The sequence below is a fragment of the Ranitomeya variabilis genome, chromosome 2 (genome assembly GCF_051348905.1).
Source record: "Ranitomeya variabilis isolate aRanVar5 chromosome 2, aRanVar5.hap1, whole genome shotgun sequence".
NCBI lineage: Eukaryota > Metazoa > Chordata > Amphibia > Anura > Dendrobatidae > Ranitomeya > Ranitomeya variabilis.
In genome coordinates this window covers 986384307-986528485 of record NC_135233.1, presented here as the reverse complement: position 1 = coordinate 986528485, position 144179 = coordinate 986384307, and the positions used below count along the sequence as shown (strand labels likewise).

The following is a 144179-nucleotide window of genomic DNA, read 5'->3' as shown; positions in this document are numbered from 1 at the left end:
TCAGCTGCGATGGCTGTCGGCTGAAGCATTGTTCAGCCATCTAATGTGTATGGCCAGCCTTGGTCTCAGATCACGTTTGTTCGAGGACTAGAAATCAGTATAAAGTCCTGTGATTCTATCTGACAATGGCATGAAGTGACCCTGAAATCCTTGTATCTCAATGAGACTGCTGACCTGTGCACTGTCAGCTTTGCTTTATCAGTAAAATACAAAACCTAAGATAAAAACAAAGTGAGCAAACACTCTGCAGTAAGTAAATAGCAATAGTGCATGAAAATAACAAAGGGTACTTAGTTAACATTATCATTAAAAAGACATCCAAACACGTCATGGTGACCCTATTCGGGACGGTCCCAACCTCTAGTATTAAACCTTACCATACAGTACAGACCAAACGTTTGGACACACCTTCTCATTTAAAGATTTTTCTGTATTTTCATGACTATGAAAATTGTACATTCACACTGAAGGCATCAAAACTATTAATTAACACATGTGGAATTATATACTTAACAAAAAAGTGTGAAACAACTGAAATTATGTCTTATATTCTAGGTTCTTCAAAGTAGCCACCTTTTGCTTTGATGACTGCTTTGCTCACTCTTGGCATTCTCTTGATGAGCTTCAAGAGGTAGTCACCGGGAATGGTCTTCCAACAATCTTGAAGGAGTTCCCAGAGATGCTTAGCACTTGTTGGCCCTTTTACCTTCACTCTGCGGTCCAGCTCACCCCAAACCATCTCGATTGGGTTAAGGTCTGGTGACTGTGGAGGCCAGGTCATCTGGCGTAGCACCCCATCACTCTCCTTCTTGGTCAAATAACCCTTACACAGCCTGGAGGTGTGTTTGGGGTCAACGCAAACTGGATGGAATAGCATGCCGCTGCAAGATGCTGTGGTAGCCATGCTGGTTCAGTATGCCTTCAATTTTGAATAAATCCCCAACAGTGTCACCAGCAAAGCACCCCCACACCATCACACCTCCTCCTCCTCCTCAATGCTTCACGGTGGGAACCAGGCATGTAGAGTCCGTCCGTTCACCTTTTCTGCGTCGCACAAAGACACGGTGGTTGGAACCAAAGATCTCAAATTTGGACACATCAGACCAAAGCACAGATTTCCACTGGTCTAATGTCCATTCCTTGTGTTCTTTAGCCCAAACAAGTCTCTTCTGCTTGTTGCCTGTCCTTAGCAGTGGTTTCCTATCAGCTATTTTACCATGAAGGCCTGCTGCACTAAGTCTCCTCTTAACAGTTGTTGTAGAGATGTGTCTGCTGCTAGAACTCTGTGTGGCATTGACCTGGTCTCTAATTTGAGCTGCTCTTAACCTGCGATTTCTGAGGCCGGTGACTCGGATAAACTTATCCTCAGAAGCAGAGGTGACTCTTGGTGTGAAGAGCAGAACAAAAATGGTTACCTCAATGAACCACAAAAAAGAATTTGTGATAAATATTGACCTGTCCATTCAAGGACATTTTAGCTATAGTATGAAATCCTGTTTTTCTTGTCTGTGGAATTGCCTTTGTACTGTTTGTTGTGAAACTGCCGCCCACGAAACTGTTTTTTCTTTCTTTCCTGTTTTGTCTCTTTGTTTAAACATGCAAAACTTGTATAACCACTGAACCTACCGATACAACTATATAAAGAAGGGATAGCACCTTGAAGGGAGGCGTGCTTCAGAGACTTCCCAGTGATACACTATACAAGACGTGTCTTGTGTATTATTTCTGGTGATTCCCCACTTCTAAAGGCTGCTCCGACTGAGTGAGATCCTGACATTTCCTGGCGCCTGAACGGGGACCCGAGGTCTGTGTATTCCTTCAAGAACACCGGCAGAATACGAACGAAAAGAGAATCTGGGATAATGGACGGCAGATGAACAAAAACCTGGCCAGGTAAGAGACACTGTTAGATCTCTTATATCTGCCCTGCACTATCCGTAAGATTTTCTGTGTCGTGTTCTTTAGCGGGTAGTTCTAGTAGAGGAGGATACCTATAGCTCGGGTTCTTGAACTATTTAGGAATTGATCACCTCACGGAGTACGGCATTGAATGAGAGTGAATGTGAATAAAAGGTGTGTGGAAGTTGGGAATAGCCCTATAAGCCGCCCAGGGTGTTGAAACAGAAGAAGTGACTGTCCCACTGGGCAACGTGGTTGCGTCCTTTCAGGGAGACCTCCGCGCCTATGGTTCAATCTCTGACCCTGTCTTTGACAAAAACCTGGTGACGGATAAGTGTATGATAGTATGAGCCCAGGACAGATAAATTAGCCTGGGACAAGAATACGTTGTGTATGATAGTATGAGCCCAGGACAGATAAATTAGCCTGGGACAAGAATACGTTGTATGTTCTTTTTCTGTCTGGTTGCATTTGTGTTGTTTGCTATAGGTGTAGGAATCAGGATTTTCTTACATCAACACAGTTTAAACATCCCAGCTCCTTAGGAAGAAGGTAACGAGGTATTCTCATACCCAAACGCCACCTAGGGCAAGAAAAGACATCCTAGCTCCTTAGGAAGAAGGTAACGAGGTATTCTCATACCCAAACGCCACCTAGGGCAAGAAAGCTCAGGATAAGAAAATGGGGAATAAGCAAACAAAGTCGGAACCAGAAGAATTAGATATCTATACTATCATAAAGGAGAGAAGTGGTGAAGATGCCACTAAGGGGCTGAGAAAGATTTTTTAGTAAGTTTGGAGTTACTAAGGCAGAAGCCTTTAGTAGGAAAAAAATGGGAAGGAATTCAGGAGAAAAAAAAAAAAGGCATAATCAGAGACAAGAAATGGATAGATCAGATCCAAGCGTTGATTGATGTCTCTAGGGTAGCAGAAATGCTGTGGTCTGCCCTATTGGAACAAGCATGTGGGCATGACAGCATGTGCATACAGAAACGGTCGGTCTTGAATAAATCAAGCAAACGACTACAAATGTTAGCTAAACTGATCTGTGTGTATGAGGAATCCCTGTGTAATGCAGATTCCCCAAATTTCCACTGCCAGTGTTGTGTGACTAATGTGCAGAGAGTGTGTGCCTTACAGACACAACTGGCAGAGAATGAACAGTATAATGTAGACAGAGAAAAGCAGATTGCTAGTCTTGAATCACAACTGCTGAAAATGAAAAATCATTGTGTTGATATGGAAGCCCAGCTGATTCAGTCTGGGGCTGAGGTCAGAGCTGTGAAGGAAATGGCAGCAGCCAGTGATGCCATTGTTAATCAGTGCAGTGTGGAGCTGGATACTAGTTCCCAACTGATTACTAGTCTGAAAAATATCATCAATGATTTTTCAAATGTGGTGCCGGCCTTCTCTTTGTCTCTGAACACAAGGTCAGATCTCCGACCAATTGTGCCCTGTGCAGGGCAAAAAGGGGGGAGTGATGGAAAAGGTGATATATCAAATATTAAATGGCCAATTACAACCAGGGAGGATAGTGAGGTCTTGATGTAAACTCAGATTATAGAGTTTCTATCTGGTCTCTGGTCTTTCATTGTTTCTTTTGTTTTAGCTCCTTTTATTCTTCTTCTATTTGCTAAGTTTGCTCTTTTGTTATTGAAATGAATTGTTAGACCAGTGTGGTTTAAGGCCCCGTCTCACATAGCGATTTACCAACGATCACGACCAGCGATATGACCTGGCCGTGATCGTTGGTAAGTCGCTGTGTGGTCGCTGGGGAGCTGTCACACAGACCGCTCTCTCCAGCGACCAACGATCAGGGGAACGACTTCGGCATCGTTGAAACTGTCTTCAACGATGCCGAAGTCCCCCTGCAGCACCCGGGTAACCAGGGTAAACATCGGGTTACTAAGCGCAGGGCCGCGCTTAGTAACCCGATGTTTACCCTGGTTACCAAAAAAAACAAACAGTACATACTCGCCTTTCGGTGTCCAGGTCCCTTGGCGTCTGCTTCCTGCTCTGACTGAGCCGCCGTACACTGAGAGCAGAGCGCAGCGGTGACGTCACTGCTGTGCTTTCACTTCTCGCTGTACGGCCGGCAGTCAGTGAGAGCAGGAAGCAGACGGCAAGGGACCTGACAGACATCAGAAGGCGAGTATGTACTGTTTGTTTTTTTTTACATTTACGCTGGTAACCAGGGTAAACATCGGGTTACTAAGCGCGGCCCTGCGCTTAGTAACCCGATGTTTACCCTGGTTACCAGTGAAGACATCGCTGGATCGGTGTCACACACACCGATTCAGCGATGTCAGCGGGACCTCAACGACCAAAAAAAGGTCCAGGCCATTCCGACACGACCAGCGATCTCGCAGCAGGGGCCTGATCGCTGGTACGTGTCACACATAGCGAGATCGCTATGGAGGTCGCTGTTGCGTCACAAAACTAGTGACTCAGCAGCGATCTCGCTAGCGATCTCGCTAGCGATCTCGCTATGTGAGACGGGGGGCTTTAGACAGGAGGCAGAAGGGCCTTATCTGAGGTGCAATGTGATTGCAATGATAATAGGATTTGTTAGTTGTTGTTTTTTTTTTTTTGCTGTTTTCTATCAGACCCCCTGTGGTTTTTAACTCCAGGCTCCAGGTTTCTATAGAATTCATAATGATAAGAGTAACACAGATCACAGGATAATAGAGTCACATCCATGGATGCTCTGATTTGTTGCTTGAACTAAGATAGGTAGGGAGGTGTGTGTTCACCTAAGCTTTGAAGTTCAGCTGTAAAACTGACTTTGTTTGTTTGTTTTCTTGTGCATCTTAGATTAGATAAAGGGTGTTGTTACGTGAGCTAAGATAGGCGAGTAAGCATGGACAGATAACGGATGTACACGATGGAGTGTCATGTTATACAGTGTGCTGACCTTGAAGTTTGGACGGACAACATGGTTTCGTTCACCTGATGCAGGATACAACTAGAGTCAGTGTACCTTAGCTAAAAGTTTAGTTTTCCTAGGGTGTTAAGTAGCCGCAATTTCACTGTTATTAGATAAAGCTTCTGAGATTGTTCTTGATCACCCACTTCTAGTTCAGACCACTCATGATGTACATGGCATTCTTAACCAGGTCCAACCTAAACATATTTCAATGGCCAGACACCTCCGTCTCCAATGTTCCCTACTACTGCCACCCAACATTTCCTTTGCCAGGGTTCAGACTCTTAATCTCGCGTCTTTGCTCCCTTTAGAGTCTGAGGGGGGTACCATACCTGAGGAAACTGCACTCTCCAACTCCTTTGACCCATCAAAGTCAATGCATGATTGTGTACAATTAATGGAACAAGAGACTCAGGGCTTATGTAATGTACGTGACAAGCCACTCTGTAATGCTACATTTGAACTTTTCATAGATGGCAGTAGATATGCAGATATGAATGGACAATTTCATACAGGTTATGCGGTAGTAACTCAGCATGAAGTGCTGAAAGCAGAACCTCTCCCTGCTAATCAGTCTGCACAAGAAGCAGAACTTACGGCATTGGTTGAAGCTCTAAAAATAGCCAAAGATCAGACAGCAAACATATACACTGATTCTAGATATGCACATGGCATTATTTTCGATTTTGGCGTAATATGGAGAGCCAGAGGTTATATGACTGCTTCAGGCCAACCTGTTAAACATGCCTCCCTCATTAGACAGATTCTGGAGGCAGCACAAGAAACTAAAGAAATAGCGTTGATAAAGGTAGCTGCACATGTGAGACTCGACACCGAGGAAGCTAGGGGTAACGATAAAGCCGACAAGGCAGCAAAACAGGCAGCACGTAAACCCTTACATCATGCCCACACACTAGATAGCTCTGAAGATGATGAGGAGAGATTGAAGGAAGCTCAGAAACAGGTAGACGACGAAGAACGAGGGCAGTGGCAGAAAAAAGGGGCAGAAGATCAGCAAGGATTATGGAAAAAAGGAACTTTGTTGTGTTTACCCAGAGCCTGGTACCCCGCAGTGGCAAGTGACCTCCACCTACCCACGCATGTGTCGGCAAATGGTATGACGCTCAAGGTAAAAGAAAGGTGGTTGGCTCCAGGCTTTGGTAATTTTGCTTGGAACATGTGTGCTGCATGCGCTATATGCCTGGCACACAATCCAGGTCAGGCCATTAAAACCCCAACCAAGCATCATGTAAGACCACTGTATCCCTTTCAAAGACTCCAGATCGACTACATCCAACTTCCTAGGTACAATGGATACGAATATGTGATTGTGTGTGTGGACATGTTCTCAGGGTGGCCAGAGGCTTATCCATTTCGTAAAGCCTCAGCAAAAACTACTGCCATTAAAATAGCACATGAACTGATACCCCGTTACGGCATGCCTGAGGTGATCGAGTCAGATAGGGGTACCCATTTTACTGGGGAAATATTCCAGAATGTTATGAAAATGTTGGGAGTAGAAAACCAGTTTCACACTCCGTATCACCCACAGAGTTCAGGTAAAGTGGAAAGATTAAATGGAACAATAAAATTAAAAATCCAGAAGGCCATGGCAGAAACAGGAAAGCCCTTGGACCGAGTGTCTACCACTTGCCCTGTATTCCATCCGAAACGCCCCAAGGGGGAAGGCTAAGCTGTCACCACATGAGATTCTTTTTGGTAGAGCAGCAAATTTGGGTTGTTATTTTCCACAACAACTGATGTTGAATACTGAGACTTTAACTGCTTATGTACAAGAATTACAAAAACGTTTAACTAAAGTGCATTCGCAAGTTTTTGCTTCCCTTCCAGATCCAGAAAATCTCGAAGGAGGCCACAAGTTGGAACCTGGTGATCAAGTCTACGTGAAAAGACACACCAGAAAGACTCTGGAACCGAGGTTTGACGGACCTTTCCAAGTCCTGTTAACAACTCCGACAGCAGTCAAGCTTGAAGGAAAGGCATCATGGAGCCATGAAGGCATCAATGCAAGCCATTGCAAAAAAGCAGTATAAGACTCATGATATTGATGTTAATAATGTTAACCTCAACGGAGGCATGGGAAAGACTGAATTCTCTAGCCCCTTTGAACAATAGATTCGTACAACATCATAGAAAATTAGTGCATGACTTGTTAAATAATACGCAACCCCTGGCAGATTGTTGGATCTGTACCCATTCACCAGTATCAGCCACAAGTATACCTTTTCTAGCAGTTCCCGTGTCAGCTGAAGAAATATTCGCTTGGCCTAATTGTTCAGACAACCTGGCCAACAACCAACCTGGCAATACTAGACTATGGAATACTACAATCGCCATACCAGTTGTGGGATGGGTAGAATTTCCTTGGTGGCAGGGCAATCTTACAGGAAAAATAGGCAACTTACAATATTTAGCATTCAAGGGAGGAAAAATGGGTACCTAGGAATAAAACTGGATTAACTGATTTAGGACAGGTCCCCACTGAAAATCTACAGCTCAGTTTCAGTACAACCACCCCTTCCTCTGATGCTTTCCAACCTACAGTATTGGAAAGATACATACATAATGGGAACATTCCGAGTTGTTCCCCCAAGGTTATGCAAACAGTTGTACAAGTAAGCCGGGGAACCTGGTTTGTAATGAATCCAATGAGTATGTCAACGGAATGCATGTATGTGGGAATCCCGCAGCCGGGTACTGTAGCCCCTTGGGACAAAAACCCTCTTGGTGTATGCTTCAGAATGTATCTAGTTTTGTGGATTTGGCTCACAGATTGGTATTGCAGCACTCAGCTTTGTGGGATCTGCCTGAGGGTACATTTTGGATATGCGGAGAAGGAGCATATAAATGGCTTCCCGTAGGTATAAAGGGTACTTGTACTGTTATGACCCCAGTGGACAGGGTCTCAGAGGAACGTGTAAGTCTGCGAGATACAAAAATCCAGCTCATAGGGCTGTGGTAACTGGGTTGACCAAATAGCTACTCCTAACGCCAACACTAGAAGTAGCCGGGGATCATGCCTACGGTGATCGCTAGATGACTCGCGCCAGCCGGAGAATCTAACTACCCCTAGGAGAAGAAAACAAAGACCTCTCTTGCCTCCAGAGAAAGGGACCCCAAAGCAAGATACAAGCCCCCCACAAATAATAACGGTGAGGTAAGAGGAAATGACAAACACAGAAATGAACAAGGTTCAGCAAAGAGAGGCCAGCTTACTAATAGCAGAATGTAGCAAGATAACTTATCTGGTCAACAAAAACCCTATAAAAATCCACGCTGGAGATTCAAGAACCCCCGAACCGTCTAACGGTCCGGGGGGAGAACACCAGCCCCCTAGAGCTTCCAGCAAAGGTCAGGAAACAGATTGGAACAAGCTGGACAAAAATACAAAACAAAACCAAAGCAAAAAGCAAAGAAGCAGACTTAGCTTAAAATACAGGAACCAGGATCAGAGGACAAGAGCACAACAGATTAGCTCTGATTTCAACGATGCCAGGCATTGAACTGAAGGTCCAAGGCGCTTATATAGCAACGCCCCTGAACTAACGGCCCAGGTGAGGATAAAGAAAAAGACAGACGCTCCAGAGTCAATTCACTAATGACCACTAGAGGGAGCAAAAAGCAAAATCACAACAGTACCCCCCCCTTAGTGAGGGGTCACCGAACCCTCACCACGACCACCAGGGCGATCAGGATGAGCGGCGTGAAAGGCACGAACTAAATCGGCCGCATGAACATCAGAGGCGACCACCCAGGAATTATCTTCCTGACCATAGCCTTTCCACTTGACCAGGTACTGAAGCCTCTGCCTGGAGAGACGAGAATCCAAGATTTTCTCCACCACGTACTCCAACTCGCCCTCAACCAACACCGGAGCAGGAGGCTCAGCAGAGGGAACCACAGGCACAACGTACCGCCGCAACAAGGACCTATGAAATACGTTGTGGATAGCAAACGACACAGGAAGATCCAGGCGAAAGGATACAGGATTAAGAATTTCCAATATCTTGTAAGGACCAATAAAACGAGGTTTAAATTTGGGAGAGGAAACCTTCATAGGAACAAAGCGGGAAGAAAGCCACACCAAATCCCCAACACGTAGTCGGGGACCCACACCGCGGCGGCGGTTGGCAAAGCGCTGAGCCCTCTCCTGTGACAACTTCAAGTTTTCCACCACAAGATTCCAGATCCGCTGCAACCTATCCACCACAGAATCCACCCCAGGGCAGTCAGAAGGTTCCACATGACCCGAAGAAAAACGAGGGTGGAAACCAGAGTTGCAGAAAAACGGCGAAAGGAAGGTGGCGGAACTAGCCCGATTATTAAGGGCAAACTCAGCTAATGGCAAGAAGGTCACCCAACCGTCCTGATCAGCAGAGACAAAACACCTCAAATAAGCCTCCAAAGTCTGATTAGTTCGCTCCGTCTGTCCATTAGTCTGAGGATGGAAAGCAGACGAAAACGACAAGTCAATGCCCATCCTACTACAAAAGGATCGCCAGAATCTGGAAACGAACTGGGATCCTCTGTCTGACACAATATTCTCAGGGATGCCGTGCAAACGAACCACGTTCTGGAAAAACACAGGAACCAGATCGGAAGAGGAAGGCAGCTTAGGCAAAGGAACCAAATGGACCATCTTGGAGAAGCGATCACATATAACCCAGATAACAGACATGCCTTGAGACACCGGAAGATCCGAAATGAAATCCATGGAGATATGTGTCCAAGGTCTCTTAGGGACAGGCAAGGGCAAGAGCAACCCGCTGGCACGAGAACAGCAAGGCTTAGCTCGAGCACAAGTCCCACAGGACTGTACAAATGACCGCACATCCCTAGACAAGGAAGGCCACCAAAAGGATCTGGCCACCAGATCTCTGGTGCCAAAAATTCCTGGGTGACCTGCCAACACCGAGGAATGAACCTCGGAAATGACTCTGCTGGTCCACTTATCAGGCACAAACAGTCTGTCAGGAGGACAAGAATCAGGCCTATCAGTCTGAAATCTCTGCAACACACGTCGCAGATCTGGAGAAATAGCTGACAAGATAATACCATCCTTAAGAATACCAACAGGTTCAGCGACTCCAGGAGCATCAGGCACAAAGCTCCTGGAAAGAGCATCGGCCTTCACATTCTTTGACCCTGGTAAATACGAGACAACAAAGTCAAAACGGGAGAAAAACAATGACCAGCGGGCCTGTCTAGGATTCAGGCGTTTAGCAGACTCGAGATACATCAGATTTTTGTGATCAGTTAAGACCACCACACGATGCTTAGCACCCTCGAGCCAATGACGCCACTCCTCAAATGCCCATTTCATGGCCAACAATTCCCGATTGCCCACATCATAATTTCACTCCGCAGGCGAAAACTTCCTAGAGAAATAGGCGCAAGGTCTCATAACAGAGCAACCAGGGCCTCTCTGCGACAAAACGGCCCCTGCTCCAATCTCTGAAGCATCCACTTCGACCTGAAAGGGAAGCGAGACATCAGGCTGGCACAAAACAGGCGCCGAAGTAAACCGGCGTTTCAACTCCTGGAAAGCCTCCACGGCAGCAGGAGCCCAATTAACCACATCGGAGCCCTTCTTGGTCATATCCGTCAAAGGTTTCACAATGCTAGAAAAGTTAGCGATAAAACGACGGTAGGAGTTAGCGAAACCCAAGAACTTCTGAAGACTCTTAACTGACGAGGGCTGAGTCCAATCAAGAATAGCTCGGACCTTGACTGGGTCCATCTCCACAGCAGAAGGGGAAAAAATGAACCCCAAAAAGGGAACCTTCTGTACACCAAAAAGACACTTTGAGCCCTTGACAAACAAAGAATTTTCACGCAAAATTTTAAAGACCATCCTGACCTGCTCCACATGCGAGTCCCAATTATCAGAAAAAAACAGAATATCATCCAGATAAACGATCAAAAATTTATCCAGATAGTTCCGGAAAATGTCATGCATAAAGGACTGAAAAACTGAAGGGGCATTAGAGAGCCCAAAAGGCATCACCAAGTACTCAAAATGACCTTCGGGCGTATTGAATGCGGTTTTCCATTCATCCCCTTGCTTAATGCGCACAAGGTTGTACGCACCACGAAGGTCTATCTTGGTAAACCACTTGGCACCCTTAATCCGGGCAAACAAGTCAGACAACAGCGGCAAAGGATACTGAAATTTGACAGTGATCTTATTTAAAAGCCGATAGTCAATACAAGGCCTCAAAGATCCGTCCTTTTTAGCCACAAAAAAGAATCCCGCACCAAGAGGGGAAGAAGACGGACGGATGTGTCCTTTCTCCAGAGACTCCTTGATATATGAACGCATAGCGGTATGTTCAGGTATCGACAGATTAAACAGTCTTCCCTTAGGAAATTTACTGCCTGGAATCAAATCTATTGCACAGTCACATTCCCTATGAGGAGGCAATGCACTGGACCTGGACTCGCTAAAGACATCCTGATAATCAGACAAATACTCCGGAACTTCCGAAGGCGTAGAAGAAGCAATAGACACAGGCAGGGAATCCTCATGAATACCAAGACAGCCCCATCTAGACACTGACATAGCCTTCCAGTCAAGGACTGGATTATGGGTCTGTAACCATGGCAGCCCCAAAACAACCAAATCATGCATTTTATGTAGAACGAGAAAACGTATCACCTCGCGGTGTTCAGGAGTCATACACATGGTAACCTGTGTCCAATACTGCGGCTTATTTTCTGCCAATGGCGTAGCATCAATACCCCTAAGAGGGATAGGATTTTCTAATGGTTCAAGAATAAAACCACAGCGCTTAGCAAATGAAAGATCCATAAGACTCAGGGCAGCACCTGAATCTACAAACGCCATGACAGGATAAGATGACAATGAGCAAATCAAAGTTACAGACAGAATAAACTTAGGATGCAAATTACCAACGGTGACAGGACTAACAACCTTAGATATACGTTTAGAGCATGCTGAGATAACATGTGTAGAATCACCACAGTAGTAGCACAAGCCATTCCGGCGTCTATGAATTTTCCTCTCATTTCTAGTCAGGATTCTATCACATTGCATCAAATCAGGTGTCCGTTCAGACAACACCATGAGGGAATTTGCGGTTTTTCTATCACATTGCATCACATCAGGTGTCTGTTCAGACAACAACATGAGGGAATTTGCGGTTTTGCGCTCCCGCAACCGCCGGTCAATTTGAATAGCCAGGGACATGGTATCATTCAGACCTGTGGGAATGGGAAAACCCACCATAACATTCTTAATGGCCTCAGAAAGGCCATTTCTAAAATTAGCGGCCAGTGCACACTCGTTCCAATGTGTCAGCACGGACCATTTCCGAAATTTTTGGCAATACACCTCAGCCTCGTCCTGGCCCTGAGACATAGCCAGCAAGGCTTTCTCTGCCTGAATCTCAAGATTGGGTTCCTCATAAAGTAAACCGAGCGCCAGAAAAAACGCATCAATATCAGCCAATGCCGGATCTCCTGGCGCCAGCGAAAAAGCCCAATCTTGAGGGTCACCCTGTAAGAATGAAATAACAATTTTTACTTGTTGAGCAGAGTCTCCAGACGAACAAGGTTTCAGGGACAAAAACAATTTACAATTATTCCTGAAATTCCTAAACTTAAATCGGTCTCCTGAAAACAGTTCAGGAATCGGTATCTTAGGTTCTGACATAGGATTTCTGGTAACATAATCTTGTATACCCTGCACACGAGCGGCAAGCTGGTCCACACTTGTAATCAAGGTCTGGACATTCATGTCTGCAGCAAGCTTAAGCCACTCTGAGGTAAAGGGGAAAAGAAAAAAAAAAAAAAAAAAAATGAGAGAGAAAAAAAAAAACTCAAAATTTTCTTTCTTATAATCCCACTTCTGCAATGCATTAAACATTTAATACTGGCCTGGCATACTGTTATGACCCCAGTGGACAGGGTCTCAGAGGAACGTGTAAGTCTGCGAGATACAAAAATCCAGCTCATAGGGCTGTGGTAACTGGGTTGACCAAATAGCTACTCCTAACGCCAACACTAGAAGTAGCCGGGGATCATGCCTACGGTGATCGCTAGATGACTCGCGCCAGCCGGAGAATCTAACTACCCCTAGGAGAAGAAAACAAAGACCTCTCTTGCCTCCAGAGAAAGGGACCCCAAAGCAAGATACAAGCCCCCCACAAATAATAACGGTGAGGTAAGAGGAAATGACAAACACAGAAATGAACAAGGTTCAGCAAAGAGAGGCCAGCTTACTAATAGCAGAATGTAGCAAGATAACTTATCTGGTCAACAAAAACCCTATAAAAATCCACGCTGGAGATTCAAGAACCCCCGAACCGTCTAACGGTCCGGGGGGAGAACACCAGCCCCCTAGAGCTTCCAGCAAAGGTCAGGAAACAGATTGGAACAAGCTGGACAAAAATACAAAACAAAACCAAAGCAAAAAGCAAAGAAGCAGACTTAGCTTAAAATACAGGAACCAGGATCAGAGGACAAGAGCACAACAGATTAGCTCTGATTTCAACGATGCCAGGCATTGAACTGAAGGTCCAAGGCGCTTATATAGCAACGCCCCTGAACTAACGGCCCAGGTGAGGATAAAGAAAAAGACAGACGCTCCAGAGTCAATTCACTAATGACCACTAGAGGGAGCAAAAAGCAAAATCAAAACATTGTACATTAGGACGCCTAACCCCGGCTACTTTCATAATTTCAAATAAACAAGTGAATATGCAAGCCGTGCCCAAGCACACACTGTATAAAAGAGCTGCAGATAACTCACCACGTCCCTCGGGGAGGCCACATATAGTACAAATGGGAATTCCCAACAAAATTGCTAGTACCATTTTTATTTATCCTATGTTAACACAGATGTGGGATAAATTAGTTAGAGCCACGGATTATCTAGATGATCAGATTTGGGATATATTGGACATATTAAATACTAGTATAGCTGTACAGAATCAGCTTATAATAATCACTAACCAACATACCCTGGTATTGGATTACCTAACTGCCTCACAAGGGGGTATGTGTCAAATCATCGGACCCACCTGCTGTCATTATATAGACCCAAATAGTACTATGAGTATGAGATTTAAATTAGAAGACGTACAACGACTCAGGGATCAGTATGACAAAGACAATGACCAAAATAAGGATAGCTGGTGGTCAGATACCTTTTCTTTTCTTAACCCGGCCAATTGGTTCAGAGGGATCGGTGGGTGGGTTACCGGGATTATGCAAAGCCTAATACATACAGTTATAGTTATTGTAATTATATATGTATTATTCAAGGTTGTACTCAAGGGTATCTTGGTATGCACAAATAAATTTTGTGTAATGGATGCGAGAATATAAAGTTTTTTTTTTTGTTTTTTTTTTGTTGTAATATCACAAAAAGTATGACTAAAATGATCGTCTATATGACAAGGTTTTGAATGGAATATGTCAAAGGGGGGATTGTGAAGAGCAGAACAAAAATGGTTACCTCAATGAACCACAAAAAAGAATTTGTGATAAATATTGACCTGTCCATTCAAGGACATTTTAGCTATAGTATGAAATCCTGTTTTTCTTGTCTGTGGAATTGCCTTTGTACTGTTTGTTGTGAAACTGCCGCCCACGAAACTGTTTTTTCTTTCTTTCCTGTTTTGTCTCTTTGTTTAAACATGCAAAACTTGTATAACCACTGAACCTACCGATACAACTATATAAAGAAGGGATAGCACCTTGAAGGGAGGCGTGCTTCAGAGACTTCCCAGTGATACACTATACAAGACGTGTCTTGTGTATTATTTCTGGTGATTCCCCACTTCTAAAGGCTGCTCCGACTGAGTGAGATCCTGACATTGGTCTTCCATTCCTGGGGCGGTCCTCATGTGAGCCAGTTTCTTTGTAGCGCTTGATGGTTTTTGCCACTGCACTTGGAGACACTTTCAAAGTTTTCCCCATTTTTCGGACTGACTGACCTTCATTTCTTAAAGTAATGGTGGCCACTCGTTTTTCTTTACTTAGCTGCTTTTTGCTTGCCATAATACAAATTCTAACAGTCTATTCAGTAGGACTATCAGCTGTGTATCCACTAGACTTCTGCACAACCCAACTGATGGTCCCAACCCCATTTATAAGGCAAGAAATCCCACTTATACTTATTAAACCTGACAGGGCACACCTGTGAAGTGAAAACCATTTCCAGTGACTACCTCTTGAAGCTCATAAAGAGAATGCCAAGAGCGTGCAAAGCAGTCATCAAAGCAAAAGGTCGCTACTTTGAAGAACCTAGAATATAAGACATAATTTCAGTTGTTTTTTAAGTATATAATTCCATGTGTTAATTCATTAATTCGTGTCTTTGTGTGACGCAGAAAAGGTGAACGGATGAACTCTACATGCCTGGTTCCCACCGTGAAGCATGGAGGAGGAGGTGTGATGGTGCTTTGCTGGTGACACTGTTGGGGATTTATTCAAAATTGAAGGCATACTGAACCAGCATGGCTGCCACAGCATCTTGCAGCGGCATGCTATTCCATCCAGTTTGCGTTGACCCCAAACACACCTCCAGGCTGTGTAAGGTTTATTTGACCAAGAAGGAGAGTGATGGTGTGCTACACCAGATGACCTGGCCTCCACAGTCGCCAGACCTGAACCCAATCAAGATGGTTTGGGGTGAGCTGGACCGCAGAGTGAAGGCAAAAGGGCCAACAAGTGCTGAGCATCTCTGGGAACTCCTTCAAGATTGTTGGAAGACCATTCCCGGTGACTACCTCCTGAAGCTCATCAAGAGAATGCCAAGAGTGTGCAAAGCAGTCATCAAAGCAAAAGGTGGCTACTTTGAAGAACCTAGAATATAAGACATAATTTCAGTTGTTTCACACTTTTTTGTTAAGTATATAATTCCACGTGTTAATTCATAGTTTTGATGCCTTCAGTGTGAATATACAATTTTCATAGTCATGAAAATACAGAAAAATCTTTAAATGAAAAGGTGTGTCCAAACTTTTGGTCTGTACTGTATACATCAGAGGATCTTCCTCAAACATGTCGTAGATTAGGAGATCCTCCAGACGTGTACCTTCAGGAAATCTCAAGATGTGTACCTCAAACTTAGGTTTAGCTCATGTAAACAATGTCCATGTAACAGTCAGCTGAGGACTCATTTGTCTGATAGCTATTCCTCTTGACTCTTCTATACACATGCATACTCAGTTGGATGTGCAGCCAAGATAGTACATTATTTGACAGGAATAATAGGTACATGCAGAGCTCTTTTTTTCTGTCAGAGGACATTTGCGATGAAGGCTCCAAATAAATGTGAAATCGGCCAAATGCGTTTGAGGATTAGTGAGTGCTAAAGGACAAAATGATTGATGAGTAAGAAATACTCATCTTCCAGTATCTTGTTCTGAAAAACACTATGTATTATGTACAAACCCATTCTTTTGAAAAAGCTTCATGTCCTCAAAAGGTCATTAGTGGATCCAGCAAAAACAGGTGATTGTAGCCACCCCCATGACTAACACTTGTTCAGCAGCAAGTCCTCATTTGGGGAAAGTGATTGTTGAAGTGGAACAACCCGCTGGGGACCGATGTTAATAATCTGGGAAGAGGGTGATTATCCCAAAAGGTTCCCAGGTTATTAATAACAGCTCATAGCTGTTTGCTTATCCTTTACTGTTTAGTTTATGGGGAACCCCAGAAGAAGCTGATATAGGGGCCTTCTATAATATCTAGCAAGAAAAGTCTAAACAGACAGCTGTGGGTTGATATAAATAGCCTGGGAAGGGAGCAGTGATATTGGCCCCCCTCCCAGGCTAAGAACAACAGTCCTCTGTTGCCCAAAAATGGCGTATCCATAAGATGCGACAATCAGGCGCTTACCCTGACTCTTCCCACTTTCCCTGGTGCGGTGGCAAGTGGGGTAATAAGTTTGGGGTTGATGTGAGCTTTTTTATGGCTACTGACAGCGTCAATACCCTACTTCATGCATCTTCATCACACCCACGTCCATTAATCAAAGGATTACCTACTGATCAATTTCTGGGAACCAGAAGAATTTGTTGTAACGACCATTCTTTTCATGAACAAGCCAAAGATCTTGCCTCAAGATTTGAAGAAAGAGGTTATTCCGGATGGAGTATCAAGAAGGGTGTATGGAGCGGAGCCGTGTGTGTACGAGGTGTATGGAGCGGAGCCGTGTGTGTGCGAGGTGTATGGAGCGGAGCCGTGTGTGTGCGAGGTGTATGGAGAGGAGCCGTGTGTGTACGAGGTGTACGGAGCGGAGCCGTGTGTGTGCGAGGTGTATGGAGCGGACCCGTGTGTGTGCGAGGTGTATGGAGCGGAGCCGTGTGTGTGCGAGGTGTATGGAGCGGAGCCGTGTGTGTACGAGGTGTATGGAGCGGAGCCATGTGTGTACGAGGTGTACGGAGCGGAGCCGTGTGTGTGCGAGGTGTATGGAGCAGAGCCGTGTGTGCAAAGTGTACGGAGCGCAGCCGCGTGTGTAGGAGTAGCTGTGTGGCCATTATATGGTACGCAGTATCATGTGCGGCCAATATACAGTATGGAGCATCATGTGCGGTCATTATACAGTATGGAGCATCATGTGCGGTCATTATACAGTATGGAGCATCATGTGCGGTCATTATACAGTATGGAGCATCATGTGTGGCCATTATACAGTATGGAGCATCATGTGTGGCCAATATACAGCATGGAGCATCATGTGCGGTCATTATACAGTTTGGAGCATCATGTGTGGCCATTATACAGTATGGAGCATCATGTGTGGTCATTATAAAGTATGGAGCATCATTTGCGGCCAATATACAGCATGGAGCATCATGTGCGGTCATTATACAGTATGGAGCATCATGTGTGGTCATTATACAGTATGGAGCATCATGTGTGGTCATTATACAGTATGGAGCATCATGTGCGGTCATTATACAGTATGGAGCATCATGTGTGGCCATTATACAGTATGGAGCATCATGTGTGGTCATTATAAAGTATGGAGCATCATGTGCGGCCAATATACAGCATGGAGCATCATGTGTGGTCATTATACAGTATGGAGCATCATGTGTGGTCATTATACAGTATGGAGCATCATGTGTGGTCATTATACAGTATGGAGCATCATGTGTGGTCATTATACAGTATGGAGCATCATTTGCGGTCATTATACAGTATGGAGCATCATGTGTGGCCATTATACAGTATGGAGCACTGTGTGGCCATATTTTTTTGTTTATAATTATTGTATATGAAACAGTGTGATCAGCAGTGCTAAATGGGTGTGGTTGGGACGTGGATATGGGTGTGACTAATTATGAATCGGTGTGGTCAGAGGCGTGGCCTAAGATTTGCCGCGGCGCGCATTGCGCACCGCAAACTTTGTCCATCATGTCCAACAGTATGGAGCATCATGGGCAGCCATTATACAGTATGGAGCATCATGTGCGGTCATTATACAGTATGGAGCATCATGGGCAGCCATAATACAGTATGGAGCATCATGTGTGGTCATTATACAGTATTGAGCGTCATGTGTGGCCATTATACAGTATGGAGCATCATGCGCAGCCAATATACAGTATGGAGCATCATGTGCAGTCATTATACAGTATTGAGCATCATGTGGGGTCATTATACAGTATGGAGCATCATGCGCAGCCAATATACAGTATGGAGCATCATGTGCAGTCATTATACAGTATGGAGCATCATGTGCGGTCATACAGTATGGAGCATCATGTGCGGTCATTATACATGGAGCATCATGTGCTGTCATTATACAGTATTGAGCATCATGTGGGGTCATTATACAGTATGGAGCATCATGTGCGGTCATTATACAATATGGAGCATCATGTGCAGTCATTATACAGTATGGAGCATCATGTGCTGTCATTAAACAGTATTGAGCATCATGTGGGGTCATTATACAGTATGGTGCATCATGTGCGGTCACTATACAGTATGGAGCATCATGTGCGGTCATTATACATTATGGAGCATCATGTGTGGCCATTATACAGTATGGAGCATCATGTGTGGTCATTATAAAGTATGGAGCATCATGTGCGGCCAATATACAGCATGGAGCATCATGTGCGGTCATTATACAGTATGGAGCATCATGTGTGGTCATTATACAGTATGGAGCATCATGTGTGGTCATTATACAGTATGGAGCATCATGTGTGGCCATTATACAGTATGGAGCATCATGTGTGGCCATTATACAGTATGGAGCATCATGTGTGGTCATTATACAGTATGGAGCATCATGTGTGGTCATTATACAGTATGGAGCATCATGTGTGGCCATTATACAGTATGGAACATCATGTGTGGCCATTATACAGTATGGAGCATCATGTGTGGCCATTATACAGTATGGAGCATCATGTGTGGCCATTATACAGTATGGAGCATCATGTGCGGTCATTATACAGTATGGAGCATCATGTGTGGCCATTATACAGTATGGAGCATCATGTGTGGCCATTATACAGTATGGAGCATCACATGTGGCCATTATACAGTATGGAGCATCATGTGTGGCCATTATACAGTATGGAGCACTGTGTGGCCATTATACAGTATGGAGCATCACATGTGGCCATTATACAGTATGGAGCATCATGTGTGGCCATTATACAGTATGGAGCATCACATGTGGCCATTATACAGTATGGAGCATCATGTGTGGCCATTATACAGTATGGAGCACTGTATGGTCATTATACAGTATGGAGCATCATGTGTGGTCATTATACAGTATGGAGCATCATGTGTGGTCATTATACAGTATGGAGCATCATGTGTGGCCATTATACAGTATGGAGCATCATGTGTGGCCATTATACAGTATGGAGCATCATGTGTGGCCATTATACAGTATGGAGCATCATGTGCGGTCAATATACAGTATGGAGCATCATGTGTGGCCATTACACAGTATGGAGCACTGTGTGGCCATATTTTTTTGTTTATAATTATTGTATATGAAACAGTGTGATCAGCAGTGCTAAATGGGTGTGGTTGGGACGTGGATATGGGTGTGACTAATTATGAAGCGGTGTGGTCAGAGGCGTGGCCTAAGATTTGCCGCGGCGTGCATTGCGCACCGCAAACTTTGTCCATCATGTCCAACAGTATGGAGCATCATGGGCAGCCATTATACAGTATGGAGCATCATGTGCGGTCATTATACAGTATGGAGCATCATGGGCAGCCATAATACAGTATGGAGCATCATGTGTGGTCATTATAGAGTATGGAGCATCATGTGCGGTCATTCTACAGTATGGAGCATCATGTGTGGCCATTATACAGTATGGAGCATCATGTGTGGTCATTATAAAGTATGGAGCATCATGTGCGGCCAATATACAGCATGGAGCATCATGTGTGGTCATTATACAGTATGGAGCATCATGTGTGGTCATTATACAGTATGGAGCATCATGTGTGGTCATTATACAGTATGGAGCATCATGTGTGGTCATTATACAGTATGGAGCATCATGTGCGGTCATTATACAGTATTGAGCGTCATGTGTGGCCATTATACAGTATGGAGCATCATGCGCAGCCAATATACAGTATGGAGCATCATGTGCAGTCATTATACAGTATTGAGCATCATGTGGGGTCATTATACAGTATGGAGCATCATGCGCAGCCAATATACAGTATGGAGCATCATGTGCAGTCATTATACAGTATGGAGCATCATGTGCGGTCATACAGTATGGAGCATCATGTGCGGTCATTATACATGGAGCATCATGTGCTGTCATTATACAGTATTGAGCATCATGTGGGGTCATTATACAGTATGGAGCATCATGTGCGGTCATTATACAATATGGAGCATCATGTGCAGTCATTATACATTATGGAGCATCATGTGTGGCCATTATACAGTATGGAGCATCATGTGTGGTCATTATAAAGTATGGAGCATCATGTGCGGCCAATATACAGCATGGAGCATCATGTGCGGTCATTATACAGTATGGAGCATCATGTGTGGTCATTATACAGTATGGAGCATCATGTGTGGTGTCATGATCTCAATGGCAAGAGAACATAGCATCAGCATATATAGGAACTAGCTCTTGGAAGATGGGAACTGAGCTGACCATGAACTAAACCTAACACACAACTAGCAGTGGCCGGGTAGCATGCCTACGTTGATTCTAGATGCCCAGCACCAGCCGGAGGACTAAATAATGCTAGCAGAGGAAAATATTAGTCCTAGCTCACCTCTAGAGAAATACCCCGAAAGGAGACAGAGGCCCCCCACATGTATTGGCGGTGAATTAAGATGAAAGAACAAAACGTAGTATGAAAATAGGTTTAGCAAATTTGAGGTCCACTTACTACATAGCAGAAGACAGAAAGAACACTTTCATGGTCAGCTGAAAACCCTATCAAAACACCATCCAGAAATTACTTTAAAACTCTGGCATTAACTCATAACACCAGAGTGGCAATTCCTGTTCACAAGAGCTTTCCAGACACAGTAACGAAACTACAGCTGTGAACTGGAACAAAAATGCAAAAACAAACATGGACAAGAGTCCAACTTATCTAGTAGTTGTCTAGGAGCAGGAACAAGCACAGAGAGGCTTTTGATAACATTGTTGACCGGCAAGCAACTAACAAAGCAGCAAGGTTATATAGCGACTCCCACATCTTGATGGGAACAGGTGAACAGAGAAGATGAAGACACCAGTTCAATTCCACCAGTAGCCACCGGGGGAGCCCAGAATCCAAATTCACAACAGTACCCCCCCCTCAAGGAGGGGGCACCGAACCCTCACCAGAACCACCAGGGCGATCAGGATGGGCCCTATGAAAGGCACGAACCAGATCAGAGGCATGAACATCAGATGCATTCACCCAAGAATTATCCTCCTGGCCGTATCCCTTCCACTTGACCAGATACTGGAGTCTCCGTCTGGAAACACGAGAGTCTAAGATTTTCTCCACAACGTACTCCAACTCACCCTCAACCAACACCGGAGCAGGAGGCTCAAAGGAAGGCACAACCGGTACCTCATACCTGCGCAATAATGACCGATGAAAAACGTTATGAATAGAAAAGGATGCAGGGAGGTCCAAACGGAAGGAAACAGGGTTAAGAATCTCCAATATCTTATACGGGCCGATGAACCGAGGCTTAAACTTAGGAGAAGAGACCCTCATAGGGACAAAACGAGAAGACAACCACACCAAATCCCCAACACAAAGCCGAGGACCAACACGACGGTGGCGGTTGGCAAAAAGCTGAGTCTTCTCCTGGGACAACCTCAAATTGTCCACCACCTGCCCCCAGATCTGATGCAATCTCTCCACCACAGCATCCACTCCAGGACAATCCGAAGATTCCACCTGACCAGAGGAAAATCGAGGATGAAACCCCGAATTACAGAAAAACGGGGACACCAAAGTGGCAGAGCTGGCCCGATTATTGAGAGCGAACTCCGCCAATGGCAAAAAAGCAACCCAATCATCCTGGTCAGCAGACACAAAACACCTCAGATATGTCTCCAGGGTCTGATTAATCCGCTCGGTCTGGCCATTCGTCTGAGGATGGAAAGCGGACGAAAAAGATAAATCTATGCCCATCCTAGCACAGAATGCCCGCCAAAATCTAGACACGAATTGAGTCCCTCTGTCAGAAACGATATTCTCAGGAATACCATGCAAACGAACAACATTTTGAAAAAACAGAGGAACCAACTCGGAAGAAGAAGGCAACTTGGGCAGAGGAACCAAATGGACCATCTTAGAGAAACGGTCACACACCACCCAGATGACAGACATCTTCTGAGAAACAGGCAGATCTGAAATAAAATCCATCGAGATGTGCGTCCAAGGCCTCTTAGGAATAGGCAAGGGCAACAATAATCCACTAGCCCGAGAACAACAGGGCTTGGCCCGAGCACAAACGTCACAAGACTGCACAAAGCCTCGCACATCTCGTGACAGGGAAGGCCACCAGAAGGACCTTGCCACCAAATCCCTGGTACCAAAAATGCCAGGATGACCTGCCAACGCAGAAGAATGAACCTCAGAGATTACTCTACTGGTCCAATCATCAGGAACAAACAGTTTATCAGGTGGGCAACGATCAGGTCTATCCGCCTGAAACTCCTGCAAGGCCCGCCGCAGGTCTGGAGAAACGGCTGACAATACCACTCCATCCTTAAGGATACCTGTGGGCTCAGAGTTACCAGGCGAGTCAGGCTCAAAACTCCTAGAAAGGGCATCCGCCTTAACATTCTTAGAACCCGGTAGGTATGACACCACAAAATTAAACCGAGAGAAAAATAATGACCAGCGCGCCTGTCTAGGATTCAGGCGCCTGGCGGTCTCAAGATAAATCAAATTTTTGTGGTCCGTCAATACCACCACCTGATGTCTGGCCCCCTCAAGCCAATGGCGCCACTCCTCAAAAGCCCACTTCATGGCCAAAAGCTCCCGATTCCCAACATCATAATTCCGCTCAGCGGGCGAAAATTTACGGGAAAAGAAGGCACAAGGCCTCATCACGGAGCAGTCAGAACTTTTCTGCGACAACACTGCCCCAGCTCCGATCTCAGAAGCGTCGACCTCAACCTGAAAAGGTAGAGCAACATCAGGCTGACGCAACACAGGGGCAGAAGAAAAACGGCGCTTAAGCTCCCGAAAGGCCTCCACAGCATCAGGGGACCAATCAGCAACATCAGCACCCTTCTTAGTCAAATCGGTCAATGGCTTAGCAATATCCGAAAAACCAGCAATAAATCGACGATAAAAGTTAGCAAAGCCCAAAAATTTCTGAAGACTCTTAAGAGAAGAGGGCTGCGTCCAATCACAAATAGCTTGAACCTTGACAGGATCCATTTCAATGGAAGAGGGGGAAAAAATATATCCCAAAAAGGAAATCCTCTGTACCCCAAAAACACACTTAGAACCCTTCACACACAAAGAATTAGACCGCAAAACCTGAAAAACCCTCCTGACTTGCTGGACATGAGAGTCCCAGTCATCCGAAAAAATCAGAATATCATCCAGATACACAATCATAAATTTATCCAAATAATCGCGAAAAATATCATGCATAAAGGACTGGAAAACTGACGGAGCATTTGAAAGACCAAAAGGCATCACTAAATACTCAAAGTGGCCCTCGGGCGTATTAAATGCGGTTTTCCACTCATCCCCCTGCCTGATTCGCACCAAATTATACGCCCCACGAAGGTCAATCTTAGAGAACCACTTGGCCCCCTTTATGCGAGCAAACAAATCAGTCAGCAACGGCAATGGGTATTGATATTTAACAGTGATTTTATTCAAAAGCCGATAATCAATACATGGTCTCAAAGAGCCGTCTTTTTTTGACACAAAGAAAAAAACGGCTCCTAAGGGAGATGACGATGGACGAATATGTCCCTTTTCCAAGGACTCCTTTATATATTCTCGCATAGCAGCATGTTCAGGCACAGACAGATTAAATAAACGACCCTTTGGGTATTTACTACCCGGGATTAAATCTATGGCACAATCGCACTCTCGGTGCGGAGGTAACGAACCAAGCTTGGATTCTTCAAAGACGTCACGATAGTCAGACAGGAACTCAGGAATTTCAGAGGGAATAGATGATGAAATGGAAACCACAGGTACATCCCCATGAGCCCCCTTACATCCCCAGCTCAACACAGACATAGCTCTCCAGTCGAGGACTGGGTTGTGAGATTGCAGCCAAGGCAATCCTAGCACCAAATCATCATGTAGATTATACAGCACCAGAAACCGAATAATCTCCTGGTGATCCGGATTAATACGCATAGTTACTTGTGTCCAGTATTGTGGTTTATTATTAGCCAATGGGGTGGAGTCAATCCCCTTCAGAGGAATAGGAGTCTCCAAAGGCTCTAAATCATACCCACAGCGTTTGGCAAAGGACCAATCCATAAGACTCAAAGCGGCGCCAGAGTCGACATAGGCGTCCGTGGTAATAGATGACAAAGAGCAAATCAGGGTCACAGATAGAATAAACTTAGACGGTGAGGTGCAAATGGAAACAGATTTACCAAGCTTTTTAGTGCGTTTAGAGCATGCTGATATAACATGAGTAGAATCACCACAATAGAAACACAACCCATTTTTCCGTCTAAAATTCTGCCGCTCGCTTCGGGACAGAATTCTATCACACTGCATACTCTCTGGCGATTTCTCAGTGGACACCGCCAGATGGTGCACTGGTTTGCGCTCCCGCAAACGCCTATCGATCTGAATAGCCATTGTCATGGACTCATTCAGACCCGCAGGCACAGGGAACCCCACCATAACATCCTTAATGGCATCAGAGAGACCCTCTCTGAAAGTCGCCGCCAGGGCGCACTCATTCCACTGAGTAAGCACAGACCATTTACGGAATCTTTGGCAGTAAATTTCCGCTTCATCTTGCCCCTGAGATAGGGACATCAAAGTTTTTTCTGCCTGAAGCTCCAAATGAGGTTCGTCATAAAGCAACCCCAAGGCCAGAAAAAACGCATCCACATTGAGCAACGCAGGATCCCCTGGTGTCAATGAAAAAGCCCAGTCTTGAGGGTCGCCCCGGAGCAAGGAAATCACAATCCTGACCTGCTGTGCAGGATCTCCGGCAGAGCGAGATTTCAGGGACAAAAATAATTTGCAATTATTTCGAAAATTCTGAAACCCAGATCTATTCCCCGAGAAAAATTCCGGCAAAGGAATTCTCGGCTCAGATACAGGTGCATGACAAACAAAATCTTGCAAATTTTGTACCTTCGTGGCGAGATTATTCAAACCTGCAGTTACACTCTGAAGATCCATTACAAACAGGTGGACACAGAGCCATTCAAGGGTTAAGAGGAGGTAAGAAGCAGCTAGACAGCAATTAAGGGCTAGGCAGCAAAACTCTGAAGGGAAAAAAAAAAAAAAAAAAAAATTTCCCTTAAACACTTCTCTATCTCCTGCTTCAGCCCAAACAATTAACACTTTGCGGGCCGGTCAAACTGTCATGATCTCAATGGCAAGAGAACATAGCATCAGCATATATAGGAACTAGCTCTTGGAAGATGGGAACTGAGCTGACCATGAACTAAACCTAACACACAACTAGCAGTGGCCGGGTAGCATGCCTACGTTGATTCTAGATGCCCAGCACCAGCCGGAGGACTAAATAATGCTAGCAGAGGAAAATATTAGTCCTAGCTCACCTCTAGAGAAATACCCCGAAAGGAGACAGAGGCCCCCCACATGTATTGGCGGTGAATTAAGATGAAAGAACAAAACGTAGTATGAAAATAGGTTTAGCAAATTTGAGGTCCACTTACTACATAGCAGAAGACAGAAAGAACACTTTCATGGTCAGCTGAAAACCCTATCAAAACACCATCCAGAAATTACTTTAAAACTCTGGCATTAACTCATAACACCAGAGTGGCAATTCCTGTTCACAAGAGCTTTCCAGACACAGTAACGAAACTACAGCTGTGAACTGGAACAAAAATGCAAAAACAAACATGGACAAGAGTCCAACTTATCTAGTAGTTGTCTAGGAGCAGGAACAAGCACAGAGAGGCTTCTGATAACATTGTTGACCGGCAAGCAACTAACAAAGCAGCAAGGTTATATAGCGACTCCCACATCTTGATGGGAACAGGTGAACAGAGAAGATGAAGACACCAGTTCAATTCCACCAGTAGCCACCGGGGGAGCCCAGAATCCAAATTCACAACAGTGTGGTCATTATACAGTATGGAACATCATGTGTGGCCATTATACAGTATGGAGCATCATGTGTGGCCATTATACAGTATGGAGCATCATGTGTGGTCATTATACAGTATGGAGCATCATGTGTGGCCATTATACAGTATGGAACATCATGTGTGGCCATTATACAGTATGGAGCATCATGTGTGGCCATTATACAGTATGGAGCATCATGTGCGGTCATTATACAGTATGGAGCATCATGTGTGGCCATTATACAGTATGGAGCATCGTGTGGCCATTATACAGTATGGAGCATCATGTGCGGTCATTATACAGTATGGAGCATCATGTGTGGCCATTATACAGTATGGAGCATCATGTGTGGCCATTATACAGTATGGAGCACTGTGTGGCCATTATACAGTATGGAGCATCACATGTGGCCATTATACAGTATGGAGCATCATGTGTGGCCATTATACAGTATGGAGCATCACATGTGGCCATTATACAGTATGGAGCATCATGTGCGGTCATTATACAGTATGGAGCATCATGTGTGGCCATTATACAGTATGGAGCACTGTGTGGCCATTATACAGTATGGAGCATCACATGTGGCCATTATACAGTATGGAGCATCATGTGTGGCCATTATACAGTATGGAGCACTGTATGGTCATTATACAGTATGGAGCATCATGTGTGGTCATTATACAGTATGGAGCATCATGTGTGGTCATTATACAGTATGGAGCATCATGTGTGGCCATTATACAGTATGGAGCATCATGTGTGGCCATTATACAGTATGGAGCATCATGTGTGGCCATTATACAGTATGGAGCATCATGTGCGGTCATTATACAGTATGGAGCATCATGTGTGGCCATTACACAGTATGGAGCACTGTGTGGCCATATTTTTTTGTTTATAATTATTGTATATGAAACAGTGTGATCAGCAGTGCTAAATGGGTGTGGTTGGGACGTGGATATGGGTGTGACTAATTATGAAGCGGTGTGGTCAGAGGCGTGGCCTAAGATTTGCCGCGGCGTGCATTGCGCACCGCAAACTTTGTCCATCATGTCCAACAGTATGGAGCATCATGGGCAGCCATTATACAGTATGGAGCATCATGTGCGGTCATTATACAGTATGGAGCATCATGGGCAGCCATAATACAGTATGGATCATCATGTGTGGTCATTATAGAGTATGGAGCATCATTTGCGGTCATTATACAGTATGGAGCATCATGTGTGGCCATTATACAGTATGGAGCATCATGTGTGGTCATTATAAAGTATGGAGCATCATGTGTGGCCATTATACAGTATGGAGCATCATGTGCGGTCATTATACAGTATGGAGCATCATGTGTGGCCATTACACAGTATGGAGCACTGTGTGGCCATATTTTTTTGTTTATAATTATTGTATATGAAACAGTGTGATCAGCAGTGCTAAATGGGTGTGGTTGGGACGTGGATATGGGTGTGACTAATTATGAATCGGTGTGGTCAGAGGCGTGGCCTAAGATTTGCCGCGGCGTGCATTGCGCACCGCAAACTTTGTCCATCATGTCCAACAGTATGGAGCATCATGGGCAGCCATTATACAGTATGGAGCATCATGTGCGGTCATTATACAGTATGGAGCATCATGGGCAGCCATAATACAGTATGGAGCATCATGTGTGGTCATTATAGAGTATGGAGCATCATGTGCGGTCATTATACAGTATGGAGCATCATGTGTGGCCATTATACAGTATGGAGCATCATGTGTGGTCATTATAAAGTATGGAGCATCATGTGCGGCCAATATACAGCATGGAGCATCATGTGTGGTCATTATACAGTATGAAGCATCATGTGTGGTCATTATACAGTATGGAGCATCATGTGTGGTCATTATACAGTATGGAGCATCATGTGTGGTCATTATACAGTATGGAGCATCATGTGTGGCCATTATACAGTATGGAGCATCATGCGCAGCCAATATACAGTATGGAGCATCATGTGCAGTCATTATACAGTATTGAGCATCATGTGGGGTCATTATACAGTATGGAGCATCATGCGCAGCCAATATACAGTATGGAGCGTCATGTGCAGTCATTATACAGTATGGAGCATCATGTGCGGTCATACAGTATGGAGCATCATGTGTGGTCATTATACATGGAGCATCATGTGCTGTCATTATACAGTATTGAGCATCATGTGGGGTCATTATACAGTATGGAGCATCATGTGCGGTCATTATACAATATGGAGCATCATGTGCAGTCATTATACAGTATGGAGCATCATGTGCTGTCATTAAACAGTATTGAGCATCATGTGGGGTCATTATACAGTATGGTGCATCATGTGCGGTCACTATACAGTATGGAGCATCATGTGCGGTCATTATACATTATGGAGCATCATGTGTGGCCATTATACAGTATGGAGCATCATGTGTGGTCATTATAAAGTATGGAGCATCATGTGCGGCCAATATACAGCATGGAGCATCATGTGCGGTCATTATACAGTATGGAGCATCATGTGTGGTCATTATACAGTATGGAGCATCATGTATGGTCACTATACAGTATGGAGCATCATGTGTGGCCATTATACAGTATGGAGCATCATGTGTGGCCATTATACAGTATGGAGCATCATGTGTGGCCATTATACAGTATGGAGCATCATGTGTGGCCATTATACAGTATGGAGCATCATGTGTGGCCATTATACAGTATGGAGCATCATGTGTGGCCATTATACAGTATGGAGCATCATGTGTGGTCATTATACAGTATGGAGCATCATGTGTGGTCATTATACAGTATGGAGCATCATGTGTGGCCATTATACAGTATGGAGCACTGTATGGTCATTATACAGTATGGAGCATCATGTGTGGTCATTATACAGTATGGAGCATCATGTGTGGTCATTATACAGTATGGAGCATCATGTGTGGCCATTATACAGTATGGAGCATCATGTGTGGCCATTATACAGTATGGAGCATCATGTGTGGCCATTATACAGTATGGAGCATCATGTGTGGCCATTATACAGTATGGAGCATCATGTGCGGTCATTATACAGTATGGAGCATCATGTGTGGCCATTACACAGTATGGAGCACTGTGTGGCCATATTTTTTTGTTTATAATTATTGTATATGAAACAGTGTGATCAGCAGTGCTAAATGGGTGTGGTTGGGACGTGGATATGGGTGTGACTAATTATGAATCGGTGTGGTCAGAGGCGTGGCCTAAGATTTGCCGCGGCGCGCATTGCGCACCGCAAACTTTGTCCATCATGTCCAACAGTATGGAGCATCATGGGCAGCCATTATACAGTATGGAGCATCATGTGCGGTCATTATACAGTATGGAGCATCATGGGCAGCCATAATACAGTATGGAGCATCATGTGTGGTCATTATACAGTATTGAGCGTCATGTGTGGCCATTATACAGTATGGAGCATCATGCGCAGCCAATATACAGTATGGAGCATCATGTGCAGTCATTATACAGTATTGAGCATCATGTGGGGTCATTATACAGTATGGAGCATCATGCGCAGCCAATATACAGTATGGAGCATCATGTGCAGTCATTATACAGTATGGAGCATCATGTGCGGTCATACAGTATGGAGCATCATGTGCGGTCATTATACATGGAGCATCATGTGCTGTCATTATACAGTATTGAGCATCATGTGGGGTCGTTATACAGTATGGAGCATCATGTGCGGTCATTATACAATATGGAGCATCATGTGCAGTCATTATACAGTATGGAGCATCATGTGCTGTCATTAAACAGTATTGAGCATCATGTGGGGTCATTATACAGTATGGTGCATCATGTGCGGTCACTATACAGTATGGAGCATCATGTGCGGTCATTATACATTATGGAGCATCATGTGTGGCCATTATACAGTATGGAGCATCATGTGTGGTCATTATAAAGTATGGAGCATCATGTGCGGCCAATATACAGCATGGAGCATCATGTGCGGTCATTATACAGTATGGAGCATCATGTGTGGTCATTATACAGTATGGAGCATCATGTGCGGTCATTATACAGTATGGAGCATCATGTGTGGCCATTATACAGTATGGAGCATCATGTGTGGCCATTATACAGTATGGAGCATCATGTGTGGTCATTATACAGTATGGAGCATCATTTGTGGTCATTATACAGTATGGAGCATCATGTGTGGCCATTATACAGTATGGAGCATCATGTGTGGCCATTATACAGTATGGAGCATCATGTGTGGCCATTATACAGTATGGAGCATCATGTGTGGCCATTATACAGTATGGAGCATCATGTGCGGTCATTATACAGTATGGAGCATCATGTGTGGCCATTATACAGTATGGAGCATCATGTGTGGCCATTATACAGTATGGAGCATCACGTGTGGCCATTATACAGTATGGAGCATCATGTGTGGCCATTATACAGTATGGAGCACTGTGTGGCCATTATACAGTATGGAGCATCACATGTGGCCATTATACAGTATGGAGCATCATGTGTGGCCATTATACAGTATGGAGCATCACATGTGGCCATTATCCAGTATGGAGCATCATGTGCGGTCATTATACAGTATGGAGCATCATGTGTGGCCATTATACAGTATGGAGCACTGTGTGGCCATTATACAGAATGGAGCATCACATGTGGCCATTATACAGTATGGAGCATCATGTGTGGCCATTATACAGTATGGAGCACTGTATGGTCATTATACAGTATGGAGCATCACATATGGCCATTATACAGTATGGAGCATCATGTGTGGCCATTATACAGTATGGAGCATCATGTGTGGCCATTATACAGTATGGAGCATCATGTGTGGCCATTATACAGTATGGAGCATCATGTGCGGTCATTATACAGTATGGAGCATCATGTGTGGCCATTATACAGTATGGAGCATCATGTGTGGCCATTATACAGTATGGAGCATCATGTGTGGCCATTATACAGTATGGAGCATCATGTGTGGCCATTATACAGTATGGAGCATCATGTGTGGCCATTATACAGTATGGAGCATCATGTGCGGTCATTATACAGTATGGAGCATCATGTGTGGCCATTATACAGTATGGAGCATCATGTGTGGCCATTATACAGTATGGAGCATCATGTGCGGTCATTATACAGTATGGAGCATCATGTGTGGCCATTATACAGTATGGAGCACTGTGTGGCCATTATACAGTATGGAGCATCACATGTGGCCATTATACAGTATGGAGCATCATGTGTGGCCATTATACAGTATGGAGCACTGTATGGTCATTATACAGTATGGAGCATCATGTGCGGTCATTATACAGTATGGAGCATCATGTGTGGTCATTATACAGTATGGAGCATCATGTGTGGCCATTATACAGTATGGAGCATCATGTGTGGCCATTATACAGTATGGAGCATCATGTGTGGCCATTATACAGTATGGAGCATCATGTACGGTCATTATACAGTATGGAGCATCATGTGTGGCCATTATACAGTATGGAGCATCATGTGTGGCCATTATACAGTATGGAGCATCATGTGTGGCCATTATACAGTATGGAGCACTGTATGGTCATTATACAGTATGGAGCATCATGTGCGGTCATTATACAGTATGGAGCATCATGTGTGGTCATTATACAGTATGGAGCATCATGTGTGGCCATTATACAGTATGGAGCATCATGTGTGGCCATTATACAGTATGGAGCATCATGTGTGGCCATTATACAGTATGGAGCATCATGTACGGTCATTATACAGTATGGAGCATCATGTGTGGCCATTATACAGTATGGAGCATCATGTGTGGCCATTATACAGTATGGAGCATCATGTGTGGCCATTATACAGTATGGAGCATCATGTGTGGCCATTATACAGTATGGAGCATCATGTACGGTCATTATACAGTATGGAGCATCATGTGTGGCCATTATACAGTATGGAGCATTATGTGCGGTCATTATACAGTATGGAGCATCATGTGCGGTCATTATACAGTATGGAGCATCATGTGCGGTCATTATACAGTATGGAGCATCATGTGCGGTCATTATACAGTATGGAGCATCATGTGCGGTCATTATACAGTATGGAGCATCATGTGCGGTCATTATACAGTATGGAGCATCATGTGCGGTCATTATACAGTATGGAGCATCATGTGCGGTCATTATACAGTATGGAGCATCATGTGTGGCCATTATACGGTATGGAGCATCATGTGTGGCCAATATACAGTATGGAGCATCACATGTGGCCATTATACAGTATGGAGCATCATGTGTGGCCATTATACAGTATGGAGCACTGTATGGTCATTATACAGTATGGAGCATCATGTGCGGTCATTATACAGTATGGAGCATCATGTGTGGTCATTATACAGTATGGAGCATCATGTGTGGCCATTATACAGTATGGAGCATCATGTGTGGCCATTATACAGTATGGAGCATCATGTGTGGCCATTATACAGTATGGAGCATCATGTACGGTCATTATACAGTATGGAGCATCATGTGTGGCCATTATACAGTATGGAGCATCATGTGTGGCCATTATACAGTATGGAGCATCATGTGTGGCCATTATACAGTATGGAGCACTGTATGGTCATTATACAGTATGGAGCATCATGTGCGGTCATTATACAGTATGGAGCATCATGTGTGGTCATTATACAGTATGGAGCATCATGTGTGGCCATTATACAGTATGGAGCATCATGTGTGGCCATTATACAGTATGGAGCATCATGTGTGGCCATTATACAGTATGGAGCATCATGTACGGTCATTATACAGTATGGAGCATCATGTGTGGCCATTATACAGTATGGAGCATCATGTGTGGCCATTATACAGTATGGAGCATCATGTGTGGCCATTATACAGTATGGAGCATCATGTGTGGCCATTATACAGTATGGAGCATCATGTACGGTCATTATACAGTATGGAGCATCATGTGTGGCCATTATACAGTATGGAGCATTATGTGCGGTCATTATACAGTATGGAGCATCATGTGCGGTCATTATACAGTATGGAGCATCATGTGCGGTCATTATACAGTATGGAGCATCATGTGCGGTCATTATACAGTATGGAGCATCATGTGCGGTCATTATACAGTATGGAGCATCATGTGCGGTCATTATACAGTATGGAGCATCATGTGCGGTCATTATACAGTATGGAGCATCATGTGCGGTCATTATACAGTATGGAGCATCATGTGTGGCCATTATACGGTATGGAGCATCATGTGTGGCCATTATACGGTATGGGGCTGTGTGGCCATATTTTTTTGTTTATAATTATTTTATATGAAACAGTGTGATCAGCAGTGCTAAATGGGTGTGGTTGGGACGTGGATATGGGTGTGCTAATTATGAATGGGTGTGGTCAGAGGCGTGGCCTAAAATTTGCCGCGGCGTGCATTGCGCACCGCAAACTTTGTCCCTCTTTCCCATCTTCAAAAGTTGGGAGGTGTGGTGAAGACCACAGAGTGCAGCTTTGTTGTATATGGAGGTGGCTGCTCCCAGCTCGCCCCTGTACACACCAGGGTCGGATTTTGAAGTGCTGGCCTTTTGTTATTTGCATTTCTGTCAGGAGTCTAATGTTTATGATGAAGTCTGCAGCCGCTCTGTGTGACTGCTGAATGCTCCGAGCTCGCACAATGCGCTGTCAGGATTCTCAGGGGTCGGAGGTCACGTAATGGCAACTATGGGAATCACAATCAAAATGCCAGAATTTCCATTTTTCGATCGGCGCTCCCCCAAAGAAAACCATGGAAGGGTGAGTGGATGTGTAAGTGGTGTACCCCTTTAAATAATATTCTTTCTGACACCACTAGGGGCGTTCACTGACTGTGGAGGTAGGTGCAAATCCCTGTGCTGTGACTCCCCTTAGTGGTGGCTGCAGGTACAGCAGAACTATCTCAGGAGCTTTTCTGCCCTTGGACTCCGCAGTGTGTGACCCCGGTACCGTACTCCCTCTAGCAGGAGTGTAGGGCGCAGACAACTGGAGTCCAGGTCCGGTCATGTGATTCTTTCCACCACATTTCCGGGTCCAGTGTTTTCCCTTCACCATAGAGATGTGACCTCCGGGTAGAGCGCCGACATCCAGCCTCTTATGCTCTGTGGTACTCTCGCTTACGTTATTCCAGACTCCAGTGGGATCCAGGATGGCGGCTGGCGGTGCTGAGGTGCGCACGGGGGACGTGGAGGAGGACGCCTCTCAGCTGCTCTTCCCCAAAGGTGACACTGTGGCCCGGGACTGACACCCGGAGGGGGAGGCGGAATATCGGAGCCCCGGGCCCCGTAATGTCAGTGTAGCAGAGCATGCGTATTATTGGGGGTTCCCTGTCCACAGGAGAGGAGATGGGTGCGCGCACAGTCCGGACCTCCGGGAGGGTGACTGCCCAGCCGCCCAGCGCTCAGTCCCAGCAGTCCGGACCTCCGGGAGGGTGACTGCCCAGCCCCCCAGCGCTCGGTCCCAGCAGTCCGGACCTCCGGGAGGGTGACTGCCCAGCCCCCCAGCGCTCGGTCCCAGCAGTCCGGACCTCCGGGAGGGTGACTGCCCAGCCCCCCAGCGCTCGGTCCCAGCAGTCCGGACCTCCGGGAGGGTGACTGCCCAGCCGCCCAGCGCTCGGTCCCAGCAGTCCGGACCTCCGGGAGGGTGACTGCCCAGCCCCCCAGCGCTCGGTCCCAGCAGTCCGGACCTCCGGGAGGGTGACTGCCCAGCCGCCCAGCGCTCAGTCCCAGCAGTCCGGACCTCCGGGAGGGTGACTGCCCAGCCCCCCAGCGCTCGGTCCCAGCAGTCCGGACCTCCGGGAGGGTGACTGCCCAGCCCCCCAGCGCTCGGTCCCAGCAGTCCGGACCTCCGGGAGGGTGACTGCCCAGCCGCCCAGCGCTCGGTCCCAGCAGTCCGGACCTCCGGGAGGGTGACTGCCCAGCCCCCCAGCGCTCGGTCCCAGCAGTCCGGACCTCCGGGAGGGTGACTGCCCAGCCCCCCAGCGCTCAGTCCCAGCGCTCAGTCCCAGCAGTCCTACTCAGCACCGAGCTCTGGCCCATGTTTGCCCGTATTAGCTTGCAGTGGACAAGGAATAGATGGATTTTAGGGAAAACTTAATTTGACCTATGATTAACTCCTGCACCCCCAGGCTATTTTTCCGCTCCCTCCTTGTCAGAGCCATAACACTTTTATTTTTCCATCAATATGGCGTGTGAGGGCTTGGTTTTTGCGGTACGAGTGGTGTTTTTTTCTCATTGCGCTGTTCACTGATCAGATTATTTTGATTGGGCAAAAGGGGATGATATAAGCTCTTTTTTTAATATTATTATTTTTTTTTTTTTTATTTTTTTTTTACTGGCTCCAATAGTCTCTTTAGGAGATATGGAGCTGCGATCATCTGGTCGCCTGTGCTGCACATATCCAAACCCTGCTAGGTGTTGCAAAAATTCTGATCTCCTGTGAACACTGGCCACATGCCGGTGTTCATAGATTTTCAATGACAGCGGCATAAGTTATTATTTATAAGATAGGTCATCAATAGCAGATCAGTGGGTCCTGCACCTTCACCGATCTCTTATTGGATACGGCATCCAGAGGTAAGAACTGACCCCAGTGGCAGAGGGCAGCACGGTGGCTCAGTGGTTAGCACTGTTGCTTTGCAGTCCTGGGTTTAAGTCCCACCATGGACAATTGTCTGTTCTCCCCGTGTTTGTGTGGGTTTCCTCCGGGTTCTCTGGTTTCCTCCCACACTCAAAAGACATACTGATAGGGAACCTAGACTGTGAGCCCCAATGGGGACAGTGATGATAATGTCTGTAGAGTGCTGCGGAATGATTGCGCTATATAAGCAAAGTATAATAATAATAAGAGCTCGGCTCTTGTCAAAGTGCAGGGGCCACTGCCCGGTACTGCAGCACAGCACCAAATCAGTCTTTCACTCAGAAAACTCAGCCAATTTTTTTTTCTCACTTCTCATCTGAGTTTTTGGTTTATTTTTTACAAGAATATTTCTAATTTCCTACATTAAAGAATTACAATATTTCTGTTAAAATCGGATGCAATACATATGTTACATAGTTATTAAGGTTGAAGGAAGACTTTAAGTCCATCTAGTTCAACCCATAGCCTAACATGCCCTAACATGTTGCTCCAGAGGAAGGCAAAAAAACCCATGTGGCAAAGAGTAAGCTCCACCATGGGGAAAAAAATTCCTTCCCGACCCCACATACGGCAATCAGACTAGTTCCCTGGATCAACGCCTTATCAAGGAATCTAGTGTATATACCCTGTAACATTATACTTTTCCAGAAAGGTATCCAGTCCCCTCTTAAATTGAAGCAATGAGTCACTCATTACAACATCATACGGCAGAGAGTTCCATAGTCAAACTAAATAGCCCCAAGTGTAATAACCTGTCTTGGTATTGCAGACCCCCCAGTCCTCTAATAACCTTGGTCGCTCTTCTCTGCACCCGCTCCAGTTCAGCTATGTCTTTCTTATACACCGGAGACCAGAACTGTGCACAGTATTCTAAGTGTGGTCGAACTAGTGACTTGTATAGAGGTAAAATGATGTTCTCCTCATGAGCATCTATGCCTCTTTTAATACATCCCATTATTTTATTTGCCTTTGTAGCAGCTGCCTGACACTGGCCACTGAATATGAGTTTGTCATCCACCCACACACCCAGGTCTTTTTCATTGACGGTTTTGCCCAGTATGTAATCCTCTATTTTGTGCACCCATTTGCTTGAATGGCCGAGTATTATCCGATTTACGGAATAAACTAGTGCATGCTGCATTTTTTCTGTTTCCACCTGCAGATTTGATCTGTGGAAAAAAAAATGCTCATATGCACCTCCCCACTGAATAACATGGGTCTAAGTGCAGTCTTTTTTTTTTTTTTTTTTTGCGAACAGCACTTGGACCAAACATACGGTCATGTGAACGATACTTCACTGTGGGAACATTTTTAGTTGATGGTTTAGCAGACAATGTAAAAGGTTAATGTTTCCATTCAATAACCACAAGCTCTTATATTAAAAACAATAGAAGCCCAGATATTGGAACATACCTTTTTAAAGGGAATGTCTCAAGTTCTTAAATGGTTGAAATTGTCAAGTGCATATGAAGACCAGCATCTGTTCAATTTACCTCTTGTTACAAATCCTCTCTTCTCAAGAACATGGGTCGTGTTGTCCAGATTGCACCCACCCTCTGTGTTGCTTGCAGCCTGGGGCAGCACTGCCAAGCCACCAGCCCAATCTTCAGGAGGATGTTGCCCCCCGCATGTAGGGAGCCGAGGGCAGAGAGCGTGCGCTCCTGAGCACAGATTCGAACATTCCTGTAACAGTAGAGGAATCATGTGAACATTTTATTTTTGTGCAGAGTTTGAGACTGCGGAGACGCTGCTGAATTCAGAAGTGCACATGTTACTGGAGCACAGAAAGCAGCAGAATGAGAGCGCAGAAGAGGAACAGGAGTTATCCGAAGTCTTTATGAAAACGCTCAACTACACCGCCAGGTTCAGCCGCTTCAAGAACAGAGAGACCATTGCCAGTGTCAGAAGGTATCCCCTATAATGTATAGAATTTTTAACAATTTTATATATACATTTATATTTTAGTTTTGGTGGACCTATATACTCGCATTGCAGAGTTTGTTTGGTGACTTGGATCAAAATTGGACATGTATGCGTCTTTTGGTGCGGACCACACAATCAGCAAAATGAGATGGACATGTAGGCAGCACCATAGACTATAATAAGTGCCAGTTCTGTCTTAAGAAACACTCGTGGCCTTGTTCTGACAACAGGTATTCATTGTGGGGTTTTTTTTTGGTTTTTTTTTTTTACATACAAGGAAAACAGACTGAGATTTGTTGGTGAGTTATGAGTTTCATCAGGTTTTTTTGTTTTTTTTTCTTCATGAAGTTTTTCTCACCTTCTATCTATTGGTCAGTGAATTTCATTTCCGAGTTTTGATCTAACACACAGATCAATATCTGATGTCTCTCAGTGATTTTGCACAGACCATTAGGCCATGTGCACACGTTCAGTATTTTTTGCGTTTTTCGCTATAAAAACGCTAACATATGCCTCCCATTATTTTCAGGGTATTCCGCATTTTTTGTGCAAATGTTGCATTTTTTTCCGCGAAAAAATCGCATCGCGGAAAAAAAGCAACATGTCACTTTTTCTAGTACTAATTCTAGTTCTAGTTAATGAACATCTGAATGTGCTCTATCAAGAAATGATGAACTCTTGGAAGGTGCAGAGGTAATACATCCAAGGAAGGGCAGATTATACACTGTAGCCATGGGGCTGACCACACCAAAACCTCTACAGGGGATCTGTGGCAATTTACATTATCATAATTCATCTCGGCTTTTTCCCACTTAACTCCTTCCCCAAAATGAGCTTAATTGTATGTCTAGATTGTAAGTAGTTTACCTCAATCTGACATGAAGTTTGTCCATATATCTGTCTACATCAGTGTTTCCCAAACTCCAGTCCTCACGGACCCCACGGGTCGTGTTTTCAGGATTTCCTTAGTATTGTGCAAGTAGAGGAAGTATCATCAAGGCATCAGGAATTGTCTTGCCTGTGCAACACTATGGAAATCCTGAAAACATGACCCGTGGGGTCCGTGAGGACTGGAGTTTGGGAAATACTGGTCTACATTCTGCAGGTAAATCCTATATAATCTTACATAGTTTTAGTCAAAGGTATAAGATCTTTAGAGACGATTTTACTTGCGTGTAGAGATAAAAATGTAACAACACTTTATATTTGTCCATAATGTGGCACTGAGCTGGCACCTCTCTTCCCACAGTCTGCTCTTACAGAAGAAGCTGCACAGGTTCGAGTTGGCGTGTTTAGCCAATCTATGTCCGGAAACAGCGGATGAAGCCAAAGCATTAATTCCAAGGTACGTGGCCCGTATGTTGTGTGTTTTTTTTTTTTTTGTTTTGTTTTTAGAATTTTTCCGTGTCCAGACCTTATTATTCTTAAATTAAAAGTGGAAAGTGCCAACTATGACTTTTTTTTTTTTTTTTTAATTCTTTAAAGTCTTCTTCATTCCCAAGAATGGAAAGTCTTTTTTAATTTGGTTTACTGTTTGTTGCCTGTATGAAGTGTGTACAAGGAGTGCAGCACTTACATGCTGTTCCTATCAATGCTTGTTAGCGCTTTAGTGCCCCTGCGTTCCCCTGTTACTGAGGCAAAGCTGCCCGATACAGCAACATCATAGAGCAGGTAATTTGAGCCATCGGCGGAACCATGCCGCTGTGGAGGCAGGTGAGCCGTGCACTTGTTGAGGGGGGGTATCCGCCTTTTGAGGGCAAAATCCTTATTTTTAATCTGTTCTTTACAAAGTTTTGAGTTAAACTAAGCCTCACGGGCATACAAGAGGCTGAATGAGTCAGGAGACTCTCAGCCGGTCTGTGCCTTGTCTTTTGCCCGACATGTGCAGGTCCCCCTTTATCTGACACTTCGTTATAGCAACCAAAATCCCATGTACATACTTTGAGACCAGGGTGGCAGAGAGTATCTCTCTGCAAACCCAAATCAAAAATCAGCTCCAAGCAGTATCAGATAACAGCAGGAGGACAAAAACAGCAAACTGATTATATCTAAAAGATATCATTTTATTATATCATAGAAAAGGTAAAATGTCATAACAATATATAAAACACCAAAAACAATGCAGACTGTTATGAACCCCACCCACACCTATCCCCACCCCACATATACACTTCAGTCCCTGGAAAAATAAATAAAGGTCCAAAGACCGTAACTCAGGGAAAAGAGAGTGCGTCCAAACATGGACATCAGGGAAGCAGCATGCATGAACCAGATGATCAGGAATAAAGTTACACCCGTCTATCTAACATCTAAGGCTACTTTCACACTAGCGTCGCACGACGAATTGCGACGTACCGACGCTAGCAGTGAAAGCGCCGCACAACGGGGGCAGGTGATGCTGTTTTCTCGGTCTCCCATGACAGCACTACGGAGAGAGGGGATCCGCCCTTCAGGGACAGGAAACCTACAGATAAAAGGGCGGTACCTCTCCCTCGCATCAGTTGGTTTCCTGTCCCTGACAGGGAACCTCTCTATCGGACGGTACCTGACATGAAGACCGATGGACCGGGACCGGGCGGTCGAGTTCCGGCAGCGAGGAGGCTCCTGCCGCGGCTTGTCCGGCTCCCGAAGCCGCCACCGCTGGAACCGAGAGGTTCTTCAGGGTGGGCGGGGGAGAGGTCGCCGCCAGACTCCGAGGGAAGAAGGGGCGCTAATCACCCGGAGCTCCTGTGCCGGCCGCTGCACGCTCCGGGTGTACAAAGATGGCCGCCGCTCCGGAAATGCGGCAGGACTTCCGGGTCATCGCGCGCGCATGCGCAGTAACATCTCTCCCTGGGAGCAGGAACCGGAAGTGCGGCAAACGCCGGGGGATTGGCGCCGGTTACAAAAAGGGAGATTGTGCGCACAGGGGTGTCGCACTTTCTCCCTGTAACCATGGAGGACAGCGACACACAGGAGCTGCAGCCTGGACAGCAGCGCCATGCAAAAAGCACCAGGAGTGGATCCAGCAGCCGTTCCACACGGCGCAGCAGATCCGCTGCGAAGACTGACACTCCGTCTCAAGGACCTTCCTTACCAGGCCCGAGTCCCCCTCCAGAACCGGTACCTGTCTCCACATCCAGGTGGTGAGTGATCTTCGTGAATGTGCATATTTATAATGGGGCTCCCTCTTCTCCCTTACTAGGGTAAGAAGAGCACGGAGAAAAGGAAAAATAGGGTCTGCCCCACCTGCAACAAAGCTTTACCAGTAACCTGGGAGAAAAAGCTTTGCAAATCATGCATTCAACGCTTGCTATGTGAGGAGACCCCCGACTTTGCCTCTGAACTTAAAAATGTAATCCGATCTGAGGTTCAGAATGCCCTTCTATCCTCCAAAAAAGAGGTGAAGAAGGTGAAAGAATCAGTACATTCCCACTCGGGCCGATCGTCATCCGAAAATGCGGATTCGGACGATTCAAAATCCCCCCTATCCTCTTCTGAGGAAGAGTCTGGCCGACATTGCTTCCCACTAGAAGAAGTGGATTCCTTAGTGAGAGCAGTTAGGGCTACTATGGGGGTAGAGGAACCCAAACCCGACAAAACGGCCCAAGATGTAATGTTTGGAGGTCTGGGACAAAAAAAGAGGAGAACCTTTCCCCTAAATCCTAATGTCCAGACATTAATTAAAAAAGAGTGGGAGAAACCAGACAGAAGAAATTCCTCGGTACCCTCCCTTAAAAGAAAATATCCCTTCGAGGATGAGGCTTCCTCTTTCTGGGATAAGGCACCAAAACTAGATGTTGCAGTAGCCAAAGCCTCGAAAAAATTCGCGCTGCCATTCGAGGACATGGGTACCCTCAAAGACCCATTAGATAAAAAAGCGGACACTTTCCTCAAGGGAGCATGGGAATCAGCTGGGGGTAGCCTGAGGCCTGCAGTCGCAGCTACTTGCACCTCCAGATCCCTTATGGTTTGGATCGACCAGCTAGAAAGTCAGATCAAAGACGGGTTACCCAGAAAACAATTGCTGGATTCGTTCCCTGCAATGAGAGCAGCAGCAGCGTTCCTGGCAGACTCCTCGGCGGACTCTGTACGCCTAACATCTAAAGCCGCCGCTCTTTCCAACGCTGCCAGAAGAACCTTGTGGCTAAAGAGCTGGCCGGGAGATCTACAGACAAAACTAAAGTTATGTTCTATCCCATGTGAGGGCAATTTTTTATTCGGAGAAACCCTGGATGACATCCTCCAAAAGGCGGGAGATAAGAAAAAGGGGTTTCCAAATCTGGGTCCGACTCCATTTAAACAGTCTTTTCGGAGCCGTAGATTTTTCCGTCGTAGACCCCCCAGAGAGCAGAATAAGTGGGAAGAAGGAGGGAGAAGGGATAGGGGCTACCTCTTTGGCAACACCTCCCGTGACAAAAAATTCTCCAAATGACATTCATCCTCCGGTGGGAGGGAGGCTAACATCATTCCTTCCCGCCTGGGAAAAAATCTCCAACAACATCTGGATCCTGAATATCATACAATATGGCCTAAAAATAGATTTTGTGTCTTTTCCTCCCCGGAATTATGTAATAACAAAAACAAGATCTTCGGCTGCAGAACAGACTGCATTAGAGGAGGAAATTATGACCCTACTACAAAAATCGGTGATTCGGGAAATATCTCCTCAGGAGGTAGGGGAAGGTTTTTTCTCCCCTCTATTTTTAGTACCAAAGCCCGACGGGTCCTTTCGGACAATTATAAATCTAAAAAACCTGAACAGATATGTCGTAAACCACAAATTCAAAATGGAGACGATAAGGTCCACTATAAAGATTCTCTTCCCGAACTGCTACATGGTCGTAATAGACCTAACCGACGCATATTACCATGTGCCCATTCACATCCAATCCCAAAAATTCCTCAGGATGGCAGTCTCCATAAAGGGTCAGATAAGATTGTTTCAATACAAAGCTCTTCCTTTCGGGATTTCAATAGCCCCACGTATATTTACGAAAATAATAGCGGAAATGATGGCCCACGTGAGGGAACAAGATATACTAATAATCCCTTACCTGGACGACTTTCTTATCGCAAGCAACTCAGCACAAAGTTGCAGGGAAAAGAGAGACCAGGTAATGGCCATCCTGACGGACTTGGGATGGCTTATAAATATAAAAAAATCAAAATTGGAACCCTGTCAAGTACAAGAGTTCCTAGGACTGACATTGGACTCTCGGGTCCAAGAATGCCGGCTTCCGGGTCCCAAAAAAGACAACATACTGTCCATGATAGCGCGAACATTACACAATCCCTCAATGACTCTAAGGAGGGCAATGTCGCTGCTGGGCTCTCTGTCCTCATGCCTACCAGCGATACCTTTCGCGCAATTTCATACAAGAGAGCTTCAGTGGCACATCCTGGAATGGCAATTGTTACTAAAAAACAAATTGGAAAGCCGGCTCACCCTAGATTCATCAGTTATTCATTCCCTTCTTTGGTGGGGAAAAGACCAAAACCTGTCAAAGGGAGTCCCTTGGGTACCAAACATCTCTCGGATAATAACTACCGATGCGAGCCCCAAAGGGTGGGGGGCTCACCTGGGGGACAAAATAGCCCAGGGAAACTGGTCAGATCAAAAACTATTAGCATCCTCCAACCAAAAAGAACTTTGGGCGGTATATCATGCTCTTCTTTCTTTCCTAGCCGACATTCAGGGACACCATGTCCGAATTCTTTCGGACAACAAAGTGACTGTGGCCTATATAAACCACCAGGGTGGAACAAGGTCTCATTCACTGATGAGTTGTTCAGCCAAAATTATCAAACTGGCGGAAGAAAACTTACTATCCCTCTCGGCACTACACATCCAGGGTTCAAACAACGAAAGGGCAGATTACCTGAGCCGGACTCAGTTGAAACAAGGCGAGTGGTCCCTAAACCAATCCATCTACAATCAGATCACAAAAATGTGGGGGACACCAACAATAGACCTGTTCGCCAATTGCAAAAACAAAAAAGTAGGCAGATTTTGTTCCCTAAACCCAGAAGGGAATCCCCAGGCTCTGGATGCTTTTCTGATTCCATGGACACACAAACTGACATACGCCTTTCCGCCAACCATTCTGATTCCAGCAGTCATTCGGAAAGTCAGAGAGGACAAAACAAAAATGATCCTGATTGCCCCATTCTGGCCAAAAAGAGCATGGTTTTCCTGGCTAAGGATACTATCGATATCAGACCCGTGGGTTCTACCGGATATGCCAGACCTTCTACATCAAGGTCCAATCTTCCACCCACAGGAGTCGAACCTCCATTTGACAGCCTGGTTTTTGAACGGGGACTATTAAGAGAAAGAGGTTTCTCAGATAACTTAGTGGCTACACTCTTAAAAAGTAGAAAGCCCGTCACCACTAAAATTTATGGGAAGACGTGGAGGAAATTCCTATCTGTCTCCAAGGTAAAGATCCAGGACAGGCCTTCAATTCCTAAAATTCTGGAGTTCCTACAAAAAGGCCTGGAGCAGGGGCTGGCAGTCAGTACCCTTAAGGTACAAATAGCAGCTTTAGGAGCCTTGTATAACCAAAACATTGCTGCTAACCCATGGGTAATAAGATTTATCAAGGCGGTTACAAGATCAAAACCCTTAATTATTCAAAAAACACCCTCATGGGACCTAAATTTAGTCCTTTCAGCATTAACGGGCCCTCCATTCGAACCCATACAAACAATTTCCATAAAAACATTATCACTTAAAACTATTCTCTTAGTAGCCCTAACATCTGCGCGCCGAATAAGTGACATCCAAGCCCTCTCCTCTAATCCACCTTTCACTAAAATCTTGGATGATAGAGTCATTCTTAGACCTGACCCAGCCTATTTGCCAAAAATGGCATCAAAATTTCATAGGTCACAAGAAGTATCCCTACCATCCTTCTGTCCAGACCCGAAAAACGAGAAAGAGCTAAACTTCCATAATCTAGACGTTAGAAGATGCCTAGTCCAATACCTAGATTCCACCAGGGAGTATAGGAAGGAAGGCTCTTTGTTTATCTGTTTTCAGGGTCCCAGAAAAGGATTCCGGGCGTCCAAGGGGACTTTAGCCAGATGGATTAAGGAGGCAATAGCCTTGGCATATTCATCTTCAGGGAACACGATCCCGGATGGTATAAAAGCGCATTCCACAAGAGCAGTAGCTACCTCATGGGCTGAGAGGTCAGAGGTATCAATAGAGCAGATCTGTAAGGCGGCCACCTGGTCATCACCATCAACCTTTTTTAGGCACTATAGATTAAATCTAGCCTCTGTATCTGACTTAACCTTCGGACGAAGGGTCCTTGAGGCGGTGGTCCCTCCCTAAGCTTAATCTCTGCAATTCTCTCCGTAGTGCTGTCATGGGAGACCGAGAAAGTCATAGTTACTCACCGTTAACGGTGTTTCTCGGAGCCCATGACAGCACCTGCTTATTCCCTCCCATCACGAGTGCGGTGAGCACTTTTTCTAATTATAATTTATATAATTTATATGATGTATATACTATATGTTTAGGCACGGGGTTCCTCTTTTAAGAAATGTTATAAAATAATGTTCTCTCTGTTGCAACTAACCTGGAGGTCCTCTGATGCTCTGTAAACCAACTGATGCGAGGGAGAGGTACCGCCCTTTTATCTGTAGGTTTCCTGTCCCTGAAGGGCGGATCCCCTCTCTCCGTAGTGCTGTCATGGGCTCCGAGAAACACCGTTAACGGTGAGTAACTATGACTTTTCAATGCATCCGCTGCCCCATTGTGAGGTGTGGGGGGGGGGCGGAGTTCCGGCCGCGCATGCGCGGTCGGAAATGGCGGACACAACGCACCAAAAAACATTACATGCAACGTTTTTTGGTGGCGACAGTCCGACGCAACCGTCGCACGACAGTTGCGACATGTGACAATGCATCGCTAATGCAAGTCTATGGAGAAACGCATCCTGCAAGCACTTTTGCAGGATGCGTTTTTTCTACAAAACGACGCATAGCGACGTGCAGTGCACGACGCTAGTGTGAAAGTAGCCTAAGGTGCAATAGTGCATGGCAAGAAATGCAGCGCTTACCTACAGATGAGTGGAAACAAGGAGGTGGGGTGGGGATAGGTGTGGGTGGGGTTCATAACAGTTTGCATTATTTTTTGGTGTTCTATATATTGTTGTGACATTTTACCTTTTCTGATATAATAAAATATGATATCTCTTAGATATAATCAGTTTGCTCTTTTTGTCCTCCTGCTGTTATCTTATCACTTCGTTATAGCAAGAAATAGTGTGGATGTTTTTGAAAATATTGCACTCACAATTCTTGTACAACACATGAAATGGGCTTATAAAACTGGGGGAGAAAAGTCTGTGCACAGCTTTTGCCAAGGATGTGTCTGAACGTAGCCGTAGTCCAAATCTTCATGGTGCAGAAGTAGATTGTATCTTGTGATTATTTTTCAAAATAATGCATCTTTTCTTCGTATTTTGCTTCCCATCTTCCTCCAGTCTTGAAGGCCGTTTTGAAGAGGAGGAGCTGCAGCAAATATTAGATGACATTCAGACGAAGAGAAGCTTTCAGTACTGAAGAACGAGTCCTAGTCATCAGCCATGTTCATTCTCCACCAGCAGCAGTCTGCAGTTGTCATCAGTGTTCCCATTTCCAGCAGAGACTCTGTACCTGTTGTGTTCATCCTTTAATAAATATATTTTTTGTAATGCTGAATTATGTAAGAGATCCATCACCTTCTCCTTCTACCACTGTGGTCCTGTTAATGAATGATTACACTTATTGTAAAACCTTTTATTTTATGTAAGAAGGATATCGGGTGGAAATGTTTCTGTACATATGTATTAATGTGGGCTTTTTTTTAATAAGATAAAGAAAAAAAGAAAAAAAAAAGGGTGCATTGTTTCACTTGTTTATTTTTCGTAGGTGGGGACCATGTTTTTAAAGTTACACCATGCTGTCTTGTAGCTTGGCTGGGTTTTTGGTTGGGCACAAATGGTTGATGCCTAAGGGTAAATGGATGGCTACTTTTCCGAGTGGGCTTAGATTGTAAGCCGCTGTGGAAACTGAGCCGACGACTCTGATGCAAAATGTTGTCTAATTGTTATCAACCTCTAGTTTTACCCACACTGATTAGATTACTGACCTTTCAAATATGAAACTTCATCTTCCTGCAAAATACCATTTCTATGTTATGGTGATCAATCAAACTTGAGTAAATAGCAAAGGGAACCTAAAACATAACATTTATTTCATCCATTAAAATGACAAGACACAACACATAAAAACCAAACATGAGCATTAACCAATCGTTAATCAGACAATGGGTTGATTATTAATCAAGAGATCAAACAATAGTGTTTAGGACAGATTGGTTTCTTATACTTCCAAAACAATTATTCAACTAATAAGCCGAAGGCTCAGCAGAGAAACCAAACGCACAAATCTAAACGGATACCAACACTATTGTCCATGCAACCATACTTATACTCCAATACGTGAAGCAAATCAGTACCACTGATGATCACCCATAGTATGCTTGCAAAATTGAATGAGGATGCATAATAAAATGATATGGAACAATCTCACCAAATGATGGAAATACCGCATAAAGGGTGCACCCTCCTGTTCAGTTAGTTAGAAATCCAATGGATCAATACATGACTCCATAGATCGTTCCTGTTCAGGACCACCTCCCTAAGCGTTTCATCCCAATGGGGAATCATCAGGGGACAGGGCAGCCAGATAGTGGCCTTGATGATAGGGTACTTCGCCATCATAAATATTCACATAGAGCCTATCGGCTTTCTGACTAACTGAACAGGAGGGTGCATCCTTTATGCGGTATTTCCATCATTTGGTGACATTGTTCCATATCATTTTATTATGCACCCTCATTCATTTTTGCAAGCATAGTATGGGTGATCATCAGTGGTACTGATTTGCTTCACGTATTTGAGTATAAGTATGCTTGCATGGACAATAGTGTTGGTTTCCGTTTAGATTTGTGCGTTTGGTTTCTCTGCTGAGCCTTCAGCTTCTTAATTGAATAATTGTTTTGGAAGTATAAGAAACCAATCTGTCCTAAACACTATTGTTTGATCTCTTGATTAATAATCAACCCATTGTCTGATTAACGATTGGTTAATGCACATGTTTGCTTTTTATGTGTTGTGTCTTGTCATTTTAATGGATGTAATACATGTTATGTTTTAGGTTCCCTTTTGCTGTTTACTTAAATACTTTGTGGGTAACCCCCCTTTTTCAAAAGCTTGGTTGGCTTTCAACCCTTTGCTATTTTTATATCAATCAAACTTGGATAAACCTCAAAGGGAATTCTTAACCCCTTAGTGATGTCACTTTATATGGCAATAACTCTGGAATGTTTCAACATATCCCATTTGATTTTGAAATTTTTTTTTGTGACCTATTGTACTTTGCTAATAATAAACTTAGGTTAACATGTTTTGCGCTTAAAAAAAAAAAAAAAAAAACTGTCCAACCATTTGCAATTTGAAAACTTTGAATGGATTATCCCTATAATCCAGTATACGGTAGTCATAAGGCTACTTTCAGACATAGCGCATTTTTTGAGCGCTATTTTGCGGGCGCTTTTCAAAAATGCGCAATGTCATTTTCGTCTGCCGGCAAAGTGAATGAGAAATTCACTTTGCCGTTCAGACACACCGCAAAAAAACGCGGCGCTTTTGTCTGCAAACACGCCGGCGTAAAAAGAATTGACATGTCAATTCTTTACGCAGCGGCGTGTCTGCGTATCCCCATAGGGCCCCATATTACCGTCCACACACAGCGCCTTTGTCCTGGGTGTCGGCGTCTTTGTACGGAGGGGTTGACACCCAGGACCGGACGTGACGTCGGACAGGAAGAGGGAAGCCCCCGCCCCCCAGTGAAGCAGCATGGAGTCCTTCAGAATGAGCATAAACGTGGGGCTGCTGATCGATTTGGTGTGTGTGTGTGTGTGTGCGTGTGTGTGTGTCTGTCCCCATGCGACGCTAGTGGCACCACTGTGCTAAGTCGCCGTATGGGACTACTACTCCCATCCGGTATTAGGATGGGAGAGTTGTCCCTGTGTCCGGCGACTTAGCACAATTGTAAAGTTACACAACACACACACAATACACATACATGACACACAGTACAGTACATACAACATATAACACAGAGTATATACTCACCAACAGCACACTTGTAGGCGAAGCCCTCGATCCTCCAGGAAAAAAATCACAAAATAAAAAATCAAATCCATACTCCCTGTCCGCAGAATCCATAAAACGAGTGTCCCACGCCGATCGGCTGCTCTCCGGCGATACACTGCCAGGAGCGAAGCTCCTAGCAGTGTATCGCGTACTGTCCCGGAGCTCAATGGCTCCGGCGTCTCGGTTAACGGCAGTACAGCTGCGTTGAACTTTCCCACGCAGCACTGCCGTTAAGCGAGAGTGCCGGGGTCAATGACCGCCGGTAAACTCGCTCGCGCATGCGCAGTGACACACCGACAGGAACTATGGCTCCTGTCAGTGTGTTGCTGCAGCCGTGGAGAGCAGACATATCTCTGGATGTGTCTGTTCTCCATGGAAAATCTTGATACGTGGCACTTAAATACATGGCAATTAAATACGTGACACGTGGCACTTATACGTGATACGTGTCACTTAAATACGTGGCACTTTGATACGTGGCACTGAAATACGTGGCCCTGAAATACGTGGCACGTGGCACTGAAATATGTGGCACGTGGCACTTTGATACGTGGCACTGAAATACGTGATACGTGGCAAAGAAATATGTGGCACTTAACCCTGCTGTTCTATATGTTCTAGACTATAATAAGTGCCAGTTCTGTCTTAAGAAACACTCGTGGCCTTGTTCTGACAACAGGTATTCATTGTGGGTTTTTTTTTGGTTTGTTTTTTTTACATACAAGGAAAACAGACTGAGATTTGTTGGTGAGTTATGAGTTTCATCAGGTTTTTTTGTTTTTTTTTCTTCATGAAGTTTTTCTCACCTTCTATCTATTGGTCAGTGAATTTCATTTCCGAGTTTTGATCTAACACACAGATCAATATCTGATGTCTCTCAGTGATTTTGCACAGACCATTAGGCCATGTGCACACGTTCAGTATTTTTTGCGTTTTTCGCTATAAAAACGCTAACATATGCCTCCCATTATTTTCAGGGTATTCCGCATTTTTTGTGCAAATGTTGCATTTTTTTCCGCGAAAAAATCGCATCGCGGAAAAAAAGCAACATGTCACTTTTTCTAGTACTAATTCTAGTTCTAGTTAATGAACATCTGAATGTGCTCTATCAAGAAATGATGAACTCTTGGAAGGTGCAGAGGTAATACATCCAAGGAAGGGCAGATTATACACTGTAGCCATGGGGCTGACCACACCAAAACCTCTACAGGGGATCTGTGGCAATTTACATTATCATAATTCATCTCGGCTTTTTCCCACTTAACTCCTTCCCCAAAATGAGCTTAATTGTATGTCTAGATTGTAAGTAGTTTACCTCAATCTGACATGAAGTTTGTCCATATATCTGTCTACATCAGTGTTTCCCAAACTCCAGTCCTCACGGACCCCACAGGTCGTGTTTTCAGGATTTCCTTAGTATTGTGCAAGTAGAGGAAGTATCATCAAGGCATCAGGAATTGTCTTGCCTGTGCAACACTATGGAAATCCTGAAAACATGACCCGTGGGGTCCGTGAGGACTGGAGTTTGGGAAATACTGGTCTACATTCTGCAGGTAAATCCTATATAATCTTACATAGTTTTAGTCAAAGGTATAAGATCTTTAGAGACGATTTTACTTGCGTGTAGAGATAAAAATGTACCCACACTTTATATTTGTCCATAATGTGGCACTGAGCTAGCACCTCTCTTCCCACAGTCTGCTCTTACAGAAGAAGCTGCACAGGTTCGAGTTGGCGTGTTTAGCCAATCTGTGTCCGGAAACAGCGGATGAAGCCAAAGCATTAATTCCAAGGTACGTGGCCCGTATGTTGTGTGTGTTTTTTTTTTGTTTTTGTTTTTTTGTTTTGTTTTGTTTTTAGAATTTTTCCGTGTCCAGACCACATTATTCTTAAATTAAAAGTGGAAAGTGCCAACTATGACTTTTTTTTTTTTTTTATTCTTTAAAATCTTCTTCATTCTCAAGAATGGAAAGTCTTTTTTAATTTGGTTTACGGTTTGTTGCCTGTATGAAGTGTGTACAAGGAGTGCAGCACTTACATGCTGTTCCTATCAATGCTTGTAAGCGCTTTAGTGCCCCTGCGTTCCCCTGTTACTGAGGCAAAGCTGCCCGATACAGCAACATCATAGAGCAGGTAATTTGAGCCATCGGCGGAACCATGCCGCTGTGGAGGCAGGTGAGCCGTGCACTTGTTGAGGGGGGTATCCGCCTTTTGAGGGCAAAATCCTTATTTTTTAATCTGTTCTTTACAAAGTTTTGAGTTAAACTAAGCCTCACGGGCATACAAGAGGCTGAATGAGTCAGGAGACTCTCAGCCGGTCTGTGCCTTGTCTTTTGCCCGACATGTGCAGGTCCCCCTTTATCTGACACTTCGTTATAGCAACCAATATCCCATGTACATACTTAGAGACCAGGGTGGCAGAGAATATCTGTCTGCAAATCAAAAATCAGCTCCAAGCAGTATCAGATAACAGCAGGAGGACAAAAACAGCAAACTGATTATATCTAAAAGATATCATATCACTTTATTATATCATAGAAAAGGTAAAATGTCGTAACAATATATAAAACACCAAAAAACAATGCAGACTGTTATGAACCCCACCCACACCTATCCCCACCCCACATATACACTTCAGTCCCTGGAAAAATAAATAAAGGTCCAAAGACCGTAACTCAGGGAAAAGAGAGTGCGTCCAAACATGGACATCAGGGAAGCAGCATGCATGAACCAGATGATCAGGAATAAAGTTACACCCGTCTATCTAACATCTAAGGCTACTTTCACACTAGCGTCGTACGACGAATTGCGACGTACCGACGCTAGCAGTGAATGCGCCGCACAACGGGGGCAGCGGATGCTGTTTTTCAACGCATCCGCTGCCCCATTGTGAGTTGTGGGGAGGAGGGGGCGGAGTTCCGGCCGCGCATGCGCGGTCGGAAATGGCAGACACAACGCACCAAAAAAGTTACATGCAACGTTTTTTGGTGGCGACGGTCCGACGCAACCGTCGCACGACGGTTGCGACATGTGATAATGCGTCGCTAATGCAAGTCTATGGAGAAACGCATCCTGCAAGCACTTTTGCAGGATGCGTTTTTTTCTACGAAAGACGCATAGCGACGTGCAGTGCACGACGCTAGTGTGAAAGTAGCCTAAGGTGCAATAGTGCATGGCAAGAAATGCAGTGCTTACCAACAGATGAGTGGGGATAGGTGTGGGTGGGGTTCATAACAGTCTGCATTATTTTTTGGTGTTCTATATATTGTTGTGACATTTTACCTTTTCTGATATAATAAAATATGATATCTTTTAGATATAATCAGTTTGCTCTTTTTGTCCTCCTGCTGTTATCTTATCACTTCGTTATAGCAAGAAATAGTGTGGATGTTTTTGAAAATATTGCACTCACAATTATTGTACAACACATGAAATGGGCTTATAAAACTGGGGGAGAAAAAAGTCTGTGCACAGCTTTTGCCAAGGATGTGTCTGAACGTAGCCATGGTGCAGAAGTAGATTGTATCTTGTGATTATTTTTCAAAATAATGCATCTTTTCTTCGTATTTTGCTTCCCATCTTCCTCCAGTCTTGAAGGCCGTTTTGAAGAGGAGGAGCTGCAGCAAATATTAGATGACATTCAGACGAAGAGAAGCTTTCAGTACTGAAGAACGAGTCCTAGTCATCAGCCATGTTCATTCTCCACCAGCAGCAGTCTGCAGTTGTCATCAGTGTTCCCATTTCCAGCAGAGACTCTGTACCTGTTGTGTTCATCCTTTAATAAATATATTTTTTGTAATGCTGAATTATGTAAGAGATCCATCACCTTCTCCTTCTACCACTGTGGTCCTGTTAATGAATGATTACACTTATTGTAAAACCTTTTATTTTATGTAAGAAGGATATCGGGTGGAAATGTTTCTGTACATATGTATTAATGTGGGCTTTTTTTATTAAGATATAGAAAAATAATTAAAAAAAGGTGCATTATTTCACTTTTTTATTTTTCGTAGGTGGGGACCATGTTTTTAAAGTTACACCATGCTGTCTTGTAGCTTGGCTGGGTTTTTGGTTGGGCACAAATGGTTGATGCCTAAGGGTAAATGGATGGCTACTTTTCCGAGTGGGCTTAGATTGTAAGACGCTGTGGAAACTGAGCCGACGACTCTGATGCAAAATGTTGTCTTATTGTTATCAACCTCTAGTTTTACCCACACTGATTAGATTACTGACCTTTCAAATATGAAACTTCATCTTCCTGCAAAATACCATTTCTATGTTATGGTGATCAATCAAACTTGAGTAAATAGCAAAAGGGAACCGAAAACATAACATTTATTTCATCCATTAAAATGACAAGACACAACACATAAAAACCAAACATGAGCATTAACCAATCGTTAATCAGACAATGGGTTGATTATTAATCAAGAGATCAAACGATAGTGTTTAAGACAGATTGGTTTCTTATACTTCCAAAACAATTATTCAACTAATAAGCCGAAGGCTCAGCAGAGAAACCAAACGCACAAATCTAAACAGATACCAACACTATTGTCCATGCAACCATACTTATACTCAAATATGTGAAGCAAATCAGTACCACTGATGATCACCCATAGTATGCTTGCAAAATTGAATGAGGATGCATAATAAAATATGGAGCAATCTCACCAAATGATGGAAATACCGCATAAAGGATGCACCCTCCTGTTCAGTTAGTTAGAAATCCAATGGATCAATACACGACTCCATAGATCGTTCCTGTTCAGGACCACCTCCCTACGCGTTTCATCCCAATGGGGAATCATCAGGGGACGGGGCAGTCAGATAGTGGCCTTGATGATAGGCTCTATGTGAATATTTATGATGGCGAAGTACCCTATCGGCTTTCTGACTAACTGAACAGGAGGGTGCATCCTTTATGCGGTATTTCCATCATTTGGTGAGCTTGTTCCATATCACTTTATTATGCACCCTCATTCATTTTTGCAAGCATACTATGGGTGATCATCAGTGGTACTGATTTGCTTCACGTATTTGAGTATAAGTATGCTTGCATGGACAATAGTGTTGGTATCCGTTTAGATTTGTGCGTTTGGTTTCTCTGCTGAGCCTTCGGCTTATTAGTTGAATAATTGTTTTGGAAGTATAAGAAACCAATCTGTCCTAAACAATATTGTTTGATCTCTTGATTAATATTCAACCCATTGTCTGATTAACATTTGGTTAATGCACATGTTTGCTTTTTTATGTGTTGTCTTGTCATTTTAATGGATGTAATACATGTTATGTTTTAGGTTCCCTTTTGCTGTTTACTTAAATACTTTGTGGGTAACCCCCCCCCCCCCCTTTTTCAAAAGCTTGGTTGGCTTTCAACCCTTTGCTATTTTTATATCAATCAAACTTGGATAAACCTCAAAGGGAATTCTGAACCCCTTAGTGATGTCACTTTATATGGCAATAACTCTGGAATGTTTCAACATATCCCATTTGATTTTGAGAATTTTTTTTGTGACCTATTGTACTTTGCTAATAATAAACTTAGGTTAACATGTTTTGCGTTTAAAAAAAAAAAAAAAACTGTCCAACCATTTGCAATTTGAAAACTTTGAATGGATTATCCCTATAATCCAGTATACGGTAGTCATAACATACAAAATAGTTAATAACCTTTACTTCAATTCAGCTATTCATGCCGAGTGCCGCCTCTTCCTTCATTAGCGTCCCTGCCGCCTGCGTTGTTGTTTTCTTTCTCGGGCATGCGCAGTTTCTCTGCCCTTCGAACTTACAGCGCAGGTGCCGGGTACGCTAATGAAGGAAGAGAAGGCGGCGTGCAGAGGCCATGATTGACGGCTGCAAGGTGTCTGGATTAGGGGGAAAGACCTGCCCCCGGGACAATTTCACAGGTATAAGGACAAACTTCAAAAGCGATTATTGCAGCAGTGCCAGGGACCAGAACTTTTTTTTTTTTTTTTTTTTTCAATAATGTTTTTATTAAACTTTTTTTTTTTTTTGACAATACAAATATAAAATCTGCACATTCTTGTATCAATCAGACAATGTTACGTCACATTTCGAGCAATACGAAATAAGTAAATAAAATAATTTACGTAGACATAACAAATAAGTAGAATGGCTAATCTAAAAGGTCTGTTGTTGGTCTTTATTAACTATCGTTGCCATATTTTGACGTTATGCCAGAATGGGCAGAAAGACAGAGAAGTATGAGGAAAATACTTAGGAAAATGGAGGGAGGGGAGGGAGGGGGGGGAAACTTCTGGGGAAATGAAGGGAGGGGGAAGGGGGGAGAGCACACGGCTTCCACTCCCACATCCTCGGGTTTATATGCCCCAATCCGCGAGTCATCCTCACAGAGGCGGACGACCTGCTATTGTTTGTTCCAAGAACCAAGTAGTCATCTTAAAACAATCTCTAATTCCTTGCTTAGTGTGAGTCGGAAGGATCGCTATAAATGGTTCCCATGTGTCAAAGAATGTTTGAGTCCTCCTCTCCTTTTGGAGGGAAGCGTCTATCCAATCCATTCTAAACAGAAAAGCAAGTTTCTCCAGGAAAAGTCGCAGTGTGGGCACTTTAGGCGCTAACCAGTTTTGCAGAACTGTCTTACGAGCTGCAGCTGAGATAATAAAAAGGAATTTTTTACCATGGTATGGTATATGGACATCACTATCCGTAATATGACCAAAGAGAGCCCAGGCTGGAGTAAGTGTGATGTTATATGAGGTGTGCGTCGACACGAAGGTATATATACGTTGCCAGAACAATTGAATTTGTGGACAAGCCCAAAAGCAGTGATAATGGTCCGCTTCAGGTTCCCCACATCTAGAACAGGCCGGGCTCGCCAGATTCCCCATCAGATAACTACGTTTTGGTGAAACATAGGTCTTGTGCAGGATCTGTAACGCCATTTCCCAATAAGAGACAGAAGGTATATATTTGAGTGCTTTCTGTAATGCCCGCAAGATAAGAGATGGTGTAAAGGAGACATCATCCACCTGCCATTTTGTAATTCCCACCCCTACGGTATCATACTGTAACAAAGGACGGAGGAATGTATAGTACTCCGAGACCAGACCCTTAGTCTGAGTGCCTGTATTCAACTTGCTCAGTAATTCGTCCTGCCAGTCATTGTCATTGAAAGCGTGTATGACACTATGTGCGTAGCTTTGCAGCTGCATGTAGTGGAAAGGGTGTGCGCGTATATAGTCAAACAAAGTGCATGCCTGAGCGAATGAAATGACGGTCCTTGTCTGTATGTCAACTATGTCTCCAATGGACCGTAAACCCTCTGCCATCTAGAGAAGATGGGGTGTGCCTTTCCATCATGGAAACTAGGATTATTGGAAAATGACTGTGCAAGTGAAACACCACTGGACAAGTGTAGCCTCCTACGTACCACCACCCACGTCCTCCACATTGACATAAATAAGGGGTTATTTTTATGGTCTGATGTTAATGAGGGATATGGGGAATGTAATAAGCTTACCAGGGACCTATTATCTATCAGAGATGATTCTACGTTATTGGATGAATATGTGGATGTACCGTTCAGCCAGTCCTTAAGGATCCGCATATTGGCTGCCAGATTATATAATTTAACATCTGGGAAATTGATTCCCCCATTAGTCTTAGGCTGTTGGAGGATGTACAGTCCAATTCTAGGTCTCCTTCCCTGCCATATGAAATTGCGGAATAGTCGATTGATGTTGCGTTCATCTACGGGTCTTAGATAGAACGGTAAGACATTAAACAGGTATAGCAGCCGCGGGAAGGAGATCATTTTTATTAGGTTTGCCCGACCTATAAAAGAGAGGGTGAATTTGCTCCACGCATTTAAGTCGTCCTGTAATGATTTGATAAATGCCTGCAGGTTAGTCCGCTGCAGTTCTGCTGGAGATCTAGTAATTTGAACACCCAAGTATGTAATAGATTGGGTTTTCCACTGGATAGGGTAACTTTGAGCCCACGTAGGTTTTGCAGGTCCCGTAAGCATCAGAGCTTCAGATTTTGTCACATTTATTGAGAAACCTATTATTGCTCCCTTTTGCTCTACTATTGAAAGCAAAGGGCCCAAATTGACCCGAGGTCTTGACATAAAGATTAAAAGGTCATCTGCGAAAGCCATCGTTTTAATTTCAGTATTCCCAAATTGTAATCCCTGAAGACCTGGCCACTTCTGCAAATACCTTAATAGTGGGTCCAGTGCCAGATTAAAAAGTATCGGTGAGATTGGGCATCCCTGTCTTGCTCCCCTTTCCAAAATGATTGGAGGAGATAGTAAATTATTTATGGATAGTTTAGTGGTTGCGTTATGTTGTATGATGTGTAGAAATCTAAGAAAAATATCGCCAAAGCCTCTGTGTCTTAAAACCGTGTTCAGAAAGCTCCATGATATTGAGTCAAATGCCTTCTCAGCATCAAGGCTGAGTAGCAGTGTGGGAGGACAGTTTTGTTGTTTAGCAAGAACTGTTGCAGCCACAGCCGTCCTAACTCCCAGGGCAGAGTGGCGGCCTCTTGTAAAACCCAGTTGTGAGGGTATGAGTAAACCTGGTAAAAACTCTTGCAAGCGATCCGCCAGGATTTTAGTGAGTATTTTGTAGTCTACATTTAGTAGGGATATCGGGCGATATGAGCCTACCTCAAGAGGGTCTTTATTTGGTTTGGGTAGAAGAATTGTATGGGCTTCATGGAAGCCTTCCACTTGTTCCCCCTGTGCGTATATGGTATTAAGCAAATCCACCATCATGGGGGTGATATCTGGCTGCAGCATCTTGTAATACTCAGCAGTTAGACCATCAGGTCCTGGTGACTTGTTATTGTGTAGGGACTTGATCGTCGACCGCACCTCCTCAATAGTTATTGGAGCTGACAACTGTTCCCTTTGGTCTCCCGTTATTTTTGGTAGTGCAATCGAGGATATAAGATCCCACGTGTCCTGTGAGCTATATGGCCGTTCTCTGTATAGTTCAGTATAGTACTTTAGGAAGGCCTGTTGTTTATCCCTTTCTGATGTGACCACTTGATGGTTCTCTGGGTGTCTCACCTGTATAATTGTGCGTCTAGAGTGGAACGGCTTAGTTAAACGTGCCAGTAAGCTGCCAGTCTTTCCGCCCCACCTATAATAATGGTTCTTTGTGAAATCTATACTTCTTGTAGCCTGGGCAATAGTGAAAGTATCAATGAGTCGTTTGGCTTCTAGGTAATTTTGCTTTTTAAGTGTGTCTGTGGGATCAATCAGATAGGCCTGGTGGGCAGTCAATAGGTCCGTGTGTAAAAGTTGGTATTTTGCCCTTTTTTCCCTCTTTTGATGTATCAGGTAGGAAGTAATATGGCCTCTCATCACTGCCTTAGAGGTGCGCCAAAGTAAGGACGCGTCTGAGGAGGATGATATGTTATCGTCTAGGAAGTTGTTCCAGTGTGTCTGAAGGAATCCCCTAAAATCCTCTGAATTAAACAAATATGATGGAAATCTCCAATGCCTCAAGGGATATCTTGGTGGGTTCAGAAAGAGCCGTAATGTAATTGGCGCATGATCCGACACCTCAATGGTTTCTATTGAGGGACCAGAACTTTAAGAGCCACCTTGTCAGAATGCAGCATCAGTGCGGCACAAGGTGGCTGGGGGGGTGACAGGTTCCCTTTAACAAAAAAATAATGCTTTTTCATGATACCACCGAACGAAAAGTGGAATAAAACACAATCAAAAAGACGAATATAAATTAAAATGGTATCTCTGAATACAACATCTTGACCCGCAAAAAACAAGCCAACATACAGGTCCATCAGCAGAAGAATAAAAGTAATACCTCTCAGAATAATGCGATACAAAACTATTTTTCTTTGTATAAAGGTTTTTGAGCATTGCAGCTTAAGTCTCCTCATCTCACCATGCTTGGCTGTCACTCTCCACAAGGAGAATCTGTACCCCTTGGAGATTTAGATGGAAACCCTGATATAAATGCTCAGAGTACAGCATCGTATAAGTGTGTTCCAAAATGTTCCCAATAAAAACTTCATCTCAATCCACAAAAAAAAGTCTCCACTCTGGTCCGTCATCTGTTAATGGAAATATAGGGGGCTTCCACGTTACTGGTAGCACTGGAAAAGCGTTATGGCTCCGTGCCTAACAAAATCCAATTAATTCTGCGCTTCCTAATCCAAATACCCTCCCTTCTGAGCCCCAGTGTGCCTAAACCACATTTTTACCCACATGTTTGGCATTTCTGTAGTGATGAGTGCCCACCTAATGTACAGGTGCGTGTCTCCAGAAGCACGGGCTGGGCATAATGTACTGGGCACTACAACATACTGGGCACTACAACAGCAGTTTGCAATTTTCACTCGGTAACATCTACTGTTTGTTTCTGGAAAACACCCATGGAGTCAAAATCATTACTACCTCTGTAGATAAATTTCCAAATGGGTATAATTACCAAAACGGGGTCACTTAAGGGGGGATTCAGCTCTTCTAGCACTTGGGGGCTCTGTGTATGGAGTCTGCAAACTAGTCTAGGAAAATCTGCGCTCCAGGAAGCAAATAGCGCTCCGTCCATCCCGAGTCTCGCCGTGCGGCTAAGCAATACTGTACATCCACAGATGGGGTATTTCTACATTCAGCAGAAATTGTGGGGCAAATTTTGGGGCCATTTATACCCATTTCCCCATGTGAAAATGTAAAATCTGGGGATAAAACAAAATTTTTGTGGTAAAAATGTAATTATTTTTCACTGCCCAATGGTATAAAATTCTGCGAAAGAAAATGCATTTTTGCAACAAACTGAGGTGCATTATTTCATGTTAGACCTTAGAAAAATTAAACACTTAGGACTAAAACAACATTAGTGTTAAAAATGTAGTTTATTTGTTCTTCACCGTCCTATGGTATAAAATTCTGTGATGCACCAAGTCGGTGACGGATGGGTAAGGAATATTAGGAATCGGTATTTGTAATCCTGTTTCCGGGGGATCATCGTTATGTTTTTGCAATACAGTCACTATGACTTACCTTACTGATTGGTTTACATGGTGTGTGTCTGTACTGATACAATGTTATGTGATGCTGGCATTCTAAATATGTGTGGTATAATATACAGACCCTTACACTGCATCAGCAACTATATTTCATTGGATTCCATTTTATGTTTATCTCTTTCCTACCCAAATATATATATATATGCGGCATGTACTATATTGACACCTGTATCTTGCCTATGCTTTTGTCTGCATATACATCCTATTTATTATATGTCAATTTTTAAGATGTATGTCTAATAAAAATAACTATATTTTTTATGAATGGACTACTTACTCCATGTTTTCTTGTATAAGAATCTCCCTAGACCCATGTTGATGTTGGCGTCTCCTACCAGCACCCACCATTGCCACCATTAGTTTCTATATTGACTAGTTGTAGATTAGTAACAAATCCGAAAGAAAGAAACTTCACTCAAAGACCAAAAATAATTGAAAAATATATTAATGTTTATTGAAGACAAACTCTCTTGGTCTTCAAGGACTAGACTACCGATGATGCAGACAACATGGAGGATTAATAGGTGTCTTAAACAGCGATTAACAGACTAAGGGTACCGTTACACTAAACGATTTACCAACGATCACGACCAGCGATACGACCTGGCCGTGATTGTTGGTAAGTCGTTGTGTGGTCGCTGGGGAGCTGTCACACAGACAGCTCTCCAGCGACCAACGATGCCGAAGTCCCCAGGTAACCAGGGTAAACATCGGGTTACTAAGCGCAGGGCCGTGCTTAGTAACCCGATGTTTACCCTGGTTACCAGTGTAAATGTAAAAAAAAACACAGTACATACTCACCTTCTGATGTCTGTCACGTCCACCGCCGGCGGCTTCCCGCACTGACTGTGTCAGTGCCGGCCGTAAAGCACAGCACAGCGGTGACGTCACCGCTGTGCTCTGCTTTTACTTTACGGCCGGCGCTCACAGTCAGTGCGGGAAGCAGACGGCGGGGGATGTGACAGGCACCGGAATGTGAGTATGGCCCTGCGCTTAGTAACCCGATGTTTACCCTGGTTACAAGCGAACACATCGCTGGATCGGTGTCACACACACCGGTCCAGCGATGACAGCGGGAGATCCAGCGACGAAATAAAGTTCCAAACGATCTGCTACGATGTACGATTCTCAGCGGGGTCCCTGATCGCTGCTGCGTGTCAGACACAGCGATATCGTATGGATATCGCTGGAACGTCACGGATCGTACCGTCGTAGCGACCAAAGTGCCACTGTGAGACGGTACCCTTAGGAACATTTGTTTTATGATAGGTTGGGTTGTGCACAAGATAATGGTTCTCAGCAGCACATTGCTGAACAATGGCAGCCTGTGGGCACAGATTGTTCTGAGAGCGGCTGTTTGATGTCCATCCACCTGTAGATAAGGGAGGCCCAAACGTAGAAACGTAGGGATCAATGAAACTTATCACAACTGATTACATGGGTAAATATACACAATGACAAAAAAAGAAGACATGTAGTTGCATATGTGACATTGTTTATTACATTTATTTAATCTCGTAAGTGCTCAAAATGTCTTCCGTCAGCGTTGCGACATTCCCTGAACCTGTCCTGTACACTGACCCGTGGCACAACGTCCATAAATGTTTCTAAGATGAACACTTTTAATTCATCCATTTTCTGTTAATTTGTTGGGTGTCAGTGGATATGTGTACACAAAATCTCAGAGAATTTCATTGATTCAACTAAGCAATTTACTGATCAACAGTTGTTTAATAGCGCAAAATCATCTGATGCAGCGTGCACATTGTGTAATCTACTCACACTGATGGCGAACAGTAACCAGCTAAACTATCCAGGCACCAATGTGCAAACATGATTCTCCTGGACAGCCATGAAGTCTGCCAGATTTATGTGAAGTCCTAAACCCAGATCCAAGCGCAATGCCTTACAAGGTAAGTAGGATTACCACTCTGTAAATATTTGTGGATCTCACTATCTGTAACGCTGTGTAATTTATTCCCAATGTCAGCAAGCGTCTATTGTTAAATGACCTGAAACTTTGGATTCAGCTTTCAGAAACTTCTCATATAGCAGACCCTTATTCTACTAGTAAATCATTATGTCTGGAGGCCATGTAGGTATGTCCCTCATCCTGTCCCCATCCTGATATACACTACTCAAAAAAAATAAAGGGAACACTAAAATACCACATCCTAGATATCACTGAATGAAATATTTCAGATGCAAATCTTTATTCATTAGGCCGGTTTCACACGTCAGTGATTCCGGTACGTGAGGTGTCAGTTTCCTCACGTACCGGAGCCACTGACACACGTAGACACATTGAAATCAATGCATCTGTGCAGATGTCATTGATTTTTTGCGGACCGTGTCTCCGTGTGCCAAACACGGAGACATGTCAGTGTTCGTGGGAGCGCACGTATTACACGGACCCATTAAAGTCAATGGGTCCGTGTAAAACACGTACCTCACACGGACGTTCTCCGTGTGCCGTGCAGGAGACAGCGCTCCAGTAAGCGCTGTCCCCCCCACATGGTGCTGAAGCCGCGATTCATATCTTCTGTGCAGCAGCGTTTGCTGTAAAGAAGATATGAATCATCCATTTTTTTAGTGGTATTTTGTGTTTAAACTAAAGCTCCATGTCCCCACCCCCTGTGCGCCCCCCCCCCCCGCGCGCCCCCCCCCCCCCGCTGTCACGTGGGGATGGTCTTCTGAGAGATCTCCTCCCAGACCTGGACTAAAGCATCCGCCAACTCCTGGACAGTTTGTGGTGCAACGTGACGTTGGTGGATGGTGCGAGGCATGATGTCCCAGATGTGTTCAATCGGATTCAGGTCTGGGGAACAGGCGGGCCAGTCCATAGCTTCAATGCCTTCATCTTGCAGGAACTGCTGACACACTCCAGCCGTGAGGTCTGGCATTGTCCTGCATTAGGAGGAACCCAGGGCCAACCGCACCAGTATATGGTCTCACAAGGGGTCTGAGGATCTCATCTCGGTACCTAATGGCAGTCAGGCTACCTCTGGCGAGCACATGGAGGGCTGTGCAGCCCTTCAAACAAATGCTACCCCACACCATTACTGACCCACTGCCAAACCGGTCATGCGGAAGGATGTTGCAGGCAGCAGATCGCTCTCCATGGCATCTCCAGACTCTGTCACATGTGCATAGTGTGAACCTGCTTTCATCTGTGAAGAGCACAGGGCGCCAGTGGCAAATTTGCCAATCCTGGTGTTCTGTGGCAAATGCCAATCGTCCTGCACGGTGTTGGGCTGTGAGCACAACCCCCATCTGTGGACGTCGGGCACTCAGACCATCCTCATGGAGTCGGTTTCTAACCGTTTGTGCAGACACATGCACATTTGTGGCCTGCTGGAGGTCATTTTGCAGGGCTTTAAAAAGTTGGTGAATGAGGGGAAAATGCACAAACTTACTGCACATTCCAATGCATCTTTAAGAAACGTGAATTTTACACTAAAAACTGGTGAAACACATTAAGGCCAGTCTCACACGTCCACATAATTCCGGTACCGGAAAAATCGGTACCGGAGTTATCCGTGTCCGTGAGCTCACGTAGGCCATCCATGTGGCACACGTGCGGCACACGTGCGGCAGCCGTGTGCCGCCCGTGTGCCGACTGGGTACCACACGGACCATGCAGGAGACAGCGCTAGAGATAAGCGCTGTCCCCTGCATCTGGTGCTGAAGCCGCCATTCATATCTTCTCTCCAGCAGCGTTCGCTGGAGAGAAGATATGAAAAATCCTTTTTTTAATTTTTTTTTTGTGTTTAAAATAAAGATCCCTGTCCCCACCCCCCTCCCACCCCCTGTGCGCCCGCCCGCTGTTAATAAAATACTCACCCGGCTCCCTCGAAGCGTCCTCTCCGCGCCGCACCTTCTCCTGTATGAGTGGTCACGTGGTGCTGCCCTTTACAGTCATGAATATGCGGCTCCACCCCTATGGGAGGTGGAGCCGCACATTCATGACTGTAATGGGCGGCACCACGTGACCGCTCATACAGGAGAAGCCGGCGGAGAGGATGCAGCGAGGGAGCAGCCGGGTGAGTATTTTTTTTAACAGCGGGCGGGCGCACGGGGGGGGGGGGAGGGGACAGGGATCTTTATTTTAAACACGAAAAAAAAAAAAAGGATTTTTCATATCTTCTCTCCAGCGAACGCTGCTGGAGAGAAGATATGAATGGCGGCTTCAGCACCACGCTGGGGGGACAGCGCTTACTGTAGCGCTGTCTCCTGCACGGCACACGGCCTGCACACGGACGGCATCCATGTGCGGTACGTGTTTTACACGGACCCATTGACTTTAATGGGTCCGTGTGATCCGTGCGCTCCCACGAACACTGACATGTCTCCGTGTTTTGCACGCGGACACACGGTCTGCGAAAACACGCTGACATGTGCAGAGACACATTGATTTTAATGTGTCTACGTGAGTCAGTGTCTCCGATACGTGAGAAAACTGACACCTCACGTACCGGAGCCACTGACGTGTGAAACCGGCCTAAAGTGGTTGTCCACGTCCTCTTGATGATTACTACTACTATTACTTATTCCTCTGACTCCCTCTCGATTACTTATACGTCTGAAGGCAGGAATGGTGACACCTGCGCTGATTGGGTGCAGGGCTCATGTGACTTACAGTAATTACCACATGCGAGCCGCGAGAACGTGAGTGCCGACACCGCTGGAATGGCGCACAGAAGGTGAGTATAGGTGTTTTTAATATAACGGAGGCAAACATTCAGATTGCGAAAAGGTTGTCCTACTAGTGGAAAGCCCATTAATAAATGTGGGCCGACATGACAACAGGTAAGGAAAATCATTCTAAGGCCACGGTTATTTTTTAAAAGGACTCTGTCAGCACAAAATCACTGTTCAAACCAAGCAAAATTCTCATTTCATTCTTGGCATGGCCATGCAGTTCAGTGCACCTTCCCATCTATTTGTTGTGTATCTGTCGCTGCCATTCTCTGCCTCCTGTAAAGTTAGAGCTGTCTATCAAGGCAAAGGATAGCGAGATAGATGGAAAACAAGTAGGTAGGGCTGAACAGTTCAACCAAGTCAAGTGGATCCTGAAGGCCTTTGTTTGGTTTGAACAGTCATTTTATGCTGACAGATTCCCCCCTTTAAATCAGGCAACACTAAAGCATTACAATGAATGTCCAGCTTTCATCATCATGTTGTATAGTAGGATCTGGGGGAAGAAAAACTCTAGACCATATGACCACACGTATTGCCAGCTTATTACTGCTACACTGGATTTGTTTGTAGTAAGCACCATGGAGATATATAGGTTTGCACAGGAGCTGTAGACTCACAACGGTAAGACATTATTCTTACATTTTTGGGGGGCAAAAATGTTGATTGTATACATATCATTCAAGAATAAAAAAAATAATTACATTAAAGACTCTCTCAGATATAATCACCAGACATCTAACTATAGCAGAGTAAGTATACAGCGCTCTCTCCTCCTGGGGGCTTATTGTATGAGAAGGAAATCCAGATCCGGCTGTTTTCTCCTGCACGCTTCCATCCGGCCTCAATACTCTGACTGAAAGCTGCCAAGAAAAATCTGAATGAACGTGTAAATATACTCTGAAAATGTTATGAAGACGACGGCTCCACATGACACATGGTAAAAGACAATGCGTAACAACAGAGAGGTGACTGATTGGCTGCAAATTTATTCTACAGCAGGACGAACACCCTAAATTGAGGGGGCGTCACAGCTCACTGAGCCATTGGCCAAGGGGGCAAAAAATTCCACTCATTTACATTTGAATGAAAAGTTATTTTCTCAGGCGCTGTTCCAAAAAAAAAAATTCAGTGCTGGCTATGCTTTTATTATGAATATTGGGTGACAGACTACTATTAAATTAATCTTCGCACTAGAAACCAGTGCCAGATTTCAGACTTTCTGCGACATCAGATGGCACGTAGATGAAATTTCACATATTTGTTTATCCAAGAGTTATTCCCTGGACTAATGATAAATACATTGTATCAAGAAGACCAATTATTAGAATATCAGCGCTACAGGAGAGAAAAATCAGCCTGGGTTCATTGAACCGGTTTACAACTGACAATTATTAAATGCTCCATTTATTTCTTTACAAGAAGAAATACAATATACAAAGCTTCTCTACTGCAAATAGAGTTTCAATTAAAAAAAAAAAATCCACAGTTTAACAATCCATACCCGAAAGAAGCTGACTACTCAGAATTGCCACTTGTCATCACTAGGGGGCGCCACAGGTAGATTGTAATCTCTTATAATCACTTGGGGATTATGATCGTGTTACAGCGTCATCTGACTTCACATGGCGCGGACGGAAATAGAAGGATGTTATACTTTTGTTCCAATCCACACTCTCTTCCTAGAACATGATTATTAATAGATGGGGCCCCTGAAAGGGCAGCCTGAACTTACCAACAAATCCAAACAGAAATGTGTTGTGAAAAAAAACACTGGAATGCATGATTAAAGACCCTTCTTATTAAAATACAACTTTGTGCGGAGCTGACTGTTATTAAATGCCCATCCTATACAACCGTCAATAACAATTCATGGGGAACGCTGAGCATTTTCCCTATTTATAAACTACCATTACAGAAGCCCTAGTGGGCACCATAGTCTTTTCAGAGGAGGCGGCTGGTTATTGTTGTGCAGACAAGGGCGCCTTGTTGTGGTCGCCGTGTTCAGATCCCAGATGGCGGAGGTTTTCTTTGGGTTGATCATCTGCAGCTTCCTTCTGTCGGTCACCATTGTCACCACTGTCCTGTGCTGGTAACTGCTGGCCAGGACTAGCAGAAAATGGGAAGCGAAGTTGAAAATAGTCAAGTCCTTGGAAGTCCCCTGGAACAAAAATGGAAAAAAAAACACATCTTACATCGGTACTGACACTAGTTTTCCAAATGCAAAGCAATAAAAGTCTGAGCACTTAGCCAAAAACAGCAGCTCGGTAAAGTTCCAAACTGATACTTTTCTGCTGCCATATTTCCCCCTCTTTTTTTCAGACGAGGCCAAAAGAATGTCCTTTTGGCTTTTGCTTGGTATGAACACGTCTACATACAGTTTATTCAACCGTTTAGTAAAGTGCAGTAGACGGCGCTTTCCTTTATGGAGAACCACCGGTTCTAAGTTCTGATTTTAATGCAGAGATAATAATTATTTTTTATTCTCTTGTGTAAACCTGCCTTATCCAGCACTGATGTATTCATTTGTTCTGACCTCCAGACAGGTTCTGACAAATATAATTTTAAAAGACCAAACTGCGCCATGCTCAGCTTCCCCAGGTCCGCTTCTTCCCAGTGTCTGGCATATGGCTGCAGTACTGACATCTCAAAAACAGGGCGGCACAGCCGATCAACACTGGAATCCCACTCACAAAGCCCCATAATGCACTGATTAACTGCCACACTGACCACGTGACGACAGAGCTGCAGCCAATGTCACATACCGTGAGAAGCAGCGGAGACTCGCTATTGGACCCAGGGATGGTGAGTAGAACATATTTTTTTATTTGTAATCAAAATGTAGCGAGGGACGAATCATATTTGAAAGGGAATAAAAACCCTTTAAAGAAAACTTGTCATCAGGATTTTATACCGCAAACTAACGGCATGTGTGTGAAGGTTCTTTATTGCTGAGTAAATCTTACTTTTCTTTTCTATTCCTATTCCCTTCCCGCTGGCTGCCTCCTGTCTCTATATCTCAGTGACCTGTCAGTCAGAGAACAGTGGGCGGTTAATAAGGAGAGAGGAAGGAGAGGTGTAGGTGCAGGGCTCCGCCCACTGCACTTGCAGCTCATTAGCATATATCTTCAGCTATGGATTTCTCTATAATAGCAAAACAGCTTTCTACAAGAAACGAAAGGCTTTAATAAGCAATAAAGCACCTTTATATACATGCCATTATTTGGGGCTATTAAATCCTAATGACAGGTTCCCTTTAATTCCTCCTTGATGAAAAATACTACTTTTAGCTCGTGTTATCATCATTCCAGAGACTGAGTAAACCTCACAGGATTGTTGTACCTGTGGCGCCCCAGGGTCCTGGTCATCACAGTAGCATTGTGTAGTAGTGATGTTACGTTTGGAGGCAAGAAGGGATAACTGTCACCAGGTAAACACAAGCATGCAATACATTCACACTCCAGGCCACCAGGGGGAGCTTTTGATCCTATTTACTAGGTGACTCCCCATATATATGGCAGTTTTGGAGGGAAAGGTCAGAACAGTTTTTGCCAGGAAACAGACTGGATCAGTCTGAGGCAGAGGAGGGTTTACGGAGCTGTGTAGCCACAGTCCTGCAGTTCCTGGAAAGAGACTGTTGTGAATTAGACTTTTTGGCTCCCTCTTGTGGTTACTAGTGATATGACTCTGGGATTTCTTTCCCTCAGTTTGCACCCAGCTGGGTCGTTACTTCAGGGGCGTTGCTATATAAACCTCCTGGAACCTTAGTCCAGTGCCTGGCATCGGTGTTATCAGACACATTCTGTTTGCTCCTATCTGCTGGTCCTGGTTCGTGCAAAATTAAGCTAAGTCCTGCTTCTTTGTTTTTGGGTTATTTGCTTGCTCTCATTTTTGTCCAGCTTGTACTAAATGTGATTCCTGACCTTGCTGGAAGCTCTAGGGGACTGGTGTTCTCCCCCCGGGCCGTTAGACGGTTTGGGGGTTCTTGAATTTCCAGTGTGGATATTTTTGATAGGATTTTTTGCTGACCATATAAGTTATCTTTCTATATTCTGCTATTAGCTAGTGGGCCTCTCTTTGCTAAATACCTAGCTCATTCTTATGTTTGTCTTTTCCTCTTACCTCACCGTTATTATTTGTTGGGGGCTTCTATCCAACTTTTGGGGTATTTTCTCTGGAGGCAAGAAAGGTCTTTCTTTTCCCTTCTAGGGTTAGGTAGTTCTCCGGCTGGTGCGAGACATCTAGGATCAACGTAGGAACGTTCCCCGGCTGCTGGTATTTGTGGTGCTAGGATTAGATATATGGTCAGCCCAGTTACCACTGCCCTATGAGCTGGTTTTCTGTGTTTGCAGACTTAGCAGTTATTCCTGAGACCCTCTGCCATTGGGGTCATAACAGTATGCCAGGCCAATATTGAATGTTTAAAGCATTGCAGAAGTGGGATAATAAGAAAGGAAATTCTGAGGTTTTTTTTTTTTCCTTCCTTCTCTTCCTCCCCTTTACCTTTGAGTGGCGTGTGCTTGCTGCAGACATGAATGTGCAGACCTTGATTACAAGTGTTGACCAGCTGGCAGCTCGTGTGCAGGGTATACAAGATTTTGTTACCAGTAGTCCTATGTCTGAACCTAAAATACCTATTCCGGAATTGTTTTCTGGAGATCGATTTAGGTTTAGGAATTTCCAGAATAATTGTAAATTGTTTCTTTCTCTGAGACCCCGTTCATCTGGAGATTCAGCTCAGCAAGTTAAAATTGTTATTTCTTTTTTGCGGGGCGACCCTCAGGATTGGGCTTTCTCGCTAGCGCCAGGAGATCCGGCATTGGCAAATATTGATGCGTTTTTTCTGGCGCTCGGATTGCTTTACGAGGAACCCAATCTTGAAATTCAGGCAGAAAAAGCCTTGCTGGCTATTTCTCAGGGTCAGGATGAAGCTGAAGTGTATTGCCAAAAATTTCGGAAATGGTCCGTGCTTACTCAGTGGAATGAGTGTGCTCTGGCCGCAAATTTCAGAAATAACCTTTCTGAAGCCATTAAGAATGTGATGGTGGGTTTCCCCATTCCTACAAGTCTGAATGATTCTATGGCGCTTGCTATTCAAATTGACCGGCGTTTGCGGGAGCGCAAAACCGCTAATCCTCTGGTGGTGTTGTCTGAACAAACACCTGATTTAATGCAATGTGATAGAATTCAGACTAGAAATGAACGGAAAAATCATAGACGTCAGAATGGGTTGTGTTTTTACTGTGGTGATTCTACACATGTTATATCAGCATGCTCTAAACGCCTAACAAGGGTTGTTAGTCCTGTCGCCATTGGTAATTTGCAACCTAAATTTATTTTGTCTGTGACTTTAATTTGCTCTTTGTCTTCTTACCCTGTTATGGCGTTTGTGGATTCAGGTGCTGCCCTGAGTCTTATGGATCTGTCATTTGCCAAGCGCTGTGGTTTTGTTCTTGAACCGTTAGTAAATCCTATTCCTCTTAGAGGTAATGATGCTACGCCATTGGCGGAAAATAAACCGCAGTTTTGGACGCAGGTGACCATGTGCATGACTCCTGAACATCGGGAGGTGATTCGTTTTCTTGTTCTGCATAAAATGCATGATTTGGTCGTTTTGGGTCTGCCATGGTTACAGACCCACAATCCAGTTTTGGATTGGAAGGCAATGTCTGTGTCAAGTTGGGGCTGTCAGGGAATTCATGCTGATTCCCCGCCGGTGTCTATTGCTTCCTCTACTCCTTCGGAAGTTCCTGAGTATTTGTCTGATTTTAAGGATGTATTCAGCGAGTCCAGATCCAGTGCTCTGCCTCCTCATAGGGACTGTGACTGCGCCATAGATTTGATTCCAGGTAGTAAACTTCCTAAGGGAAGATTATTTAATCTGTCTGTACCTGAGCATGCCGCAATGCGTTCGTATATCAAGGAGTCTCTGGAGAAGGGGCATATCCGTCCTTCCTCTTCCCCTCTTGGTGCGGGATTCTTTTTTGTGGCCAAGAAGGACGGATCTTTGAGACCTTGTATTGACTATCGGCTTCTGAATAAAATCACTGTAAAATTTCAGTATCCTTTGCCTCTGTTGTCGGACTTGTTTGCCCGGATTAAAGGTGCCAAGTGGTTCACCAAGATAGATCTTCGTGGTGCGTACAACCTTGTGCGCATTAAGCAAGGTGATGAATGGAAGGCTGTATTTAATACGCCCGAAGGTCATTTTGAGTACTTGGTGATGCCTTTTGGGCTTTCTAATGCTCCCTCAGTGTTTCAGTCCTTTATGCATGATATTTTCCGGAAGTATCTGGATAAATTTATGATTGTTTATCTGGATGATATTCTGGTTTTCTCTGAAGATTGGGACTCACATGTGGAGCAGGTCAGGATGGTGTTTCAGGTTTTGCGTGAGAATGCCTTGTTTGTTAAAGGCTCAAAGTGTCTCTTTGGAGTACAGAAGGTTCCCTTTTTGGGGTTTATTTTTTCCCCTTCTGCTGTGGAGATGGACCCAGTCAAGGTCCGAGCTATTCATGAGTGGACTCAACCCACGTCAGTTAAGAGTCTTCAGTTCTTGGGTTTTGCTAACTTCTACCGTCGTTTTATCGCTAATTTTTCTAGCGTTGTTAAACCTTTGACGGATATGACCAAGAAAGGTTCTGATGTTGCTAACTGGGCTCCTGCAGCCGTGGAGGCGTTCCAGGAGTTGAAGCGCCGGTTTACTTCGGCGCCTGTTTTGTGCCAGCCTGATGTCTCACTTCCCTTTCAGGTCGAGGTGGATGCTTCTGAGATTGGGGCAGGGGCCGTTTTGTCACAGAGAGGCCCTGGTTGCTCGGTAATGAGACCATGTGCTTTCTTCTCTAGGAAGTTTTCGCCTGCTGAGCGGAATTATGATGTTGGCAATCGGGAGTTACTGGCCATGAAGTGGGCATTTGAGGAGTGGCGTCATTGGCTCGAGGGTGCTAAGCATCGTGTGGTGGTCTTGACTGATCACAAAAATTTGATGTATCTCGAGTCTGCTAAGCGCCTGAATCCTAGACAGGCCCGCTGGTCATTGTTTTTCTCCCGTTTTGACTTTGTGGTCTCGTATTTACCAGGTTCAAAGAATGTGAAGGCTGATGCTCTTTCAAGGAGCTTTGTGCCTGACTCTCCTGGAGTCACAGAACCTGTTGGTATTCTTAAAGAGGGAGTTATCTTGTCAGCCATTTCTCCTGATTTGCGACGTGTGTTGCAGAGATTTCAGGCTGGTAGACCTGACTCTTGTCCACCTGACAGACTGTTTGTTCCTGATAAGTGGACCAGCAGAGTCATTTCCGAGGTTCATTCCTCGGTGTTGGCAGGTCATCCGGGAATTTTTGGCACCAGAGATCTGGTGGCTAGGTCATTTTGGTGGCCTTCCTTGTCACGGGATGTACGGTCATTTGTGCAGTCCTGTGGGACTTGTGCTCGAGCTAAACCTTGCTGTTCTCGTGTCAGCGGGTTGCTCTTGCCCTTGCCTGTCCCGAAGAGGCCTTGGACACATATTTCCATGGATTTCATTTCTGATCTCCCGGTATCTCGGGGTATGTCTGTCATCTGGGTGGTATGTGATCGCTTTTCAAAAATGGTCCATTTGGTGCCTTTGCCTAAGCTGCTTTCCTCTTCCGATCTGGTTCCTGTGTTCCTTCAGAATGTGGTTCGTTTACACGGCATTCCTGAGAATATTGTGTCTGACAGAGGATCCCAGTTTGTTTCCAGGTTCTGGCGATCCTTTTGTGCTAGGATGGGCATTGATTTGTCGTTCTCGTCTGCCTTTCATCCTCAGACTAATGGACAAACTGAGCGAACTAATCAGACTCTGGAGGCTTACTTGAGGTGTTTTGTTTCGGCAGATCAGGATGATTGGGTGACCTTCTTGCCGTTGGCTGAGTTTGCCCTCAATAATTGGGCTAGTTCCGCTACTTTGGTTTCGCCATTTTTCTGCAACTCTGGTTTCCATCCTCGTTTTTCCTCGGGACATGTGGAGCCTTCTGACTGCCCTGGGGTGGATTCTGTGGTGGATAGGTTGCAGCTTATCTGGAATCATGTGGTGGATAACTTGAAATTGTCACAGGAGAAGGCTCAGCGTTTTGCCAACCGCCGCCGCGGTGTGGGTCCCCGACTTCGTGTTGGGGATTTGGTGTGGCTGTCTTCTCGATTTGTTCCTATGAAGGTCTCCTCTCCTAAATTTAAGCCTCGCTTCATCGGTCCTTACAAGATATTGGAAATCCTTAATCCAGTGTCCTTTCGCTTGGATCTTCCGGTTTCGTTTGCCATTCACAACGTGTTCCATAGGTCTTTGTTACGACGCTACGTTGTGCCTGTGGTTCCTTCTGCTGAGCCTCCTGCTCCGGTGTTGGTTGAGGGCGAGTTGGAGTACGTGGTGGAGAAGATCTTGGACTCTCGTCTCTCCAGGCGGAGGCTTCAGTATTTGGTCAAGTGGAAGGGCTATGGTCAGGAGGATAATTCCTGGGTGGTTGCCTCTGATGTGCATGCGGCCGATTTAGTTCGTGCCTTTCACGCTGCTCATCCTGATCGCCCTGGTGGTCTTGGTGAGGGTTCGGTGACCCCTCCTTAAGGGGGGGTACTGTTGTGAATTAGACTTTTTGGCTCCCTCTTGTGGTTACTAGTGATATGACTCTGGGATTTCTTTCCCTCAGTTTGCACCCAGCTGGGTCGTTACTTCAGGGGCGTTGCTATATAAACCTCCTGGAACCTTAGTCCAGTGCCTGGCATCGGTGTTATCAGACACATTCTGTTTGCTCCTATCTGCTGGTCCTGGTTCGTGCAAAATTAAGCTAAGTCCTGCTTCTTTGTTTTTTGGGTTATTTGCTTGCTCTCATTTTTGTCCAGCTTGTACTAAATGTGATTCCTGACCTTGCTGGAAGCTCTAGGGGACTGGTGTTCTCCCCCCGGGCCGTTAGACGGTTCGGGGGTTCTTGAATTTCCAGTGTGGATATTTTTGATAGGATTTTTTGCTGACCATATAAGTTATCTTTCTATATTCTGCTATTAGCTAGTGGGCCTCTCTTTGCTAAATACCTAGCTCATTCTTATGTTTGTCTTTTCCTCTTACCTCACCGTTATTATTTGTTGGGGGCTTCTATCCAACTTTTGGGGTATTTTCTCTGGAGGCAAGAAAGGTCTTTCTTTTCCCTTCTAGGGTTAGGTAGTTCTCCGGCTGGCGCGAGATGTCTAGGATCAACGTAGGAACGTTCCCCGGCTGCTGGTATTTGTGGTGCTAGGATTAGATATATGGTCAGCCCAGTTACCACTGCCCTATGAGCTGGTTTTCTGTGTTTGCAGACTTAGCAGTTATTCCTGAGACCCTCTGCCATTGGGGTCATAACAAGAGACATACAGAAAGCAGAATATATTGCAGTGAGCATGTAGGAGAGCGAAGCACAGGAGAGGATACCAGTGGGAGACCAGCCCCAAGCAGGCTGCCTCCTTCTGAGGCGCAGAGACCGGTAGCCGGAACACCGAGGTTGTAAGGGCCTCTACAACTTACAACAGAGACCGTCAGGACAGCTGAACTCCAAGTTACCTGTCCGCCTTAATACCCAGGAGGCACGGTGACACCCTTAGAGCCCGGAGTATGCTAGAGTCCCTATAAACAGGCTCAAGTCACCAGTCATACGGGTTATGTCCTATCCTATATGGGGGATAGAGAGAGAGAGCATCTGTGAGGACCTTATCTGAAGCCATGGGCAGTAAGGGACTACAGCACCACGGCGCCAGAGGAAGGCTTTGATTTCCACCCGGATAAGGGGACTCCTAACTTGCCTCCAAGCCGGCCAGACCCTGCCTGCCCTGTGATCTGGTGCCCTGGACTGTGGCAGCCTGAAGTCTTCAGTAAACCAGGTAAATCTGCAAATCTGCTTCATCGTTCCTTACTTCGCCATTCACAATCTTCCATCTACACACCGGGAGCCCTGGGGACACACTTCACCTGTGGGAAGTTATACCATCTAGCTGCCATAACATCACCCCAGAGGACCCCTTAAAGCAGCGTCGGTCCCCACTGACCGAATACCACAGGTGGCGTCACAAACATAAACTTTATTCCCTTTAAAGACCTTTCCCTTTTACATTTGTGCCCATGACCACGGACCGGGTCGCCACCGTGACATCCCCCTGTGAAACACCGGACCCGGTACCGAGTACCCCACGGCCCGGGCGGGGCGACCCATACCTATATCATGGCAAGCCATCCACTGGTTAAATGACTATTTCTATTATGATCAATCTAGAAAATGATCCCAATGTCTGCAGTCTTAGTGAAATAGCATGTTACTGAGAGTAAAAACCACTAATTATATCTTCTATGTGCGCCAAGTGACTTCATGCTGCCTAATGCATATATCTTGCATATTTAAGAGCTTTGCTTTGTAATCTAAGTACAAGGATATTGACACTGCCTCATCTCTACTTATACAACCACATAGAGGAGCACTGGCTGCCTCAACTCTTTATAAGCAAATCGCATTTATGTGAGGACACAGTACGTTCAATAAAAAGATGAGTGCACTGAAGGAAATTATTGTCAGTGGTTAACCCCTTCACCCCCAAGGGTGGTTTGCACGTTAATGACCAGGCCAATTTTTACAATTCTGACCACTGTCCCTTTATGAGGTTATAACTCTGGAACGCTTCAACGGATCTTAACGATTCTGACATTGTTTTCTCGTGACATATTGTACTTCATGATAGTGATAAAATTTATTCGATATAATTTGCGTTTATTTGTGAAAAAAATGAATATTTGGCGAAAATTTTGAAAATTTCGCAATTTTCCAACTTTGAATTTTTATGCCCTTAAATCACAGACATATGTCACGCTAAATACTTAATAAGTAACATTTCCCACATGTCTACTTTACATCAGCACAATTTTGGAACCAAAATTTTTTTTTGTGACGGAGTTATAAGGGTTAAAAGTTGACCAGCAATTTCTCATTTTTACAACACCATTTTTTTTTAGGGACCACATCTCATTTGAAGTCATTTTGAGGGGTCTATATTAGAAAATACCCAAGTGTGACACCATTCTAAAAACTGCACCCCTCAAGGTACTCAAAACCACTTTCAAGAAGTTTATTAACCCTTCAGGTGTTTCACAGAAATTTTTGGAATGTTTAAATAAAAATGAACATTTAACTTTTTTTCACAAAAAAATTATTTCAGCTCCAATTTGTTTTATTTTACCAAGGGTAACACGAGAAAATAGACCCCAAAATTTGTTGTACAATTTGTCCTGAGTACGCTGATACCCCATATGTGGGGGTAAACCACTGTTTGGGCGCATGGCAGAGCTCGGAAGGAAAGGAGCGCCATTTGACTTTTCAATGCAAAATTGACCGGAATTGAGATGGGACGCCATGTTGCATTTGGAGAGCCCCTGATGTGCCTAAACATTGAAACCCCCCACAAGTGACACCATTTTGGAAAGTAGACCCCCTAAGGATCTTATCTAGATGTGTGGTGAGCACTTTGACCCAACAAGTGCTTCACAGAAGTTTATAATGCAGAGCCGTAAAAATAAAAAATCATATTTTTTCACAAAAATGATCTTTTCGCCCCCAATTTTTTATTTTCCCAAGGGTAAGAGAAGAAAATGGACCCCAAAAATTGTTGTGCAATTTGTCCTGAGTACGCTGATACCCCATAGGTGGGTGTAAACCATTGTTTGGGCGCAGGGCAGAGCTCGGAAGGGAAGGAGCGCCATTTGACTTTTCAATGCAAAATTGACTGGAATTGAGATGGGACGCCATGTTGCATTTGGAGAGCCCCTGATGTGCCTAAACATTGAAACCCCCCACAACTGACACCATTTTGGAAAGTAGACCCCTTAAGGAACTTATCTAGATGTGTGGTGAGCACTTTGACCCAACAAGTGCTTCACAGAAGTTTATAATGCAGAGCCGTAAAAATAAAAAATCATATTTTTTCACAAAAATGATCTTTTCGCCCCCATTTTTTTATTTCCCCAAGGGTAAGAGAAGAAATTAGACCACAAAAGTTGTTGTGCAATTTGTCCTGAGTACGACGATACCCCATATGTGGGGGTAAACCACTGTTTGGGCGCATAGCAGAGCTCAGAAGGGAAGGAGCGCTATTTTACTTTTCAATGCAAAATTGACTGGAATTAAGATGGGATGCCATGTTGCGTTTGGAGAGCCCCTGATGTGCCTAAACATTAAAAACCCCCACAAGTGACACCATTTTGGAAAGTAGACCCCCTAAGGAACTTATCTAGATGTGTTTTGAGAGCTTTGAACCCCCAAGTGTTTCACTACAGTTTATAACGCAGAGCCGTGAAAATAAATTCTTTTTTTGTTCACAAAAATGATTTTTTAGCCCCCAGTTTTGTATTTTCACAAGGGTATCAGGATAAATTGGACCCCAAAAGTTGTTGTCCAATTTGTCCTGAGTACGCTGATACCCCATATGTGGGGGGGAACCACTGTTTGGGCGCATGACAGAGCTCGGAAGGGAAGGAGCGCCATTTGGAATGCAGACTTAAATGGATTGGTCTGCAGGCGTCACGTTGCATTTGCAGAGCCCCTGATGTACCCAAACAGTACAAGCCCCCCACAAGTGACCCCATATTGGAAACTAGACCCCCCCAAGGAACTTATCTAGATGTGTTGTGAGAACTTTGAACCCCCAAGTGTTTCACTACAGTTTACAACGCAGAGCCGTGAAAATAAAAAATCTTTTTTTTTTCCCACAAAACTTATTTTTTGGCCCCCAGTTTTGTATTTTCCCAAGGGTAGCAGGAGAAATTGGACCCCAAAAGATGATGTCCAATTTGTCCTGAGTACCCTGATACCCCATATGTTGGGGTAAACCCCTGTTTGGGCACACGGGAGAGCTCGGAAGGGAAGGAGCACTGTTTTCCTTTTTCAACGCAGAATTGGCTGGAATTCAGATCGGATGCCATGTCCCGTTTGGAGAGCCCCTGATGTGCCTAAACAGTGGAAACCCCCCAATTATAACTGAAACCCTAATCCAAACACACCCCTTACCCTAATCCCAACAGTAACCCTAACCACTCCTCTAACCCAGACACACCAACCCTATTCCCAACCATAAATGTAATCCAAACCCTAACCCTATCTTTAGCCCCAACCCTAACTGTAGCCCCAACCCTAGCCCCAACCCTAGCCCTAACCCTAACAATAGCCCTAGCCCTATCACTAGCCCTAACCCTAGCCCTAACCCTAACCCTAGCCCTAACCCTAGCCCCAACCCTAGCCCTAACCCTAGCCCTAACCCTAGCCCCAACCCTAGCCCTAACCCTAGCCCCAACCCTAGCCCCAACCCTAGCCCTAACCCTAGCCCTAACCCTAGCCCTAACCCTAGCCCTAACCCTTGCCCTAACCCTAACCCTAGCCCTAACTCTAGTCTTAACTCTAGCCCTAACCCTAACCCTAATGGGAAAATGGAAATAAATACATTTTTAAATTTTTTTATTTTTCCCTAACTAAGGGGGTGATGAAGGGGGGTTTGATTTACTTTTATAGCGGGTTTTTTAGCGGATTTTTATGATTGGCAGCCGTCACACACTGAAAGACGCTTTTCATTGCAAAAAATATTTTTTGCGTTACCACATTTTGAGAGCTGTAATTTTTCCATATTTGAGTCCACAGAGTCATGTGAGATCTTGTTTTTTGCGGGACGAGTTAACGTTTTTATTGGTTACATTTTCGGACACGTGACATTTTTTGATCGCTTTCTATTCCGATTTTTGTGAGGTAGAGTGATCAAAAACCAGCTATTCATGAATTTCTTTTGGGGGAGGCGTTTATACCGTTCCGCGTTTGGTAAAATTGATAAAGCAGTTTTATTCGTCGGGTCAGTACGATTACAACGTTATCTCATTTATATCATTTTTTCATGTTTTGGCGCTTTTATACGATAAAAACTATTTTATAGAAAAAATAATTATTTTGGTATCGCTTTATTCTCAGGACTATAACTTTTTTATTTTTTTGCTGATGATGCTGTATGGTGGCTCGTTTTTTGCGGGACAAGATGACGTTTTCAGCGGTATCATGGTTATTTATATCAGTCTTTTTGATCGCGTGTTATTCCACTTTTTGTTCGGCGGTATGATAATAAAGCGTTGTTTTTTGCCTCTTTTTTTTTTTTTTCTTACGGTGTTTACTGAAGGGGCAGTTTTATAGGTTGGGTCGTTACGGACGCGGCGATACTAAATATGTGTACTTTTATTGTTTTTTTTTATTTAGCTAAAGAACTGTATTTATGGGAATAATATATATTTTTTTTCTTTATTTAGGATATTTTTTTTATTTTTTTTTTACACATGTGGGGAATTTTTTTTAAACTTTTTTACTTTGTCCCAGGGGGGGACATCACAGATCATTGATCTGACAGAGTGCACAGCACTCTGTCAGATCGACGATCTGCTGTGCAGGGCTGCAGGCTTACCAAGTGTCTGCTCTGAGCAGGCACTCGGTAAGCCACCTCCCTCCCTGCAGGACCCGGATGCCGCGGCCATCTTGGATCCGGGACCTGCGGCGAGGAGGGAGGTAGGAGACCCTCGGAGCAACGTGATCACATCGCGTTGCTCCGGGGGTCTCAGGGAAGCCCGCAGGGAGCCCCCTCCCTGCGCGATGCTTCCCTATACCGCCGGTACACCGCGATCATGTTTGATCGCGGTGTGCCGGGGGTTAATGTGCCGGGGGTGGTCCGTGACCGCTCCTGGCACATAGTGCCGGATGTCAGCTGCGATAGTCAGCTGACACCTGGCCGCGATCGGCCGCGCTCCCCCCGTGAGCGCGGCCGATCGGCTATGACGTACTATCCCGTCGAGGGTCAGATAGGCCCAGGTCACCTCGACGGGATAGTACGTCTAAGGTCACAGAGGGGTTAAAGGGAATCTGTCAGTATCATCAACCCTCTTAAGCCGACTATATGGGCATGAAGGTCATAGGAAGCTGAACAAAATGATACTTTCATATCTGCGATCCGATGTCTTAAACCCAGAGATATCCATGTTTTTCTTAATATGTAAAAGAGCTGTTAAGATCTATGGGCCGGTCATAGATCTCCCTGAGAATCTGCCTCCAGAGCTTATTGTAAATGAAAAGTGTCACCAGTGTGAGACATGTACATCAGGAGAGGAGACTGTCAGTCATTACATGTCTCACACTGGTAATGTTCCCTTTCATTTACCATAAGCTCTGGAGGCAGATTCTCAGGGAGATCTGCAAAGTAATACTAAATAAATCATGTACATAAAATATTGTGTCTAGAGTACATAATCATTATATGAGGTGGAGAGGAGTTATTATTATAATAATAATAATAATAATAAAAATAGTACCGTAATAATAATAATTTGATTTTCATAGTGCGAACATATTCCGCAGCACTTTATACCTAAGCGGGGACATGTAGAAACAAAGGAGACTTCACAGATTACTGTCATAGGGAAGCAATATAACGCACAAAGGCTGGTGTTATAGAAGATGGTATATTAGTGAGATAGACTGCTGTTATATAGGTTGTATAGAATACACTGGCAGACTGCTGTTATACAGGGTGTAGGGATTCACTTTCTCTGGTAGGCATTAGGCCTTAGGTAGCATTCACACAGACAATGCAGATTTAGTCCAAACACATGCATTTTTTCATTGCTTTCCACAGGTTGCACAGCGCCAAAGCAAACTCATAAACATAAATCCCTAGCCTTGTCCAGGCGCTAACTAAACAGAACAGACCCTGGCTACTTATACATGGCCTGTGCAGACTCTTCTCAGAGACTCATTCTGTCCTGTCTCTCTCTTCAGCTCCAAAACACATCCAGTTTGGTCTGCTTGAGCTGACTGACTAAGGGGGACAACTAGCCTAGTTAAATGCAGGGCTAGCAAGGTGATATACTCAGAACCTGTAAAGCTAGCATTTAACCCTAGCCTACACAGTTTTGCTACATACACTACTCCCCACCCAAAGCCGGGTGCCAACACACAAATGCACAGTCTACTGAGCTTTAAATTAACCCAAACATGAGAAACATGTTTGATGACATAAGGATGACCTAGTACCTCCAAGAACCTGCCCCTATTTTTGGGTACAGATTTTTGGCCATGTCGATTTTGGGAAGGCGGCAAAGTTCCTGCCACTTTGATTCCAGCCATGTTGGCTCCTGACCAGGTCAACAAGCAAGCGCTTTCGAGTGGGTTGCTACCCTTCCAGGGTTTTAGGAGGTTGCTAAAATATATTTAAAAGGGCTTCCTTTTCCCTGGTCGGTGTACTTTATAGTTAATCTCTCCCAATTTTTCCACCATCCTATCCTGCCACTGGATAAGGAACTTTCTCTCCCCTGTGGGAAATAACACAAGTACCTGATCCCTAGGCTTACATTGTCTCACTCAAGCTGACCAATTATACCCCTTGGAGTTTTCCTCTTGGGCCTTGAGGAGGTGCTCTATTACCTGTCCCTTCACTTTCTTCCCACGACACTACAAATTATTATGTCTGGCCCCTTGCAGAAATTGACTATCAGCTACCAGATCCTGGGGAGCCCCAATTACATTTTCCAGAGTACCTTTTACTGTTAAGTCTCTGAGCTGGGCAAACTATCCTGGGACTCCTTTAGGTCAAGGACCCTGGCTTTCGGGGTTGTTTCCTCATCCTCCTTTCTAGCTAGTACAGTGAACAGAAATTCACCATTTACATTGTGTGTCTCTCTTACCATAGCCAATACCTGGTGACATACTGGACTACTGGATGCTACAGCTTTAGCCTAAAAGTTCCAGAACAAAGGAAATTCTCAACCGATAACAATGGCATGCAACAAGTCCTTTACCGCTCCCACTTGGTAGGACACAGAACCACAGCCTGTGGGTATGTCTTCCTGGATCATGAGATAGTTATTGGTGTCCCCATAGATACACCTTACCACCACCACATTCCCAGAGACTAGCACATGCGGAAGTGTGGCCCTTGCCAGTCCAGAAGTCCTGTTGTCATATCTCCATCAGAGCCTGTTCAAGCGACTCCTGCTGTATTCACTCTTTAAGTGGCATTGGTGATAGAGATATCAGAACCAGAAGCCCTGGACGGCATGCTCTGTCTAGCCATTAAGGTTAGAGTGGCTGGGACATGTAGTGCGGTCCAGTCTGGCAGAATGGGTGTGTTTCCTGTCCAGCTGAAGTTATCAGCTCTCTGCTCCAGCCAATTGGAGAGCACCTTGCCCCAAAGGCTTCCAGCTTGCTGCTGATAGCTTCCAGATATAGCTTATTGTTTTCTTGGTTAGATGTGCGCCTTGTGCTCCTGTTTGGTTTAATGTATTCCTGTTTTGACCCGGTATGTTTCCGACTATTCTTACAGATCCTGATTTTGTTCTTGACATGGCCCCTCGGCTCTGACCCATGCTTGGTGACCATTCCTACTTCTGGATGGCAGCTCTTCCATGGTAGCATTCCACTGGGTTCTATTGTGAAACCAGATCCTTGTACAGGTGTTAAAGGGTATTGGGATTTCTCTGGAGTCTGCCAGATGGAGTGGCTTGTGCCAGGTCTGTCTTAGGTAGCCTTTTGAGCCTGTGGCCTCAGGCAAAGGTTACACAAATCACTTGTGCAAATTATCTCTTTAGAGTGGAAGAGGACTTGAACTTAAGCACCACCTATCTGAAGTAGCAGTCCTAGAAGTCAACATCGACCCTTTAACAAGCCTTGGAATATGATTTAGGATAAAAGCCAAATCAGAATCTCAATTTGCAGACATGGTGCAGTCACCTATTGGAAGTAGGTGGTGCTAGAGTTCAAGTCCTATTCTTCTCTGAAGAGACAATTTGCTTATTTAATTTACCATAGGAGCATGCAAGGAGTTTAAAGGGAACCTGTCACCCTGTTTTTTCTGTATGAGATAAAAATACTGTTAAATAGGGCCTGAGCTGTGCATTACAATAGTCTATTTTGTGGACCCCGATTCCCCACCTATGTGTTATGACCTGGTGGTTAGGAGCACCCGAAGTGACCTGATGGTTAAAACAGAAAACCTGGGACAAGCTCTGAGGAAGTGGTAACTCGACTGACCGCAATCCCTAATCCTATCACACACACTAGAAATAGCCGTGGAGCGTACCTAACTCTCCCTAGATGCCTCTTCACAGCCTAAGAGCTAACTACCCCTAAAGATAGAAATAGCAGCCTACCTTGCCTCAGAGAAATTCCCCAAAGCAAGGTAGCCCCCCACAAATATTAACTGTGAGTTAAGAGGGAAGTGACAAACACAGGAATGAAACAGATTTTAGCAAAGGAGGCCGAATCTTCTCTAGAAAGACAGAGGATAGGAAAGGGAACTATGCGGTCAGTATAAAAAAACTACAAAAACCACGCAGAGTGTGCAAAAAGACCTCCACACCGACTCACGGTGTGGAGGTGCAGCTCTACACCCCCAGAGCTTCCAGCTAGCAAGGAAATATCATAATAGCAGGCTGGACTGAAACATAGCATGTACTGAAAGATATATTCAAAAACCAATGAACAGCAAAATGACTAGCAAGGACTTAGCTTCTGCTGGAGTAGTCAGGTCAGCTGAGAATTCCAAGAGAGATCTGAACCAGTAATGAAACATTGACAGCTGGCATGGACTAACAACCTGGGCAGAGTTAAATAGGGAAGCCAGCAGCAGAAATAAATGAGGGCAGCTGAGAAAGCCAACCTCAAAGATCAGCAGTTCCACTCAAAGCCACCAGAGGGTGTCCAAGGACAGAACTCACCAAAGTACCATTCACGACCACAGGAGGGAGCCCGAGAATGGAATTCCCAACACCTATGCTGCCGAAATACGTTACCAAAGTAGCCGTTTTCGCCTGTCAATCAGGCTGGTCTGGTCAGATGGGCGTGGTGTCTTCCCCCAGATCTTGCTTATTTTTCCGTTGGTGGCGTAGTGGTTTGCGCATGCCCAAGTCCAGAATCCACTGCACAGGGGAGGGAAAAGAGCGCGATCTGCGCTATTCCCCTGGTGATAGGTGGGGGCGGCCATCTTCCTGTGGCCGCGCGTGCGCAGATGGAGATCGCGGCGGCCATTTTCCTGAAGCAGAGATGCGAACTCTGCTTCAGGAAATTGGCCGCCGCGATCTCTGTTGTGAATTCTGCTCTTGGGCTCCCTCTGGTGGTTATAAGTGGTAGCGCTGCTGTCTCTGGATCACAGCATTTATCAGGTGTGTCCACTTTTTGCATTTCTGACTGGGCTATTTAGTCTTGCTTGACCCTTTAGTCACTGCCAGTTGTCCATTGTTCCTGGAGGATTCACATCCCTGCCTGGTCTCTCCTGCTTTGCTGTTCATTCCAACAAAGATAAGTTCTGGCCTTGATTTTTGCTGTCCACATGCTGTGGGCCTTATTGTTCAGTTCTTTTCAATGTTTTTGTCTTGTCCAGCTTGGTCTGTATAAGGATTTGTTTAGCCAAGCTGGTATCTCTGGAGATGCAGATATACCCTCCATATCTTTAGTTAGATATGGAGGGTATATGTGGAGTTCGGTCAGTAGTTGGACCGACGCTGCATTAAAGGGGTCCCCTGGGGGATGTTGCGGCAGCACAGATGTTATACTTCCCACAGGTGAAGCGGGGTCCCCAGGGGTCCTATGGTGTAGGGCGTAGATGGTATAGCCGGTAAATAAGGGAAGGAGACAAGTTGTAAGTCTTTACCTGGTTTACTGTAGGTTGCTGGCCACAGTCCAGGGTACCAGGCACAGGAGATGGTGGTCCGGCCAGCTCAGAGGCAATAGAGGGTTCCCTTCTCCAGTAGGGGTCCGTGAGCCTTTCTAACTAGCGCCGTTAAAGGTGAGGTCCCTGCTGCCTGAAGCTTCCTCTATTCCCCCTGTCCTGAGACAGGTACCTGCATGATGGGCAGCTTGAGTCTTTTTACAGGGACTCTATCATGCCCTGGGCTCCTCAGGTGCTACTGCATCTCAGGTGTGGTGCGGGCAGTTAACATGTAGTGTCGTGCCCTCTGGTTCTGCTCTGTGTCCTAGAGTCCCACAAAAGCCTCGGGTTCCCGATTCCCGGTACTGCGCTTCAGCTCTGAGGGTGCCCTGCCACAGTTCCCCTGAGCTCTGTTCCTCTCCTGTGCTCTTTCCCTTCTGGCTACTCCACATTCAACACTTCCAGGTTATCTGTCCTTCCAGAAGCTGCAGCTCCCTCGTGGCTGCCAGGTCTCTCTGTCTGCACTCAGTTCCGGACTTCCTTCTACTTCAGTGTCTCTGAACAACTAACCAGCTCCTCCTCCAGGTCAGGATACATAAAGCCTAAGGAAGCTCCCCTGAATCCGGGTGCTGAACTCCCTCTCCTGGCCTGGATTCAGAATGTGTCTCATGTGTGTGCCTTACCTGGTGAAGAGAATTCCATTGCCTCTGAGCAGAGCGACGGTCTGCAGCCTCTGACACACCTGTGACAGCTGTTATACAAGGTGGTATATATTACACTGCTAGACTGCCATTACAGAGGGTCTTCCAGGCTACATCTATTTATTAAAAATATAATCTGAACCTATTTTTTAGTTCTGTGCAAGTTGATTATTTGCTGTTACTTTATATTACTCTGTGCCCTGTATCTTTAATGTTAAACTTTTGATAACCTAATTAAAGAGAATATTACTAACCAGGAGTAACTAACGGGCTCATGGGGTCTTCAGACTGGTGAAAAGCATCACTGGGTTCAAGCTCACAAATGTCCAGTGGTTCAGACAGTTCCAGTGAGTCAATATTCACTTCCATCGATGATACACTGTCCAGTGGAGCTGCAGACAAGACAAGATGGATTAAACTTTACTATGCACAATGCACAAAATATGACTTATATCTGATGAATGAAACAGATTATATATCTCCGTATCTAGCATTATATGTTCCATTTTTTTGGTTTTGGCATCTTCATGATGTGCATTCTTTCTTTTATGATGGACAGGTTGTAAATGACTAGTTAAAGTTGTCACATGATAAACACTAGGGTCCCAATTCACCACAGTCTTTGGGCCCAATTTATCAAGACTGGCATTGTTCACGCCAGCCTTGATGAGAAGTGCTGGAGTCAGACGATTCTGATTCATGAAGAGGCATATGCGTCTTCACAAATCAGGACTGGGGGATAAGTGGCCTACACCTCTGTGTGCACCTGGCCACAAATCATATGCCTGTCTCTGCGCTGCTCATCATGAATTTGATGGCGGTCACCATGCCCCTGAACTGCCTCAGTTCACCCACTTTACTCTTAGCGAACGCCAAAAGTTGCAAAATTTCAGTGACATTAGAAAGCTATTTACAACAGAATATGGTCATAAAAGCAGCAAAGAATAAAGATAATGTCACAACTCTCATGGCTGGTGACCCAGGACCAGGGGCTCCTTCCCTGTCCCTAACGCTAGGGTCACTCTAGCTCACCCTGTTACCCCGGGTTACTTCTGAAGGTGAAGATGCCAGGGCCACGTATCTTGCCTTATCGCCTTAATCTGCCCTCCGTCTGTTCCCTTCCCATACCCAGGGAAGAGGGGAGCAGCTGTGCACTGCAGTACACCAACCAGACGAACAAGGAAACACGAACAGGGGCAACGGAAACTTCCAGGCATGCAAATATTCAGTCACATATAACAAAGGAATGCAGCGGGGAGTGGAGGATGAGAAAAAACCAAAGTAGGAGAAGGAAAGGGAATTATCACACTTACTAACCCAAGCAACAGTCACTGATAACCCACCAAACGCCTTCTCATATAACCACCAAACAACTATCCTCCTAGCCAAGCAGAATAAGCTATTCCTGACGGTGTGCGTCAGTCAGAACCCAGATTATATAGGGGATAGGAGTGGCTAACCATGCTCAGCTGAGAGCTCAAACTCCCAGAGCGCCCAACGTGGCCTATTAACCCTTGGACTGCCAAAAGAATTTTACACTGTTTAAGAAGAAGGTGAAGTGCTTCTTTTCAGTGCAGGAGTAGGAGAAATCAGATGCTGTGGTCTTCTGGCTCCTATTAGTGATGAGAGAGTATACTCGTTGCTTGGATCTCCCTGAGCATGCTTGGGTGATCTCTGAGTATTTGTAACTACTCGGAGATTTAGTTTTCGTAGCCTCAGCTGCATGAATTACAGCTGCTAGACAGGCTGAATACATGTGAGGAATAGCACAAAAAAGTGGAGCAAAAACATCCATAACATCGTAGTTAAAATACGTATATAAAGTTTATTTAGTAATTATAACAATACAAAATATCCGCACCGTAAGTAGGTGCTGTATGCATCATGCACACAAAGGAGGGCAATAAAGAGAGGACATAACAGTTACCAGGCTAACAGCAGGGAAACACAGTATATATGCCATCAGTTACATAGATTTGTAAGCAAATGATCGCTATAGAACATGGTCCAACCAGTATCCAAACGTCTAATTAGCATCAGCAGCGTGCACTGAATGTGCCGTAACATAGATCAAGCCTACCCATTACTGTCTGTTCAGAAAAGAGTGTCCCCCAACTGGCCTGGTGCCCCACTCTTTTCTGAACAGACAGTAATGGGTAAGCTTGATCTATGTTACGGCACATTTACTTACAAATCTATGTAACTGATGGCATATATACTGTGTTTCCCTGCTGTTAGCCTGGTAACTGTTATGTCCTCTCTTTATTGCCCTCCTTTGTGTGCATGATGCATACAGCACCTACTTACGGTGCGGATATTTTGTATTGTTATAATTACTAAATAAACTTTATATACAGTGTGGCAACAAAGTATTTAGTCAGTCAGCAGTAGTGCAAGTTCCACCACTTAAAAAGATGAGAGGCGTCTGTAATTTACATCATAGGTAGACCTCAACTATGGGAGACAAACTGAGACAAAAAAATCCAGAAAATCACATTGTCTGTTTTTTTTATCATTTTATTTGCATATTATGGTGGAAAATAAGTATTTGGTCAGAAACAAACAATCAAGATTTCTGTCTCTCACAGACCTGTAACTTCTTCTTTAAGAGTCTCCTCTTTCCTCCACCCATTACCTGTAGTAATGGCACCTGTTTAAACTTGTTATCAGTATAAAAAGACACCTGTGCACACCCTCAAACAGTCTGACTCCAAACTCCACTATGGTGAAGACCAAAGAGCTGTCAAAGGACACCAGAAACAAAATTGTAGCCCTGCACCAGGCTGGGAAGACTGAATCTGCAATAGCCAACCAGCTTGGAGTGAAGAAATCAACAGTGGGAGCAATAATTAGAAAATGGAAGACATTCAAGACCACTGATAATCTCCCTCGATCTGGGGCTCCATGCAAAATCCCACCCCGTGGGGTCAGAATGATCACAAGAACGGTGAGCAAAAATCCTAGAACCACGCGGGGGGACCTAGTGAATGAACTGCAGAGAGCTGGGACCAATGTAACAAGGCCTACCATAAGTAACACACTACGCCACCATGGACTCAGATCCTGCAGTGCCAGACGTGTCCCACTGCTTAAGCCAGTACATGTCCGGGCCCGTCTGAAGTTTGCTAGAGAGCATTTGGATGATCCAGAGGAATTTTGGGAGAATGTCCTATGGTCTGATGAAATCAAACTGGAACTGTTTGGTAGAAACACAACTTGTCGTGTTTGGGGGAAAAAGAATACTGAGTTGCATCCATCAAACACCATACCTACTGTAAAGCATGGTGGTGGAAACATCATGCTTTGGGGCTGTTTCTCTGCAAAGGGGCCAGGATGACTGATCCGGGTACATGAAAGAATGAATGGGGCCATGTATCGTGAGATTTTGAGTGCAAACCTCCTTCCATCAGCAAGGGCATTGAAGATGAAACGTGGCTGGGTCTTTCAACATGACAATGATCCAAAGCACACCGCCAGGGCAACGAAGGAGTGGCTTCGTAAGAAGCATTTCAAGGTCCTGGAGTGGCCTAGCCAGTCTCCAGATCTCAACCCTATAGAAAACCTTGGGAGGGAGTTGAAAGTCCGTGTTGCCAAGCGAAAAGCCAAAAACATCACTGCTCTAGAGGAGATCTGTATGGAGGAATGGGCCAAAATACCAACAACAGTGTGTGGCAACCTTGTGAAGACTTACAGAAAACGTTTGACCTCTGTCATGGCCAACAAAGGATATATTACAAAGTATTGAGATGAAATTTTGTTTCTGACCAAATACTTATTTTCCACCATAATATGCAAATAAAATGATAAAAAAACAGACAATGTGATTTTCTGGATTTTTTTTTCTCAGTTTGTCTCCCATAGTTGAGGTCTACCTATGATGTAAATTACAGACGCCTCTCATCTTTTTAAGTGGTGGAACTTGCACTATTGCTGACTGACTAAATACTTTTTTGCCCCACTGTACGTATTTTAACTACGATGTTATGGATGTTTTTGCTCCACTTTTTTGTGCTGCTCTATGTTTGGAGCTGTCCTGTTGTGCTGGCACCTGTTGGGTGCCTAGGGAGAGCTAGTGTAGTCTGCTCTCATTCACCATCTATTTCAGTGCTTCATGACCTTGTTAATAAATACATGTGAGGAATGCCTGTTTGGTAGGGAATCCCCACATGTATTCAGGCTGTCCAGCAGCTGTAAATCATGCAGCTGAGGCGAGGAAAACTAAATATCCAAGCACGCCAAACTACTCGGAGATCACCCAAGCAACAATGCAATTCATTCATCTGTTCCTATCTGTTGCGGTAACCCTGTTACAGTAAAACATGCTTCTAATGGTGACTCTTATGTTTGCACCTTAATCGTTATTATGTTTGTGCCTTTCTTTAGTAAATTCTAACAAAATAGAAGGCCGGATCCATTAAATCATGCATAGCTCAGAAAGGTCAGATGGAACTGCTTGCAGCTTACCAGACACCGAGACCAGGAGATGCTCCACCCAAGAACAAAGAATTTTAAAATTGGCAGTTCTCAAGGTCACCTGCTCCCCCGCATCCATGTTTTAATGTGTTTCTATAAAGGAGAATTTTACGTAACAAAGAATGCCACCTCTTCATTCTCACTGCCTTTTCGTTTTGGAAACTTTACTTTGCTTCGTCTGTTTGTTTGTTTTAGTACAAAATCTGTTTTATTGTATTTTTGTGTGACTGAAGAGTAGGGTTAAGCGAAACGGATCGGACAAATTCAAAAATCGCCGACTTTCGGCAAAGTCGGGTTTCATGAAACCCGACCCGATCCTAGTGTGGAATCGGCCATGCGGTCGGCGATCTGTGCGCCAAAGTGGCGCTTCATATGACGCTTTCAGCGTCATTTTTCAGCCAATGAAGAAGGACACAGAGTGTGGGCAGCGTGATGACATAGGTCTCGGTCCCCACCATCTTAGAGAAGGGCATGACAGTTATTGGCTTGCTTTCTGCGGCGTCACAGGGGCTATAAAGGGGCGTGCACACCGACCGCCATCTTACTTCTGCCGAGCTTAGCATAGGGAGAGGTTGCTGCAGCTTCATCCGAAGAAGGGATATAGTTAGGATGGGAAGATTAACCCCCAAACTGCTTGTGCTGTAGCGATTTCCACTGTCCAACACCACCTTTTTTTTGCAGGGACAGTGGAGGCTATATTTTCTTGCATCAGCTCTGTAGCTTATTAGGCTGCCTTATAAGGCTCCCTGATAGCTGCATTGCTGTTTGCATGCTGCTGTGCAAACCAACTGCTTTTTTAAAAGCAAAAATCCTGTTGCTCCTTTCTGCAGTTATCTTGTTTATTTGTCCACACTTTTGTGTGCAGCAGTCCTTTTTATTGCTGCCATACTTGTCCTGAGATCATTGTAGGGAGATTGAAATTGTACTACAGTCCTTGTATTTTTTCATGTATCTTCCAGCCACCTTCTGCCACTTACATTGTGTTGTTTTATATACTGGGCCTGAGTTTTGGTTCAGTCTCCCCCAAAAAAAAGGGAGATTCAAATTCTCACAAAGTGGATAAACTTCTGTCCTGTTAGTTTGTTGTATATCAGCCAGCCACTTTCTGCCACTTACATTGTGTTGTTTTATACACTGGGCCTGAGTTTTGGTTCAGTCTCCAAAAAAAAAAAAAGGGAGATTCAAATTCTCACAAAGTGGATAAACTTCTGTCCTGTTAGTTTGTCGTATATCAGCCAGCCACTTACATTGTGTTGTTTTATTATTCTGACTCATGGATATGTAGAACGCAGTGGTGCCTGGATAGACCTATTCTTTTGGGCGCTTCCGTATTGACCTGTACTCACGTTCATACCGATTTATCAGATAGCTTAACTCAGCCACGATCTCATGTAAGAAGACTCCAGGAAAAGAGGATTGCTTTAACCGAAATTCTTGTATTATGATGAAAGCAGCAGGTAAAAAGGAATATTCAACAGAGGACATGTAATAGGATGCATACAGATATGGGAATGATGACAAAATGGAGAATAAGGGCGTGAACAAACATACATCACAGGACTACAGTGAGAGAGTTGGGACAAAATACAGGGAAGAGCAAACTTCTGCCTAGAAAGAAGGATAAAACACAAGCAATGCAAACAGTGAATGATTTCCCAAGTCGTGGGACATGACACTCCCCGTCTGAAATCCTTGGATTTCACGATGTCCGTAATTTTTCGAAGTCGTTCAAACCTGAAAAAACAAGAGGAAGAAAACATGCATGCAATAATAAACATAAAAGATTTTTAAGTCCAACTCGTTGTTGTTGACCCGTAGATCACACCGAAAGATAAGTTCAAGTATATAAAACCCATCTTCAGATTGAGGAAGCCGCAAACATGCAAACTCTTCCACCAACCCAGAATCCAATGGGAATGTTAAGGGTTCAATCCAATGGAAAATGTCAACATTCAATAAACTGGGGAATGAGGAGGAATGCTCCCCGCCGTGAACAACGTCCAGGAGCATGTTCAGTTCATGTGATGTTCTCCTTTCGTAGAAGCAGCACGAGTTCAGTGACCGGGCGGAAGAAGGTTCGGGTAGAGCCCCCTTTTGTCACCTTAACTTCTACCTTACGAGTCTTTCCGTCCTCACCGGGTAGGACCTTGGTGATAAGTCCCATTGGCCAGTCATTACGATGAGCCTCTTTGTCCTTTAAGAGAACAAGGTCTCCTTCTTGGAGATTGGGACTGGGCGTCTGCCATTTGTGACGGTTTTGAAGCAAGTGCAAATATTCGGTCTTCCAGCGATGCCAAAACACATTAGCCAGGTGTTGAACTTGTCTCCACTGACGTTTGTAAATGTCCTTGTTATCGAAATTCCCAGGTGGGACTGTAGCGGCTCCAATCTTCTGTGTAAGGAGTGTAGCTGGAGTAAGTATCGTTGGAGCATCGGGGTCGGATGATACTGGAACCAAAGGTCTAGCATTTATTATGGCTGACACTTCTGCGAGGAAGGTAACCAGAACTTCATGAGTAAGGGGAAGTTTATGGTCCAGCAACATGGAGTCGAGGATCCTTCGTGCAACACCAATCATGCGTTCCCAAGATCCACCCATGTGTGAAGAGTGTGGAGGGTTGAATACCCAAGTGCATCCATTGTCGGACAAGAAGTTGTCAAACTGCAGTTCCTTGCAGGCTCCTACAAAGTTTGTGCCGCAGTCGGACCGGAGTTGTTTGGCAGGTCCCCGGATGGAAAAGAATCTTCTTAGGGCATTGATGAAGCTGGAGGTATCCATGGATTCAATAACCTCGATGTGAACTGCACGGATACTGAGACAGGTGAATAGGACAGCCCATCGCTTACTGTTCGCGGCTCCTCCACGGGTTTTCCTGGTAACAACTGACCATGGCCCGAAGACGTCTACACCAACATATGAAAACGGTTGGTCCATGCTCAGTCGATCTGCTGGGAGGTTCGCCATTTGTTGTTGTTGGTGTTTTCCTCGTAACCTTCGGCACTTGACACATCTATGGAGAACTGAAGAGACGCACCTCTTCATTCCCATGATCCACAGACCAGCAGACCTGATGGCACCTTCAGTAAGATGTCTGCCTTGGTGCTGTACTCGTTCGTGATAGTGTCGAATCAACAGAGTAGTGACGTGATGTCGACCTGGAATGATGAAAGGGTTCTGCTCCTTATCGTATAGGTCTGATTTACTTAAACGTCCTCCCACTCTTAGAAACTTGAGATGATCGACTACTGGATTCAAGTCGAGTAGAGTGCTGTTTTTGGACACGCTGACTCCCTTGGTAATACTGCCAATCTCATGTGAATATTCTTCTTGTTGCACACACCTGATGATAACTTGTTCGGCATGGTCTATGTCGTCGGCAGTAAGACGACTCTTACACACGTGCCAACCATGGCACCCTGAGGGCTTGTCCTTTGTAAAACAGCGAGCAATGTGAATGAGACGAGCTACAGTTCGTACAACGGAGGACCAGCTTGAAAAGCGTTCAAAACGATGAGACTTCAAACCTTGCCTAGATGTCATTGAAGTATAGTGAGCAGAGATAGTTTGTCTTATCTCCTTGTCAGATTCTGGTTCCACCAGCTCATAAGCATTTTTGGTGTTGTTCGCACAGAAATCTTCGTACAGGAGACTGGGAGGCGTTAACCACATGTTGTCATCAAGCTTAGAAGCAGCTGCGAGTCTTGTACCTCGGTCGGCTGGGTTTAAATCGGTGGAGATGTGATGCCACTGCTCAGGGGTAGAAAAACTTCTGATGCGCTCTACTCTGTTGCTCACATATGTATAGAACTGCTTTGTTTGGTTGTGAATGTACCCGAGTACCACCCTGCTGTCGGTGTAGAAGGTAAAGGAATCAATTGTAATGTCCATTTCGTCTTGTACAACTTCAGCAATTTCTACTGCCAATACCGCAGCGCAAAGCTCGAGTCTGGGTACAGAGTGTGCAGGCTTTGGAGTTAATTTGGCTTTACCCAGGATGAAACCACAATGTGCCTTGTTAGCTCCTAAGGTCATCAGATAAGCTACTGCGGCTATGGCTTCTGTAGATGCGTCAGAGAAAATATGGACTTCTCTTCTGATTGCAGTCGAAGGTGATCTTGGAGAATAACAACGTGGGACTTGGAGTTGCTCTAAGAACTTCAGAGACTTCTTCCACGCCTCCCACCTTTGCTGTTTCTGAGTTGGGAGCGGGGTGTCCCAATCCGTGTTCTCGGCCGTAAGCTGTCTTAACAGTATCTTGCCTTGAATAGTGATGGGTGCTACAAACCCGAGAGGATCATAGATGCTATTTATGACAGATAGGACTCCTCGTTTGGTAAAGGGTTTGTCATAGGGTGACACTTGGAAAGTGAAGGTGTCCCGTTTGATATCCCATAGTAGACCAAGGCTGCGCTGTGTTGGAGGAACATCGGAACCCAAGTTGAGGTCCTTTAGGTTTGAGGCACGGTCCTCAGATGGAAACGCGTTCATTACCTCTTGACTGTTAGAGATAATCTTGTGGAGTCTGAGGTTTGATGTGGATAGCATTTCCTGTGTCCTGGAGAGTAGGTCAATTGCATCTTCGCTTGTGGGCAAGGACTTGAGCCCATCGTCCACGTAGAAGTTCTTCTCTACAAATTGCCGAGCATCGGAACCGTACTCTCTCTCACCTTCCTGGGCTGTCCGTCTCAGTCCATAGATCGCCACAGCAGGTGAGGGACTGTTGCCGAAGACATGGACCTTCATCCGGTAGTCTATGACCTGATTGTTGACGTTGTTGTCCTTGTGCCATAGGAACCTAAGATAGTTTCTGTTGTCTTCTTTCACAATGAAGCAATGAAACATCTGCTGAATGTCGGCCATTATGGCAACAGGTTCTTGTCTGAAGCGGATCAATACTCCAAGGAGGCTGTTGTTCAGGTTGGGCCCAGTTAGGAGCAGGTTATTGAGAGAGAGGCCTTCAAACTGAGCACTGGAGTCAAACACCACTCTGATCTGATTAGGCTTGCGAGGGTGATAGACACCAAAGGATGGAAGATACCAACATTCTTCTCCCTCCCTCAGTGGTGGCGCAGGTTCAGCATGATTTCTGTCAAAGATGTTCTGCATAAAGTCAATGAAATGCTTCTCCATCTCTGGTTTCCTCTTTAGGGTACGCTTTAAGGATGAGAACCTTGCAGTTGCTTGCTGCAGGTTGTTCGGCAACCTCACTCTTGGGAAACGAAAGGGTAAAGGAGCTACCCAACTGTTGGAGTCGTCTTGAACAAATTCTTTATCCATAACCTTTATAAATTCTTTATCTTCCCTTGTGGGTGCCAACTTGTTGTCATTACTTGTGGAATCGAACACTGATGACCCGAGGTTTTCTTCCCAGGACTGGAGTGTGTTCATGTTGTTGAAGGATTCCTGCCACTTGGTGTTGCTCACTTTCTCTTTCACCCAGTAGTGATGTGGGCATGGTTGGAAATGGGTGCTGCGACCATTTGACAAGATGTGTGTCTTGTAAGAGGAGATGTTGTTGGGTCTCTTTATCTTGTGTATGCAAACATTGCCTATGATTACCCAGCCTAGATCTAAGCGTTGGGCAAATGGTGCATCGTGTGGTCCATTAATTTGCTGACGCACCTTGTGCAGCCGGAGAATGTCTCTGCCAAGCAGAATCAGGATATCTGCACTGTTGTTGAGGGCTGGTATCTTGTTTGCTATCCCCTTGAGATGTTGGTGATGAAGAGCAGCCTCTGGCGTTGGGATCTCTTCTCGATTGGATGGAATCTGGTTGCACTCGACCAGTGTAGGTAACGGTATCTCGACGGTGTTCTCGAGAGATGTCACTGTAAGACCACTGGCCCTTCTCCCATAAACCTCTGTAACACCACTGCAGGTACCTAAGGTGTAAGGGTAGGCATTTCCCTTTAAGTTAAACATATCAAAGAGTTCTGACCTTGCAAGTGATCGGTTGCTCTGATCATCCAGAAGGACGTACACCTTCACGGCTTTCTCTGGGTGACCATTGGGATATACGTTCACCAGGCAAATCTTCGCACAGGACTTGTCCCAGAGGTCTTCTCCGCAGACTTCTGTGCATGAAGAAGATATTGTGGTATGGCTTGCAGTTTGAGCTGCGTCCTCCCCGCCATGGCTCGTGGTGGGGGAAGGAGTAAGTGTAGAGTCAGGACGGAATGGGTGGAGTGCTTGTACGTGGTCCTCACTGTCACACTCCATGCACTTAATTGTAGTTTTACAGTCTTTAGCAAGGTGTTCAGTAGAAGCACAACATCTGTAGCATACCCCGAACCTCTTTAGAAGCTCCTTGCGTTCCTGGAGCGGTTTCTTCCTGAAGCCGATGCACTTTTTTAAGGGATGTGGCTTCTTGTGGATGGGACATTCACGATTTGGGTTCTCTATCTTTTCACCTTTGTTACTCTTGTCTGGGGCTGGTGTTGGTAAGGGAAGAATATCCGTCTTCTTCACTGACACTGGACCTCTGCGGTTTCTGTCGTTCGAGCGTGCGCTGACGTATTTAGAAGGAGGTGAAGCTGGGCCACTGGATTCTTGGTAAGAAAAGCTTGGGTCGTTCTTGCGCTCTGCCACGTCTTTTATAAACTCACAGAAGTAGGAGAATGGAGGAAATGACACTTGATGGTCTTTCTTGTATTTTGACCCTAGTGTAGTCCACCTTTCTTGCACGTTGTACGGTAGCTTGGAGATAATGGGATTTACTCCACGAGCAGTGTCCAGGTAGCTGAGGCCAGGTAGGTGGGTGTCTGCCTTGGCCAGCTGGAGCTCTAACAGCAAGTCACTGAGCTCTAGGAACTTTGAATTGTCCTTGCTTGATATCTTTGGAAAACTCTGTAATCGCTTGAACAGTGCGTCCTCTATGGCTTCTGGACTGCCAAAGTTTTTCTCTAGTCTTTCCCATGCAGCCATGAGACCAGCCGTTGGATTACTGATATGTACAGACCTGAGTCTCTTGACACGCTCGGTGGATTGTGGTCCTAGCCATCTGATTAGCAGGTCCAGCTCTTCGGCAGCAGTGATGCCGAGGTCACTAGTTACGGTTCTAAAGGCATTTTTCCAACCTCTGTAATTTTCAGGTTGGTCGTCAAACCTTGTGAGACCGGTTTTAGTAAGTTCGCGGCGAATCATGTACCTTGCGAAGTCGGACATGTCTGTTCTTTCTGACTTAGGATGCACGAATGTGGGCTGAGCGGTGTTGTACATAGGAGTGGAGACGTCTTGGACTTGAAACGTGGGTAAGTATGGAGTGGCATATGCATTTAGTCCAGCAACCGGTTTGGTGGGTATAGTCTCTGCTACATGCGGAGCTGGTACTGTGCGGTTGTCGAGAGTATAATGACCTGCCGGTATATTGGGTTGCGTGTAGATAATAGCCTGTGGAGTTTGATGAGATGCAGGGTCTTGGCGCATACTGGAATACGAAGGAAGTTCAAGTTTGGGAGCATTGTACTGACCTTGAGTGTAGGGTTCTGTAAGTGGATCGGCATCCTGGTGCCCTGGAGAAGCATGAACGCCATCAGGAGTGTTAGTGATGATCTGCGGTTCGCCATTTTGGTTTAGCACGTAGTCTCTTGTGCGTTCAATAGGGTCCTCTGCCTCCACTTCACACAAACTGATGCTGTCTCTTTGACTCCCACTGATAGCTCGCTCCAGGATCCTTAACTCCGCCATGGCTGTTGCGTGCTCACATTCCTTCTCCAGAGCTTCCTTGCGTGCTGCATCCGCATCCATGTCTGCTCTCCTTTGTGCTGCATCCATTTCTGCTCTCTTTTGTGCTGCATCCATTTCTGCTCTCTTTTGTGCTGTGGCTGCGTCCATATCTGCTCTCCTTTGCGCAAAGGCTGCTTGTATCTTAGACGTTTCTGCCTTAGCACGTGCCCTTATAAGCTGCTGGCTGAGAGTGGAATATTTTGATGAACCTGACCTAGATGAGCGTTTTGAGTGCTTAGACGATTTGGATGAGCGAGATGATGCATCTGGTGTCCGTGCAATTTTAGCCTCTATCTTGGTTTTAATGTCACGTACGGTGCAGTCCCTTTCAGAATTAAGTTGCTGGAAACTTTGCAATTCGTTTAAAGTCTCTGGCAGATTCAGTTTTTTCAGGAGAGTAATGTATTGGTCAGTCTTCTCCATATACATTTGGTATGCTGTGCATAATTGTTCTAGGGCTCCCTCAAGTGGTAACTCATGAGAAGCAGGCCTTGATACAGTGTCTATGTGACTCAGCACTTTCTCCCACAGTGAAGACACATCACTATATACAACACATTTTTCAGTCTCTAAATTCTCCATGACTTTCCATGTAGGTTTAACTGTACGTTTTCCTCTTTCACTAGCTGGTGGATGGGGATCTAGGTCTCTTTCCTGTGTCTGTAAGTCTGGTAGGGACATTGTATACCTCGCTTCAGACATGATTTGTTTGCAGGCAGGAAGAGTGGATGATGAGGGTTATACTTCTCACTGTTTATCTGCAGTGTGTGCTTCTATGCACGCTGGGGTCTGGCTGGGAACTGGGTTACTGTGTATCTGGGAAATGTCCTTTTTCACTGAGGTTCAGCACAGACCTTGAGTTACTGTCTCTGAAGGCAGGTTATTCCTTTTTACTATTCTGACTCATGGATATGTAGAACGCAGTGGTGCCTGGATAGACCTATTCTTTTGGGCGCTTCCGTATTGACCTGTACTCACGTTCATACCGATTTATCAGATAGCTTAACTCAGCCACGATCTCATGTAAGAAGACTCCAGGAAAAGAGGATTGCTTTAACCGAAATTCTTGTATTATGATGAAAGCAGCAGGTAAAAAGGAATATTCAACAGAGGACATGTAATAGGATGCATACAGATATGGGAATGATGACAAAATGGAGAATAAGGGCGTGAACAAACATACATCACAGGACTACAGTGAGAGAGTTGGGACAAAATACAGGGAAGAGCAAACTTCTGCCTAGAAAGAAGGATAAAACACAAGCAATGCAAACAGTGAATGATTTCCCAAGTCGTGGGACATGACATTTATACACTGGGCCTGAGTTTTGGTTCAGTCTCCCCCCCAAAAAAAAGTGAGATTCAAATTCTCACAAAGTGGATAAACTTCTGTCCTGTTAGTTTGTCGTATATCAGCCAGCCACTTACATTGTGTTGTTTTATACACTGGGCCTGAGTTTTGGTTCAGTCTCCCCCCCCCAAAAAAAGTGAGATTCAAATTCTCACAAAGTGGATAAACTTCTGTCCTGTTAGTTTGTCGTATATCAGCCAGCCACTTTCTGCCACTTACATTGTGTTGTTTTATACACTGGGCCTGAGTTTTGGTTCAGTCTCCAAAAAAAAAAGGGAGATTTAAATTCTCAACAAGTTTATATACACATTCAACCTTGTTTTACAGTACCATATAATGGTTGTTATTTTGGTTAGATTTTCCAAAAAATGAGGAAGCCTGGTGGCAGAGCCCGTGGGCGGTGGTTGCCAGCTGGTACTGATGGTGGTGGTGGTGCATCTGGTGGTAGTGGCAAAAGCACAATAGCACCTAAGGCTGGAGGTGTTGAGCCAGCGTCATCGTCTGGCTACACAAGGCCTCGAAGGCTCCCTTATCTGGGAGTAGGAAAACAGCTTTTAAAGCCGGAGCAGCAGGAAAAAGTTTTGGCTTTCCTTGCTGACTCAGCCTCTAGCTCTTTCACCTCCTCTTCAGAAAGTTCCAAATATAAAAGCAGCGAGTCGTCAGTGGATGCTCCCGGTCAGGAACAAGACGTTTCCTTGTGTCCTTCACCCAAACCAAAAGTGAAGGATGCGTCAGGAGACACTACAGGTTACTCCATGGAGCTCTTTACACATACCGTGCCTGGGTTAGAAAGGGAAATTGTTAACTGCCCATTACAAGATGAATCAGACATGGAGTGCACTGATGCACAGCCACAGCTAGATTATTTTGCTGTTCCATTGACTCAGATCACTACATTGCCCTCGCAGTGTACTGAGCCAGAATCTGACCCTGATGAGACTATGGTGCCCCGTCCCGAACGCTATAGCACCTTACACGGTGACACAGAGGAAGGTGCACATGACATTGAAGAGGAGGTGATAGATGACCCAGTTGTTGACCCAGATTGGCAGCCATTGGGGGAAGAGGGTGCCGCTGCCAATAGCTCAGAAGCGGAGGAGGATGATCCGCAGCAGCCATCTACATTGCAACAGCTGTCATCTGGCAGGCCCGTATCAGGCCAAAAACATTTGTCAAAAACCAAAACAGTTTTAGGGCAGCGTGGCCATCCGGTGAAAGTAGCACAGTGTGCAATGCCTGAAAAGGTATTCCATAGTAGGAAGAGTGCAGTGTGGCAATTTTTTAACCAAGATCCGAATGATCAGTCAAAAGTTATCTGTAAGAAATGCTCAAAGACCTTTAGCAGAGGGAAGAATCTTCAAACTTTAAATACAACGTGCATGCTTAGACATTTAACCAGCATGCACTTGCAAGCCTGGACTAACTACCAAACGTCCCGTACTGTTGGTGCACCTGCTCAGAATGAAGGTAGTCAGCAACGCTACATTGCTTTCCTCACTGTAAGCCCACCGGTTAGGACACCACCAGCAGCAAATGTGGAGGTATCGTCGCAAGGACAAAGCAGTCAGGGAATCACAAGGTTATTGGTAGGAAACACTGTATGTAGGCCAACATCACGAATACCATCACCAACCCTCTCTCAATCCGCCATGTCCACCATCACCACCGCTTGTGCCACCATATGCAGCTCTCCAGTCCAGCTCACCCTACAAGAGACTCTCGTTAGGAAAAGAAACTACTCATCCTCTAATCCGCATACACAGGGTTTGAACGCCCACATTGCTATACTAATCTCGTTAGAGATGATGCCCTACCGGTTGGTTGAAAGCGAAGCTTTCAAAGACCTGATGGCCTACGCAGTACCACGCTGTGACCTACCCAGTCGGCACTTCTTTGCGAGAAAAGCCATCCCAGCCCTCCACCAGGAAGTCAAAGACCGCATTGTCCATACACTGAGGCAATCAGTCAGTGGAAAGGTGCACCTCACAACAGATGCATGGACCAGTAGGCATGGCCAGGGATGTTACGTGTCCATCACGGCACACTGGGTTAATGTGGTGGATGCAGGGTCCACAGGGGACAGCCATAGTGGGACAGTTCTGCCTAGCCCACGGTCTAGGAAACAGTTGGCTGTAGGCGTTCGCCACCCCTCCTCCTCCTCCAGAAGCGAAAGCTCGTCCACAGAGCGCAGTCGCACGACCACTCCATCCACAGCTGCCAGTGTTGCACACGAGGTGTCCAATTATCGAAAAGCTAGTGGTAAGCGTCAGCAGGCTGTGTTACAAATGAAGTGTTTGGGCGACAGCAGACACACCGCGGAAGTACTGGCCGAGTACTTGCAGCAACAAACTCAGTCATGGCTGGGCAGTGTACATCTTGAGACAGGCAAGGTAGTCAGTGATAACGGAAGGAATTTTATGGCTGCCATAGCCCTTTCAGAACTGAAACACATACCTTGCCTGGCTCACACCTTGAACCTGGTGGTGCAGTGCTTCCTCAAAAAATATCCGGAGTTACCAGCCCTGCTCCTGAAGGTGCGAAGACTTTGCTTGCACATCCGCCGGTCGCCCGTACACTCCAGCCGTATGCTGAACAATCAGCGATCGCTGAATCTTCCCCAGCACCGCCTAATAATCGACGTTGCAACACGGTGGTACTCCACACTGCACATGGTTCAGAGGCTGTGCGAGCAGAGGTGTGCTGTAGTTAATTTGTGGGAGGATACACATACACGGGCAGGCACTTGGATGGCAGACATGGAGTTGTCTGGTGTGCAGTGGTCGAAGCTACAAGACCTCTGTCAAGTCCTTCAGTGTTTTGAGGAATGCACACGGCTGGTAAGTGCAGATGACGCCATCATAAGCATGAGCATCCCACTAATGCGTCTGCTGATGCAAAGTTTGACGCACATTAAGGAGCAGGCGTTTGCAGCCGAGGAGGAGGGAAGCCTTGATGACAGTCAGCCATTGTCTGCTCAGGGAACTCTCCTGGACGAGATGGCGGACGAAGAGGAGGAGGATGATGGGGATGAATATGGGAGGAGGATGCTTCTCAGGGGGCAATATAAACTGGTGGCGTTGCAAGGTCAGGTACAGGGTTTTTGCGGGACACAAGTGATGTTGATTTGCAAAAAATTGCTCCTCAACCCAGCACAAGCAGTGAATTGACACCTGGAACATTGGCCCACATGGCTGAGTATGCCTTGCGTATCCTAAAAACAGACCCCCGCATTATCAAAATGATGACCGATGACGATTACTGGTTGGCCTGCCTCCTGGATCCACGATATAAAGGAAAATTACAAAATATCATGCCAAATGAGAACCTTGAGAAAATATTGGCTACCAAACAAGCAACTCTTGTAGACCGTTTAGTTCAGGCATTCCCAGCACACAGAGGTGGTGATGGTCCTCACACTTGCCGTAGGGGGCAACAGGGCAGAGGTGTTAGAGGTGCACAAATCAGAAGTGGCGTTGGACAGAGGGGTTTTATGACCAGGTTGTGGAGTGATTTCGCAATGACCGCTGACACGACAGGTACTGCTGCATCGATTCAAAGTGACAGGAGACAGCATTTGTCCAGTATGGTTACGAACTACTTTTCCTCCCTCATCGATGTTCTTCCTCACAGGTCATTCCCCTTTGATTACTGGGCATCTAAAATAGACACCTGGCCTGAATTGGCAGAATATGCATTACAGGAGCTCGCTTGCCCTGCTGCTAGTGTGCTGTCAGAAAGAGTCTTCAGTGCTGCTGGTTCAATACTGACCGAAAAAAGGACATGTCTGGCTACCCGAAATGTTGATGATCTAACCTTCATTAAAATGAACCAATCATGGATTTCACATTATTTTGCCCCACCTTCCCCTGCTGACACGTAGCTTGCCTGAAAAATGTCTTGCTTTTGGCCTCCTCTTACTGACTTCTCCAATTCCTCCATTTGCAGCTGCTGAATGTCCACCATAGGCCATTTTTATACCTCCCTAAATGGGCTGACTCCCCCCACAGGGCCGTGGTCACCACCTGGCGCAAGCACCCGTGCGAGTGCCGTTTGCCTGAACAGGTGGGTGGGCCCACTCTTGGGCGACGGCACTGGCACAGGGTCCCTCATAGTACAATGAAGTGTCTCTGACGGTGGTGGTGCACAACCAACGTCAGACACACCGTCGTAATATGAGGGGCCCTGTGGCAGTACCGCCGCCCATGAGAGAGTGTTCCCCCAGCGCGAACAGTGCTCTATCACTTGCAATACTTACCTCTCCCTGCTCCACCACTGTGTAGTCTGTGCTGTTAAATCCTTCAATGGCACTGCCAATACAAATTTGTTGAAATGATAAATGATAGTTAAAATATACAGGGGTCCTGGCCTCCATTTAGACCAGTTAATACTTTGCGCCAACTACCACTGTCTGCTACTCAGCAGAGGAGCCCACCCCTGTACCTAGCTATGCCACCTGTTTATTTATGAACAATTTTTTCGCAGACAGTTAGCCCACTTTATTATTTGGGCCTACTAACTGTGTCTGCCACTCATTACAGTTGTCCTCCACTGAACAAAGCAATGCCGCCTGTTTAGTCCTGTTACCAATTTTGAACTGCATTTAGGCTACTTTATTATTTGGGCCTACTAACTGTGTCTGCCACTCATTACAGTTGTCCTCCACTGAACAAAGCAATGCCGCCTGTTTAGTCCTGTTACCAATTTTGTACTGCATTTAGGCTACTTTAGTATTTGGGACTACTAACTGTGTCTGCCACTCATTACAGTTGTCCTCCACTGAACAAAGCAATGCCGCCTGTTTAGTCCTGTTACCAATTTTGATCTGCATTTAGGCTACTTTAGTATTTGGGCCTACTAACTGTGTCTGCCACGCATTACAGTTGTCCTCCACTGAACAAAGTAATGCCGCCTGTTTAGTCCTGTTACCAATTTTGATCTGCATTTAGGCTACTTTATTATTTGGGCCTACTCACTGTGTCAGCCTCTCATTACAGTTGTCCTCCACTGAACAAAGCAATGCCGCCTGTTTAGTCCTGTTACCACATTTGAACTGCATTTAGCCTACTTTATTATTTGGGTCTATATCTGTATTTCCTCCTCATCCTGCCTATTGCCCAGCCACTGCTAGATGAGTCTGCTGGTACATTGACCCAGACCACTACATTCCCCTTGCACTCTACACAGCCAGAATCTGACCCTGCTGAAAGTCAGGTTCCCCTTCCCGCATACTCTACCACCTTACACGGGGACAAAGAGGAAGGTGCAGATGAAAGTGCAGGTTCCTTCATCAGGTAGGGGGGGCATACTCGTTGGCGACGTCACTGGCACAGGGCCCCTCATAGTACGCAAAAGTGTCTCTGCCGGTGGGAGGCGCCACCCGCCGTCAAACACACCGCCGTACTATGAGGGGCCCTGTGCCAGTGCCAATGCCAACGAGTGGGCCCCCCTGCTTGCTCAGGATCACAGCACTTGCAAAGTTGAAATACTTACCTCTCCCTGCTCCACCGCCGTGATGTATTCCGCGTTTCCTGGGCCCACGAAAATCTTGAGCCAGCCCTACCCCCCCACAACTTTAGCCAAATGACCCCCAGTTTTCAATGCCTAACTATTATTATAAAGTAAATTAAGATTGACAAGCTTCAGTAATAAGAATTGATGTTTTTGGCATTAAAATGGGCACTGTAGGTGTTTTCCTGTCCTCCACTCACTGCCGACTTTGATTCCCCATTGACTTGCATTGGGTTTCTTGTTTCAGTCGGCCCCCGACTTTTTGCAATAATCGGCCGATTTCACCCGACCCAACATTTGACAAAGTCGGGTTTCGCGAAACCCGACTAGATCCGAAAAAAGTAAAAGTCGCTCAACTCTACTGAAGAGTAATGTGCGACATTTTAAAGGATCATATGACTTCTTGCTCTAATAGGTCACAGAAAAGTAAAAATGCAAAATTCATCAACCCACATGCTCCATTTTGAAGACAGCAACAAAAACCATAAGATGAAAAAGAAAAGTCACCTAAAAATAAAGTTGCAAATGATGAAGATAACCAAGTAAATAACACTCACATTTTTTTATATATATGTATTACAAATGTGGTTATATATATATATATATATATATATATATATATATATATATATATATATATATATATATATATATTGGTCAGTGTTTCTTTAAGGCCCCGTGTCACACATAGTGAGATCGCTAGCGAGATCGCTGCTGAGTCACAAGTTTTGTGACGCAACAGCGACCTCAGTAGCGATCTCGCTATGTGTGACACGTGCCAGCGATCAGGCCCCTGCTGCGAGATCGCTGGTCGTGTCAGAATGGCCTGGACCTTTTTTTGGTCGTTGAGGTCCCGCTGACACCGTGTGACACCGTGTGACACCGATCCAGCGATGTCTTCACTGGTAACCAGGGTAAACATCGCCGTACATTGCCGCCGTACAGTGAGAGCAGAGCGGTGACGTCACTGCTGTGCTCTGCTCTCACTGTACGGCGGCACTCAGTCAGAGCAGGAAGCAGACGGCAAGGGACCTGACGGACATCAGATGGTGAGTATGTACTGTTTGTTTTTTTTGGTAACCAGGGTAAACATCGGGTTACTAAGCGCGGCCCTGCGCTTAGTAACCCGATGTTTACCCTGGTTACCCGGGTGCTGCAGGGGGACTTCGGCATCGTTGAAGACAGTTTCAACGATGCCGAAGTCGTTCCCCTGATCGTTGGTCGCTGGAGAGAGCTGTCTGTGTGACAGCTCCCCAGCGACCACACAGCGACTTACCAACGATCACGGCCAGGTCGTATCTCTGATTGTGATCGTTGGTAAATCGCTATGTGTGACGGGGCCTTTACTGTATGGTCAGGTCTACCATTATCTACATTATCACGCAGGCAGATCAACAAAGGGGATAGAATGGAACAGCAGCAACCCCCAGAGGACCCTTTTATTACTTTTTACTGTATAAAATACGGGAGCTCTCAACTGTATACTGGCAGCAGAGGGTACTGAAGATCCACTCCCGTTCATCTGAATATGCAGAGTGTCATACACCCACCGATGTGATACTAATGACATATCCAAAAGTTATACCATCTATATGAAGTAACAGACAATGGTCTTGCAGCTGACTCCTATCCACTGATAAAGAATACCAGGCACTTCCTATAGAAAGGGTTGCGCTGTTTCTTAAAGGGAACCTGTCACATAAAAAAATCTCTATTAACCTGCAGATATGGGGTTAACCTGCAGGTTAAGAGAGTTCTGAACCTGCCCGGTGCCCGCACTTAGAGCACCGCTGCCAGGAGAAATGTAACTTTATTGCCCCCAGCATTGGGCTTCCAGCCATAGGGGTGACGCCGGCGCGAGCTCGGTCTCCGGTCTCTGTATAGAAGCGATGGCTGTAGCTGCGCATTTAGGCCTTGTGCACATGCTGCGGATTCCATTGCGGAATTTTCCGCAGCAGATTAGATAAATCCGCAGTGCAAAACCGCTGCGGTTTTTACTGCGGATTTATTGCGTTTTCTATTGCGGTTTCCTCTGCGGGTTTTCACCTGCAGATTCCTATTGAGGAGCAGGTGTAAACCCGCAGCAGAATCCGCACAAACAATTGACATGCTGCGGAAAATAAACCGCTGCGTTTCCGCGCGTTTTTTTCCGCAGCATGTGCACTGCGGATTTCATTTCCCATAGCTTTACATGGTACTGTAAATGCATGGGAAACCGCTGCGGATCCGCAGCTGCGGAAACGCTGCGGATCCGCAGCAAAATCCACAGTGTGAGCACAAACCCTTACAGTCACCGATCTCTATATGCAGAATGGTGAATTTACCTGCGCTGGCAACACCCCTATGGCTGGAAGCCCAATGCTGCCAGGAGGAATAAAGTTAATTTCCTCCCAGCAATGGGGCTCTCAGTGCGGGCGCTGGGCAGATTCATAACTCTATTAATCTGCAGATTAACCCCATATCTGCAGATTAATAGTGTTTTTTAACATGATAAGTTCCCTTTAGGAAAAAAAAAACCTAAACAACTTCTAGAGGGCACTACATTACTAAATCTTGAAAATGTTCCACTCTTTTGTCCTGTACAAAAACAAAGTAAATGAAAGAAAAGGGAAACTCCGAGTGTTTTCAAATAGGGGTTTCCATACAGAAAGCTTAGTCACTGCATAGTGACAATTTATGTAAATCTTTAATATACTTTGTGTTTCAATTCCTTATTCCTAGTCTCGGCTCAGTGTTAGGAAATGAAAGAAATACTTGTATCTACAGAGTGAAGTCTGATGGTTCGGCTGTTTCCTTTCGGTAACCATGATTGATGTTTTCGGGTTAGGACACTGTTATGATCCGGTGACCTTGGAGCCGCATGAGACGATCTCTGGAGTAGGTGGAACCTGTACTGACCGCAAACCCTAAACTGACACCGCAACTAGAAGTAGCCGTGGGGTGTACCTAACACATCCTAGACACCTCGACACAGCCAGAGGACTAAATACCCCTATAGATGGAAATGGGAATTCTATCTTGCCTCAGAGCAGAACCCCAAAGGATAGGCAGCCCCCCACAAATATTGACTGTGAGTATTAGAGGAAAGACACACGCAGGCAGGAAACAGGATTTAGCAAAAGAGGCCACTCTAGCTAAATAGAAAAGGATAGGACAGAATACTAAGCGGTCAGTATTAAAACCCTAAAAATATCCACAGCAGATAATACAAAATTCCACAATCTAACTAAAGACATGGAATGTATATCTGCATCTCCTGAGAATCCAATTTGACTGAAAAAAATCCAAACACAGTCTAAGCTGTACAAGAAAAAAACAATGAATAGCACTGAATTGTAAAGCACACAGCATGTGTGCTGCAGAAACAAAAACCAGACACTTATCTTTGCTGATTTGGCAGCAGGGCAGGAGGAACCAGACAGAGATGCAAAACCTCCAAGAACAATGGACAACTGGCAAGGACTAATGAATCCTGCAAACCTAAATACCCCAGTCAGAACTGCAATCAGCAGGGACACCTGCCCAGGATTGCAACCCAGGGACAACTGCATTACCACCAACCACCGGAGGGAACCCAAGAGCAGAATTCACAACAGTACCCCCCCCTTGAGGAGGAGTCACCGAACCCTCACCAGAGCCCCCAGGCCGATCAGGACGAGCCAGATGAAAGGCACGGACCGAATCAGCAGCATGGACATCAGAGGCAAAAACCCAAGAATTATCCTCCTGGCCATAACCCTTCCATTTGACAAGGTACTGAAGCCTCCGCCTCGAAAAGCGAGAATCCAAAATCTTCTCAACCACATACTCCAACTCCCCATCAACCAACACAGGGGCAGGAGGATCAACAGAGGGAACAACGGGCACCACATATTTCCGCAATAAAGATCTATGGAAGACATTATGGATAGCAAAAGAGGCCGGAAGGGCCAATCGAAAAGACACCGGATTAATAATCTCAGAAATCCTATAAGGACCAATAAACCGAGGCTTAAACTTAGGGGAAGAAACCTTCATAGGAACATGACGGGAAGACAACCAGACCAGATCCCCAACCCGAAGGCGGGAACCAACACACCGACGACGGTTAGCAAAACGTTGAGTGTTGTGAATGTGCTTTTTGCTCCCTCTAGTGGTTACTAGTTTTTTGACTCTGGTTTTTCTGTCATTCCTTTTATCCGCACCTGGGTCGTTAGTTAGGGGTGTTGCTATATAAGCTCCCTGGACCTTCAGTTCAATGCCTGGCAACGTAGTTATCAGAGCTAGTCTGCTGTGCTCTTGTCTACTGATCCTGGTTCCAGTTATATCAGCTTAGTCTGCCTTTTGCTTTTTGCTATTTGTTTTGGTTTTGTATTTTTGTCCAGCTTGTTGCAAATCTATATCCTGACCTTTGCTGGAAGCTCTAGGGGGCTGGTGTTCTCCCCCCGGACCGTTAGACGGTTCGGGGGTTCTTGAATTTCCAGTGTGGATTTTGATAGGGTTTTTGTTGACCATATAAGTTACCTTTCTTTATTCTGCTATCAGTAAGCGGGCCTCTCTGTGCTAAACCTGGTTCATTTCTGTGTTTGTCATTTCCTCTTACCTCACCGTCATTATTTGTGGGGGGCTTCTATCCAGCTTTGGGGTCCCCTTCTCTGGAGGCAAGAAAGGTCTTTGTTTTCCTCTACTAGGGGTAGCTAGATTCTCCGGCTGGCGCGTGTCATCTAGAATCAACGTAGGAATGATCCCCGGCTACTTCTAGTGTTGGCGTTAGGAGTAGATATATGGTCAACCCAGTTACCACTGCCCTATGAGCTGGATTTTTGTATTCTGCAGACTTCCACGTTCCTCTGAGACCCTCGCCATTGGGGTCATAACAGTTTGCCAGGCCAGTATTAAATGTTTAATGCATTGCAGAAGAGGGATTATAAGAAAGAAGATTCTGAGTTTTTTTTTTTTTTTTTTCTTCTTCCCCTTTACCTCAGAGTGGCTATGCTTGCTGCAGACATGAATGTCCAGACCTTGATTACAAGTGTGGACCAGCTGGCTACTCGTGTGCAGGGCATACAAGACTATGTTATCAGAAATCCTAGGTCAGAACCTAAAATACCGATTCCTGAACTGTTTTCCGGAGACAGGTTTAAGTTTAGGAATTTCGTGAATAATTGTAAATTGTTTGTCCCTGAGACCCTGTTCATCAGGAGATTCTGCTCAGCAAGTAAAAATTGTTATTTCGTTCTTACGGGGCGACCCTCAGGATTGGGCTTTTTCGCTGGCGCCAGGAGATCCGGCATTGGCTGATCTGGATGCGTTTTTTCTGGCGCTCGGTTTACTTTATGAGGAACCCAATCTTGAGATTCAGGCAGAAAAGGCCTTGCTGTCTATGTCTCAGGGGCAGGACGAGGCTGAAGTGTATTGCCAAAAATTTCGGAAATGGTCCGTGCTGACACATTGGAACGAGTGTGCACTGGCCGCTAATTTTAGAAATGGCCTTTCTGAAGCCATTAAGAATGTTATGGTGGGTTTTCCCATTCCCACAGGTCTGAATGATACTATGGCACTGGCTATTCAAATTGACCGGCGGTTGCGGGAGCGCAAAACCGCAAATTCCCTCATGGTGTTGTCTGAACAGACACCTAATTCGGTGCAATGTGATAGAAAAACCGCAAATTCCCTCATGGTGTTGTCTGAACAGACACCTGATTTAATGCAATGTGATAGAATCCTGACTAGAAATGAGTGGAAAATTCATAGACGCCGGAATGGCTTGTGCTACTACTGTGGTGATTCTACACATGTTATCTCAGCATGCTCTAAACGTATAGCTAAGGTTGTTAGTCCTGTCACCGTTGGTAATTTGCAACCTAAATTTATTCTGTCTGTAACTTTGATTTGCTCACTGTCATCTTATCCTGTCATGGCGTTTGTAGATTCAGGTGCTGCCCTGAGTCTCATGGATCTCTCATTTGCTAAGCGCTGTGGATTTACTCTTGAACCATTAGAAAATCCTATTCCTCTTAGGGGTATTGATGCTACACCATTGGCAGCAAATAAACCGCAGTATTGGACTCAGGTTACCATGTGCATGACTCCTGAACACCGCGAGGTGATACGTTTCCTGGTTTTACATAAAATGCATGATTTGGTCGTTTTAGGGCTGCCATGGTTACAGACCCATAATCCAGTCCTGGACTGGAAGGCTATGTCAGTCTCAAGTTGGGGCTGTCGTGGTATTCATGGGGATTCCCTGCCTGTGTCTATTGCTTCTTCTACGCCTTCGGAAGTTCCGGAGTATTTGTCTGATTATCAGGATGTCTTCAGTGAGTCTGAGTCCAGTGCACTGCCTCCTCATAGGGACTGTGACTGTGCTATAGATTTGATCCCAGGCAGTAAATTTCCTAAGGGAAGACTGTTTAATCTGTCGGTACCTGAACATACCGCTATGCGTTCATATATCAAGGAGTCTCTGGAAAAAGGACATATTCGTCCGTCTTCTTCCCCTCTTGGTGCGGGATTCTTTTTTGTGGCAAAAAAGGACGGATCTTTGAGACCTTGTATTGATTATCGGCTTTTAAATAAGATCACTGTCAAATTTCAGTATCCTTTACCGCTGTTGTCTGACTTGTTTGCCCGGATTAAGGGTGCCAAGTGGTTCACCAAGATAGACCTTCGTGGTGCGTACAACCTTGTGCGCATTAAGCAAGGTGATGAATGGAAAACCGCATTCAATACGCCCGAAGGTCATTTTGAGTACTTGGTGATGCCTTTTGGGCTCTCCAATGCGCCTTCAGTTTTTCAGTCCTTTATGCATGACATTTTCCGGAAGTATCTGGATAAATTTTTGATTGTTTATCTGGATGATATTTTGTTTTTTTCTGATAATTGGGATTCGCATGTGGAGCAGGTCAGGTTGGTCTTTAAAATTTTGCGTGAAAATTCTTTGTTTGTCAAGGGCTCAAAGTGTCTCTTTGGTGTACAGAAGGTTCCCTTTTTGGGGTTCATTTTTTCCCCTTCTGCTGTGGAGATGGACCCAGTCAAGGTCCGAGCTATTCTTGATTGGACTCAGCCCTCGTCAGTTAAGAGTCTTCAGAAGTTCTTGGGCTTCGCTAACTTCTACCGTCGTTTTATCGCTAATTTTTCTAGCATTGTGAAACCTTTGACGGATATGACCAAGAAGGGCTCCGATGTAGCTAACTGGGCTCCTGCTGCCGTGGAGGCTTTCCAGGAGTTGAAACGCCGGTTTACTTCGGCGCCTGTTTTGTGCCAGCCTGACGTCTCACTTCCCTTTCAGGTTGAGGTGGATGCTTCGGAGATTGGGGCAGGGGCCGTTTTGTCGCAGAGAGGCCCTGGTTGCTCTGTTATGAAACCTTGTGCCTTTTTCTCTAGGAAGTTTTCGCCTGCCGAGCGAAATTATGATGTGGGCAATCGGGAGTTGTTGGCCATGAAATGGGCATTTGAGGAGTGGCGTCATTGGCTCGAGGGTGCTAAGCATCGTGTGGTGGTCTTGACTGATCACAAAAATCTGATGTATCTCGAGTCTGCTAAACGCCTGAATCCGAGACAGGCCCGCTGGTCATTGTTTTTCTCCCGCTTTGATTTTGTTGTCTCGTATTTACCAGGTTCAAAGAATGTGAAGGCCGATGCTCTTTCTAGGAGCTTTGTGCCTGATGCTCCTGGAGTCGCTGATCCTGTTGGTATTCTTAAAGATGGAGTTATCTTGTCAGCTATTTCTCCGGATCTGCGACGTGTGTTGCAGAGATTTCAGGCTGATAGGCCTGAGTCTTGTCCACCTGACAGACTGTTTGTCCTGGATAAGTGGACCAGCAGAGTCATTTCCGAGGTTCATTCCTCGGTGTTGGCAGGTCACCCAGGAATTTTTGGCACCAGAGATCTGGTGGCCAGGTCCTTTTGGTGGCCTTCCTTGTCAAGGGATGTGCGGTCATTTGTGCAGTCCTGTGGGACTTGTGCTCGAGCTAAGCCTTGCTGTTCTCGTGCCAGCGGTTTGCTCTTGCCCTTGCCTGTCCCGAAGAGACCTTGGACACATATCTCCATGGATTTCATTTCTGATCTTCCGCTATCTCAGGGCATGTCCGTTATCTGGGTGATATGTGATCGCTTCTCCAAGATGGTCCATTTGGTTCCTTTGCCTAAGCTGCCTTCCTCTTCCGATCTGGTTCCTGTGTTTTTCCAGAACGTGGTTCGTTTGCACGGCATCCCTGAGAATATTGTGTCAGACAGAGGATCCCAGTTCGTTTCCAGGTTCTGGCGATCCTTTTGTAGTAGGATGGGCATTGATTTGTCGTTTTCGTCTGCTTTCCATCCTCAGACTAATGGACAGACGGAGCGAACCAATCAGACTTTGGAGGCTTATTTGAGGTGTTTTGTCTCTGCTGATCAGGACGATTGGGTGACATTCTTGCCGTTGGCTGAGTTTGCCCTTAATAATCGGGCTAGTTCCGCCACCTTGGTTTCGCCTTTTTTCTGCAACTCTGGTTTCCATCCTCGCTTTTCTTCGGGTCATGTGGAGCCTTCTGACTGTCCTGGGGTGGATTCTGTGGTGGATAGGTTGCAGCAGATCTGGAATCATGTGGTGGACAACTTGAAGTTGTCACAGGAGAAGGCTCAGCGCTTTGCCAACCGCCGCCGCGGTGTGGGTCCCCGACTACGCGTTGGGGATTTGGTGTGGCTTTCTTCCCGCTTTGTTCCTATGAAGGTCTCCTCTCCCAAATTTAAACCTCGTTTTATTGGGCCTTACAAGATATTGGAAATCCTTAATCCTGTATCTTTTCGTCTGGATCTTCCTGTGTCGTTTGCTATTCACAATGTATTTCATAGGTCCTTGTTGCGGCGGTACATTGTGCCTGTAGTTCCTTCTGCTGAGCCTCCTGCTCCGGTGTTGGTTGAGGGCGAGTTGGAGTACGTGGTGGAGAAGATCTTGGATTCTCGCCTCTCCAGGCGGAGGCTTCAGTACCTGGTCAAGTGGAAGGGCTATGGTCAGGAGGATAATTCCTGGGTGGTCGCCTCTGATGTTCATGCGGCCGATTTAGTTCGTGCCTTTCATGCCGCTCATCCTGATCGCCCTGGTGGTCGTGGTGAGGGTTCGGTGACCCCTCACTAAGGGGGGGGTACTGTTGTGAATTTGCTTTTTGCTCCCTCTAGTGGTTACTAGTTTTTTGACTCTGGTTTTTCTGTCATTCCTTTTATCCGCACCTGGGTCGTTAGTTAGGGGTGTTGCTATATAAGCTCCCTGGACCTTCAGTTCAATGCCTGGCAACGTAGTTATCAGAGCTAGTCTGCTGTGCTCTTGTCTACTGATCCTGGTTCCAGTTATATCAGCTTAGTCTGCCTTTTGCTTTTTGCTATTTGTTTTGGTTTTGTATTTTTGTCCAGCTTGTTGCAAATCTATATCCTGACCTTTGCTGGAAGCTCTAGGGGGCTGGTGTTCTCCCCCCGGACCGTTAGACGGTTCGGGGGTTCTTGAATTTCCAGTGTGGATTTTGATAGGGTTTTTGTTGACCATATAAGTTACCTTTCTTTATTCTGCTATCAGTAAGCGGGCCTCTCTGTGCTAAACCTGGTTCATTTCTGTGTTTGTCATTTCCTCTTACCTCACCGTCATTATTTGTGGGGGGCTTCTATCCAGCTTTGGGGTCCCCTTCTCTGGAGGCAAGAAAGGTCTTTGTTTTCCTCTACTAGGGGTAGCTAGATTCTCCGGCTGGCGCGTGTCATCTAGAATCAACGTAGGAATGATCCCCGGCTACTTCTAGTGTTGGCGTTAGGAGTAGATATATGGTCAACCCAGTTACCACTGCCCTATGAGCTGGATTTTTGTATTCTGCAGACTTCCACGTTCCTCTGAGACCCTCGCCATTGGGGTCATAACAGTTGAGCCTCCTCCTGAGACAACACCAAATTGTCCACCACATGAGCCCAAATCTGCTGCAACCTGTCAACCACAGAATCCACACCAGGGCAGTCAGAAGGCTCAACCTGCCCCGAAGAAAAACGAGGATGAAAACCAAAATTACAAAAGAAGGGCGAAACCAAAGTAGCCTAACTAGCCCGATTATTAAGGGCAAACTCAGCCAATGGCAAAAAAGCCACCCAATCATCCTGATCAGCAGACACAAAGCATCTCAAATAAGATTCCAAAGTCTGATTAGTTCGCTCGGTCTGGCCATTTGTCTGAGGATGAAATGCGGAAGAAAAAGACAAATCAATGCCCAGCCTAGCTGTTATGATCTGGTGGCCTAGGAGCAGCATGAGACGTTCTCTGGAGAAGGTGGAACCTGTACTGACCGCAAACCCTGAACTTAACACCGCAACTAGAAGTAGCCGTGGAATGTACCTAAAACTCCCTAGACATCTCGACACAGCCGGAGGACTAATTACCCCTAGAGATAGAAAAAGGAAAACTATCTTGCCTCAGAGAAAATCCCCAAAGGATAGACAGCCCCCCACAAATATTGACTGTGAGAGGAGAGGGAAACAACATAAGCAGACTGAAATCAGGATTTAGCAAAGGAGGCCACTCTAGCTAAATAGAAAGGATAGGACAGAGTACTATGCGGTCAGTATTAAAACACTAGAAAATACCCACCACAGAAAATACAAAATCTCTACATCTAACTAAAGACATGGAGGGTATATCTGCATCTCCAGAGATACCAGCTTGGCTGAGCAAATCCTTATACAGACCAAGCTGGACAAGACAAAACCATGTGGACTGCAAAAAACAAGGCCAGAACTTATCTTTGTTGAAATGAACAGCAAGCAAGAGAGACCAGGCAGGGAAGTGACTCCTTCAGGAACCATGGACAACTGGCACTAACTACAGGGTCAAGCAAGACTAAATAGCCCAGTCAGACTTGCAATAAGTGAACACACCTGATAACTGCTGCGATCCAAAGACAGCAGCGCTACCACTTATAACCACTGGAGGGAGCCCAAGAGCAGAATTCACAACAGTACCTGTCATGATCTCAATGGCAAGAGATCATAGCATAAGCATATATAGGAACTAGCTCTTGGAAGATGGGAACTGAGCTGACCATGAACTAAACCTAACACACAACTAGCAGTGGCCGGGTAGCATGCCTACGTTGATTCTAGATGCCCAGCACCAGCCGGAGGACTAAATAATGCTAGCAGAGGAAAATATTAGTCCTAGCTCACCTCTAGAGAAATACCCCAAAAGGAGACAGAGGCCCCCCACATGTATTGGCGGTGAATTAAGATGAAATAACAAACGTAGTATGAAAATAGGTTTAGCAAATTTGAGGTCCACTTACTACATAGCAGAAGACAGAAAGGACACTTTCATGGTCAGCTGAAAACCCTAATCAAAAACACCATCCAGAAATTACTTTAAAACTCTGGCATTAACTCATAACACCAGAGTGGCAATTCCTGTTCACAAGAGCTTTCCAGACACAGTAACGAAACTACAGCTGTGAACTGGAACCAAAATGCAAAAACAAACATGGACAAGAGTCCAACTTATCTAGTAGTTGTCTAGGAGCAGGAACAAGCACAGAGAGGCTTCTGATAACATTGTTGACCGGCAAGCAACTAACAGAGCAGCAAGGTTATATAGCGACTCCCACATCTTGATGGGAACAGGTGAACAGAGAAGATGAAGACACCAGTTCAATTCCACCAGTAGCCACCGGGGGAGCCCAGAATCCAAATTCACAACAGTACCCCCCCCTCAAGGAGGGGGCACCGAACCCTCACCAGAACCACCAGGGCGATCAGGAAGGGCCCTATGAAAGGCACGAACCAGATCAGAGACATGAACATCAGATGCATTCACCCAAGAATTATCCTCCTGGCCGTATCCCTTCCACTTGACCAGATACTGGAGTCTCCGTCTGGAAACACGAGAGTCTAAGATTTTCTCCACAACGTACTCCAACTCACCCTCAACCAACACCGGAGCAGGAGGCTCAACGGAAGGCACAACCGGTACCTCATACCTGCGCAATAATGACCGATGAAAAACGTTATGAATAGAAAAGGATGCAGGGAGGTCCAAACGGAAGGAAACAGGGTTAAGAATCTCCAATATCTTATACGGACCAATGAACCGAGGCTTAAACTTAGGAGAAGAGACCCTCATAGGGACAAAACGAGAAGACAACCACACCAAATCCCCAACACAAAGCCGAGGACCAACACGACGGTGGCGGTTGGCAAAAAGCTGAGTCTTCTCCTGGGACAACCTCAAATTGTCCACCACCTGCCCCCAGATCTGATGCAATCTCTCCACCACAGCATCCACTCCAGGACAATCCGAAGATTCCACCTGACCAGAGGAAAATCGAGGATGAAACCCCGAATTACAGAAAAACGGGGACACCAAAGTGGCAGAGCTGGCCCGATTATTGAGAGCGAACTCCGCCAATGGCAAAAAAGCAACCCAATCATCCTGGTCAGCAGACACAAAACACCTCAGATATGTCTCCAGAGTCTGATTAATCCGCTCGGTCTGGCCATTCGTCTGAGGATGGAAAGCGGACGAAAAAGATAAATCTATGCCCATCCTAGCACAGAATGCCCGCCAAAATCTAGACACGAATTGGGTCCCTCTGTCAGAAACGATATTCTCAGGAATACCATGCAAACGAACAACATTTTGAAAAAACAGAGGAACCAACTCGGAAGAAGAAGGCAACTTGGGCAGAGGAACCAAATGGACCATCTTAGAGAAACGGTCACACACCACCCAGATGACAGACATCTTCTGAGAAACAGGCAGATCTGAAATAAAATCCATCGAGATGTGCGTCCAAGGCCTCTTAGGAATAGGCAAGGGCAACAACAATCCACTAGCCCGAGAACAACAAGGCTTGGCCCGAGCACAAACGTCACAAGACTGCACAAAGCCTCGCACATCTCGTGACAGGGAAGGCCACCAGAAGGACCTTGCCACCAAATCCCTGGTACCAAAAATGCCAGGATGACCTGCCAACGCAGAAGAATGAACCTCAGAGATGACTCTACTGGTCCAATCATCAGGAACAAACAGTTTATCAGGTGGGCAACGATCAGGTCTATCCGCCTGAAACTCCTGCAAGGCCCGCCGCAGGTCTGGAGAAACGGCTGACAATACCACTCCATCCTTAAGGATACCTGTGGGCTCAGAGTTACCAGGTGAGTCAGGCTCAAAACTCCTAGAAAGGGCATCCGCCTTAACATTCTTAGAACCCGGTAGGTATGACACCACAAAATTAAACCGAGAGAAAAATAATGACCAGCGCGCCTGTCTAGGATTCAGGCGCCTGGCGGTCTCAAGATAAATCAAATTTTTGTGGTCAGTCAATACCACCACCTGATGTCTGGCCCCCTCAAGCCAATGGCGCCACTCCTCAAAAGCCCACTTCATGGCCAAAAGCTCCCGATTCCCAACATCATAATTCCGCTCAGCGGGCGAACATTTACGGGAAAAGAAGGCACAAGGCCTCATAACGGAGCAGTCAGAACTTTTCTGCGACAACACTGCCCCAGCTCCGATCTCAGAAGCGTCGACCTCAACCTGAAAAGGTAGAGCAACATCAGGCTGACGCAACACAGGGGCAGAGGAAAAACGGCGCTTAAGCTCCCGAAAGGCCTCCACAGCATCAGGGGACCAATCAGCAACATCAGCACCCTTCTTAGTCAAATCGGTCAATGGCTTAGCAATATCCGAAAAACCAGCAATAAATCGACGATAAAAGTTAGCAAAGCCCAAAAATTTCTGAAGACTCTTAAGAGAAGAGGGCTGCGTCCAATCACAAATAGCTTGAACCTTGACAGGATCCATTTCAATGGAAGAGGGGGAAAAAATATATCCCAAAAAGGAAATCCTCTGTACCCCAAAAACACACTTAGAACCCTTCACACACAAAGAATTAGACCGCAAAACCTGAAAAACCCTCCTGACTTGCTGGACATGAGAGTCCCAGTCATCCGAAAAAATCAGAATATCATCCAGATACACAATCATAAATTTATCCAAATAATCGCGGAAAATGTCATGCATAAAGGACTGGAAGACTGAAGGGGCATTTGAAAGACCAAAAGGCATCACTAAATACTCAAAGTGGCCCTCGGGCGTATTAAATGCGGTTTTCCACTCATCCCCCTGCCTGATTCGCACCAAATTATACGCCCCACGAAGGTCAATCTTAGAGAACCACTTGGCCCCCTTTATGCGAGCAAACAAATCAGTCAGCAACGGCAATGGGTATTGATATTTAACAGTGATTTTATTCAAAAGCCGATAATCAATACATGGTCTCAAAGAGCCGTCTTTTTTTGACACAAAGAAAAAACCGGCTCCTAAGGGAGATGACGATGGACGAATATGTCCCTTTTCCAAGGACTCCTTTATATATTCTCGCATAGCAGCATGTTCAGGCACAGACAGATTAAATAAACGACCCTTTGGGTATTTACTACCCGGGATTAAATCTATGGCACAATCGCACTCTCGGTGCGGAGGTAACGAACCAAGCTTGGATTCTTCAAAGACGTCACGATAGTCAGACAGGAACTCAGGAATTTCAGAGGGAATAGATGATGAAATGGAAACCACAGGTACATCCCCATGAACCCCCTTACATCCCCAGCTCAACACAGACATAGCTCTCCAGTCGAGGACTGGGTTGTGAGATTGCAGCCAAGGCAATCCTAGCACCAAATCATCATGTAGATTATACAGCACCAGAAAGCGAATAATCTCCTGGTGACCCGGATTAATACGCATAGTTACTTGTGTCCAGTATTGTGGTTTATTATTAGCCAATGGGGTGGAGTCAATCCCCTTCAGAGGAATAGGAGTCTCCAAAGGCTCTAAATCATACCCACAGCGTTTGGCAAAGGACCAATCCATAAGACTCAAAGCGGCGCCAGAGTCGACATAGGCGTCCGTGGTAATAGATGACAAAGAGCAAATCAGGGTCACAGATAGAATAAACTTAGACGGTAAGGTGCAAATGGAAACAGATTTACCAAGTTTTTTAGTGCGCTTAGAGCATGCTGATATAACATGAGTAGAATCACCACAATAGAAACACAACCCATTTTTCCGTCTAAAATTCTGCCGCTCGCTTCGGGACAGAATTCTATCACACTGCATACTCTCTGGCGATTTCTCAGTGGAAACCGCCAGATGGTGCACTGGTTTGCGCTCCCGCAAACGCCTATCGATCTGAATAGCCATTGTCATGGACTCATTCAGACCCGCAGGCACAGGGAACCCCACCATAACATCCTTAATGGCATCAGAGAGACCCTCTCTGAAAGTCGCCGCCAGGGCGCACTCATTCCACTGAGTAAGCACAGACCATTTACGGAATCTTTGGCAGTAATTTCCGCTTCATCTTGCCCCTGAGATAGGGACATCAAAGTTTTTTCTGCCTGAAGCTCCAAATGAGGTTCGTCATAAAGCAACCCCAAGGCCAGAAAAAACGCATCCACATTGAACAACGCAGGATCCCCTGGTGTCAATGAAAAAGCCCAGTCTTGAGGGTCGTCCCGGAGCAAGGAAATCACAATCCTGACCTGCTGTGCAGGGTCTCCGGCAGAGCGAGATTTCAGGGACAAAAATAATTTGCAATTATTTCGAAAATTCTGAAACCCAGATCTATTCCCCGAGAAAAATTCCGGCAAAGGAATTCTCGGCTCAGATACAGGTGCATGACAAACAAAATCTTGCAAATTTTGTACCTTCGTGGCGAGATTATTCAAACCTGCAGTTACACTCTGAAGATCCATTACAAACAGGTGGACACAGAGCCATTCAAAGGAGAGAAAAAAAAAAAAAAAAAAATTTCAGCAGACTACTTATTTCTCTCCTTTCTCAGCCAAGGATTTTAACCCTTTAGTGGGCCGGTCAAACTGTCATGATCTCAATGGCAAGAGATCATAGCATAAGCATATATAGGAACTAGCTCTTGGAAGATGGGAACTGAGCTGACCATGAACTAAACCTAACACACAACTAGCAGTGGCCGGGTAGCATGCCTACGTTGATTCTAGATGCCCAGCACCAGCCGGAGGACTAAATAATGCTAGCAGAGGAAAATATTAGTCCTAGCTCACCTCTAGAGAAATACCCCAAAAGGAGACAGAGGCCCCCCACATGTATTGGCGGTGAATTAAGATGAAATAACAAACGTAGTATGAAAATAGGTTTAGCAAATTTGAGGTCCACTTACTACATAGCAGAAGACAGAAAGGACACTTTCATGGTCAGCTGAAAACCCTAATCAAAAACACCATCCAGAAATTACTTTAAAACTCTGGCATTAACTCATAACACCAGAGTGGCAATTCCTGTTCACAAGAGCTTTCCAGACACAGTAACGAAACTACAGCTGTGAACTGGAACCAAAATGCAAAAACAAACATGGACAAGAGTCCAACTTATCTAGTAGTTGTCTAGGAGCAGGAACAAGCACAGAGAGGCTTCTGATAACATTGTTGACCGGCAAGCAACTAACAGAGCAGCAAGGTTATATAGCGACTCCCACATCTTGATGGGAACAGGTGAACAGAGAAGATGAAGACACCAGTTCAATTCCACCAGTAGCCACCGGGGGAGCCCAGAATCCAAATTCACAACAAGTACCCCCCCCTTGAGGAGTGGTCACCGAACCCTCACCAGAGCCCCCAGGCCGATCAGGACGAGCCAAATGAAAGGCACAAACCAAATCGTCAGCATGAACATCGGAGGCAACCACCCAAAAATTATCCTCCTGGCCATAACCCTTCCATTTGACAAGATACTGAAGCCTCCGCCTCGAAAAACGAGAATCCAAAATCTTCTCAACCACATACTCCAACTCCCCATCAACCAACACCGGGGCAGGAGGATCAACAGAGGGAACAACAGGCACCACATATTTCCGCAACAAAGATCTATGAAAAACATTATGAATGGAAAAAGAGGCCGGAAGGGCCAAACGAAAAGACACCGGATTGACATTCTCAGAAATCCTATAAGGACCAATAAACCGAGGCTTAAACTTAGGGGAAGAAACCTTCATAGGAACATGACGAGAAGACAACCAGACCAAATCCCCAACCCGAAGCCGGGAACCAACACACCGACGACGGTTAGCAAAGCGCTGAGCCTCCTCCTGAGACAACACCAAATTGTCCACAACAGGAGCCCAAATTTGCTGCAACCTGTCAACCACAGAGTTCACCCCAGGACAATCAGAAGGCTCAACCTGCCCTGAAGAAAAACGAGGATGAAAACCAGAATTACAAAAGAAGGGTGAAACCAAGGTAGCAGAACTAGCCCGATTATTAAGGGCAAACTCGGCCAATGGCAAAAAAGCCACCCATTCATCCTGATCAGCAGACACAAAGCATCTCAAATAAGTTTCCAAAGTCTGATTAGTTTGCTCGGTCTGGCCATTTGTCTGGGAATGAAACGCGGAAGAAAAAGACAAATCAATGCCTAGCCTAGCACAAAAGGCTCGCCAAAACCTAGAAACAAACTGAGAACCTCTGTCGGACACAATATTCTCCGGAATGCCATGCAAACGAACCACATGCTGAAAAAACAACGGAACCAAATCAGAAGAGGAAGGCAACTTAGGCAAAGGAACCAAATGAACCATCTTAGAAAACCGGTCACAAACCACCCAGATAACCGACATCCTCTGGGAAACCGGAAGATCTGAAATAAAATCCATAAAAATATGTGTCCAAGGCCTCTCGGGGACCGGCAAAGGCAAAAGCAACCCACTAGCGGGGGAACAGCAAGGCTTGGCCCGTGCACAAGTCCCACAGGACTGCACAAAAGAACGCACATCCCGTGACAAAGAAGGCCACCAAAAGGACCTACCAACCAAATCTCTGGTACCAAAAATCCCAGGATGGCCAGCCAACACAGAACAATGAACCTCAGAAATCACTTTACTAGTCCATCTGTCAGGAACAAACAGTTTCCCCACAGGACAGCGGTCACGTTTATCAGCCTGAAACTCCTGAAGAGCACGTCGCAAATCAGGGGAGATGGCAGAAAGAATCACCCCTTCCTTCAGAATGCCGACCGGCTCAAGGACCCCAGGAGAATCAGGCAAAAAGCTCCTAGAGAGGGCATCCGCCTTAACATTCTTAGAACCCGGAAGGTACGAGACCACAAAATCAAAACGGGAGAAAAACAGGGACCATCGGGCCTGTCTAGGATTCAGCCGTTTTTACAGACTCGAGGTAAATCAGATTCTTATGATCGGTCAAGAGCACGATACGGTGCTTGGCCCCCTCAAGCCAATGTCGCCACTCCTCAAACGCCCACTTCATAGCCAACAACTCACGATTGCCGACATCATAATTGCATTCCGCAGGCGAAAACTTTCGAGAAAAGAAGGCACATGGTTTCATCAAGGAACCATCAGAATTCCTCTGAGACAAAACGGCCCCTGCCCCAATCTCAGAAGCGTCAACCTCAACCTGAAGTGGAAGAGAAACATCCGGTTGACGCAACACCGGGGCAGAAGTAAATCGGCGTTTAAGCTCCTGAAAGGCAGAGACAGCCGCAGAGGACCAATTCGTTACATCAGCACCTTTCTTCGTCAAATCGGTCAAGGGTTTAACCACACTGGAGAAGTTAGCAATGAAACGGCGATAAAAATTAGCAAAGCCAAAAATTTCTGAAGGCTCTTCACGGATGTGGGTTGAATCCAATCATGAATGGCCTGAACCTTAACCGGATCCATCTCCATAGATGAGGGAGAAAAAAATGAAGCCCAAAAAAGAAACCACCTGCACTCCAAAGAGACACTTAGACCCCTTCACAAACAAAGCATTATCACGAAGGATCTGAAATACCATCCTGACCTGTTCCACATGAGACTCCCAATCATCGGAAAAAATTAAAATGTCATCCAAATATACAATCATGAATTTATCAAGATAAGCCCGGAAGATATCGTGCATGAAGGACTGAAAAACAGATGGAGCATTAGAGAGCCCGAATGGCATCACAAGGTATTCAAAATGGCCTTCGGGCGTATTAAACGCAGTTTTCTATTCATCACCCTGCTTAATACGAACAAGATTATATGCCCCCCGAAGGTCAATCTTCGTAAACCAACTAGCCCCCTTAATCCTAGCAAACAAATCGGAAAGCAGAGGTAAAGGGTATTGAAACTTGACCGTGATCTTATTCAAGATGCGATAATCAATACAATCAAGGAGCCATCCTTCTTAGCAACAAAAAAAAAATCCCGCTCCCAACGGTGAAGAAGATGGCCAAATATGCCCTTTCTCCAAAGACTCCTTAACATGACTCCGCATGGCGGTATGTTCAGGCACAGACAGGTTGAAAAGTCGGCCCTTAGGAAACTTACAGCCTGGAATCAAGTCAATCGCACAATCACAGTCCCTATGCGGTGGAAGGGAACTGGACTTGGGCTCATCGAATACATCCTGAAAATCAGACAAAAACTCTGGAATTTCAGAAGAGGAAGAAGAGGAGATTGACATCAAAGGAACGTCATTATGAACCCCCTGACAACCCCAACTAGTCACAGACATAGACTTCCAATCTAACACAGGATTATGTACCTGCAACCACGGAAAACCCAGCACGATAGCATCATGCAAATTATGCAACACCAGAAATCGACAATCTTCCTGATGGGCTGGCGCCATGCACATGGTCACCTGTGTCCAAAACTGGGGCTTATTTTTAGCCAAAGGTGTAGCATCAATGCCCCTTAAAGGAATAGGGTTCTGCAAAGACTGCAAGGGAAAACCACAACGCCTGGCAAACTCAAAGTCCATTAAGTTCAAGGCGGCGCCTGAATCCACAAACGCCATGACAGAAAATGATGACAATGAGCAGATCAAGGACACAGATAACAGAAATTTAGGTTGTACAGTACTGATGGCAAATGAACTAGCGATCCTCTTTGTACGCTTAGGGCAGACTGAAATGACATGAGAAGCATCGCCATAATAAAAACACAACCTATTCTGACGTCTGAATCCTTGTTGTTCCGTTCTAGACAGAATCCTATCACACTGCATTGGCTCAAGCATCTGCTCTGAGGACAACGCCACAGCACGCACAGTTCTGCGCTCCCGCAAGCACCGATCAATCTGAATGGCCAGAGACATAGAATCACTCAGACCGAAAGGCGTGGGAAACCCCACCATAACATCTTTAACGGATTCAGAAAGACCCTTTCTGAAAATTGCCGCCAAAGCATCATCATTCCATTTAGTCAACACAGACCATTTTCTAAATTTCTGACAATACAATTCTGCCGCTTCTTGACCCTGAGACAGGGCCAACAAGGTATTCTCCGCTTGATCCACAGAATTTGGTTCATCATATAATAATCCTAAAGCCTGAAAAAAGGCGTCTACATTAAGCAAGGCCGGATTCCCAGACTCCAGGGAAAATGCCCAATCCTGAGGGTCGCCACGCAGCAGGGAGATGACAATTTTAACCTGCTGAATGGAATCACCAGAGGATCGAGGTCTCAGAGCAAAATACAGTTTACAGTTGTTTTTAAAACTCAAAAATTTGGACCTGTCACCAAAAAACAAATCAGGGGTAGGAATCTTAGGCTCTAAAACCGGAGTCTGAACAATATAATCAGAAATACCCTGTACCCTAGCAGCAAGCTGGTCTACACGAGAAACTAATCCCTGAACATCCATGCTAGCACAAGACTCCTCAGCGACCCAGAGAAAAAGAGGGAAGGAAAGACAAAGCAGGCTACAGAAAAAAAAATGGCTCAACACCTTTCTTCCCTTCTTCTGAGATGCATTTAACTCATTGTTGGCCAGTTGTACTGTTATGATCCGGTGACCTTGGAGCCGCATGAGACGTTCTCTGGAGTAGGTGGAACCTGTACTGACCGCAAACCCTAAACTGACACCGCAACTAGAAGTAGCCGTGGGGTGTACTGTTGTGAATTTGGATTCTGGGCTCCCCCGGTGGCTACTGGTGGAATTGAACTTGTGACATCATCTTCCCTGTTCACCTGTTCTGATTAGATCTGGGTGTCGCTATATAACCTGGCTTCTCTGTTAGATGCTTGCCGGTCAACAATGTTATCAGAAGCCTCTCTGTGCTTGTTCCTGCTCCCAGACATCTACTAGATAAGTTGGACATTCGTCCATGTTTTGTTTTTGTATTTTGGTTCCAGTTCACAGCTGCAGTTTCGTTACTGTGTCTGGAAAGCTCTTGTTGATCAGGAATTGCCACTCTGGTATTATGAGTTAATGCCAGAGTCCTAAAGTAATTTCTGGATGTGTTTTGTTAGGGTTTTCTACTGACCATGAAAGTATGCTTTCTGTCTTCTGCTATCTAGAAAGCGGACCTCAAATTTGCTAAAACTATTTTCCTGCTGCGTTTGTTGTTTCATCTCATATCACCGCCAATATATGTGGGGGGCTTCTGTCTCCTTTTGGGCATTTCTCTAGAGGTGAGTCAGGTCTTATATTTCCCTCTGCTAGCATTATTTAGTTCTCCGGCCGGCGCTGGGCATATAGGGATAAAAAGTAGGACATGCTACCTGGCTACTTCTAGATGATGCGGTAGGTTTAGTTCATGGTCAGTACAGTTACATCTTCCAAGAGCTTGTTCCTATAGAGGCTTATGCTAGTTCTCTGGCCATGGAGATCATGACAGTTTGACCGGCCCACTAAAGGGTTAAAATCCTTGGCTGAGAAAGGAGAGAAATAAGAAGTCTGCTGAGAGTTTTTTTTTTTTTTTTTTTTTCCTCTGTGCTCTTAATTGGATCACTTGCCAGTCTGTCTATGCTGCAGTCTTTCTTTTTTTTCTCTCTCCTTATAATCTTTGAATGGCTTTGTGTTCACCTGTTAATAATGGATCTTCAGAGTGTAACTGCAGGTTTGAATAATCTCACCACGAAAGTACAAAATTTGCAAGATTTTATTATTCATGCTCCGGTATCTGAGCCGAGAATTCCTTTGCCGGAATTCTTCTCAGGGAATAGATCTAGCTTTCAGAATTTTAGAAATAATTGTAAGCTATTTTTGTCCCTGAAATCTCGTTCTGCTGGAGACTCTGCACAGCAGGTTGGGATTGTGATTTCCTTGCTCCGCGGCGACCCTCAAGACTGGGCTTTTGCATTGGCACCAGGGGATCCTGCGTTGCGCAATGTGGATGCGTTTTTTTTGGCCTTGGGCTTGCTGTATGAGGAACCTCATTTGGAACTTCAGGCAGAAAAAACTTTGATGTCCCTATCGCAGGGGCAAGATGAAGCTGAAATTTACTGCCAAAGATTCCGTAAATGGTCTGTGCTTACTCAGTGGAATGAGTGTGCCTTGGCGGCTACTTTCAGAGAGGGTCTCTCTGATGCCATTAAGGATGTTATGGTGGGGTTCCCTGTGCCTGCGGGTCTGAATGAGTCCATGACAATGGCCATTCAGATCGATAGGCGTCTGCGGGAGCGCAAACCTGTGCACCATCTGGCGGTGTCCACTGAGAAGACGCCAGAAAGCATGCAGTGTGATAGAATTCTGTCCAGAAGCGAGCGGCAGAATTTTAGACGGAAAAATGGGTTGTGTTTCTATTGTGGGGATTCTACTCATGTTATATCAGCGTGCTCTAAGCGTACTAAAAAGCTTGATAAATCCGTTTCCATTGGCACTTTACAGTCTAAATTTATTTTGTCTGTGACCCTGATTTGCTCTTTGTCATCTATTACTACTGACGCCTATATCGACTCTGGCGCCGCTTTGAGTCTTATGGATTGGTCCTTTGCCAATCGTTGTGGGTATGATTTAGAGCCTTTGGAAACTCTTATTCCTCTGAAGGGGATTGACTCCACCCCATTGGCTAATAATAAACCACAATATTGGACACAAGTGACTATGTGTATTAATCCGGATCACCAGGAGACTATTCGTTTTCTAGTGCTGTATAATCTACATGAGGATTTGGTGCTGGGATTGCCATGGCTGCAGTCTCACAACCCAGTCCTTGACTGGAGAGCTATGTCTGTGTTGAGCTGGGGATGTAAGGGGACTCATGGGGACGTACCTTTGGTGTCCATTTCATCATCTATTCCCTCTGAAATCCCTGAGTTCCTGTCTGATTATCGTGACGTCTTTGAAGAACCCAAGCTGGGTTCACTACCTCCGCACCGTGAGTGCGATTGTGCTATAGATTTAATTCCGGGTAGTAAATACCCAAAGGGTCGTTTATTTAATCTGTCTGTGCCTGAACATACTGCTATGCGAGAATATATAAAGGAGTCCTTGGAAAAGGGACATATTCGTCCATCGTCATCTCCCTTAGGAGCCGGTTTTTTCTTTGTGTCAAAAAAAGACGGCTCTTTGAGACCATGTATTGATTATCGGCTTTTGAATAAAATCACGGTTAAATATCAATACCCATTGCCGTTGCTGACTGATTTGTTTGCTCGCATAAAGGGGGCCAAGTGGTTCTCTAAGATTGATCTCCGTGGGGCGTATAATTTGGTGCGGATCAGGCAGGGGGATGAGTGGAAAACCGCATTTAATACGCCCGAGGGCCACTTTGAGTATTTGGTGATGCCTTTTGGTCTTTCTAATGCCCCTTCAGTCTTCCAGTCCTTTATGCATGATATTTTCCGCGATTTTTTGGATAAATTTATGATAGTGTATCTGGATGATATTCTGATTTTTTCGGATGACTGGGACTCTCATGTCCGGCAAGTTAAGAGGGTTTTTCAGGTTTTGCGGTCTAATTCTCTGTGTGTCAAGGGTTCTAAGTGCGTTTTTGGGGTTCAGAGAATTTCCTTTTTGGGATATATTTTTTCTCCCTCTTCCATTGAGATGGATCCTGTCAAGGTTCAAGCTATTTGTGATTGGACGCAGCCCTCTTCTCTTAAAAGTCTTCAGAAATTTTTGGGCTTTGCCAACTTTTATCGTCGATTTATTTCTGGTTTTTCGGATGTCGTTAAGCCATTGACCGATTTGACTAGACAGGGTGCTGATGTTGCTAATTGGTCCCCTGATGCTGTGGAGGCCTTTCAGGAGCTTAAGCGCCGTTTTTCTTCTGCCCCTGTGTTGCGTCAGCCTGATGTGACTCTTCCTTTTCAGGTTGAGGTCGACGCTTCTGAGATCGGAGCTGGGGCAGTGTTGTCGCAGAAAAGTTCTGACTGCGCCGTGATGAGGCCTTGTGCCTTCTTTTCCCGTAAATTTTCGCCCGCTGAGCGGAATTATGATGTTGGGAATCGGGAGCTTTTGGCCATGAAGTGGGCGTTTGAGGAGTGGCGCCATTGGCTCGAGGGGGCCAGACATCAGGTGGTGGTATTGACTGACCACAAAAATTTGATTTATCTTGAGACCGCCAGGCGCCTGAATCCTAGACAGGCGCGCTGGTCATTATTTTTTTCTCGGTTTAATTTTGTGGTATCGTACCTACCAGGTTCTAAGAATGTTAAGGCGGATGCCCTTTCTAGGAGTTTTGAGCCTGATTCACCTGGCAACTCTGACCCCACAGGTATTCTTAAGGAGGGAGTTATCTTGTCAGCTGTTTCTCCAGACCTGCGGCGGGCCTTGCAGGAGTTTCAGGCGGATAGACCGGATCGTTGTCCGCCTGATAGGCTGTTTGTTCCTGATGATTGGACCAGTAAAGTCATCTCTGAGGTGCATTCTTCTGCGTTGGCAGGTCATCCTGGAATTTTTGGTACCAGGGATTTGGTGGCAAGATCCTTCTGGTGGCCTTCCCTGTCACGAGATGTGCGAGGCTTTGTGCAGTCTTGTGACGTTTGTGCTCGGGCCAAGCCTTGTTGTTCTCGGGCTAGTGGATTATTGTTGCCCTTGCCTATTCCTAAGAGGCCTTGGACACACATCTCGATGGATTTTATTTCAGATCTGCCTGTTTCTCAGAAGATGTCTGTCATCTGGGTGGTGTGTGACCGTTTTTCTAAGATGGTTCATTTGGTTCCCCTGCCCAAATTGCCTTCTTCTTCCGAGTTGGTGCCCCTGTTTTTTCAAAATGTTGTTCGTTTGCATGGTATTCCTGAGAATATCGTTTCTGACAGAGGAACCCAATTTGTGTCTAGATTTTGGCGGGCATTTTGTGCTAGGATGGGCATAGATTTGTCTTTTTCGTCTGCTTTTCACCCTCAGACTAATGGCCAGACCGAGCGGACTAATCAGACCCTGGAGACATATCTGAGGTGTTTTGTGTCTGCTGACCAGGATGATTGGGTTGCTTTTTTGCCATTGGCGGAGTTCGCCCTCAATAATCGGGCCAGCTCTGCCACCTTGGTTTCCCCGTTTTTCTGTAATTCGGGGTTCCATCCTCGATTTTCCTCCGGTCAGATGGAATCCTCGGATTGTCCTGGAGTGGATGCGGTGGTGGAGAGATTGCATCATATCTGGGGGCAGGTGATGGACAATTTAAAGTTGTCCCAGGAGAAGACTCAGCTTTTTGCCAACCGTCACCGTCGTGTTGGTCCTCGGCTTTGTGTTGGAGATTTGGTGTGGTTGTCTTCTCGTTTTGTCCCTATGAGGGTCTCATCTCCTAAGTTTAAGCCTCGGTTCATCGGTCCGTATAAAATATTGGAGATTCTTAACCCTGTTTCCTTCCGTTTGGACCTCCCTGCATCCTTTTCTATTCATAACGTTTTTCATCGGTCGTTGTTGCGCAGGTATGAGGCACCGGTTGTGCCTTCCGTTGAGCCTCCTGCTCCGGTGTTGGTTGAGGGTGAGTTGGAGTACGTTGTGGAAAAAATCCTAGACTCCCGTGTTTCCAGACGGAGACTCCAGTATCTGGTCAAGTGGAAGGGATACGGCCAGGAGGATAATTCTTGGGTCACTGCATCTGATGTTCATGCCTCTGATCTGGTTCGTGCCTTTCATAGGGCCCATCCTGATCGCCCTGGTGGTTCTGGTGAGGGTTCGGTGCCCCCTCCTTGAGGGGGGGGTACTGTTGTGAATTTGGATTCTGGGCTCCCCCGGTGGCTACTGGTGGAATTGAACTTGTGACATCATCTTCCCTGTTCACCTGTTCTGATTAGATCTGGGTGTCGCTATATAACCTGGCTTCTCTGTTAGATGCTTGCCGGTCAACAATGTTATCAGAAGCCTCTCTGTGCTTGTTCCTGCTCCCAGACATCTACTAGATAAGTTGGACATTCGTCCATGTTTTGTTTTTGTATTTTGGTTCCAGTTCACAGCTGCAGTTTCGTTACTGTGTCTGGAAAGCTCTTGTTGATCAGGAATTGCCACTCTGGTATTATGAGTTAATGCCAGAGTCCTAAAGTAATTTCTGGATGTGTTTTGTTAGGGTTTTCTACTGACCATGAAAGTATGCTTTCTGTCTTCTGCTATCTAGAAAGCGGACCTCAAATTTGCTAAAACTATTTTCCTGCTGCGTTTGTTGTTTCATCTCATATCACCGCCAATATATGTGGGGGGCTTCTGTCTCCTTTTGGGCATTTCTCTAGAGGTGAGTCAGGTCTTATATTTCCCTCTGCTAGCATTATTTAGTTCTCCGGCCGGCGCTGGGCATATAGGGATAAAAAGTAGGACATGCTACCTGGCTACTTCTAGATGATGCGGTAGGTTTAGTTCATGGTCAGTACAGTTACATCTTCCAAGAGCTTGTTCCTATAGAGGCTTATGCTAGTTCTCTGGCCATGGAGATCATGACAGTTTGACCGGCCCACTAAAGGGTTAAAATCCTTGGCTGAGAAAGGAGAGAAATAAGAAGTCTGCTGAGAGTTTTTTTTTTTTTTTTTTTTTCCTCTGTGCTCTTAATTGGATCACTTGCCAGTCTGTCTATGCTGCAGTCTTTCTTTTTTTTCTCTCTCCTTATAATCTTTGAATGGCTTTGTGTTCACCTGTTAATAATGGATCTTCAGAGTGTAACTGCAGGTTTGAATAATCTCACCACGAAAGTACAAAATTTGCAAGATTTTATTATTCATGCTCCGGTATCTGAGCCGAGAATTCCTTTGCCGGAATTCTTCTCAGGGAATAGATCTAGCTTTCAGAATTTTAGAAATAATTGTAAGCTATTTTTGTCCCTGAAATCTCGTTCTGCTGGAGACTCTGCACAGCAGGTTGGGATTGTGATTTCCTTGCTCCGCGGCGACCCTCAAGACTGGGCTTTTGCATTGGCACCAGGGGATCCTGCGTTGCGCAATGTGGATGCGTTTTTTTTGGCCTTGGGCTTGCTGTATGAGGAACCTCATTTGGAACTTCAGGCAGAAAAAACTTTGATGTCCCTATCGCAGGGGCAAGATGAAGCTGAAATTTACTGCCAAAGATTCCGTAAATGGTCTGTGCTTACTCAGTGGAATGAGTGTGCCTTGGCGGCTACTTTCAGAGAGGGTCTCTCTGATGCCATTAAGGATGTTATGGTGGGGTTCCCTGTGCCTGCGGGTCTGAATGAGTCCATGACAATGGCCATTCAGATCGATAGGCGTCTGCGGGAGCGCAAACCTGTGCACCATCTGGCGGTGTCCACTGAGAAGACGCCAGAAAGCATGCAGTGTGATAGAATTCTGTCCAGAAGCGAGCGGCAGAATTTTAGACGGAAAAATGGGTTGTGTTTCTATTGTGGGGATTCTACTCATGTTATATCAGCGTGCTCTAAGCGTACTAAAAAGCTTGATAAATCCGTTTCCATTGGCACTTTACAGTCTAAATTTATTTTGTCTGTGACCCTGATTTGCTCTTTGTCATCTATTACTACTGACGCCTATATCGACTCTGGCGCCGCTTTGAGTCTTATGGATTGGTCCTTTGCCAATCGTTGTGGGTATGATTTAGAGCCTTTGGAAACTCTTATTCCTCTGAAGGGGATTGACTCCACCCCATTGGCTAATAATAAACCACAATATTGGACACAAGTGACTATGTGTATTAATCCGGATCACCAGGAGACTATTCGTTTTCTAGTGCTGTATAATCTACATGAGGATTTGGTGCTGGGATTGCCATGGCTGCAGTCTCACAACCCAGTCCTTGACTGGAGAGCTATGTCTGTGTTGAGCTGGGGATGTAAGGGGACTCATGGGGACGTACCTTTGGTGTCCATTTCATCATCTATTCCCTCTGAAATCCCTGAGTTCCTGTCTGATTATCGTGACGTCTTTGAAGAACCCAAGCTGGGTTCACTACCTCCGCACCGTGAGTGCGATTGTGCTATAGATTTAATTCCGGGTAGTAAATACCCAAAGGGTCGTTTATTTAATCTGTCTGTGCCTGAACATACTGCTATGCGAGAATATATAAAGGAGTCCTTGGAAAAGGGACATATTCGTCCATCGTCATCTCCCTTAGGAGCCGGTTTTTTCTTTGTGTCAAAAAAAGACGGCTCTTTGAGACCATGTATTGATTATCGGCTTTTGAATAAAATCACGGTTAAATATCAATACCCATTGCCGTTGCTGACTGATTTGTTTGCTCGCATAAAGGGGGCCAAGTGGTTCTCTAAGATTGATCTCCGTGGGGCGTATAATTTGGTGCGGATCAGGCAGGGGGATGAGTGGAAAACCGCATTTAATACGCCCGAGGGCCACTTTGAGTATTTGGTGATGCCTTTTGGTCTTTCTAATGCCCCTTCAGTCTTCCAGTCCTTTATGCATGATATTTTCCGCGATTTTTTGGATAAATTTATGATAGTGTATCTGGATGATATTCTGATTTTTTCGGATGACTGGGACTCTCATGTCCGGCAAGTTAAGAGGGTTTTTCAGGTTTTGCGGTCTAATTCTCTGTGTGTCAAGGGTTCTAAGTGCGTTTTTGGGGTTCAGAGAATTTCCTTTTTGGGATATATTTTTTCTCCCTCTTCCATTGAGATGGATCCTGTCAAGGTTCAAGCTATTTGTGATTGGACGCAGCCCTCTTCTCTTAAAAGTCTTCAGAAATTTTTGGGCTTTGCCAACTTTTATCGTCGATTTATTTCTGGTTTTTCGGATGTCGTTAAGCCATTGACCGATTTGACTAGACAGGGTGCTGATGTTGCTAATTGGTCCCCTGATGCTGTGGAGGCCTTTCAGGAGCTTAAGCGCCGTTTTTCTTCTGCCCCTGTGTTGCGTCAGCCTGATGTGACTCTTCCTTTTCAGGTTGAGGTCGACGCTTCTGAGATCGGAGCTGGGGCAGTGTTGTCGCAGAAAAGTTCTGACTGCGCCGTGATGAGGCCTTGTGCCTTCTTTTCCCGTAAATTTTCGCCCGCTGAGCGGAATTATGATGTTGGGAATCGGGAGCTTTTGGCCATGAAGTGGGCGTTTGAGGAGTGGCGCCATTGGCTCGAGGGGGCCAGACATCAGGTGGTGGTATTGACTGACCACAAAAATTTGATTTATCTTGAGACCGCCAGGCGCCTGAATCCTAGACAGGCGCGCTGGTCATTATTTTTTTCTCGGTTTAATTTTGTGGTATCGTACCTACCAGGTTCTAAGAATGTTAAGGCGGATGCCCTTTCTAGGAGTTTTGAGCCTGATTCACCTGGCAACTCTGACCCCACAGGTATTCTTAAGGAGGGAGTTATCTTGTCAGCTGTTTCTCCAGACCTGCGGCGGGCCTTGCAGGAGTTTCAGGCGGATAGACCGGATCGTTGTCCGCCTGATAGGCTGTTTGTTCCTGATGATTGGACCAGTAAAGTCATCTCTGAGGTGCATTCTTCTGCGTTGGCAGGTCATCCTGGAATTTTTGGTACCAGGGATTTGGTGGCAAGATCCTTCTGGTGGCCTTCCCTGTCACGAGATGTGCGAGGCTTTGTGCAGTCTTGTGACGTTTGTGCTCGGGCCAAGCCTTGTTGTTCTCGGGCTAGTGGATTATTGTTGCCCTTGCCTATTCCTAAGAGGCCTTGGACACACATCTCGATGGATTTTATTTCAGATCTGCCTGTTTCTCAGAAGATGTCTGTCATCTGGGTGGTGTGTGACCGTTTTTCTAAGATGGTTCATTTGGTTCCCCTGCCCAAATTGCCTTCTTCTTCCGAGTTGGTGCCCCTGTTTTTTCAAAATGTTGTTCGTTTGCATGGTATTCCTGAGAATATCGTTTCTGACAGAGGAACCCAATTTGTGTCTAGATTTTGGCGGGCATTTTGTGCTAGGATGGGCATAGATTTGTCTTTTTCGTCTGCTTTTCACCCTCAGACTAATGGCCAGACCGAGCGGACTAATCAGACCCTGGAGACATATCTGAGGTGTTTTGTGTCTGCTGACCAGGATGATTGGGTTGCTTTTTTGCCATTGGCGGAGTTCGCCCTCAATAATCGGGCCAGCTCTGCCACCTTGGTTTCCCCGTTTTTCTGTAATTCGGGGTTCCATCCTCGATTTTCCTCCGGTCAGATGGAATCCTCGGATTGTCCTGGAGTGGATGCGGTGGTGGAGAGATTGCATCATATCTGGGGGCAGGTGATGGACAATTTAAAGTTGTCCCAGGAGAAGACTCAGCTTTTTGCCAACCGTCACCGTCGTGTTGGTCCTCGGCTTTGTGTTGGAGATTTGGTGTGGTTGTCTTCTCGTTTTGTCCCTATGAGGGTCTCATCTCCTAAGTTTAAGCCTCGGTTCATCGGTCCGTATAAAATATTGGAGATTCTTAACCCTGTTTCCTTCCGTTTGGACCTCCCTGCATCCTTTTCTATTCATAACGTTTTTCATCGGTCGTTGTTGCGCAGGTATGAGGCACCGGTTGTGCCTTCCGTTGAGCCTCCTGCTCCGGTGTTGGTTGAGGGTGAGTTGGAGTACGTTGTGGAAAAAATCCTAGACTCCCGTGTTTCCAGACGGAGACTCCAGTATCTGGTCAAGTGGAAGGGATACGGCCAGGAGGATAATTCTTGGGTCACTGCATCTGATGTTCATGCCTCTGATCTGGTTCGTGCCTTTCATAGGGCCCATCCTGATCGCCCTGGTGGTTCTGGTGAGGGTTCGGTGCCCCCTCCTTGAGGGGGGGGTACTGTTGTGAATTTGGATTCTGGGCTCCCCCGGTGGCTACTGGTGGAATTGAACTTGTGACATCATCTTCCCTGTTCACCTGTTCTGATTAGATCTGGGTGTCGCTATATAACCTGGCTTCTCTGTTAGATGCTTGCCGGTCAACAATGTTATCAGAAGCCTCTCTGTGCTTGTTCCTGCTCCCAGACATCTACTAGATAAGTTGGACATTCGTCCATGTTTTGTTTTTGTATTTTGGTTCCAGTTCACAGCTGCAGTTTCGTTACTGTGTCTGGAAAGCTCTTGTTGATCAGGAATTGCCACTCTGGTATTATGAGTTAATGCCAGAGTCCTAAAGTAATTTCTGGATGTGTTTTGTTAGGGTTTTCTACTGACCATGAAAGTATGCTTTCTGTCTTCTGCTATCTAGAAAGCGGACCTCAAATTTGCTAAAACTATTTTCCTGCTGCGTTTGTTGTTTCATCTCATATCACCGCCAATATATGTGGGGGGCTTCTGTCTCCTTTTGGGCATTTCTCTAGAGGTGAGTCAGGTCTTATATTTCCCTCTGCTAGCATTATTTAGTTCTCCGGCCGGCGCTGGGCATATAGGGATAAAAAGTAGGACATGCTACCTGGCTACTTCTAGATGATGCGGTAGGTTTAGTTCATGGTCAGTACAGTTACATCTTCCAAGAGCTTGTTCCTATAGAGGCTTATGCTAGTTCTCTGGCCATGGAGATCATGACAGTGTACCTAACACATCCTAGACACCTCGACACAGCCGGAGGACTAAATACCCCTATAGATGGAAATGGGAATTCTATCTTGCCTCAGAGCAGAACCCCAAAGGATAGGCAGCCCCCCACAAATATTGACTGAGTATTAGAGGAAAGACACACGCAGGCAGGAAACAGGATTTAGCAAAAGAGGCCACTCTAGCTAAATAGAAAAGGATAGGACAGAATACTAAGTGGTCAGTATTAAAACCCTAAAAATATCCACAGCAGATAATACAAAATTCCACAATCTAACTAAAGACATGGAATGTATATCTGCATCTCCTGAGAATCCAACTTGACTGAAAAAATCCAAACACAGTCTAAGCTGGACAAGAAAAAACAATGAATAGCACTGAATTGTAAAGCACCCAGCATGTGTGCTGCAGAAACAAAAACCAAACACTTATCTTTGCTGATTTGGCAGCAGGGCAGGAGGAACCAGACAGAGATGCAAAACCTCCAAGAACAATGGACAACTGGCAAGGACTAATTAATCCTGCAAACCTAAATACCCCAGTCAGAACTGCAATCAGCAGGGACACCTGCCCAGGATTGCAACCCAGGGACAACTGCATTACCACCAACAACCACCGGAGGGAACCCAAGAGCAGAATTCACAACAGGACACCTCTCCGCTGAATGAGAGAGGAAACAGCCGCACTCAATACATGATTTAGGTTGTAAAAAGTATCTGTGTTTATTATACGTACAGGAAAAAAACACCACAGAGAGTCGAATAAAGCGAAGGCAAGGTTACGTTTCGACCCTACCCGGGTCTTTGTCAAACCTCACTGAATTAGAGTGAAGTCCCCACTGGGGCTCTTCCATGGGTGTTAGTGGAAAATGGCGTACCCAATGCCATCCGTGGTGCTATGGAAGATGGAACGTCATTTTCCACTAACACCCATGGAAGAGCCCCAGGGGAGTCCCGAGGGGACTTCACTCTAATTCAGTGAGGTTTGACAAAGACCCGGGTAGGGTCGAAACGTAATCTTGCCTTCGCCTTTTTCGACTCTCTGTGGTGTTTTTTCCTGTACATGTAATACGCAGAGATACTTTTGCAACGTAAATCATGTATTGAGTGCGGCTGTTTCCTCTCTCGACTAGTACATTTGGCTTAGCCCAAGTTCAGCCTACACATCCAACACAGCTGAGTGCGCTTCATTTATTTTCCTACCTCTCCACTGAAGTCCGTGAAGAAACCAGCACCTATCAGACACAATCATCCAGGATATGACAGACATTTTTAAAATGAAGTATCAGAGTAGGTAACCTATATCGCTGCCGATGCAAGACCGAGGCGCCACCAAGGGATCTTCCAGCCACCTCCTACCAAGGCCCAGAGACTGATAAGTAGTGATGATCGAATATACTCGTTACTCGAGATTTCTCGAGCACGCTCAGGGGTCCTCCGAGTATTTTTTAGTGCTCGGAGATTTAGTTTTCAGCGCCGCAGCTGAATGATTTACAGCTATTAGCCAGCATAAGTACATGTGGGGGTTGCCTGGTTGCTAGGGAAATCTCACATGTACTTATGCTGGCTAACAGATGTAAATCATTCAGCTGCGGCAATAAAAACTAAGTCTCCGAGCACTAAAAAATACTCGGAGGACCCCTGAGCGTGCTCGAGAGATCTCGAGTAACGAGTATATTCGCTCATCACTACTGATAAGTTGAACTGTTGTTTTCTTTACAATAATCCCCCCCTGCTTGATTTATAATTGTGTTACGTAAAAACCCTGTTAACCCTTGCTCTGCCTCCTGTGTGTCACTGCATCCTACGCACCTGCTAGCATCTTACAAGCATATCGAGCGTGACCAAAAATGTTACCATTTACAGAAAGTAATCGGAGAGGATGAACATGGAGAAACATTAATCATAGAGTCTTTAATGTGGTTTTCACAAAATCCCAAGTTTTCCTTATCCATAGGACAGAGGAGAACTTGCTGGTCACAGGGGTCTGACCACTGGGATTGTGGAGGAGCTGCACATGCTTGGGCTACACTCCATTCATTGTCTACGGGACTGCTGGCAATAGCAGAGCACTCTACTCCACTTTCTCTGGTCCTGCCATTGACAATGCTCATCTAGTGAAGCTCCGTTCACGGTTTTCCAGAGCCATGTACTTGGGATCACTGGGATCCCCAGCAGTTGGACCCCACTGGGTAGGAGATAACTTGCACTTATAGGAAAACACTTTTAGGTTTAAGTTGTAGCTGCTCTTTATAATTGATGAGTTCAGTGGGTGACACCAGACATTGGAAATTTTCTAAAAAAAAATTGACACATATAAAGACATAGCTGTCCGTCACGGAGCAGGACCACCCGGTGCGCTCATCAGTTTATATTGACTGTTACTCCACAAAACAATAAGTAAATCAGCATCACATATCCAGCTCTAGAATATGTCATCCAGGGCCCGGACTCAGTGTTCGATATGACATATTTGAGTTAGAGAATATTATCTCTTCCTATCACTTTGCTCATCTGAAAACCATCGCTGGGCCTCCACAGGAGAATGCCGTGTGATTTCTGCATTATATCACAGTAATGTATGAGCAGCCGATCTTACAGGCATTCCTTACACCTCAGGAGCACCCTGGATGTTTTCACATTTTCAGCATAATTTGAGGTACTGCACATATTTTTCAGTGATGTTTGGAATATATAACATTCCATTCTGTATTTTTTTTGTCTCTTTTGGCAGCAAAGTTGAGAGCAGTACGGTATGTATCCGAATACCTTGTATGATATACAGTACATACACTTAAAGGGAATCTGTCAGCATAATATTGAGCATGAGCCTGATTCCCGTGATGTGTCACTTATTGGGCTCTGTGTAGTTTAATTACAATCAATGTTTTATCAGCAGGAGATTATCACTGCCTTACTAGGTCTCACATGCAAACCAGTCCAGCTAATCTGTGTAGCCCTGCCCCAACCACTGATTTTCAGCTTGTTGACAATGTACACTGTACACAGGAAGCTGTCAATCAGGGGTGTCAGCGGGATATGCAGAGCTCAGCATTCTGACCACTGCTACATCTACAACAGAGGAAACAGGAATTCTATTAAAACTGCACCAAGTAGCCCAATAGGTGACATATCACTGGAAACAGTTTTTTTTGCCCTATGTTATGCTGCTTTCAGATTACACAACAAAAAGCTGCTGACAGATTGCCTTTAAAGAGGGCCTGAGACCAGATCATTTAGACAGTTTTTGCTACTATTTTATTCCAATGTTTTAAATGCGCCATACGGTTTCAAAGATATGGACCTTTTTGATTAGTCATTACTTTTTTGGTCTTTACAATGGGGTGTGGCTCACAGGAGTCTCGGGGGAGGGCATGTTTTAAAGGCTGCTCTGCATAATTAACTTGTGAGCATTGCCCCCTAGAGACCATAAAAATTAACATGAAATTAAAAAGCCAATATCGCAAAAACTGTATGGGGGATTAAAACACATGAATTGGGGTAAGGGTCGGGGGGATAGCTAAATGTGCCCTTGGCTGAGTAATATTCCATTTTGCTAAACTAGACAATACAATAGAGAGCTGACACGCAATACATGCTGCCCATATCGCGACAGCATGATCAGAACCTGGCTGCACAATCGCATTCAGGTACATTTTCCGCTGATTTGCTCCGAGGACGATAGTCAGAGACCCGAATAGTCAGGTGCCATCCCCACCCCACCCCATCCCACTTCTCCCAGCACCACTGCAGGTAACGGACAGATCACTGTCATGGTAAGAGATCTGTCAATCACCTAAAGCAGCGCTGGGAGAACACGGCCGGACTAGTCTCATCTCATCACTTGGTCCCCGGCCAGATCTGTAAAGTACATTTTCTCTGAAATGCTGGAGTGGTTCAGAGGAGAATATACCTGCCTGCAATCATGAAGCCCAGCTCTGATTCATGCTGGCTGTGGTTTAGGTAACATGAATTAGATGACAAATTCCGTTTAAGAGAAAAAACTCTTAAAGGGGTTGTCCACGGCTTTAATGTTGTTGACCTACCCTTTGAATAAGTCATCAACATTTGATGGGTGGGGTGCGACACCTCATACCCTCACCGATCAGCTGTTCTCAGTGTCGGCACTGGCCGGAACTGCTCAGTTACGGAGCTGGACCGCTCCATCGATGGAATAGTGGCCGCGGCCGGCTATTGCACATCTACTACCTATTCAGATCAATAGGGGGTGAATGTGCAGTACCTGGCCGCTGCCACTATTCCCTCGTCGGAGCTGTTGTGCAGCTCCATAACTGAGCAGTTCGGCCTCCACCAGGAAAAGCTGATTGGCTGCCCAACCGATCAGACATCGATGACCTATCCTAGGAATAAGCAAACATTGTTAAAGTTCCGGACCAGCCCTTCAAACAAGACTCAAAGTCATCCAGTAATTTCACTGATGTGGAGATAAATGTGTGAATGTGGCTCTAAACAAACAATACACGCAGTTATGTCCAATGTTAGAAGCCTGTATAACAGTGGTGATGAGCGCAGACACACCCCGAGAGTAAAGTGGGTACAGGAGTCTTTGTCCTACAAGTCCTCTCTCCAGCCAGTGCTCTCTAACCCACCCATAAACCTGACACACGCTGACATTCACTCAAATTGATGGAAAGAAGAATAGTAATTACTGTAACCTTCATGTCACTGTCTATCCCACACGACAACCTCCCCCACCATCTGTCTACTCCCACTAATCCCGACTCCACACCTATCATTTTACAGAAATACATAGCAGTAATTACCAGTAGTCATATATCCTTCATACCTTACCATGGCCTCGCCATGTAAATCCATTACATTAGGAAGCCGACATTTACCCCTCAACGTGACCACTGCTCCCTTCACCCCCAGCATGGAAGTTTCCGCAGCCAGCAGGATGGAGGTCCATAATGGAGGGTGCACACAGACATTTACAGGATAAGCTATAGATTTCCTAACCTAAGAGATGCTCCTTTCCATATTTTTTTCTTTTAGGGCCATCGTACATGAACCTGCTCTCAAGCATCTTTCTATACCTCACTTTGACTGGAAACTCCGGCTTGTTCTCGCCTGTTCTTCTTCATTCCTCGGTAAAATTCCCGTATATCACCCTATTCCTCGTATTCTCAGAATATTCTGCACTTCTTCCTTCCAGATCTAATTCCTGGTAGCTGCATTATTAATTCAGTGCTACATGGGAGGTGTTGGGAATTGCAATCTCGCCTTTTCTTTTCTCACAATGTGCAGCACATTACACTGTATATTGGTAGAGAAGAAGATTTCGACTATAGTTGTATGCATACATATGTTAGAAAATCAGGTAAAAAAAACAAACTATGCACTCTATTTAACCAATCATTAACATATAATGCAAAAGTAAAAAGCAGAAGCTATGTGTCAGGACCCCGTCAGAAGTCCAGCCGCAGCCCACCACCCTGCACTCACGTCTCCATCGCTCGTTCAGCACGTGGATATGGGGGTAGTACATGTCTACATCATGCGCCAGGACATCCTCAAAGAAGCGCTGACGATCCCTAAGGTGCTGCGTGCCGGAGTTCTGGCTCTGGAAGACAGGATGTCCCTGCAAGAAGACAGCGGGGAAATTGGGGTTAAAGGAGATGCACATTTTAGGGTCATAAGTAGTGATGAGCAAGTGTTCTCGTTGCTCGGGTGGTCTCCAAGTATTGTAAGTGCTCGGAGATTTAGTTTTTGTCAAAGCAGCTGCATGATTTACGGCTGTTAGCCAGCCTGAGTATATGTGGGGTTGCCTGGTTGCTATTGAATGCCCTCATGTATTCAAGCTGTGTAGCAGCCGCAAATCATGCAGCTGTGGGGACGAAAACTAAATCTCCACCAGAGCGTGCTCGGGAAAACCCAAGCAACGAGTTTACTCGCTCATCACTAGTCATAAGTCAACCTCCAATACCGGGTAACCCAAGCACCTATGACAAAACAATTGGCTCGACAAGTGGGAAAAATATACAAAAAATGCCTAAAAAGTCAATCATTGCTTTTCTGATCAACTGCTCCAGCTGATTCTCCACTTCAGAGCAACGTAAAACTGAAGAATAAAATTGCTCCTACCTGGAAAAATACAGACGATCCTTATAGCAAAATGTCATTGGATTAAAGACAATGGTTCCAAAATTAAAGCGTTACCACGTCATGTGAAGTGCATGCTGTGATATCACACAGGAAGCCCCCACTGTCACCGCCAGGCACGTGCATGCTGCTATTGGGGGGATAGATAACTGTATGGTGGTCACTCACAGAGCAGGAGATGGCGTATACAGCACAATATATGGGGGAATGGACCCAGAACACAGCGGACATACCTGGGATCTGGCTGTCATGTCTGAGGCGGCTGTGCAGTGTGGCAGCTCCCTCCTAGTACACAAGTTGTCAGGAGTTCAGGACAATGTGAGCGCAGAGCTGGGCGGAAACATTCGCGTCTTATTACTCATCTGCAGAGAATGGAGTGTCACACACTGCTGACTATATATACAGATGGAGCAGAGCTGGATGTGCCATGTAACTCTTTAGGGCTTGTTCTTAACTCTTTTGGGTGAGATAAAGTAATAGATTTATATGGAGTTCTCATATAACATTGTGATAGCTCTATTGCATTTGTACCTGTTTTTTTGTCTTGTGGCTGTTTGCCAAACTCTTCTTTAACTCCTTAACCCCCGGAGGTATTTTCGTTTTGCGTTTTCGTTTTTCGCTCCCTTCACCCCAGAGCCATAACTTTTTTATTTTTTCGTCAATATGGCCATGTGAGGGCATATTTTTTGCGGGACAAGTTGTACTTTTGAATGACACCATTGGTTTTACCATTTTGTGTACTAGAAAATGGGAAAAAAATTCCAAGTGCGATGGAATTGCAAAAAAAAGTGCAATCCCACACTTGTTTTTTGTTTGGCTTTTTTACTACACTATGTTCCAAATTATTATGCAAATTACATTTTTATCGGATTTTCCTAAATGGTCGGTGCAAATGACAGTCAGTCTAATAAAAGTCATCATCACATGTTACCATCGGACCCCTTCTTTGATGTCACCTTCACAATTCTTGCATCCATTGAACTTGTGAGTTTTTGTAGAGTTTCTGCTTGTATTTCTTTGCATGAAGTTGGAATAGCCTCCCAGAGCTGCTGTTTTGATGTGAACTGCCTCCCACCCTCATAGATCTTTTGATTGATGATCCTCTAAAGGTTCTCTATAGGGTTGAGGTCAGGGGAAGATGGTGGCCACACCATGAGTTTATCTCCTTTTATGCCCATAGCAGCCAATGACTCAGAGGTATTCTTTGCAGCATGAGATGGTGCATTGTCAGCATGAAGATGATTTTGCTCCTGAAGGCACGTTTCTGCTTTTTATACCATGGAAGAAAGTTGTCAGTCAGAAACTCTATATACCGTATTTTTCCGACTATAAGACGCACTTTTTTTCCTCCAAATTTGGGAGGAAAGTGTGGGTGCGTCTTATAGTACGGATATAGCATGTGGGGAGGTGGGCAGCAGCGAGTGGGATCGCAATGATATCCCACTTCAGGATGTCGGCTGCCAGAATCAGCTGCTGGGGAAACCACATGGCCCCGCTGATTAAGTGCAGTGAATATTCATTAGCGGCTCCCCGCCCACCGATCAGCTGAGCGGTGAGCGGGGAGCAGCAAATGAATACTGCACTTAAGCAGCGACACACAGTTTCCCCAGCACTGATTCTGGGGAGAATCTGTGTGTCCGGGGGAAGAGGCAGCAGGGGCCAGGAGATCGCTGCATACCTGCCTGTGCTGGACGAGTGCTGCGCAGGAGGACCTGTGTGATGTCAGGAGTGGGCGGGCTGGAGCATCACATGGCAGCTCAGAGCCCTCCCTCTTCTGACATCATCATAGGTC

General features: G+C 45.3%; 2 protein-coding genes across 3 annotated transcripts; one reads left to right on the top strand and one right to left on the bottom strand.

The window, feature by feature from the left end:
- Positions 1-34635: 34635 nt before the first annotated feature.
- Positions 34636-53275, top strand: POLR2D (RNA polymerase II subunit D). Of its 2 annotated transcripts, none has more exons than XM_077290902.1 (4): positions 34636-34934; positions 38079-38259; positions 51167-51262; positions 53059-53275. In XM_077290902.1, exons 1-4 carry the CDS (start codon positions 34862-34864, stop codon positions 53135-53137), a joined length of 429 nt encoding a protein of 142 aa, XP_077147017.1. In that variant the 5' UTR covers positions 34636-34861; the 3' UTR covers positions 53138-53275. The 2 variants fall into 2 exon arrangements, with proteins under 2 accessions (XP_077147017.1, XP_077147016.1); XM_077290901.1 differs by lacking the exons at positions 51167-51262; positions 53059-53275 and adding exons at positions 39524-39619; positions 46752-46968.
- A 13316-nt stretch (positions 53276-66591) lies between these two features.
- LOC143808359 (dysbindin domain-containing protein 2-like) lies at positions 66592-142764 on the bottom strand. The gene is made up of 4 exons (XM_077290900.1): positions 142621-142764; positions 141731-141866; positions 85861-85998; positions 66592-67380 (listed from the first exon to the last, which is right to left on the bottom strand). The coding sequence occupies exons 1-4, from the start codon at positions 142636-142638 to the stop codon at positions 67181-67183; spliced, it is 492 nt and encodes a 163-aa protein (XP_077147015.1). The 5' UTR covers positions 142639-142764; the 3' UTR covers positions 66592-67180.
- Between the last annotated feature and the right edge of the window lie 1415 nt (positions 142765-144179).

What these genes read in the sequence shown, in the direction of transcription:
- LOC143808359 (XM_077290900.1), bottom strand. An exon ending in GCTGAACGAGCGATGGAGAC is followed by an intron (nt 85,999 to 141,730) that starts GTGAGTGCAGGG and finishes TCTTGTCTGCAG; the next exon opens with CTCCACTGGACAGTGTATCA. An exon ending in GAGCCCGTTAGTTACTCCTG is followed by an intron (nt 67,381 to 85,860) that starts GTTAGTAATATT and finishes TTTTTGTTCCAG; the next exon opens with GGGACTTCCAAGGACTTGAC.
- POLR2D (XM_077290902.1), top strand. Translation starts at nt 34,862, where the DNA reads ATGGCGGCTGGCGGTGCTGAGGTGCGCACGGGGGACGTGGAGGAGGAC. An exon ending in TCAGCTGCTCTTCCCCAAAG is followed by an intron (nt 34,935 to 38,078) that starts GTGACACTGTGG and finishes ATTTTTGTGCAG; the next exon opens with AGTTTGAGACTGCGGAGACG. An exon ending in GCCAAAGCATTAATTCCAAG is followed by an intron (nt 51,263 to 53,058) that starts GTACGTGGCCCG and finishes ATCTTCCTCCAG; the next exon opens with TCTTGAAGGCCGTTTTGAAG.